Source organism: Peromyscus eremicus, chromosome 19 (assembly GCF_949786415.1).
Source record: "Peromyscus eremicus chromosome 19, PerEre_H2_v1, whole genome shotgun sequence".
Classification (NCBI taxonomy): Eukaryota; Metazoa; Chordata; class Mammalia; order Rodentia; family Cricetidae; genus Peromyscus; species Peromyscus eremicus.
This window is the reverse complement of record NC_081435.1, coordinates 64,214,034-64,358,212: the sequence shown is the minus strand read 5'-3', so window position 1 is coordinate 64,358,212 and position 144,179 is coordinate 64,214,034. Positions and strand designations below refer to the sequence as shown.

Sequence of the window (144,179 nt, the reverse complement as noted above, 5' to 3'; positions counted from 1 at the left end):
CTGGGTTGCGGCGGGGTGTCCCCTCCACCGCAGAAAGTGTGGGCACGCGGAAACCCGCGGCAGGCGAGCCCCGAGTGGAGCGCAGTCTGACAGCGCCTTTCTCTGTCTCTGAACTCGTGTCCGATGGAGGGGACGCCACCCAGCGGGCAGGGTGACGTCACCGTCTCCCTGACACTCCACATTAAAGGGCTGGCATGTTACAGGGAGGGAGGAGGAGAGCGAAAGCGAGAAGGAGCTACATTAGAGATCCTTTCCCAGCAGGCACGAAAGCCACCACCTAGCCCAGGGCAACTGACAGCTCCCCATCCTGGGAACCATACAGCAATGAGGCTGGATCCTCTGTTTAGGAATCCAAAGCTGAACTGCTTGCGTGCATGCTAGGGAGATTCTAGAACATTGCAAACTAAGTGCCTGCCTGCCTGAATTAGCCCCTCCTCGAAGTCATCCTCCTTCCTGAACGGTTCCTCCTAGCTGCCTCTGTGTCTGGGAAGATACAAAACGCAGTCAGCTGAGGAGCAGATTTCCTTCAGCACCTCCTCTGAAACACTGCAGGATGAGAGAAAGGAGAGAAGTTTCTACATTGGGTGACCAAGGCGGAAAACTGGGAAAGAGTCGAGAAGAGATGAGTGACCCCAGGTTTGCGCTTGCTTTTCAGAGCAAAGCAGCCACTGAGTCTTGTCTGGTCCACCGTGGGTACAACTGGGTGAAGACACCAGTGGGTGCCAGTGTGCATTCATCTACCAGCGATGGTTAGAACACCCCTGTAACTCATTGTATAAGATCTGTGCAGGCCATGTCAGCACAAAGAAAAAATAGGGTGGTCTATTATAGAGGTCCTCAACCTGACAGGCCTTTGGAAAAATTGAGATTCCTCAAAGAGCATGCAGACCTTCACCCAAAAGGAGCCAACTAGAATGAAAACAAAAATCTTTCCCCATAGTTCTCCAAAGTGAGGCACACCCTGGGATATTAATGAAATGTGCAATGTTATCTCCTAATTGGCTGACTCTTAAGAGCCAGAACAGCCACTGGCCAGTTTATCAGAAACTAAAGAAGCCATTTGCTTGGAGGACGTTCTAAGGAAGGTGCTTGCTGTGTGGGACAGGAGCAGCAAGTTATGTTCTTCCAGTACTATCCTTGATGAAGTCCATTTACTGCCAGACGAAACAGGCTTAGGGATGGATAGTTCTGCTGTAGAAAGGGTAGAACTGTCTCCACTAAGCCCAAAGCCCAACCAGACACCATTACAGCACAAACACACAGCCTCTAAATACAAGTATAAAAATGTGACATCGTAACATGTCTCCAAAGGTTAGCAAAGCCAAGGAGAGCCAGGAAGGGCCTTTGCTCAGGAGGCGCTCTCTCTCTCTCTCTCTCTCTCTCTCTCTCTCTCTCTCTCTCTCTCCCAATATCCTGAAAACAGTTTCAGGGGCATGAAAATGGTGACATTTGTTTGAGGCAAAAGTTTCAAATGGCAGTGAAGTAGTTTTTCATTAATCTCCTTATTTCTAAGGCCACCAAAAGCACAAATTAGACCCTGTCTTAAGGGGCTGAAATCAGCTCAGTGCTTGCTTTCTCTCTAATGCTCCTAGATACCCTGTACAAGATGGAGAACTTAGATTCGGGGGCCTTCAGGTTCATTTGCCTAAAAAGTACCATTGTCAGCTGGGCAGTGGTGGCACTCACCTTTAATCCCAGCACTCAGGAGGCAGAGGCAGGCAGATCTCTGTGAGTTCGAGGCCATCCTGGGCTACAGAGTGAGTTCCAGGAAAGGGGCAAAGCTCCACAGAGAAACCCTGCTCGAAAACCCTCCCAAAAAAAACCAAAAAAAAAAAAATTAAAAGTACCATTGTCATTTTCCAATCTCATCGCCAGGAAGACAAGCCACCCCTAAGCCTATTTCTCTCTCCCCAAGATTCCAGGGCCAAGCCTGCATCTTCCTTCTCCATTGCCTCCTTTTTGGAGTCCAGAGAGCCTACAAAGTAGGTTTGATTTGCTTACTGCCCCGGAACCCAGGATACTGGAAGGAAGAGCTTTAGCTATGCAGAAAGCTGCTAATGGGTGGGCCTTGAGACTGGAACCGGGGTAACAGGAGTTGATCATCTGTCACTGAAGTGCCCCTGGGAAATGCCCGGGTAGTGCTGTAGGGAGGAAGTGCCCCAGGGTCCATGCTTTTTCCGTGCAGCTCCCTTATTTACTAAAAAGACAGATTCCTACTATTAAAAAGGTGTCTTCAAAAGATCTGCTGGGCGGTGGTGGTGAATGTCTTTATTCCCAGCACTGGATCTTTGAGGGTTTGAGGCCAGTGTGGTTTACAAAGCAAGTCCCAGGACAGCCAGAGCTATTACACAGAGAAACCCTGTCTCGAAAAACAACAACAAAAATCTTTCCTTTAAAAAAAAAATTCATCTGTCTGTCTGTCCCTGCAGTGAAGCCCCACCCCGGTAGCCCTGGCAGTCACTTCTTCCTCACCTATCACAGTGATTTGGAGGTTTACTGAATATAAGCCTGATACTTCAGTTTTTAAAAGTTTCACTAGAAAGAGAAATGTGTAGTGGAAGGCTAAATATTTTTATTCAAATACTTATAGGAAGAGTCAGTGTGTTGTTTTCCCAGTGAGTCTGGGTGTCCTGCTGGAAAAAACCAGGGCGGTTTTGCATTCTTGGAATTTCGAAGATTCTTGGAATTTCGAAGGCACAAAATAGTTATTTTCAAAGTGCATTCTGCTCTCAGAGAATCTTGTCTGGTTGTCAGAGTGAGGAGGCGCATGGAAGCCCATTTGAGTTCTGTGAGCAACTCTGCTACCCACTGTCTCAGAGACCCTTTGTTTTAAACAAGTCCCCTGTTGCTGCTCCCCAAGGCTGGGCCAGTCCTTGCCCTGGCATCTGGGACCCTGACAGACCCTGGGAGGAGTAGGCCCAGGCAGGAGAAAGCTGTTTGGGATGAGTTAATCAATGCTTTCCTATTCGAGCGGACATGCATTTTACACGTCGGGACTCTCCTCAGCCTGCTAATTGATTCAAATAGTTTTATTGGTTAAACTGGTGTCACCCGTTTGCATGATCTATCACCGCACAAAGGAGAGCATTTCCACTCCCATCTCCATTCCGGGCCGCTGCGGTTCACCCAGGCCAAGGACAGGTAAAGGAGCCCAGACGCTCGGACCCAAAGGAAAACCACAAACCGAGCCGCCCCCCTCGGAACTGGAGAGGCGAGAGGCGAGGCCTTCAGGCAAGAGCACACGGACAGCACTCCAGCGCTGATGGAATCTTATAGCTAAGGCTATTAACAACTGGTGGAAGGGAGCTCAAACCAAGCCAGGGCGGAGTCCAGCTTCTTCCACTTTGGAAGCGGGTTGCTTCCGCAGGGGATCCGGCTGAGTAGGACGCCCTGGCCAGAGCGAGGGGAGGAGCTGTCCGCGGTGCTTACGCAACGCGTTGCTCCGAGGCTTAACGGATCCTTGACAAAACCTCCCAGCGGGTCGCCATGGGAGCATTAGATTCAGGTTTGGGCAGAGGCAGGGCTCATTACATTTAAGAGGCAGGCAAGAGGTGATGCGGGAATCACACTTCTAACTTCTCACATCTGCCCCGTTTCGAAGATAAACACCTTAATACAATAAATCCATTACAACCAGAAGTTACATAGCAAAAGATTCACCCCTTATTCGCCCCATCACTCCTGTTCCCCTTTTGTTTACACTCTCCGGTAGAAGTATCTCTGTTCCTGTCCTTGACATAGACGCTCCTGGCATGGTATTTCTGTATCAGGCGGGAGACACATGATTTCCCTGTCACTCCCAGGGGTGCGAAAGGAGATCCATAAGGAAACTTGAAGCCTGATGAACAGATGAAGTCACCAAATAAAGGGGATTTGTAGTCACGTGAAGCTGGCACAAATTTCTCTGTGACCACTTCTCAGCTGTGGAACCTTGCTAAGATACCTACGTTTCACAAACTTCACCTGCAAAATGAGGAGATTGACTGGTAGCTCACTGTGTTGAAGTGAGAATTAAATAATATACATATGGTGTGTTTGGCACATTTAATACATGGTGTTTTAAACTGCCCTTCCCTGGAGAATGAGAACAACGGCTCCATCTGTTAGAAGGAGTGCTAGAGAGCATCAACAGCTCCATAAGAAGTAACATCAATGATGCTTCATCTTAATGCAGAGGTGAAACCATGTTACCCCCAGGAATATCAGTTTTTCTCTCTAAAGCTGTAATTTGTCCTTAACTGATAGTGTTTTTTAATGTTTATTTTCTTTTTAATTGCATGTTTTTGTGTGCATCTGTGTGTAGATACGTGCACATGAGAGCGGGTGCCTGAGGATGCCAGAGGTGTTGGATTCTCCTGGAATTGGAGTTAACAGGTATGGTGACCCAACCAGTGTGAGTACTGGGAACTGAACTCTGCAAGAGTAGTATGTGTTCTTCAAATCTGTATATATGTATTCTTTAGGTCACACCAAGTCACCTTTCCAGCCCCAGTATAGCATTATTTATTTATTTCTAGATGGGGTCTTGAAATCTCAATTCTCCTGCATTAGTATACCCACTACTGTGATTACAATCATGTGCCACCACACCAAGTTTTAGTGTTTGTTTTATACACAAGTAGCCAAAAATCCCAACAAATGTTTGCTCATCCCACTTTAAAGAAATTAATAATAAGAATTTCCAAGGATAATGACTGTAATGATAATGATCGCTGACTACTCTCAATTCTCAATTACCATCCTTTCCACAACTTGGCAAGCCTAGCTCTGATTTTCAGTCCATCGACTCATTCAGAGTCATATGAAGTAAAACAAGGACCAGAAGCCAACCAAAGGGTCATTTATGATGGAAATCATAAAGAAACGATAAAGGCCCTTGGAGGCAGATACAACCTTTGAGGATTCTCCTACTAAAAGAGATCCTTCCCCCAGCTGCCTGTGAAAAGCAATGAGAACACCAACTTTCTTGGGGAAGAGAAGAAAAGAGAAAATGCACTCCCAAACTATGTACCCTTAAATTTTTCATGGGAATCAACGATCCCTTCATACGTTCCAAACACACACTTTTGTAAGAAATAGAAACAGCAGGGAAAGAACCAAGTCCTACTTTTTCTTTATTAAAGGAAGCCATTATTACAAGAAAACTTGGACTTAGGTAAATGGCAGAGAAGGCTCTTTATCCATTCGCAGGGACCAGGGACAATTAGGACATTTGCTGCTGGGATTTTCTTTTCTTTTTTTAAACAGAGAATGAGCATTTATTTTCTCAGGGTCCTCCCACACCTACAAACACAGCAAGGCATGTGTGCACATCATTTATAGGAAGTAATAAATCCAGATTGGAGCATGAAGTTAGCATATGTGGTGGTCACTTAAGAAATTTTAGCTGATCAAGATGAAATTCAAAGGCAACGAAAACACCCGAAGATTTGTGGATGCACGCTTTCCCTAAATACACTTGCAAATGAGCATCAAAGAGGAACGGTGACACTGGGAATACGCAGTGCACTAGGCACTCTTCCCTTCCCTCTCCTCTTTCTCCCTCTCCGGGAGCATGCATACACATATGACCCACCCCCTCCACTCCCCTTCTCTGCACACTGAAAAGGAGGGGGTCCTTTGAAATGGAGGTGGTCCCAGCTGGAAAACCCCAGAGCTCATTTAGATCACATCACTTCAGGCTTTTGTCTCTGCTCCTGAATAACCTAGGCTGCTACAACAAAAGGATAGGCATCTACATGGAGTTTTCATTGGCAAAGATGCATCTAAAAGATGCTGCTGTGATAATGAATAACAAGACAAGATGCTCGCTTTTTTTTTTTTTGATTGCCATTCCAAAAGAAGGGAAAGGAGAAAATGGGAGATGGGGGAGAGAGAGAGAGAGAGAGAGAGAGAGAGAGAGAGAGAGAGAGAGAGAGAGATGTAAGAAGCAGAGATTGTGAAAGAGAAAACCAAGGCAAGTATATGGTGGATTCCCACAAGAGTCTTTAATTGTATGAAGATTTCAACTACTACAAAATATATCAAATGGGGCTTGGGTTTATTTTATTCTCTAAGTGGCTCTTTATTTCAGGGAACTAGTTTAAGGAGTGACTGACACAGAGGATGTAGAACAGGACCTTTCACAGCTTGGAAAAGAGAAGGAGGGAGGTGGCTAGGGGGAGGGGTATAGATCGTCTGTTGACGTGTCGCTGGAGAGAAAATGACATAGATACACATTTAACATCTCCCCAGATGACACTGCTAGATGAAACATTAGATTTTATTTTCCGGGGAAATGAAGACATTTTTGTTTTTCTTTGCCTGTTCTTTTCCCCAGTACCACCCACCTGAAAAATCTGCTTTGCCCCAAGCTTGATGCTATTCACCACTACACTAATAAACTACCATGTGCTCTCTGGGTTTCCAGTAAGCAACGTGCCTTTAGCGTTTCTTTTGCATGCAAACGTTAACTTTGTGTTAGCAAAAGGTGACATGACGCATTAGTCAAATGAATCTTATCGTTAGCTACCCCAACTTTGAAGCTTTTAAGTACCAAGATTGAAAGAGGGTTTTTTTTGTTGTTGTTCAAAAAGAAATACCTTGAAACACACAAAAATGAGAAGTTCTTTCAATACTCTGAATATTTGCTGGGTGTCATATTTTCAGGAATATCTCCAGACCAAAGGCAATAAGCATCCCAAACTTTTTCAAAACATATTATGATATCACCAACAAACTCTTAATGTAGGCAAATAATTAAATTTTCCATCTTTTAGAACTGTGTAACCTTGGGTGTCTTAGAAACAAATTGCACAAACAAACCGTGGAGATGAGTACTGAGGGTTCCAAAGGAGACATAATGAACCAACTTTAATTACTAACTTGAAATTAAAAATGTAATATACAGATTTAAATTTATTTTCACCTAAATTGTGTATAAAATTATATGGCTTTTGCAGGCTAAGAAATGCTTTGTAACCAGCCATGCTGCTAAAAAGTCTGAAGTAGTTTCCAAAAGCGAGTTCCCAGACTCACACAGTAATAATGACACATTTATCATTACTGATGACCACCTACTGGGTAATTATTGCTTTGTTACTACTATTACAATCAAGAGATTTCTTTATTTACTGTTAACATTCACTTAAAACTGAATGTTAATGACTGTTCTGAATTCACCAAAGAGAGTTTTCTGTTATATTTCAGAAGTACTTACGTTCTGGTTCAGAAATGGAAAACCACATCATAACAGAATAGAGGACTAGGCAAGCACTTCATCCTCACCTTCTCTTGAGAACATAAATGGCATTCTGAGGATTTCTGGAGCAAAATTCTCTGGCTCAGAATTGCCAAAAGGTCAACATAATGCAACCACTTGACTTGTGCTAATTATGTGAGTATTTTATTACAGGAGAGCCATTCATTATTGATACTTGTTTGCAGTAACTTCCTACCTGGGAGAGTTGTGTTTTATATGAGAAGTAAACAAACCACTGCTGCTCCAGGGCTAACCTCTCCATCTGATTTTTCCTTACCTCTTTGTTTAGTTTCACATTCCTTCTAGGTTTTGTCCCTGTTGGTGAACATACAATCCCAGAAGACTCTCCCCTCTATTCCCCTTGCCCCTTCAGAACTCCTAGTTCTTCAAAGCTCTGGGTTTTTAGATTTGGAGGGGAGTTGATATGGGTGGGAAAACATAACCAACAGACTGCAGACGCTCAAGTCTAAACTCCTTAAGGCTTGGGCAACAATTTTCCTCTTCATAAGCTGCTTGTAATTCCCATTTGAGAAATATCATAAGTCAAGCTGGGCTTTGGAATACTCAGAGATCAGGAGATGAACATTATAAAGAGGGCATGATGGAAACTCGTAAGCAGTAGACAAACTCAGAGGGAGGCTCCTGGAGTCCCTGGCAGGTTTGAGTCTCACAGCCAGTGGTGGTAGTGCAGTCTACAATAACTTTTTTTTAAATGCTTTTGCCAAATTCTACTAGTAAGACACATACCTTTGCTTGTGGGATGGCCTCAAGGAGTCCCAGTGGAATACTACATTGGCTGCTTGGTCCAGAGACTCTAGAGAGTTTTATTCTATAAACTTGTATGGCTAGCTATGCAGTGCTTCCTAGAGAAGCCAAAGGCCTCCAGCCTAAACATAGGAGTTTCTTGGGTTTTCATATATGTTCTGAGACTCCTGCCAGTTTGGATGTAAGATGTCAGAAATCAGCAAGTTGGAGACTGAAGGGAGTTTGAAGTGGAGGTGCTTGTGAGGCAGGAGAGTATTTTTATGAAGGAAGCAGGAAATGGCCTGCTCCCTCCAACTGTGGAGGATGCAGGTGGGAAAGAACCATCTGGAATCTGTCATCCCAAGGTATGCTTGGATCTCTTGAGAAGGATGAAATGGTGCGGTCTGGAATGAGGTAGAGGGAACCTTGGGGGAGGCACTTACAAGTTAGCTGAGATTGAGCAGTTCTGATCACAGCCCTGAGCAGAACGGACAGAGCTCAAATCTCAGGTTTACTCCTGAGTCTTTACTACGTAGCTTAGAACTTCATACAGAAACGAGAGTATCTGAGGGAAGACTCAGATCCCAAGGGCTCTGTGATGAATCCTGGTGAGGGAAAGGGAGGGATGGGGAGACTACTGACATTAGGTCCAAAGTAGGTGTTCTATGTTTGGTCAGCTCACCGCCCACCCTCCTCAGCCAGGCTCCTTGCCTCCTGCTTTTACCCCATGCCAGGGTGAAGCAGCTTTGTGTGATCTATGGAGGAATGCCGTTCCCAGCAAGGCTTCTTTAATGGTCCTTTAACAAACTCTTCGATCTCTCTTTGGCCGCTCTGGCTCTCACTCACCTCCTCCCTCTTCCCTTCTCTACTGTCTTCATCAATTATTTATGGCCAGCATTAATTATTCAGGAAAAGAGAAAACTCCAGCTTTGGGAACTTTACTAAGGGGAGCTGGGGGTTCCTTTCCTGTACCCACAGTAGTTTTGGGACTGCATTTGGCTTGATCCTGCTTTGAAGCAGAAGAGAAAGGGAACCCAGTAGTTGGACAGAAAATGGTGTGTGTGTGTGTGTGTTGGGGGTGGGGGAAGCGGGTATGTGGATACACTCCTCATCTTGGTCCGCTCTGGCCGCTGACTGCTTTGTGTAACCTCGGGGGACCAGAAGTTACTAAGCTCATCTGCAGGAGTCGCTGTCCGGACCTGGTGGTGCTGAAACAGCCGACTGGAGCCCTAAGGCTGAGGGTTTGGGGGCGGGGGTGGGGGTGGACGACTGGAGGGTAGGTGGTAGTGGTGTGGGGAGGAAGGTCTGGATTTGACCCAGGTAGGGGGACTGCTATCCAAAAAAGTCTTATCTTCTTTCTCTTCAACCTCCGCTCCACCCCCCCCCCCCCCAGCCCTGTGACACCAGGAACGCTGTAACCAAAGATTAATTGCCTTAATCAAATCGATCCACCCTCTGCAATTAATCTTTTACCAACAAATTAGAAACAAGTTACCTCAACCTCCTGGGCCAGGAGGAGAGAAGAGGTAGGATGGTGTGGGGGAATGGACAGGATGGGAGACTTTGACAAAACCTACCAAAGGTGCGAGGCGGGCACTTGGGAACCGCTAGGCGTCTAACGCTAGAGGAGGGGGAGGAGATCGGGGTCAGCGGTGGGGTCTGTCGGGTCTGGAAATTCCTGGAGTGCGTTTCAGCTCGGGATTCTCCAAAAGAGTAGAGGCGGAGGGCAGAGGATGAGGCCACTTACCTGTCCGCGCCGCCCGTGCGGTCTCCGGCCCTCCGCGCTCGGTTCTCCCTCCTGCCTGGCGCTCCGCAGCTGCTGCGCGGCTCTGGCTCCCGCGGCGCCCGCCGCCTCCCCCGCGCGGGATCCGCCGCCGCCGCCGCCCGCAGCCCGCGTTCCTGTGCGTTCCTGCTTGCGGGCGGGTCCTCCTCAGCGTCCCGGTCCGGTCCCGCCCCTCCCCTGCTCTCGGTTTCCCGCAGCCCCTTAGCTCTTCCCACTCCCCTTCTCCTCAAGTTTGTAAGTTTGGGGTGAGGGTCGATCTCCTCGCACCCAGCTTCTCGGTTTAGCTTGCTCAGATCTGCACCCCCACTTCCCAGCTCAGACCTGGGCCTCTGACGCCGCCTGTTGGTCAGGCAAGGCCACAGCGCAGAGACAGTCCTTCACCCCTCACCCTCTCAGTGCCCAGTAGTCCAAACACCACCAAAAGAAGGCGAGGTTGAAGACCTGATAACTGCAGTGAGACCCAGGGCAAAAGGTTAATCGTGCCCATTGGGTGTGCATAGCCTGGCCTGGCAGATTGAGATCCTCATTAGAAAGGTTGTCCCGTGGCCTGCATGTCTCCTGTGCCACCCACAGACAGTTCATTAAGAGCTGTACCCCTGCCCCAATTCTGCTGGGCCAAGAGGCTGTGGTGCCTTTTGGAAGAGTTAGTTGGTCGTGGACACCAATTGAGTATCTATGGAACTGAGGGAAGAAAGCTGGGGAGGTTAAAGTCCCCAGAGTGAGTCCTTCTCATCGAGCGGGTGGAGAAGCTTTAGGGCAAACTGGAGGTAGGGATGGGATGCAAATCATTCCCATTAGGGGGTGTCAAATCTGGGGCGGGGGAGGTTGGCAAGTGTGGGCCAAGGGTTTCTAGGTAGAGCTCAGGGCTCTGGGAGAGGGGTTCTAGGGATGAGGACAGAATTCAGGAGGACTAGGTGGCCTTACATGGGCAGGCTTTCTGCACCGGTCTAGTCTCTAGGCATGTGCTGGTCTCACCCATGGAGCAACCCACCCTTTGCACTTCTTGGGAAGTCTTGGTCTGGCCGCTGCTCCACCAAGGCATCACCGAGTGGAAGCACAATACCCTCCCCATCCTAACCCTGTCTTTTTCATTCAAAGAATTGATGTACTGTTTCTCACTACCCCCTCCTTCTCTAATAAACGATTCCCATAGATTATTCGATGTAGAGAAGGAAGGCGGCTGCTTAAAAAACAAAAAGCCATAGCCCTAATGAGTTCAATTACAATGTGGTAAACACATTGCCTCTACGCTTTAATTAAGCCTGCTGCCCAATTTTAACTCATTAGTAATTCATTAAGAGAACAGCCCCGTGCTGGCGGGTGGAAGGCACCATAGACCGATTGTGCTGGGCGGAGTCCGCACACTGCTGGCCGACCGGGGCCCTTGTGTTGGGCCTCAGAGAATCAGGTTTGCGACCCAGTGCTTCAGTATCTATTAAGACCCGAATACCCTCTCCAGATGCACTAGACTTGGCAACTCTGAGCGACCCAGATGACCTGCCCTATGCCCAGTCCCTGGGGTTTGCAAAAGTTTGCAAACCTGTTGGGTAGGTAAAGGTGGTATGGGGCGGAGTCTCGGCAGTGGGAAAGTCTTCAGGTTAAACCAAGAGGCCAGGTTAGGTACTTTCATGCTCCTTTCATTTCGTATTAGATGTAAAGGGCGGGGGGAAGCTAGGTTTGGCTTTAGCTTCAGCGTTATTACAGTCTGTATGCTTGCAGAGAAATCAGACCATGCTTTTTGAGCCAGGGCTGAGGATTGTAGTAGGGAGAAGAGCGTTGGCTGCAGAAGGGGAGATCTGGAGGCAGGAGCTCAGATTTTCCTTTATCCTTTTTGCTCTCTTCTGAGCTCTGCATCTGTAACTATGCGGGTTGAGACCAGCACTTGAGGCCATCCCTTTGTGGACAGGAAGGGTAAGTGTGGCAGAGTGAATCATGCCCTGGGAGTGTGTCAGCGAACTGTTATGACCTTTCCCTAATGGAGAGAGTTTAAGACGCCCCCTCCCCCTCCCTGGCCTTGATAGGTTCTAGAAAGAAAGTGTCAGCGTGTTCTGGGCATCACAGTTTGGACAGGACTGAACTCAAGTTTCCAAAGCAAAGGACATACACAGAGAGGGTTACAGAGCGAAGCTCTGGAAAAGGAAAAGGACGTGGAGCTGCTTCCTGCCCCACTTTGGGGCTTTCTTGGATTGGGAGAATTCCTGGTCGCCCCCGCGGCTCACCGCGCCCCCTAGGTGCGGCGGGAACTTGTCCGGGCGACGTGGGCCGGCTCCGCCTCCTGAGGGCGGGTGGAGACTCCCCGCGGTCAGTGCGCGCCCCAGGGCTAGAGCTGTTTGTGCTCCCTCCACACTGGAGCTCTTCCCAGTCGCCAATTGCGTCTGCTAGCGTCTAGCTGCTCCCTTCCCTTGTCCGAGCTGCAGCTGCACCTAGAAGCGAGTGCACGGACGGGATTTCCTCTTGGCTGAGGGTGAAGGTCCCGCGGCCAAGTGGCCCAAGAGGAGCGTGGGGCGCTCGGCTGACTCTTCCGTGCTTGGCTAGGATGCGCCAGAGGGATGTTTGAATTTTGGCCTACCAGCTCCCGGAGGCAGGGAATGCTGCGGGTTCAGACTGGGTACTTCAAGGACTAGGGTCTTGCCTGGCTTTGCACTACTTGGATTCTCTGGAGAGGGTTCGGGAGAAATCTGGGCCCCTGCCGGAACTGAGTCTCGGCCCAGGAGTGGTGGATCCATCCCAGGAGGGTGGGCAGCAGGAGAGGCTCTTCTGTCAGGTGGGGCGCAGAGTACACAGACCCGGGTCCCTGATGAGGGGCTGCCCTGGGTCTGGGGAGTGTCGCCTGCGGTTGCTTTCCCGGAGCGGCGCGCTGCCCTGGTTGATCTTCTGCAGAGAAGATTGGCCTCCCTGCTCTGATCTTGCTGGGAGAAAGATCCCTCTCTAGCGCTGGGTGCGATCAAAGTACAAAAATGTGACCCGCACCGCAGTCGATCCGGGCGCCTAAAATGCGGAGGGGCAGCGATGGGATCAGCAATGCGAACAAGTGGACAGCCTCTCAGGAAACCCGCCTCTTTCTAAGAGTTTCCGGGTTTGGAATCCAGTTTGATGTCTGTGGGGGGACTCAGAGGCACGAGGGCATTTATCCTCTCTGGGGAAAAAGTTACCGGGAACAACATTTCAGAGAAATCCCTCGCGTCTGATGTTAATTACAACTGAAATAGATTGTCTTCCTTATTTTTTTTCCTTCTCTAATTCAAGGACTGGGAGGTAGGATATAATCTGTTCTGTTGACAGTAGAATAATTAAGTACTTTTTGTGAATTTTGGGGAACGAACACTTCTCTACAGTCAGGTGAAACCTTTAGAACTACCCCCACCCTCTGCAAAAGGAGGTGGCCTCCTTTTGCCAGGTGCTTAATTCTAAACCACACTCCATCCCCAGCCTGCTTTTTTCTTGTTTGGGATGCTGCCACAGGACCGGAAGCCAGTGTAGAGCTTGGAGATATCAAGGTTTCCCCCAAGGTGGGCCTAAGCCACTCTGTGGGTTTCATGCAATTTACTTCCCTTTTCTTTCTGCTGTGACCCCCACCCCCCCAAGCACCGGCAGCTGTGGAGACAGACCCTTAGAAATCAACTGTTAAGATACTAAAAATGTTGTTTGCTGTTTTGAAGGGTGTCTCTGGGGACAAGGATGCTTATCCAATAGTTTAATACTGTAAAATAAGAGAGATGTGGAGTGGGAGGACTCAGAAGAGAATCATCTTCGGTAAGGCACAGAAAGTAAAGATCCCAATTTATGAGTCCCAAATAGACAGGCTAGTAACCATTTACAAGCGTGTTTTAACAGAGCTGGCAGAGCATGGACAAGAGCTTCTGACAGTCAGGCAGGAGATACGTGGGAGGTTTGGGAGATGGTGTCTTGACTCACTGTAGTCATAAAGCAGTAAGAACATGTTGACTCATTCTTGAAGTATTTTTTGGAAAGAAGGAAAAACATGCTCATGATTAAAATACTTATATGTTATCTATATGAAGAACCTTTCATTTAATTATCACGCGACTCCCCTGAGTTAGGAGTCATTGTCCACATTTTACAGACTTTGAAAACCGAAGCTCAGAGAGGGTACCTTTTTCTCAAGACCACACAGCTTGGTAAGTAGCAAAATCTGGTTTCAAGTTAGCATGTTTAGATTTCAAAATAGGCTCTCAATTAATACAGTATACTGTGGACCACTTTACATTGACCGTGCCATTTTATCCTTGTGACATTATTAAGTAGATGTGGCCCACCTTAACTCCAGTTGGACTATGATTCTCAGTTCATAAGGCAGATTCATGACAGTTCATTTTGAAGCTGGTATTTGGGGGATTATATTTGGAGATATATTACTGTTCTGGTTTGGCTGTGTCACTCAAAGCTTCATGTGTTGGATGTTTGGTTCTCAATGTAACAGTATTAAGAGGTAGTGGAGTTTTTAAGAGGTGGGATCTAATGGGAGGTAGTTAGGTCAATGGGTGTCTGACCTCAGAAATGATGACTGGGATTTTCTGGAGACTCTAATTAGTTTTCTTGAGAACATGTGGCTATGAAAGAATAAACTTCAAGGCTGGAGTTGCAGTTCAGTGGTAAGGCCCTGGCAACACACACACACACACACACACACACACACACACACACACACACACCAGAAGAAAGAAAGGGAGAAAGCCAAGATGCTAGGGCTGACTCCTAGATCTTCCTCTGACTTCCTCTCTTACTGTGATACCCTCTAGTATTAGGCCCTCACTAAAAGCCATGCAGATGGAGTTGCTGTGTCATGAACACTGCCTAAAGAAACCATTGTTCTTTTTTAAAAGATCTATCTATCTATCTATCTATCTATCTATCTATCTATCTTGTGGTGATATATTGTGTCCCCCAATATATTGTGCACCCTAATAAAGCTTATCTGAGGATCAGAGGAAAAAGCCAGCCACTATAGTAAACATAGAAGTCAGGCAATGGTAGCACATGCCTTTAATCCTAGCGTTCAGGAGGCAGAGATTCATCCGGATCTCTGAGTTCAAGGCCACACTGGGAACAGAGCCAGGTGTGGTGGCACATGCCTTAAATTCCAACATTAGTTAACCATAAAGGTCTGGAGATCTGTACAGACAGACAGGAAGTGACAGAGCTGGGCAGGAAGAGGAAGTGATGTAGCTGGGTGGAGAGAGGAAATGAGATGCAGAACAGAAAGGCATATAGGCGTGGGTATACAGGAAGTAGGTCTCTTTGGAAGCTGAGGGCTGGTAAGGTGAGGTTGGTTGTGGTTTGTCCTATTCCTCTCGGTTTTAACCTCAAAAACTGGTTCCAGTTTTTTTTATTAATAAAAGACTGTTTAGCAATTTGTCTTACACTATCTATCTATCAACTATCTATCTATCTATCTATCTATCTATCTATCTATCTATCTATCTATCTATCTATCTATCTTCTATTATCTATCTATCTATTTATCTATCATCTATCTACCTATTTATCATCTGTTTGTCCATCTATCATCTATCTATCATCTGTCTGTCTATCTATCATCTATTCATCTACTTGAGACAAGGTCTCACTAGATATTTTTGGCTGGCCTCAGAGGTGGAGATCCACCTGCCTCTGTATCCTGAGTGCTAGGATTAGAGACATGAGCTACCACATTCAGCTACTTTTTGTTTTAGAACAGGAGTTTATGTAGCCACTAGGTAGGTGAGACTGATCTTGAAATCTTGATCTTTATATTCTAAGTACTGGGTTATAGGAGTACACTACTATCTGGTGAAGAAACCTTTTTTAAATTTATGTATTGCCTAATTTCAGGGAAGTTTAATCATGCCAAAGGAAAATGGACTAATATAACTTCAACAAAAGATAACAATGTTTTCAAGGCCTTTGGATTAGGCACTAGACTCCTGTCTTTTCCAATGTCAAAGTCTTGGTGGAAGTTGACGACTTCTTTATTTCAATTCATGCAGTTGGAAACCAGAAACTTAGGGAGGGGTGGGGTGCTCTGACTTCTGTAGTGGATTGTGCCTCTCTCAGAGCCATTAACTTGGTGGCATTCAGTATCCTGAAGTTTCTTAAAGTCATGTATATCTGGTCCTCCTAGAAAAGCAAACTCAGGCACTTCAAAGAACAAAGGCCAAACAGTTTCTGGGACTCAGCCATATACTCCAAAGGAAATACATGGAAATACTCCAAAGGACAGCCATGGACCACACACATGGTCTTGAATTCTCTATAAAGGCATGGTTTGAAAATAGCGGGATGCATGGTCAAAATAGACAAACATCTACAGCCAATGGGCATACACAAGTCAAGAGAGGCTCTCAATGTGGGTCTGACCCAGCTCATTCTGATAGATATCTAATTGACAAGAGCTTTTCTTTGGGATGCACATGAGGCCTCAACTGTGCCCAGAATTGTGTGCAAGTAAACAGACAGACCCTGGCCCCAGTTCAATGTCAATAAATCTAATGGTTAATGGCTTTTTTTCCCCATTAAACTCTGAATGTTACACAAAAATGTTCTCCCAGGGCAGTTCATCTATATGTATTTTTTCTATTTGTAAGCCAATGCACAAGATCCAGTCAACTCATTCTCCTGATCCTGAAACACGAGGCTTGTGAAAGCAGAGAGACTCTTACCTACAGAGTCATCCTGGGAAGCAATGGCAGAATCACAAACATTTTAGACTCATATCTGGCTTGATCCTTGGCATTTTCAGCCATCTTCACGGTGATAGATCATATTAGAAGTAGTTTTAATAGCAATTATTAACTGAACGATACACTTATCTGTTCTGCTTTTTGGATGACATATGTTCTGTATTTATCTGGCTGGTTAGCGGCAGAAATATATTTAATATCACAAAAAGGCCAGGTTAGTCAATACCCTATCATTATGATACTTATGGAATAAGCTTATTTCAATGTTCAGCTGTTCCGTGGAGCGAGGCCCTTGAAGGAGAGTCTGTCTTAGTCTCCCCATCTTTTCGGTTATCTGGTAAGGCAAAAAAATATTCCACAGAGTTTTTTCTTTTAAAGCTTGGTACAAGCAGGAAGTGAAAAGTGTGTGTGGGGGGGATCTATTGAGAAGGGCTGGAGAGATGGCTCAGCAGTTAAGAGCTCACACTGTGCTTGCAGAGGACCCAGGTTTGATTCCCAGCACACAGGCTGAATGGACACAACAGCCCGTAACTCCAGCTCCAAGGGTCCAACACCCCCTTCCTGCTTCTGAGGGCATTGCTTTCATGTGCACAAACACACTGACTCACAGACAGACAACAGACAGACAGGCGTGGCTTGCACACACACAGACACACACACACTCAAAAAAAATCACACACACACACACACACACACACACACACGCTTAAAAATAATGAAATAAAACATTTGAAAAAAAGAGAAACCTATTTTAAAAAATCGGTAGGATTTTGTACAGGCCAGGATCCAGCAGGCAGTCTAGAACCCCAGGAATTTTGCTATGGCCTCTGGATATCTCTTTAAGCTCCACTTATGAGACTGTGAATGAGTTTGGCGAACTTCTCCCTGAGAGGGTATTTCAGTTGGCTTGAAAATATGAAAAATGTGAAAATGCCAGTCACCTAGATTAGAATGAAATGGGTTTATCTGTCAGAGGGGAGATAGCACAAGAAAAGGATCCTAGAAGAGGAACCTCATATTTTACAATTTCACCAAGGGCTAGGTGAGGTACAATGGTGATACACGGTGGTGATGCAGACTGGATGCCAGCAAGGCCTCCCTGCAGGGCTTCTGTTTGTTAACACAAAGATTGCTATCAGCATAAAACACAAAAATGAGACAGCATGCCATTGTGACTAACTCGAGGAGTCCATGATCCAACAGTACAGGGCCACAGAGAGCACGAGCCTCTTTTCACATGGTGGTGGTCTTTGTGTAACTGCTTTCTTTTGCTATTTTTCTTTTCAGGCAACAACAACAACAACAACCTATGAAGAAATCACTTGGGGGCAGAAGGGAGGCAGAGACTGGAGGATCTGGAGTGAGAGGCCAGTGTGGGCTGTACAGTCAGAGCCTGTCAAAGACTACTACTGCTATTGATATCATCAGGAGGAGGAGGAGGAGGAGGAAGAGGAGCAGAGGAAGAGGCAAACAAATAAACAAATAAAAAGAATTAAGAAGAGTGGCATGTAAGCAAAGTGAAACTATCACAACCCTTGCACTCATCAGCAGGAACTGCTGACATCACAGCTCACCAGCCCCTTCTTACGGCTCACCCCATGCCATCCTTCAGGGGAGACTTTCTGTGAATCTGATTGCACTCAGTGATATACTATCCGGTTGATGCTTAGCCTCCTGGCGTTCATCCTTTCACTGGTCTGAAGGAACAGGAATGCTAACTAAAGGTCTTTAGTTAAGAAAGTGGATTGGAATGGTTGGAGGAAGAAGGTGTAGGGTGGGGATCGCTTATCAGCTGTCCTTAGGCGTCATGGTAAGCTTTGATGTTTGTGTATGGGCTTGTTCCTGTGCAGAGCTTTGTTTCCTGGCTGGAGGCCTGACCTCCTGATCAGGTTGGACACCTGATCTAGCTTCTTATTAGATTGGGAATTGGGGCACACCCTGAGGAAGTGACAAAGTGTTACGTAGTGGGGTTTTTCCTTCTGCGCCCTGCAGTCATAGTCTTTGGGAACCTTGACAGAAGGCATCACATGTTCTCAGATTTTGCAAGAGTTTTCTATCTTTCCTCCTCATATTATCTTGTGTTTTCTTCTCTCTCTCTCTCTCTCTCTCTCTCTCTCTCTCTCTCTCTCTCCCTCCCTCCCTCCCTCCCTCCCTCCCTCCCTCCCTCCCTCCCTCTGTCTCTGTCTCTGTCTCTGTCTCTGTCTCTCTCTCTCTCTCTCTCTCTCTCTGACAAGGTCTCACTATGTAGCCCTGCTGGTCTGGAACTTGCTATGTAGACCGGACTGACCTCCAAGTCGGAGCTCTACCCACCTCCACCAGGGCTGGGATTAAGGTGTGCCCTACCCTGCCTATCTATCTTGTTTCATTTGAGGTTCGACTCTAGTTCTTCCTCTTTGAAGGTATCTTGTATGCATATACGTATGCATAGATGTGGTGTTTTTATGTGTGAATGTGTATTCCGGTGCACGTAGTTCAGTCTTTGAAGACTGCTAGGGCAATTGGTGACACAAAGGTTGTGGGAGTAACCAGTCAATGTCTGATCAAACTTGAGGCCCACTTCACAAGATGGAACCCATACCCAACACTGCTTGGGTGACCAAGAACTGGAGACTGAATAGCTCAGAAACCTAGGGTAAAATCAAATACTACTGGTCTTAAAAAAAGTGATATCTCGTACTTTTTATAGTTTATTATTTGAACACCTATATTTAATTTGTGGTTGTCTTGGTCCTTTAAAATTGCCCAATTTAACAAATCCTAAATATGCCACCATTCTCCTAAATTCACAACAGATAATGATGTTTTCACTCTGATCACCTCTTGCCCAACTTTGTTGGTTATATTGCTTTGTGTTTGCTTGTACGTTAGCCTTTCGTTTTAGTTACATAAGTTTGATATCACTATTTATTTAATTAAAGAATTTAAGACAGGGTCTCAATTCTTTGCTGGAGCTGGCCTTGGTCTCATGATCTCCTGTTCAGCTTCCTGAGTGTTGGAATTATAGACATGTACCACCATGTTTTACATGGTAAGTGCTTGTTTATGTCAGCCCGTACATTTACCAGTGTATTTACAGTTATATGAATCAGTGTCGTTTCCCCCTGTTTTTCAATTGTTCATCTTTAAGTGCTTTAATTATTCCTATTTGTCTTTAGGAATGGTTTTTCTTTCTGTTTCAAGAACATTCTCTAGGGTTTCCCCTAGGGAGGATCTGTTGGGCGTGTCTTCTCCTTTTTCCGTTTACTCTTTTAATGTGCCCAGGATTATTTTATTTCATTTAGTTTTTAGCAGGAAGATTTTCTGGTTATGGAATTCTAAGTTGGGTATTTGAAACATTTTCAGCATTCTGAAAAAGTAGTCCCTTGTTCTGGCTTCAGTGTTATGCTAAGTTATTAGCCATCATTTGGCTGTTCCTTCCTGGGAATGCTCTTCTGTTATGGCTATCTTCTGTTATGGTTATCTGCTGTTATGGCTATCTTCTGTTATGGCTATCTTCTGTTATGGCTATCTTGTTATCTTCTGTTATGGCTATCTTCTGTTATGGTTTTCTTCTGTTACAGCTATCTTCTGTTACGGCTATCTTCTGTTATGGTGCTCTTCTGTTATGGCTACCTTCCGTTATGGCTACCTTCTGTTACGGTTATCTTGATGTTTTTCATTTATACCACAATGAAGTGCTTATTATGGACTTTCTGATTTTGAGGATTGATATTTTTCAACAGTTCTAGAAACTGTCAGTGATCATCCCTCTGTACATCACTTCTTCCATATTCTCTATGTCTCTGGACTTTGGTCAAAGCCTGCGTCATTCTACCAAACATGCCTTTTCCTGCCATGACCCTTGGCTAACTTGTTTAGATTTGTCTTCCAGTTTATTAAGTCTTTCTTCAACTATATTACAATTACTACTTTAGCAATTCATTAAACTTTCAAATATATATATGTATATATATATATATATATATATTCAAAATACATACATACACACACACATAATCTGGAATGTCTCTTGTATTCTTCCAAATATGTCCTGTTGTATTTAGTGCCTTATGGGGTGTGCACATATTTCTAAGAATCTCATTTGTGTTATACTTGTGGTGAACATAGTTAGGATACAGTTACTGTTCGTTGCTTGTCAACTAATGACATTATCTGAGATCTTTCCTGGAGGGTGATTTGATGTCTATGAGTCTGACCTTTCTTTTCTGGTGTATTGCGTGATTTTTTTTACTGAAAATTGGATATTGTATTTGAAATTTTATCCATGGGAATTCTTTACAAAATCATAGTCCTCTAGGAGGACTTACATTACTTTTTTGTTAGCATCTCTGAACTGTATAAAGTAATAGGCTTTGTTATGGTGTTTCCATTCATGTGTATAATGTACTTGATATTTGTCCCACTTTATCACATTTAGCATCATCTATGATCCTTTCTCTTCTCCCTTTTAGGATGTGCATTCTTGTTGCTAGTCACCTGTACATACTATTAACCAAGACCATTAAAAAACAGCTTTATTGAAGTATCATGCACATATCATAATTCCACCCATTAAAATGTGTAATCCAATTCTCAGCATTGTGCTACTACCATCATGATCCATTTCAAACTTTTCTGTAATATCCAAAGGTTCCCTTGCCCATTTGTAGTTATCAAATATTTTCACACCTCAGCTCCAGGAATTCACCAGTCTACTCACTTTTTATATAGATTTAATGTTTTGGATATTTCATACAAATAAAATCATATATGTAGTTTAAAATTTAAACTTAAAAACCCTTTTTGCATTTGGTCTCTTTTACTTATCCTAATGAGTTTGAGGTTTATCCACATTCCCAGGATCATTTTAAGTTCAAACTTGAAATTTATTAAGTTGCGTAAGTAGCACAAATTAAGAACAAAATCCTGTGTAAGGCCTCAATTTTATATACATGTCCCCCTATCCAATAATAAGTATGAAACAGACAAATAAATAAACCTGACAACAAATAAATAAACCAGAAACGTTAGGCATGGCTTTCTGTGATCTTATCTCCATGTGAAGGTCCCCTGTAGACTCTTGCCTTATGGACAATGCAGTCAGCACAGATGGAAATCAAGGTCTTCAGGTATGGAAGGAGCCCTCAGGACAAGCCAGTACTAGCCATCAGCCCCTTGGAGTCTTTTGTTGTTTTTGATCTTGGCCATCTGAGTTCTTCAAAAGATAATCCCATTTTGCAATGAAGTAGTGAGTAATTGGGACTATAATAAGTCCACTTTTTAAAAATCCAACATTAAAAGCTTTAGATTCTTATTGATTGGAAAAATAGCAACTTGAGTCAAGGGGTGGGAAAGGACGCCTGGTACGGTGGCATAGGCTATAATCTGTGGAGGCAGAGGCAGGGGCATCATAAGTCTCACTGTAAAGTGAGCTGCAGGCCATCCTGGCAATGACAAAACCCACTAAGACAGGAACATTACGAAATGGAAAACCAAAGCCATTGAGGAAGGTAAGCAGTTATACATAGACCTGGCACATCTATCTATCTATCTATCTATCTATCTATCTATCTATCTATCTATCATCTATTTATTTATCCATCTGTCTGTCTGTCCATGTATCTGTCCATCCATCCATCTACTTACCTACCTTCCTACCTACTATCTACCTGTCTATCTATCTAATCTATCTATCTATCTATCTATCTATCTATCTATCTATCTATCTATCTATCTATCTATCATCTATCTAATTTTTGTGGAAGGCTTAAATCTGAATACAGAAGTCTTTTTTAAATTTACCTTTATAAAGCATTTGAAAGTTTCCTGCTGATGGACGTCATGGCCACACTCCGCACACTCGTCGGGGCTTAAGTTGGTGTGTATGTGTTGGTGGATGCTGACCGAAACACTTCTTGATGTGTTCATGTTTGTATGACTTCTCCTTTGTGTGGATCCTCTTGTGACTGAGCAGGGTGGGTTTAAGGGTGAATGCCTTGCGGCAGACTCTGTACTTATATAGTTTCTCACTGTGGATGCATTGGTGAACTTGGAAGTGTGAGGGATGCATTGACATTTTATTGCAGGAACTGCACTGAAAAGATCCCCCTGCTGCATGTGTCCTCTGGTGGGTGAGAAACTGAAATTGATGAAGAAAGCCCTTCTTGCATATAATATATCCATATAGTGCCTGTTTTCCGGCTTCTTGGCCAGTGGGATGACCAAATAGTGGCTTAGCTAATTCTAACCTATTTTGTCCTGAGAATTCTAGGCTGTCTGAATACATAGTTCCTCCTTAGGAAGTAAGGGAGTTTTCTAGTCTCTTTGTTTTGAACTATCTAAAACTTTGAAGATATCTTCTATTCCCACAAAAATCTCCCTCCAGAACACCCATATTTATGTTTTCCTGAGGCATCTTCCCATTCCTTGTCCTCACAGAACCAGAACTGTCTGAAAGGTGAGGTTACTGAGGCTTAAGAAATGCTGTTTCTTCTCAGTCTTCTGCCAAGTTCTGCTTCGAGGTGTCTGTATATCTCAGATACTCTAGGGCGTCCGTAGACCTCAGATACTCCAGGGTGTTTATAGACCTCAGACACTCCATGGTGTCTGCAGACCTCAGACACTCCAGGGTGTTTGCAGACCTCAGACACTCCAGGGTGTTTGCAGACCTCAGACACTCCAGGGTGTTTGTAGACCTCAGATACTCCAGGGTGTCTGTAGACCTCAGACACTCCAGGGTGTTTGTAGACCTCAGATACTCCAGGGCATCTGTAGACCTCAGATGCTCCAGGGTGTTTATAGACCTCAGACACTCCAGGGCATCCGTAGACCTCAGATGCTCCAGGGCATCCATAGACTTCAGATGCTCCAGGGCATCCGTAGACCTCAGATGCTCCAGGGCATCCGTAGACCTTAGATGCTCTAGCTCTTGTTCCCATCTCTGCCAGAACCTCTTGTTCCTGGCTAGTGGATGCCTCATCAGTCCCTGGAAGGGTCAGCAGCTGTGGGCTGACTGGCCTGTGCTGAGATGCTCTGTGCTCTTGGACGAGTGGTGCTTGTGGGACAATTCTGTCACATCACTGCACTCACTGGCCTTGGCTTTGGCTGTTTGAACATCTGAATTCCTCATGAGGAATGAATGCCTGTCCTTGTGAGGTGATTGTCGGCCATTTCTGAGCTGCCTGTTATTTCTCTGTATCTCCTCCAGGTCTTTGCGGCTCTTCAACCTGTTCTCTTTGAATAAGACCTGGAGGCCCAAGGCTATGGAGATGATGAACTCTCTGTCACCAGCTGGTCTCAGGTCTTTTTCTTAGTGTGCAGGTCAGGCCCAGCCACTAACTGGAGGTGCAACTCAGAGACTTCTCGGATCCTGAGTGGGGTCTGACCTCGCTTAGGAGGTGAATACTCCAAATAATAGTCATGCTGTCTTGGGTGCTGGGATATTAAAGATGGTGACTGTTTTGACCTAAGGCTGTCCTGGAACTTTCCTTGATCAAGTGTGAATGTCATGTTTATAGCTATATGCAGGGGAGAATGTTCCCTCAGTTGATGACAAGTTCTAGAATGTGATGTTTAAGTGATGCCTGTCTAGACAGGTGTACTCTGTTTCCTCACAAGTCTCCCTCTTGTCTTCTTGCCTGCAATCTTGGGTATGGAATCCTCTCTCAAAAGCAAAAAACAAAACAAACAAAAAACCCCTAAGATTCTTGATTTCAGCATATCTTTTGCCTTTGTTTATTCTTATGATTATGCCAGTTCAGCAATACAATGCATATATATGTGCTGGGAATGGTGGGATATCTGTAATCCCAGTCAATATTCAAGAGGTTGAAGCAGGAAGATTGCCAGTTCAAGGCCAGCCTTGGCTGTACAGTGAGATCCTGTTCTTTGAAAAAGAGGCTCCTTGTTTTCAAGGATCTTCAGGGCATTCTGTTCCCCACACACACTGCCAGGAAGGGAAGGCTGGCACATGCCTCTTACGAGGGTCTCTGGCTGCCTTGTTTGGATCTCAGGTAGGTGGAAGATGAGGGGACTCTTCCTGTTGCTGCAGGAAGCCATTCCAGTCTCGGTGGCTACCTCTTTCCCATCTGCACATTCCAAGCCGGATGCTGTTTGTAGACCACTTCATTCAGTGGCAGCTTGCAGGTGTGCCTGCCCTCACTCTTGTACACTTTTACCAACTCCTTTCCATACCTGGTGAGTCAGTGAAGCCAGCCTCTCCTCAGACTGCACTGGGAACTGCCAAGGTATCTGTTCAGCTTAAGTCATGGCAGTATTTAGACACGGAATGGGAAGGACAGGGGCTAAACACAGTAAGAAACAAGTCCAGAGAGACCAAGGGACTGCTGACTGTCACAGAGAGCAATAACTGAACTTGGGCACCAGAGACCCTGGGGTGGTATGCTCCCTCAAGCTATGATGTGCTCTTCAAGCCATGATGTGCTCCCCCAAGCCAAGGTGTGCTTCCCCAAGTCAAGGTGTGCTTCCCCAAGCAATGGTGTGCTCCCCAAGCCATGGTGTACTCCTCCAAGCCATGGTGTGCTCCTCCAAGCCAAGGTGTGCTCCCCCAAGCCATGGTGTGCTCCCCCAAGCCAAGCCATAGTGTGCTTCCCCAAGCCATTCTGCACCCTGTTGGAGACAAGGAAACCAGCATGGAAGAGGATTGCTCTGGCGTCTCCTTGAGAGGTTCTGGAAAGTCTGTGGATTTCCTGTCTTTGGTTTCTCTGTCCCTCCTGCCTGTTGTTATGTGAGAGTCCCAGCTGAGGAAACCAAACCAACCAAACCAACAAACTCTCAAATCACCAGTCAATGTTTCTGCTTTTAATGTGCAGGGAAGTGTCCACTCTTCAGCCTGTTAGAAATGGCCTGCTGGTTTGACTGGCTAGCTGGAAGAAAGGGAGTGTGGAGCCCATATTCAATCCTCCTGCCTTAGCTGCTTGTCAGTGAGGGTCTCATCTCATTTGGGGGGAAAGATAAAGTCACTAATGTTCTGTCTAGGAGATGGAAAAAAATCGTACAAGCACTGTTTAGTGTGAAATCCTTGGTGGTCTAAAATACCATTAGATGCATGTCTTGGTGTTTGCTTTGATAGGTTCTGAGTTCTGAGAAGATGTATTTGAGCCCTGCATTGTAGGGAGATGGCAGAGTCCTAAGTAGTGTTCATGGAAGCTTGTGGGTCATAGGTTCCTCTTTTGTTAAGGAGAGAGTAGGGTGAGACAGAGGGGTGTCACTTTGTCACCTGCATTGAAAACTGAGGGCGTCCCAGACAGTAATTATAGCAGCTTCCCCTCAGGCACGGTGGGGAACTGGGTGGAGCCGCATCTGAATGGCGCCCACATGACTTCCTGCTGAGGACAGAAAATAAGGCAGGACGGTCTCATGAACCCCAGAGAGAAGGGGTGGGGGGTCACTACAACCGAAAGGCCAGCTGTGGGATTGAACACATTGGCACTGACTGTGTTGGAACGCACCCCCTGACCTCAGTGCTCCAGAGGCAGAGACAGGCCGAACAGTATGAGGCCAATGCTGTCTAGACAGAGAATTCTGCACTATATAGACGTTGTCTTGGAAAAAAAGGAAGGAAAGTTCTGTGCCTGTTTCTGATTTTGTTTTCTAGAAATACTTTCAGGGAAAAACAGATTTCTGTTGTTGTTATAAAAAAAAATGCTGGCATGGGTTAAAAAAATACCCAAAGCAATACCTTTCCCTTCTTTTATCCTAAGGAACAAGCTCCCCAGGGTATGGCTTGCATGCAGGTGGGTTCCTTTTTTTTTTTTTTTTAATTTTTTTCATTTAAATTTTTTGTGTGCATTGGATCCCCTGGAACTGGGGTTACAGACCGTTGTGAGCTGCCATGTAGATGCTGGGAATTGAACCCAGGTCCTTTGGAAGAGCAGCCAGTGCTCTTAACTGCTGATCTATCTCTCCAGCTCACAGGTGGTTTCCTAACAGAAGTTGTGCATATCTAATTGGATGACTCAGAGTCTTTCTCTGAAGCTGTGGGAAAGAGCAGGGCCCAGAAACATGATAGAGTGTTCTTTAGGCCACAGATACTTGAAACTGCTGCTCTGGGTATCCACAGGAGATTTCTGCAGCAGCCTTCAAGGCTGCCCTACCTAAGTGGTGCTGAATTGACACTTTTTTTTTTTATCTTATATAAGTGAGAACCGCACAAATGAACAGGGCGCAGCAGTAAAGATCACAGTGAATGATTGGAGCTGCTGTCCAGTCTCAGGACCCGATTTCGTTTGCACTTGGTTACCTACAAAATGGTAGGACTTTAAAAGCAGGTGGGAGGAACGTCCCCTGAAGGTCCCAGGTTGCTGGCCGTGCCGTGGGCACCCTGCTCAAACTGCACCCACACTAAGTGCTCAGGACACACCCCCGGCCTACCCACGGCAGGCACCTAAGCATCTCCTTGCAGGTGGGGGGTGCCGAGGACTTCAGGCCCTGGGGAGCAGGCCTGGCCAATGGCTGATAGAGATAGATGTGGAGAGGTCTGGCTCCCTGTTCCTTGGATGGCCTGCTCTGGTGTTCCGCCTCTCTCCCAGCATGGCTGAGTTCAGCTGTCTGCAGAGCTTGCCTGGTCGACCACTTGCTATTTTAGCTTTCCTTCCCTGCCTGAGTCCCTACGTCCCTTCATATCTTCCTGGTACTGTCTCCCAAATAACTGTCTGCTCTCAAGCTCTTGTTGAGGCCCTTGTTTCAGGGAGACTCCAAACAAAACACACAGGGTTGTATTCCCTTAATTGAGCATCCTTTAAAACAACATCTATTTTTAATTTTATGTGTATAGGTATTTTGCTTGTATATATGTCTCTGCCCTTGGAAGCCAGAAGAGGGCAATGAATCCCTTGAGACTGGAGCTACAGGCATTTGTGAGCTGCTATGTGAATCGTGGGGCTTGAACCTGTGTCCTCTGGAAGAGCAGCCAGTGCTCTTAACCACCAAGCCATCTCTCTGGACCCTTAATTGAGCATTCTTTGTGACATCTGATTCCTGTTGATTTGGCCACAATTCAAAGCTTATTGAAGCTGAGAGTACAGAAACCACGACCCAATGATACATTTCCCAGAAGGCAATTGGGGGGGCATCCCTCAGGCCACACAGCCAAGTGGTTAGAGATAGGCTTCAGTCAAGCTGGTGTTCCTCAGCTGCCATGGTTCACTCTCCTGGGCATCCTTCCATTTCCATGTTCAGCAAAGTATCCAAGTTTCAGAGTTGTAGCCTGAAAATCCACTGGTTTCATCTTTCCTCTGCCAGACAAGGCTTCCTAAACCAATATCCCCCTTTTTAGGGCTGGAGAGTCAAACCCAGAATCTCACACAGGCTAGGCCAGCTCTCCCCCACTGTGCTATGCATTCCTGACCCCCTCTTCCCATATTCTTTAGTTATATTTCCTTGGCTGAAAGATTGATATATGCCACATCTTCATATATATATATGTACACATATACACATACATATACATATATATACACATACATATACATATACATATACACATACACATACATATACATATACACATACACATACACATACACATACACATACATATACACATACATATACATATACATATATACATACATACATATACATATACACATACACATACACATACATATACATATACACATACACATACACGTACATATACATATACACATACATATACATATATACACATACACATACACATACATATACATATATATACATACACATACATATACATATACATATACACATACATATACACATACATATACATATATACATACATACATATACATATACACATACACATACACATACATATACATATACACATACACATACACGTACATATACATATACACATACATATACATATACATATACATATACACATACATATACATATACAGTCACCTGACAACTAGGTAGTCAGCACTACTGAGCAGCCAGTTGGGCTCCAGAGAATGTGGTCTAGAAGCCATCTCATGCTATCATGTCCCTGTCCTAAAAGGAGAGGGCGTGGCCTCCCTGGGAGGAGCTGAAAGAGAAACAGTCTGATACAGCTTAGAGTCAGGTGATCAGAGGGGACCTCTGGGGAAGGCACAGCCCGTAGCATCAGGGACTTGGAACATAAGGAGACCAGATACTGTTTGGAGAACCATGAAGAGCTGGTTGATATTTTAAGCAGGGGGGGGGGCACACTTGCCCCTTCATATCTGTCTCTCTTTCCTTCCTGGGTATGGTGAAGTGAGGTGTCTTCCTGCCTTGCCATAGGTCTGAGAACAATGGAGCCAGCTGACGTGGACTGAGAGCTCTGAGACTATGAGCCAAAACAGACTTTTCCTCCTTTAGGTTGATTGATTCAGGTATGTTGTCATAGGAACGAAAAGCCTGGAACACAGCAGGTCCTCTCCTGGCATCTGGAAGCAGGGCTTAGCATCTCCTGTCTCCAATGTGGCCTCATTCACCCATTTTACATATGTTTAGTGACATTTACTCAAAGTCAGTGGTAAACAAACAATAGACCATGCCTTCCATGGAGTGTGCTTTCTAACTGGGGCAGAAAGACATGCACACGTAGTCAGTACATGGTTGTTTCCATGGTGATACATGCCGTGGACGCAAAGGAGGAAAGGGATAAGGAGATGGTGATGGATGACGGATGGTTTTGCATTTGGGGTGTGATTGACAGGGAAGGTCTTCCTCAGCGAATGGACTCTGAGCCACGAGGAGACTCAGGGTAGGAAGTTGGAGGCCAAGGAAAGCTGAGCTTTAGAGGTTTCAGTGGGAGCAGGCTCAGTGTCTTCAAGAAGATGGTGTTGCTAGAAACTTGGCTTTGACACTGGGTGAAAAGGGAGCCCCTGCAGGGTGTGAGTCAGGAGCACATGCTCTCCCACCCAAAGAATGACAGGCAAAATTGACCAAATTCTTCAGGGCAAAGTGAAGAGCCAAGTTCAGCACACTCCCATTTTCAGACTTAAAAAATTATTTCCTTTATGTTTAACTTCCCACATGTACAGCAGTGATAATATCACGTAACGGATCCCTGTGTACTTATTCAACTCCAGGACTTGACAACCAGGGTTCTCACTCCATCCACACCAGTCATCTACTATAGAACTTCATCTATAACTGTTTTAGGAAGGGTCTTGAAAATGTATGGAAAATAAATCCATTACAGGTTTATTATGCCCCATACACTGAATTAATTTTTAATAAGATCAAATGTCCAGCTCATTAGTGTTCACATTTTTCATATAGGTGAATAATAAAACAAAAATCCATACGCTGCATTTGTCTCCAAAATTTTAAATAAAAATCATTCCTTTTTTCAGATGGGTATGGTAGCACATACCTTTAATCCCAGCACTTGGGAGGCAAAGGCAGGTGGATCTCTGTGAGTTCAAGGTTTGTCTGGTTTACATAGTGAGTTCTAGGATGGCCAGAATTACACAGTGAGACCCTGTCTCAAAAAAACAGATAAAAATTATTTTTTTAAAGAACAATTTTGAATTCATAGCAAAATTGAGAGGAAAGTACAGAGTTTTCTGCCCCCTCCTCCATTATGGTCATCTCCTCACCAAGTGCTCATTCCTTACATCCAGTGAACGTCATTATGACCAAGGATTGCAGTTCACGCTAGAATGCACTCTTGGTGTTGAACACTGAGGATGTAGACAAACTGGAACACGCATCTCTGTTACATTATTACATGGAATAGTTTGCTGCCCCCAAAGTTCTCTTCCTCCACACATTTACCCCTCCCCAAAGACTGAATATTTTTACTGTCTTCATGGTTTTGCCCTTTGTAGAATACTATATAGTCAGAATCACACAATATGTGTCCTTTTATATCATCTTTTTTTCACTTTGAAATATGCACTCAAGCATCCTCTTTTCATGGCTTGATTGTCTGTTTTTCCCAAAGAGTAATATTCTGTTGTTTGGATGTGCCACAGTTTATCCATTCATCTACTGAAGGATACTTCCAAGTTTTTCTAATTATAAATAAAGCTACTATAATGTCCACATGTAGGACATAGGGTTTTCAGCACATTTGGGGAATACCAGAGAGTGTGGTCGAATGTCTTTTCACGTTTTAACCTGTGGGTTTCCTACACACACACACACACACACACACACACACACACACACACACACACACACACGATTGAACCCAGGGCTTCAGGCACACTAGGCCCACATTCTACTACTGAGGTCCATTCCCAGTTCTTTTTATATTTACATTTTATTTGTTGAAAAAACTAGATTGTTTTCCCCAAACAACTTCTTAGCCTAGATTTTTCTACCTGAGTCCATGTGATGTTAGGTTCTCCTTTCCTCTTTATTTTCTAGAAACTAGCCATTAAATCCAGAAGTGTGATCAAATTTGTTTATTTATTTATTTTGTAGGACTGTTTTCAAGGGCTGCTGTATTCTTCCATGAACTTTTTCATCAAGGAGGCCTGAAGATCAATGTTACACTTGTCCAGTGGCAGATTTCTATGAGTTTGAGGCCAGCCTGGTCTATATAGCAAGTTCCAGGCCAGCCTGAGCTCACTTACATATCAAACCAGTTAGGGACTGTGATGTTTTGCATGAGAAGGGTCCTCATAGATTTGAATACTTGGTTACAAGGGAGTGGTACTATTTGAAAGGATCAGAGGGTGTGGCCTTATTGGAGGGAGTGTGTCGCTAGGGGTGGGATTTGAGGTATCAAAAAGCCCATTACAAGCCCGAGTCTCTCCCTTCCTGCTGCCTTTGAATCCAGATGTAGAATTCTCAGCTACTTCTCTAGCATTGTGTCTGCCTCTGTGGCGCAATGCTCCCCAACCATGATGATAACGAATGAACTAAACCTTGTAATTTGTAATTGTAAGAAGTCTTAAACACTTTCCTTTATGAGTTGTAGTGGTCATGGTGTCTCCTCAAGGCCAAAGAATACTGACTAATTTTTTTTTTTTTTTTTTTACACTCTATACTCTTTGGCTCTTTCAGGGGCCCGCCATCCAGCTCTCAAATAAACCACACATGAAGACTTATTATTACTTATCAGTGCCTGGCCTTAGCTTGACTTGTTTATAGCCAGCTTTTCTTAAATTAGCCCATCTACCTTTTGCCTCTGGGCTTTTACCCTTTTCTATTTCTGTATATTTTTCTTTCTTACTCCGTTGCTGCTTGTGTAGCTGGGTGGTTGGTCCCTTGCATCCTCCTCCTCCTCCTCCTCCTCCTCCTCCTTCTCTCTCTCTCTCTTAAGATTTATTCATTTATTATGTATACAGCATGTATGACTGCAGTCCAGAAGAGGGCACCAGATCTCATTAGAGATGGTTGTGAGCCATCATGTGGTTGCTGGGAATTGAACTCAGGACCTCTGGAAGAGCAGTCAGTGCTCTTAACCTCTGAGCCATTTTTCCAGCTCTCCTCCTCCTTCTCTTGCTCCTTCTTCTTTCTCCTCCCTGATTTCTCCTCCTGTTTCTTCTCTCTGCCTGCCAGCCCTGCCTATCCTTTCTCCTGCCTTGCTGTTGGCCGTTCAGCTCTTTATTAGACCATCAGGTATTTTAGACAGGCACAGTGATACAGCTTCACAGAGTTAAACAAATGCAATATGAAAGAATACAACACATCCTTGCATCATTACAGCAAATGTTCCAGAGCATAAACAAATGTAACACACCTTAAAATAATAATCCACAACAGACTAAGATGGGGCCATCAAGACAGCTCGGTGAGTAAGGGGACTCTCCACCAAGCCTGATGATCTAATTTCAGACTCTAGAACCCTCGTGGTAGGACAGAAATAACTCTTCCAAGTTGTTCTTTGGTCTCCATATGTGAGCTAAAGCATGTGAGCCCCATCCCATAAATAATTAAATATGAAATAATATTTGAAACCAGTTAGAAGCGTGTATATGCATTCATGTGCATATGTGTGCCTGTGTGTCTCCAGGCTGAGAAAACAATATCTGACTCAGATATGCCGGATTTTTCTGGCTCCTCAAGGAAGTGGAGCTTGTTAACGAGGAAAAGAACATTCCGATTCCGGCAGCAAAGGCTGTGTGATAGTGATATCGCTATCGTGAGGAGCTGTGGTCGCACAGACCAATAGAGTCTGTTTCTGCTTCTGGCTGACTGGGTTGTGGCGAGCACTTTCCCTTTCCAGCCTCTCTTTAATTTTTCAGTTGGTGTGCAGCAATCACATTAGTTGTATTTAATACATGGCATATTTGTTCTTAGACTTTTATGACTCCTGCTAATTAACGGTACAGTCTTTTATTAGTGTTTGAAATTCTAATTACTGCATTCCCAGGAAGTTTAATATTGTTTAGACTGCTCTGCCTCTTTATGGACTCACAGGTTTGCCTCCAGAAACTCAAGTTATGAGTCTCAGCGAGTCTGCATTCATTAAGGAAGAACATCCTGACTTAACCAACTCTCTCTCTTTGTGAGTGGACAAAACAGGCTCTTGGAACCCGGCTTCCCATTAGATAGGTGCTGCCCATTCCCTGCCAATGGCTGGCATTCCAGCAGTTGGTGGCACTTCCATGACTGGCCAGGAAGTGCTCTGTGGTGTGTCCTTGAGCCTTTGTGGAATGTCCCAGAGTCCTGCTCCTGAAGGCCTGGTTTTTCTCTTATTCTGTCCATAGAGCATGCTTATTGACTTGTCTTAGCTCTGCGTGCTCCTCAAGGGAACAGCTTCCTTTCTGCCTGGTTGTGCTTATCCTTCCCTTTAGGTCTTATTCAGATACCACCTCCTCTACAAGGCCTTCCTCACCCCCAGCTCCCCACTGCACTGCCATCTAACCCCCCAGTCTTAGGGATGTCTTTGTCTTGGGCCTTCATTTATCATCTCTGGTATGTCTCTATCAGGCATAGAACCTGAAATCTAAACTGTGGGAGCATAAAGATTACCTCGTGAACGTCTTCAGAACTCTCTATCCTTCCCTGTATTACTGGGGACATTCAATCATACTTGTAGATCATTGATCTCTTATTGTGGGAGATGAGGGGTGCATTGTGAACTTTCTTAGAGAAACTTAGGACTTACATCGACAGCCTTAAATGTAGAATAACAAAAGCACTGACAATCGGACCATTTGACGTACATTAAGGTTTCTCTTGAAGTCACGTTTTCCCTTCTACCTCACCAACGTCCCGGCACTCGTTATGTTGGGCATCACATGGGTACAGGGCTGAAACACTGATGCAGACACAGGGCTACGGGGGATGAGAGGACAGACACTCTTGAAAAGGGTGGCTATATTACGGCATGGGCAGTGCTATTCTAGAGCAAGCCATAGTTGGAACCCCAGAGGAAAGGGTGCAAAAGTCCCTGCTGTGGGATGGTCTTTCTGTATGTTGTGAATATGTGCTGCTTCCACTGGTTAATAAATAAAGCTACTTTAGCCTATGGGAAGGCAGGATAAGAGCCAGGTGGGAAATCCAAGCAAGGATACAGGGAGAAGAAAGATGGAGTCAAGGGAGACGCTGAGAGCTGCCAGGGGTACAAGATGTAATGGGACACAGGTAAAGCCACGAGACGTGTAGCGACACATAGGTTAATAGAAATGGGTTAACTTAAGATGAAAGAGCTAGTTAGTAATAAGCCTGAGCCATAGACCAAACAATTTGTAATTAATATAAGCCTCAGTGTGTTTATTTGGGACCAAGCAGCTGTGGGACACAGGAAAACTTCTGGCTACAGTCCCCCGCTAAGTATCCCCACCCTGTTTTCCTACTGACTTTGGAGAGTAACTGGGAAGAACAGGATTTAGTAATATTATCGGACAATGCTTTCTTCCATGTTTAGTCCTTAGCACTGGGAAGTAACAATGCTTCAGGTACTGCTGGAGTCCAGACCCTGGAGTTAGAACTGAGTTCTAGCCACAATGCTGCAATGACCAGGGGTAGACTTGGGAAAACTGCCTAACTTGCTGTCCTGCCTGACTAGGCTTTATCATCAACTTGACACAATCTAGAGTCATCTGGAAGAGGGAACCTCAACTGAAGAGTTTCCTCAGTCGGATTGGCCTGTGGGTATGTCTGTGTGGCATCAACTTTATTACTAATTACTAGCCCACTGTGAGTGGCACCATCTCTAGGCAGGTGATCCTAGGCTGTCTAAGAAAGCTAGCTGAGCATAAGCCAGTGAGTGAGCCATAAGCCATATTCCTCCATGATTTCTGCTTCAGATTCCTGCGTTGGCTTCCTTATACGTTGGATTGTGGCCTGGAGGTATAACCTGGAATAAACTCTTTTCTTCCCTCACTTGCTTTTGGCCAGAGTGGCTTAATCCCAGCAACAGAGTGAAACTAGAACACCTGCCCATACCTAGTGGAAAGGGCCTCGATCACTGTGAAATCATAAGGAAAAGTCGAGTATTCATTAAAACAGTTGACAATTTTGGGATTGGGTGTATGGTGAATGCTTAGTTACTGATGGCTGCTATTCCCAGCAAACATTCATTCTTTATCCCCTTTATTCCTCTCCCTCTAGAACTTAAGTCCTTCGGCCTTGGTGCCAGACATGCTGTACAGCTTCAGAGAAGTCTCTCATTAGAGTCTCGTCTTGAGGCACCACGAATCCTGTAAGGTAGGGAGAAGACAGAAAGAGGAGAGACCGCATCCTGCCTCTTGGTCTGCTTTCCAGCAGGCTTGCTAGCTCTGCAGGGCTTTGCCTTTACCAAGTGCAGAGGCAAGGGGTGAGGATTTCTGTAGGTCCCATTGGGACGCAGGGGGTGAATGAGTTAACATTTACAAAGTGCTTTGGGCTCCTTGGAGAAAAAGCCCAATCTAAGTATTCTCATTAGTGTATGAATAATAGATGAGCCCGAAGCACTTTGCGAATAGGAAGTTCTTTAGCAACGCTAAATAATACTCCCCGGGACTTACCTGTGAGTGAGGGGAGGGGCCAGTTCTTGAAGCTCTGATGGTTCTAGTCTTCACTGTCATTGAGGCTGAGTGAGATCTTGGATAAAATAATTCCCTTTTCTGCCTCTGAGAATGGAGAGGATGAAATGGGTGATGTCAAAGACAACTCACTTGATTAGGTGCCTCCTCCTAGTGCTTTTTGTTAGAATGAAGCGGACAGCAAGAGTCAGAGCAGTCATCTGTGGGAGGGTGGGCTAACTTCCCCAAAGCGGGACTCCACACTGGGCAGTGGCTGCTGCCCCCTCCTCTTTGGCACCGCTGAGAATGAGCTTGACTTTTCCTTGCGTGTAGAGTATGGAAGGGGATGGTCCTCGAACCCTGAGTTGTGGAGAAAAGACCTCCTGCACCTGCATCCTAGAAAACACTTAACGGCCTTGCTGATTTGCAAGGACTGTGGGAAATACACCTGATCTAGGGTTTATCTCAACGCTTGGAAGTGTAGTTCTGTAGTGTTAACTGCATTCGCGCTGAGCAACGGATCCCTTGAACTCTTCATCTTGCTGCTGAAACCTCATCCTCATTAAGTCACACTCCCCACCTTTACCTTCCTGAGCTCTTCTTCTTCTTCCTGCCTCCCCAAGTTTGGCTCCTTCAGGTCCTTCTTTGCAACTGGAACCACGCACTATTTGTCTTTCTGGGACAGGTTTATTTCATGGAGTGTAATTGACGCTCATTCATTTTGTAGCCTGTTTAAGAACTTTGTGTGTGTGTGTGTGTGTGTGTGTGTGTGTGTGTGTGTTGTGTACATATGAGCTCAGGTGCCCTCAGAATCCAAAAGGGGTATGTGATCACCTGGATCTGGAGGTACAGGTGGCTGTGAACCACCCAACATGGGTGCTATGTTCTGAACTTGGATCTTCTGTAAGAGCAGCATGTGATCTTAATTTCTTTTCCACTTTATTTTTTTGAGACAGAGTCTCTCACTGAACCCGGAGCTCACTAATTCAGCTAGACTGGTTGGGCAGTAAGCCCCAGAGATCCCCCTGTCTCTGCCTTCCCAGTAATAGGATTGCAGGAGCTGACTGTGGGTGTTGAAAAGTGAACTCAGGTCCTCATACTTGTGTTTGGCAAACACTTTACCAACAAATCATTACTCCACCCCTTCCTCTCCTCCCTCCCTCCCTCCCTCTCTCCCTCCCACCCTTCCTTCCCTTGGTTTGACAGGGTCTTACTACACAGTCCTGGCTGCCCTAGAACTTGATATGTGGATCAAACTGGCCTCAGATTCACAGAGATCTACCAGACTCAGCCTACTGAGTGTTGGTATTAAAGGTGTGCACCATCATGGCTGGACTTCTTCTGAGAATGAATGAAATGGGTGATGTCAAAGACAACTCACTTGATTAGGTGCCTCCTCCTAGTGCTTTTTGTTAGAATGATGCAGACAGAAAGAGTCAGGGCAGTCATCCATGGGAGGGTGGGCTAACTTCCCAAAGTGGGAACTATGGTGAGTGCTATGTTTCTTCTTCTTCTTCTTCTTCTTCTTCTTCTTCTTCTTCTTCTTCTTCTTCTTCTTCTTCCTCTTCCTTCTCTTCCTCCTCCTCCTCCTCCTCCTCCTCCTCCTCCTCCTCCTCTTCTTCTTCTTCTTTTTGAGACAGGGTTTCTCTATATAGCTTTGCGCCTTTCCTGGAACTCGCTCTGTAGACCATGCTGGCCTCAAACTCACAGAGATCCACCTGGCTCTGCCTCTTGAGTGCTGGGATTAAAGGCTTCTGGGATTAAAGTCTTCTGGGATTAAAGCATGCACCACCACCGCCTGGTGACTTTTTTCTTCTTAAAGTCCAAACAGTATCCCATTGTAGGTACATGTTCCTTTTGGCTTATTCATTCATTCATTCACTGGCAGACCCCTAGGTTGCTTCCACTTCTGTTTCCAGCTCTTGTGAACGAAGCTGTTATGAACATGGCTGTACACATACATTTGAATGTATACCTCCACGTTTTTCAAAAATACTCAGAGGTATGATGTATCACACATCAATTCTGCTTCCATTTTCTAAAGAAAATGATCATATCTGACTTCTTTCCAACAAATATGATATTGAAAAAGTTTTAAAAATTGTTTATGTGTATGACTGTTTTGTCCACTTGTGTGTTTATGTATCACATCTATGCCAAGTGCCAACAGAGGACAGAAAAGGGCATCTGAACTGGAGCTACAGGTAGTTGTGAGCTGCCATATAGGTGATGGAGATTGAACCTGGGTCCTCTGAAAGAAAATCAAGTGCTCTTAACCACTGAGCCATCTCTTCAACCCTGGATGAGAATCTTTAATGACTTCAGATTTGTAGTTTGTATCGCTGGCTCCACTGAAGGCCTTACCATCACCTGTATATGCTAAATTATGACCACGAAGAGAATTTGTATAATCATTTTCATGTGGCTTTAAGTCTTCTCTCTAGTCCACATCTGTCCTCATTGGGCATTTCTCATAACTTTTGGCTCAGAAGCAGAACCAGATGTTTGGACCATTCTCAGAGTCACATTCTGATTTATTTCACCTAGACTGCTTCTCCCAAGGTCACTCACAGTACAGAGAGGTAGCACCTGCTGTAAGCCACAGGTCTCTGCTTCTGTAGGTTAAGGGGAACCACAAGGAGGGAGGAGGGCAGATTTACTCATGACACACTTGGGGAGTGGACACATGGCCAAGGACACATGGCAACTTAGATACGATATCAGCTGAGGTGTGTGTGGCTGCAAGAACAGCTAACAGTAGCTAGTGTAAAAACAAGATATGATTAAGGCACAGAGCTACATGACTAAGAGGTCTTAGGTTTGGTAGATTCCATGGAGTCATCTAGGAACCAGGCTTTCCACATAACCTGGCATGCTAGCTTTGTTCTTATGCTTATTGCTTCAAGATCAAAGGTAGTAGCCTCAACTCTAAAGAGTGAACCTTCATTCTAAGAGAGGAGGAAACAGGCCCAACTCTCTGCAGGAAAAACTATTCTCCCAAACCTCTGTCAAGCAAGCATCCAGTTACATTGCTTTCTGAACCCAGTCATAACCCCTACTAGCTGTTGGCACTGATATCACCATGCTGGGTAATTAATTACAGTGGATCCTTTGGATACAGACCTGCTGCTGTCTGAACTATGGTGGGTGCTGTGCCTCTAAGAAAGCAGGGAGGGGCTGAGCCTGGACACATGACAGTGTTTACTGCAGGTACACAACACAGAGGAAGGATTAGATTGGCCACAAGTTTTGGTTATGAGCTTGAGATTTACAGAATCATATTGAATGGACTTTAAATGCCTTTGCTGAATTTACCAAGAGAGAAGGGCAGGACCCATTCCTCTACTTCTTAACTATCCCCTTTTGTCCATCCTTACATTTCCCCACCCATGCTATACAAAGAAATAATGACATACTTGAACAACATTTCACAGTGCACAGATAATCTTCATATCATATCCATTCAGCCTTCATGATAACTATGTTTTTTTTTTTTAATGAACTTAGGTACAGAAGGCAGAGTTAGTCATACTTCTCAGTACATGAAAGACTAGCACCAATTGCTTAGAGCTGGCCTCACTCTTGCAATAATCAATTGATCCATCTTTTCTTTTTTATTATCATTTTATTACCATTCATTTTCCACTCTTTACTCTTTAACCACATAGGCAACCATTCTCGGTATGTCCAAAGTTTAGCTCATAATTTTTACGTGCATTTGTAAAATGTGTTTTGTTCTGTGTGTGTGCAGTTGTATGTACACACATGACCATGTGGGAGAATTTCATTTTGGTCTGCCTTTCTGGTCCCCACCTTTTGAGAGTGACCCATGCAGGTGTGCATATGTACTCTACTGCCTTGACAAGCTGCATCGTATTCCACCTGGTGAATTCATTATGCTTTGCTCATCTGTATCCTTGTAGTGGAAACTTTGCCTCAAACTCTTGAGAGCCAACATCTTCACACGCAGACACTGGACTGGTCATAGGCTCTGCTGGGATGCCACAGGGATATAGACTCAAGGCATAACGGAGGAGTTATAAAAGAGATACCTAATTTGGATAAGTACCACTTAAATGGCTCTCTAGAAAGGCTGCACTCATCTGCTAAATGAGCATCATTCCCAATTAACTGGAAAGCGGGTCTCGAGGATGCCAAGTAACTTGTCCAAGCTTATACTTGTCCAAGCTTGTACAGCAGTGACAGTGAATTGGGACAAGAGCCCAACTCCAGGTCTAATTCCACAGCCTTCTCTTTCTCAGAGCCTCACTCTACAAGATGCTGGCTCATAATACTAAGCACTAAGAGAGATCTCTTGCTTTTCAGGCAACACCTTGAATTTCAGAAACGGCTTCTGGTGCACACTGCAAATTCCAGGCAGAAGAACGTGTAAGTTAGTGGGAAGCTCTTGGGCTGTGGTCTGACTCAGCCTGACCTGTTGTCCTCTGGGTCTCCTCACCACAGTTGCTATTACACTATTCAGGGAAGTATTCAAAAAATTCGTGCCAGAGGCTGGAATGTCATGTCTTCCTCTTTGTCTAACCTGAAAGTTAAAGAGGAGTCATAGAGTCAGACAGCACATATCCAGGACAGGCTTCAGAGCCCGTGCATTCCAGGGAGAAGCCTGAGGCCACACAGCTGCGAGCAGGATAGGGCAGGCACCTGGCAATCGTCTGCTGCCCAACATCTGGCAGCTTTCCTCTGTCTCTGTAGGAATCCGTACTCTTGATTCTCAAAGACCTAAGGTGTGCACTTGGGGATGCGTGACAAGTACTTCTCTAGATGTAAGTGGGAGAGGGAACCCAGTGAACTCTATAGCTTTTGCCTGTTTCTATGAGGCCAACCTCCCTCCACAGCCAATTTCAGACTGTGGAAGCACTGTTACTGCCCATGGAGTTGGGAGAGCCTGGTGCCAGCATTGTGGACACCACCCAAAGCATTTTTTACCACCTTGGTATAAAAGACAAAGAGTGTCCAGAGCGCAGACAACGATTTTTGACTAAGTTTTGACTATTTAGTATAACTTAGGTGATGGTTAAGTTTTATCATCTTAGTTTCTTTTCTGTTGTAGGGATTAAAAAAACTTGAGAAAAGCAACTTAGGGGAGAAAGGGCTTGTTTTAGCTCATAGTTCAATGTCAGGGAGGTCACAGCAGCAGGAGCTGGAGGGAGCTGGTCATATCACTTCTATAATCAGGAGCAGAGAACAGGGAATGCGTGCATGCGAGTGCTCAGCTTACCCTTTCCATTTTGTACTGGATCCAGCTACCCAGAGAATGGTCTCACTCACAGTTAACGAATGTAGTCAAGACAGTCCCTTAAGGACATTCTCAGAGGCTAACCTTAATCCCAGACAATCCCTCACACCCCTTCCTGGAGGCTTGCCTCCTAGGTATCCAGGTTGACGGATGCTAACTATCACATTTATCAAATGCAAAGCCTAATAACGGTTGTGTTTATCACCAGCTCATGAAATCCCTCAGCATCAGACACTTGGGGAGTCTGAGGGAGGGTGAGGCAGTGCCAGCCCATCCCGGGCTGCGCTGGTATGAAACAAGTTTGTTTGCTGGCTGCCTAGCTTTCCAGTTTATGTATGTGTCTTGATTAGATTGAATACACTTTGGAGGAAATGTGGAATAGGAACATAGTGTAGGAAAATGCAGTGGATGAATGGGCTGTTATAGAGGTAAATTTTATGTATAGCAGCAGCATTAGCTCTTTAGACCTGCAAACTATTAAAGCTCTAACTCTTCTAGATACACTTTACAAAGAATTATATTGTGCTCCTTCCTGTTTCTTACACACGAGGCATGATAACTTATTACTCTTTTCTTTCTTTCTTTCTTTCTTTCTTTCTTTCTTTCTTTCTTTCTTTCTTTCTTTCTTTCTTTCTTTCTTTTTTTTATTGACAGCTCAGAGACTCTTCTGGAAAGCTGTGGACTTCTGGAATGAATGACCCCAGACTGTTGCACTGTAGGGGCCCTCGGACATTACTCTCATTTCTCTGGAGTGTGGCGTATTAGAAATTCTCAAGACTAAGGAGGAGGCTGCACACTGCTTCCCTCCATTGCCATCATTAGCTGTTTGAGACTCATCGGGTGGACCGCGGCACAGAAGAGGGTCCAGGGCTGGGGCAACTGCCAGGACATATGTCCTTTCTGGCTTGGGTGGTGTTAACATCATTTGGGCAACTTCTATCAAGTTACTGGAGCTGGGGTCACCCCTCAAAAGATAGCAGGGAGCCCAGGAGTGAGGGCTTGCTCCCCCCACCCCCACCCCACTAATTAACAAGTTGGGTCCTTTCCAGGTCCTTTGGTGGCTCTCCCGGGGCTGGGTTCCACTGGGGACTGGCAGACAGTCTTACTTTAAGCCCTGTATCGATCCTCACGTGGTTGGAGGGCCCCTCTTGGGGGAGCGCTCTCTGTTTTAAGTGCATGCAGTAACTCTCTTGACTGGCTTGTAAACAGGTTTTAATGGGGCTATTAGTGTAAAAGGACAGGAAACTTTCAAAAACAACCTCTTAAATATTCATGAGGATGTTAAATCTGGCGCTTAATCACCAGTGTTTGCACACAGCTACCAGAGAGGGAGGACAGCTAACAGGCCACCTTCACTCGGGGGCAATTGACAGGACATTAATAAACGCTCTTACAGGCATGATGAATGGCCAAGAGACTAGGAGGATTGTTATTTTTTTCCGTTTTTTGAAAAAAAAAAAAGCCTGTTTCCTTTGGGGAATCTCCGTTCTGGGGGTGGGGTGTCAATGTGGAGGTGAAGGTGGGTTCAGGGAAGATGGAGTGTGTGTGTGTGTGTGTGTGTGTGTGTGTGTGTGTGTGTGTGTGTGCATGCAGTGTGGATGAATGAATTTCTTGCCTTCAGAAATAGTTAACTGGACTATCTGCTTCCAGGCTGTGGTTCCTCTGGGGAAACTTCAAAAACTAGAGAAGGGAATCTCTGAAGAATCCCCCCACCCCACTGGAGGATTCTTACTTAATTCAGCCTTTGGGAAGCCCAAGAGGGATGTGCACAGGTGCCTTCAGGGTGGAGCTCCTTGGTGGGCCATGACCAGATGCCTCACCAGACACTAGACCCTTAGACTGGACTTAAATGCATACAAAGGCAGCCAACTGTGGCCCGCAGCCCTGCCTCTCCTGGGCCCACCTTTCTAACTGTGCATTTGTAATTTATGGAGATGCTTCTTTCTAGAACGTCTCTCCGTCATGTTGGGTACAGACTCTTTACCAAAAAGTGAATAGGAAGCTTGCTTTTTTTAACTTATAAGTGATCTGCACTGTTCCCTTTCTAGAATGGACCTTAGGGACTGACTAGGCTCAGCCTTTCTAATTCCATGTTAGAAAAGTGAGCGGCTTGGTGGGGAAAGTAAGTTGCCCATGGCTAAAGACTGAGGAAGTGACAGACAGCAGTCACCTAGAGTTCCGACTCCTTAGCTCTTTTCACAGGGCCACCCATATCAGCCAGGTGAGATGAGTCCAGGAGGAGTCAGAGAGCATGGCACTCATTTTTTCCAGAAGAGCCAGACTCAAATGCTTGCCCAGTTCCAGGTTCCTGTGATGGAAGCTCCCAAGCCTGGGAACACCTCACAGTTGCAGTGTTGTGAGACACCCCAACCTCGTTATTGAACAAAACTCAGGACCTCAAGTCTCCTTTTTCTCCCCTCCCCAAATATTCATTAGGATTAAAAAAATTGTTTTATGCATAGGGAGGGTGTTTTGCCTGCATGTATGTCTGGATACTACATGCATGCAGTGTCTAAGGAGGCCAGAAGAGGGCGTCAGATCCCCTGGAACTGGAGTTACAGTGTTCTAGGGGCCATGTGGGTGCTGGGAATTGAATCCTGGTCTTCTGGGAGAGCAACAGGTGTGCTTAACCATTGAGCCACCTCTCTGCCCTGGTATTAGGATTTTTTGAATAACATGCTCTGTTTAGAAGTGAAGGCCACTGCTAGCATGTAGTTATAAATTCATAAAAACTGTTTTTGTGGAGCGGGAAAACCCCTCCTATGTTTTAGAATGTCTCATCCTGAATCCTCCATAAAAACATTTGCAGGTTTCAGCCTTTCCTGTTGTATCCCACATATTCTATCACATTCTTCAGCGACCCAAGCTACTGATGCAAGGCTTCGGGAGAGGAAGCTGTCGTGAAGGTAGACAACAAGGTCCCTTTCCCAATGCACTCTTCCTTCTGCTAGTGATTTTACTCCAGGGCAATAGTGGGGTGAGTGTTTTTGTTTTTAAATCTCACCTCCATCATTCCTACCATTACTCAACCATGTATAGTGGCCTTATGTCATCTGTATCCAGTCCAAACTGTTCCTTCCTTGCACAGCCAAATTTAGTCCCGTCCCCACCCTGAAAGTCAAATACAGTCTTCCCTTGGGAGCAAAGGATCAGAGACCACCACAGAGGGCATAGATATGGCTCTCTGTCACTGCCTGTTCCTAGGCTCAGTGGAACGAGGTTTTATTTATTTTGTCTTTAATATTTTTATGGAATGTCTACCAGAAATGAAACACTCAGCTTCTTGCTAAACAGTTTGCATTAATGACTTCCAAAAGAGCCAATCTATTGATTTTTTTAAAAAAAATAAAACTCCATTTGTCTCTTTCATCTGGATGTATAGCTCATATAGGTGTAGATGGTAAAACAAGCAATTGAGAAACAGTTTTGTTTTCACAGTTAGAATGGCTGTATTTGACAGTCTTTGCTGATAATTGTTGTAGAATTTAGGACACATCCAAAATACAGAGGAGACATCAAGTCCACTGGAGCTGTACTGATTTCTCAATGGGAGCTGGCAGCCGGCTGCATAAGGTCTGGGGATGATTCTGTGTGTCCTTTCAGGTTATCAAACTACACCCAGTGCTGGAGTTCACAGAACATGGCTTTTGATTGATTTGGCTTTTCTTACTATGCAACAGTGTTTTTGCCCAGTGCATTTCAACAGAGACTCACTGTGCTTTGCTGAAAACATGGACTTGGGTGTTAAAATTTAGGGTCTATTTAGAGCTGCTCCAATAAAGTATCATGGATGTCAGACAGTTCTCATTTTGCTTGCCTGTAAATTGGGCATAGTAAACCTGCGCTGTTGTTCTGATGTTGCAAGTGAAATCACACAGGCATTACCTTTGTGCTTTTCCACTGGTGCCTTCCAGGTACCAGAAAGTGAAACCTTCTCACGTTGAAGCTGGGATTTCCTCTCTAAGTCTGTTCTCTGGTAATTTCAGATCAGCCGGTGACATCACAAACTACGCAGGTGTTGGCACCTGGCAGGAGTGTCCCCCCCAATAGAGGATCAGTTCTGCTCTGTCTTCTTAGTCTCAGATCTGTTCACTCCACTGAGCAGTCTAGCCCAGTTCATTCTCATTGCTTGGGTGAAGACGGAACCTCCCTGATTTTCCTGCCACGCTTAACCATTCACGCCTTCAGTTTGTGAGCAGGGAGACTTTTCCTGTTAAAAGGTAAGGACACTGGAACGCTCTTCTACTTAAGGCCCTTCAATAGCTGTTTGATGCCATGAACACAGCCCACCGAACCACACACGACAGTCTTGTCCCTATCTGCCTCATTCTCATTTCTATCTCACTCTATCCTGGCCATAACACCTCTGTTCTTTTGTTTCATCATATTTATTAATTTATTATTTATTTATTTATTTATTTATTTTGGGAGGTATCTCATTGTGTGGTCCAGGATGTAGACTCATGATGTTCTTGCCTCAGGCTCCCCATAACTGGGATTGCAGGTATTGCTAATATTCTCAGTTCTGTACTTCTCAGGGCTTTCTGCAGACAGTTCCCTGTACAAAACACTTGCTCATCCACTATTTCCTGGACAACACCCACTCATCCACTAGAACTCAGGATAAATGCTAAATGCTAGGAGGTGACTTCCTTATCATCACTTACATTTCCCCACAGGAACCCATAGGAGGGGTTCCTCTTGTACTGTATTTTCTTATATATTTATTCACTTGCATAATTATTTAGAATGTAAACTCTAAGAAGTTCAAGACTATGCTGTGCCCCCAGTGCCCTGACAAAGTACTTGTCACAATGCAAGTAGATAGAAAGATTGCATGTAGACGTTAAGTGAACATAAATCAAATCTGTGTCCAGGTGTCTCAGGGTTTCTATTGCTGTGATGAAACACCATGACCAAAACCAACTTGGGGAAGAAAGGGTTTATTTTGCTTATACTTCCAGGTAGAAAGTTCATCACAGAGGGAACTCAATCTAGCCAGCACAGTTGGCCCCTTGTCAACTTGACACACAAACACATCACTATTAAGCCATAACCTTTCCTTTCTCATTCATCCCCATGATCACTCATTAATATCAACATCACAAATTAAATATTCCAACTTTTAAAAATCCCTCAGTCTTTAAAAGCTCAAACACTTAAAAGTCCAAAGTTTCATAAAATATTCAAAATCTCTGAACCATGTGCAAAAATCAAACACAAATTAAATGCTTCTGTATTCCAAGAGGAAAGAACCATGGCACAGACACAGTCAAATCAAAGGAAAGGCAAACTCCAGCAGTGTGAATAACTCATGTCCAATGTTTGGGATTCACTCGCGGTCGTCAGAGATCCTCTAAAGGACTTGTGTCACTTCCTGGCTCTGCCCTCTGCAGCACATGAAGCTCTTTTCCTAGGCTTAGGTTGGTGCCACTGCATGGCTCCAACTGTTCTTCATGGTCATCCCATGGCACTGGCATCTTCAAAATCCTGGGGTCTCTGCAACTTGGCTACACTTTCACCAATAGCCTGTCATAGGCTCTCTTCACGGTGCCAAGCCTCAACTTCTCTTCATGACCCCTTCAATCCTGGGCCTTCAACTGCTACTGAGGCTGCACCTTCACCAATGGCCTCTTCTGGTCTCTTCCAGTGTCACAGTGTCAAGTTCTCCAAGGCCACTTCATGCCTTCAAAGTCAGTGACAGCTAGATGATTCTTATACATCCACGCTCAGTTAACAGCACACGGTACAACCTTGACCACCTCCCAAACACAGCTTCTGGGTGCTAACTCTGAGAAAACACTTCCTAGAAGACTTCATTTCAATGATACCGATTTCTTCTTAATCACAGCTGATTCTTCAGCCCCAGGTGATCAGTATTAATTGTCCCAGTGAAGCAGAGGTTTCACTTTAATGGTTATTAATTCAAAATATCACATGAACATACCTGTTAGTCTTTAGTCCTCTCTGAAACTTCATAAGCCAGACCTTATCATCTACATTGTTCTCAACATTCTTAACTTCCAGTCTCCTACAGAACCTCCAGTAGAGCTCTCAGCACTCATTGGATTTTCTAGGCCAAGGGTGCAAAGCCCTTCCACAATCCTCCCCTAAACCACATGGTCAGGCCTGTCAGAGCAATACCCAACTCCTGATACCAATCTCTGTATTAGTTAGAGTTTCTATAGCTGTGACACCATGACCAAAGCAGCTTGGGGGAAGAGAGGGTTTATTTTGCTCACACTTCCAGATGAACAGTCCATCACAGAAGGAACTCAGGGCAGGAACCTGGAGGCAGGAAGCCGATACAGAGGCCATAGAGGAGTGTTGCTTACTGGCTTGCTCAGCTTGCTATCTTATAGAACCCAAGGCTGCCACTCAGGTATAGCCTCAAACACAATGCACTGTACCCTCCCGCATTAATCACTAATTCATAAAATGCCCTACATGTTTGCCAACAGTCTGATCATCTATAGGCATTTTCTCAATAGAGGCTCCCTCACCTTAGATGACTCTAGCTTAAGACAAGGTGATATAAAACTAACCAGCACACCAGGGACACTAAATTAATTGGAGAGACAAATATACATAACAAATTAGGAATCTGAGGGCAGTAAGCTGATGAAGTCACCCTGAGCTAGTTTCATCATCATCATCATCATCATCATCACCATCACCACCATCATCATCATGATGTTCTTTTCGGGAACAGGGTTTCCTTCCTGGCTGTCCTGGCACTCACTATTTTCATTATTCCAGAGGAGGCTTATAAGCCCCCAAACCTGACCATGGAAGGGATGTGATGTGGTAGGTGCTGATCCTGGGTACTCAGAGGATGAATTTTCTTCCAAGTTTGTCCCTCTCATTCCTTTGCCTTCATTCTGATGCAGGCAGATTTCTCTACAGGGTAGAGAAAATGACACAGCGAGCCCCATACCCTCTTCTTTGTCTCTCCTGCCAGGAAAACCTCTGGGGAGGCTTCAGGTTGACATTTCCTTGGAGCACAGTTTCATTCTTGGTCACTGTGACTAAGGAGGCATCAGGCACCCACACCAAAGCTCCTGAGATTCACAGTCAACCAGCAGAAGATTGGGGCTGGTGCCTGAAGTCATGGAGCAGTCCTGGCAGTTAGCGAGCATGACTGCCAGAGGGCAAGTCTGTAGGACTGAAAGAGAAGGTGACTTGAATTCCAACATTCATGAGTTGAGGCTCAATTTTTTCTGGCTCCAGAAAACCTAGAGCAGAGGCAGTTCTACCTGTGGCCGGTGGGAAGCCACTCTCTTTAAGGTCAATGAATGAAGTCATTCTTTGTGCTAGGGTAAGGAATGCCAGCGGTTAATTATAATTCAAGGACTCATATAGAGTTACTTTATACTTTATACTGCCAATAGCCATTGACACTTGTCCAAATATGTTTCTAGGGAGTTAAATGTGGAACTATGGGAATGAAACACTGTGAGAATCCTGTTGGCAGTTGAATTAATGTGTGAATAAACAGGATATATTTCTACCGATCCTGCTGTAGTATAGCCTGATCAAATTCTACGTCCTTTCTGAAGCTGTTCTCCATTCCCCTTTGAGAACTAATAGCTAACGATCTCTTTATTAATTGTTATAAGAATCCTAGGAGCTGATACAGATAAGCAGTTAGAATGAAGGCACAATGTCAGCACTCAGTAAAATTTTAAATTTTTAAACATTTATTTATTTACTTCTTCGTTTTATGTGTATGGGTGTGCTCATATCAGTGTATGTTGAGATCAGAACCACTTGTAGGAGTCGGTTGTTTTCTCCTACGATGTAGGAGTCAGGGAACCTTACTTAGTGGGCTTTAACTCCATAAACAGTGGCCATGAAGAAGAGAAACCACAGCCTGTCTATACTCTGGATCTATACCCCTCTATCCCGTGGTATTGGGCATTGAACTGAGGGCTTTGTCCATGCTAGGCCCGTGCTCTGCTACAGTGCGTGTCTCTATCCCATTTCTTAAGTTTTATTATTTATGCATAGTGTTTTTCTGTCTGGGTTACTACAAAAGCTTTGAGAAACTTTGATTGTGGCTCTAGCGCGTGTGTTTCGGGCCCACCAGCACAGCCCATTAAGGTGGGGTTTCCAGGCTGCAGAGCTGGTGCAGAAGGGGAAGTGCTCGTCATGCAAACATGAAAACCTGAGTTCGGATTCCCTAATGCCACATAGTTAGCCCACACAGAAGCTTGCCCTTGTCCCAGCACTGGATTCTTGGAACTCCTGGGCCAATTAGCTTTGCTAAACTAGTGAGATCCAGGTTCAGTGAGAGATCCTTTCTCAGAAAATGAGAGGGGCAGTAATAGGGGGTGACATCTGACATCAACCTGTCGCCATACATGCATGCACATATAGTATGCACCCTCAAATGCAGGAACATGTCAGTACACATGCCACATGCATACACTATACACATCACACACACACACACACACACACACACACACACACACACACACACACACTGGCATTTCTAGGGGACGAGAATGCAAACATTTTAACCAGATCTTCAGTGATTCTCCTTTCCTTCACGGGGTTCCATGGACCATAGTTTGAGAAATATTGGCCCAGATGCAGTAAGCAAGAATGAGGGAGATGAGGGAAATGACCAGCACTTATTCTATAGTTAGGTTCACTGACACAAAGTGCCATGGCATGTCATGACTTGCCAAATAAGTGCCCCCCCCACAAGGCAGAGATCTCTGTCATGTTTTCTCGTGGGGAAGCCGTTTACCTTTCCCACCCTTTCCTTTCAGGTGAAGCCACACAGGTGTAGAGTATCTATGATGCCCATAGGTCTACTCAGCCTTTGGCCAGTCAAGCCAGAGACAAGGCTGTAGCTCTGCTAAGCACCACACCTGTCATGTGATCACTGCTGTGCTTCCAATTGAAAGAGGAGATGGTAGTGGATAGAGACCCAGAGAGCCAGAATCCTTGTGTATGTCTTATGCGCATTATCGTGGCCATATCTCTTGAACTACTGTTCTCTTTTGTAGAGAGATTTCCAGGAAGGTTCATGAATAGAATTTTAATGGTGAAACGCATTCCCAAAGACCCTGCCCTTTGCATGGGAGGTCATGCCCATGAAGGCAGCCTGTGAGAGGAGCATGCATTACCAACTCTTATGCTTTTGTATTGAGCATTAGGTCTCATCTTTACAGTCAGATTAACGGAGATTAGTGGTTCCACTAAAGAGTTTAAACATCATGCTGACCCAAATTGTGGGAGCCATAATAATGTGGTGCTATATGTCCAAGGACTGGGCCAGCTGGCTGTCTGGTGGGGGAGGAGGAAGAGGTCTACATGTTCCCAGAGTGATTTCATTAATTGCTTGCATAAGAAAGCTGGAGGTGCCTGTCTATACAGAATGTCTATGGAGCACTCCCCCTACTTCCCACATACATATCCACCTATCAGGCCAGTCTGGGGCTGCTCCTGTGCTAGGAGGACATTAATAATCAATGGTCCCTCATACTTGCCTCCTCTTGGCTTCTGCAGGTGGGGCCCAGTCCCTGAAGTCTCAAATGGTTCCATTAATGTCTTTTTATCCATGCGAAGGGTAAAATAAACCCCTCAAAGCTTAGAAACCTGCCACCCTGGACACAGGAGGAAAAGGAGGATGGCTGTTAATTAACAACCTTAAATCATCCCCACAGTGTCAGGTCCCAAAGAAACCCAGTCCCTGTGGCTCCTCCCAGCACTTCCCACCCCGCACCCTACCCCTAACCTCCCCAGCCCAGGGGCTGGGCTTCCCTTCCCTTCCCCCAGCTTCTGATTCCTGTATAAACCTGCCATTTCAGCCATGAGCTCTCCTGGTCCTCATTCCTCTCTTACCCTCTTTCCTTTTCTCTCTCTCCTCTTCCTCCCCCCTCCCATGGCCTGGTGCAGTCTGGACCTTTCCAGATGCCTCTGGCTGTTCTCTCCCTCATATCTACAATCAAACCTTCTCCTCAACCACACCTTGGAGTGGTCATGTGCTCATTCTCATTCACACTGGAGCACACAGCTGTAATGCAGAAAGTGCAAGCAGCTGTTCATCATTTCAGAGTTTTTCTCTCTTCATCAGATAGATTGAATAATTTTATGCCTATTACATGGTTAGAGAAGAAAGTACATTTGAAAGATCTCTTTGTCTTTTTTTGTGTACACATGCGAGGGTGCTGTAGGCACATGTTTATGTGCAGGTACACACAGCTGTGCATACAGAGATCAGAGGATGACATCAGGAGTCCTGATGGATCACTCTCCACTTTATTCCCTTGAGACAAGGTTGTCCACTGAATCTGGAGCAAGGCTGGTGGCCAGCAAGCCCCAGCAAGGACCCGGTTTTCTTACCAAGCATACAAAGGCTTGGGTAGAATCTAATTGTTACAGTTTAGATTTGAAACGTCCTCGAAGGATCATACATTGATGGCTGAGGTGCCATCTGATGGGCTCTTGGGAAAGTGATTGGACCCCAAGGGCTCTAACTTCACCAGTGCCAGCTTCACACTTTGCTGGCGTTAACAGGAGGTGGGGCCTAGTTAGAAGAACCAGGTTCCTAGGCTGTCTCCTGGAAGTCGATGTCATATCTTACCCTTGTCCCCTTCCTCTGTCTCTGCTTTCTGGCCACCATGAGGTGAGCATACTTCTTCATCACACATGCCTGCCATCACGATGTGCTGCCAAAGCAGCAGAGACAGGTGACTTAGGTTGGAGCCTATGAAATTGAGCCCCACACCAAACCTTTCTACTTTTTTTTTTTTTTTTAAATTTATTTATTTATTATGTATACAGCAGTATGACTGCAGGCCAGAAGAGGGCACCAGATCTCATTTCAGATGGTTTTGAGCCACCATGTGGTTGCTGGGAATTGAACTCAGGACCTCTGGAAGAGCAGTCAGTGCTCTTAACCTCTGAGCCATCTCTCCAGCCCACCTTTCTACTTTTTAATTGATTTTTAATTTAATTTTCTGTCACAGTGACAGAAAGTCACTCACACAACTGTAGTCTTTCACATATCTTCAAAGGGGAAGAAAGTGGTCGAAATAGTCAAGGGCTGTTTGGAACCAAACTCCAACAGCAGATGTGACCACACCCGGACTGGGGCATGTGTTTGGCTAAAGACAACACAACATGACCAGTTTTGTTGTGTGTCTGGCACTGCTCGGCCCAATGGCAGCCTTGACAGATGTGAACTAGGATATGACAGGGGGTAGGGGTTGGGATCTGATGGGGTGGGTATAACTAATTTAACAAAGCTCTGACCGCCACTTACCCACATACAGTGATGAATCACTGAGCTGTCCAAGGGATCTGTGACAGATGAAATTCACTGAATGTGCAGATTACGTGTTTCCATTACTCTTTTCTTGTAATTCTGTATGAAGCATATATGACATGAAAAGTTTTCTTATAAAAAATACCATCTAGAGCTGGGCGGTGGTGGCGCACGCCTTTGATCCCAGCACTCGGGAGGCAGAGCCAGGCGGATCTCTGTGAGTTCGAGGCCAGCCTGGGCTACCAAGTGAGTTCCAGGAAAGGCGCAAAGCTACACAGAGAAACCCTGTCTCGAAAAACCAAAAAAAAAAAAAAAAAAAAAAATGCCATCTAGCTGGGCAGTGGTGGCTCATGCCTTTAATCTCAGCACTCAGGAGGCAGAGGCAGGTAGATCTCCAAGTTCAAGGCCAGCTTGGTCCACAGAGCAAGTTCCAGGACATCTAAGGCTACACAGAGAAACTATGTCTCAACCCCTCCCCATGCTCTTTATAAACACCTCCATAGTCTTGTCTTCCTAAAACTTTTCAAAGCCAGGTGTGGTGGCACATGCCTTTAATCCTAGGCAGAAGCAAGCAGATCTCTGAGTTCCAAGCCAGTCAGGGTTACATGGTGAGACTTTCTCAACCAAACCAAACCAAACCAAACCAACCAAACCAAACCCCTAAAACAATCACAAACAACAGCAAAACCTGTCTCCAATGTCTTCATATAAGCGCTTATTTGACCTACAGCAGGATTAGTAATTTTCCTACAAATGCTGATGATAGTATAGCTTTGTGGGGAAGGGTAGATAATTTTTTCTGTTATAGAAAAAAAAATCCAAGGTTAAGAGAGAAGAAACTGCTTGACAAAGGCCATACAACCAGTAAATGACAGAGTCAAGATTTTTAACTTGGCCCTGTGTGGCTTAACATTCAGACCACTGACGATAAGATCCCTGTCTCCTGTGCCATTGCCAGTGAGCAGAAGAGGGATGTGGGACTCTCTGCAAGCCCGTCTCTCAAGCAGATAGGTCCCTGCCTTGACAGATTCTTCTGAGGGGATGGAATTCAGATATCATCCCTTGGAGGGCTGAAACCCATTAACAGAGTCACACGAGTTGGGTCAGAGTAGAAAGACTCATCTGTGGCCGAAGGCCCATGCTTCTTATTCTCCGTCAGGTGACTGAGGAAGCAAGGCAATGCCACTTCTCTGCTTCTTTGGGGCATGGTCATTTGTGACATCCTTACTGTGAAATAGCAAAGCAGCAGCTGTTGTTCCCTGTCAAGCATGCCTTGTTCTCTTCACCTCCATCCATGTGCTTCTGACTTAGATGCTTGATCAGGAACCCCGCCTTAATGCTACATCTGCTCTCCAAAGTTTCTGGGACCTAATTGACCTTTGAAAAATCATTCCAGAGTCTCCTTTACCACTTTCTTTAGGTAAGCTATCTTTGCCCTCAGGGACTTCAGAGGTTCTGTCATTGAAGATCTTGTACTATTTTGCTACTAAAGATATGGTCAGTGGATCAACTATTATCACCCCAACCCAACATCATCACCACCACCATCATCATTGTCATCATCATCTTCCTCCTCCTGATCATTGCCATTACTACTTCTTCCACACTATCCTCTGGGAGCTGTGAAAAAGGCAAAGCCCCAGGCTCTATCCACACCTTCTAGGCCAGAGTCTACCTTTTAAGCAAGAATCTTAGGAAACTTTTCAAGTTGACATACCAACACATCACTATTAAGTTACAATCCTTCCTTTCTTATTCACCCCAAGATCTCATATTAAGATCATAAATAATTTTAAAAGTCCCACAGTCTTTACAAATTCAAACACATTAAAATTTCAGTCTCTTTAAAATATCCAGTCTCTTAGAAATTCAAGTCTTTCATCTGTGGGCTCCTTTAAAAAATTAAAATTAAATTAAATACCTTCTTCAATAGGGGAGAGCCAGGACACTGTCACAATCTGAACCAAGCAAAACCAAACTCCAACAGTGTTAATAACTCAATGTCAGATTGTCTGGATCCACTCACGGTCTTCTGTGCTCCTCCAAAGGGCTCAGGTCACTTCTCCAGCTCCACCCTCTGCAGCACACACAGCTTGTCTTCTAGGCCCCAGCTGGCTCCATTCTACAGATGCTGCTGTTCTTGGTGGTCATTCCATGGTACTGGCATCCCAAAATGCTGGGCTCCCTTGCTGCAACTGGGCTGCACTTTCACCAATAGTCTCTCATAGGCTCTCTTCATGGTGCCAAGCCTCAACTTCTTTGCATGACCCCTTCAGTCCTGGGCCTTCAACTGCCACTGAGGCTGCACCTTCACCAATGGCCTTTCCTGGACTCTCACAGTGCCAAGCCTCAGCTGCTCTCCATGACCCTTCATGCTTTCAGTATCACTTGGGTGACCCTTACACATTACCAAGTCCTGCTGCCAATATGAGGTACAGACATGGCCCAGTCTGGAACACAGCTTCTCTGTGCTCTCAGGAAACACTTCCCAGAAGATTTCACCCCACTGATGCTGGTCTCTTCTTAATCACCACTAATTTCTCAGCGCCAGCTGACCAGCATCAATTGTTCCAGTAACACAAAGGTTTCACTTTAGTAGTTCTGGTATCTTGTTAATCACAGCTGATTGTTCAGGCCCAGCTAACCAGAACCACAGAATCTTAATTCAAAATAACAAATGACCCCAATAGAGTCTTTAAACTTCCCTCTGAAACTTCACAAGCCAGGCCTCCATCCTCTGCACTACTCTCAACATTTTTTTCTTTTGGTTTTTTTTGAGACAGGGTTTCTCTGTGTAGCTTTGGAGCCTGTCCTGGAAGTCACTCTGTAGACCAGGCTGGTCTTGAACTCACAGAGATCCACCTTGCCTCTGCCTCCCGAGTGCTGGGATTAAAAACCACCACCACCTGGCTTGCTCTCAACATTCTTACCTTCCAAGTTCCCACAGAACATCCCACAGAGCTCTTAACACACAATGGCTCTTCTAGACCAAAGTTCCAAAGGCCTTCCACAATGCTCCCCCAAACATGGTCTTGTCTGTCACAGCAATACCCCACTGTGCTGGTACCAATTTGTCTTAGTTAGGGTTTCTATTCCTTTGATAAATAATCACGACCCAAAAGCAACTTGGGGAAGAAAGGGTTTATTTGGCTTATACTTCCAGATCATAGTCCATCACTGGAGGAAGTCAGAACAAGAATTCAAGTAGGGTTGGAACCTGGAGGCAGGAGCTAAGGCAGAGTCCATGGAGGGGTGCTGCTTACTGGCTTGCTCAGCTTGCTTTCTTATAGAACCCCATTACACCAGCCCAGAGGTGGCATCACCCACCATGGTCTGGGCCCTTCTCCATTGATCACTAATTGAGAAGATGCCTTACAGCTGTATCTCATGGAGGCATTTCCTCAACTGAGGCTCCTTCCTCTCTGATGACTCTAGCTTGTGTCAAGTTGACACAAAACCAGCCAGTACAGGTACCCTGCAGGATCAGCACTCTCAAAGATGGGCTTTACAAAGTTGTGAGAACTGAAGGACAGTGTTTGTGGTATGTTTCATCAACTCTTCCTAGAGTGAATGTCTAAGTCCTAATCCCTGAGTCCTGAGAATTAAAACTCTTTTGGAAACAGACTTTGTAGATAGGAGGTTAAGGTGATAGCATACTGGATTAAGTTGGGTCCTTTTTAAATGACTGATGTCCCTAAAAGAAGAGGGGCATTTGGGCACAGACACTGATACATATGGGGAGAACACTCTCATCACTGGGTGAGACTGGAGTGACCCATCTACAAGCCAAGGAGCATCAATGGTTGCTGGTAACCTCGTGAAGCTAGGAGACGAGAACTGAACAGGTTGTTTCAGAATTTCTAGAAGAAACTAAACACGCTTCACGGTCTTTGGAACTGTGAGTGTAAACTTATTATATTTTTATTCATTTTTAAAAGATTTTTAAGTTTTTTTTAAGTGTGTATGTATGTGTGTGTGTTTGTGTGTGTATATGTGTATATGTGTGTGTATGTGTATGTGTGTATGTGTGTGTATGTGTGTATGTGTGTGTATATGTGTATGTGTGTGTGTGTGTGTGTGTGTGTGTGTGTGTGTGTGTGTGTGTACTGTGAGTGTAGTGCAGTGCCTTAGAGGTCATCAGATCCCCTGGAGCTGGAGTTACAGGCAGTTGAGAACAGCCAGATGTGGGTCCCCTGAGAGAACAGTCCACGCTCTTAACCACTGAGGCATTAGCTCTCCAGTCCCAATTTCTGACCGTTTTAAGCTCTTCAGGTTGGGTTATGTTGTTCCTCTTCAGTGCTGGGTATGGACCCCAGCGACTTGTATTTTTGGGACCTCTACCACTGAACTACGTCTTCAACTCCATCCTATGTTTTTAAGAGAGTCCCATCAACTGGTTACACCATCTTCTGTGCTCTGCAAAAGGCATGCATAAGCCAAGTTCTTTCCCACTTTGGTACACACTGATGGATGATTCTCCACTTTCCAACAGCATTCCCAGTTTCTGTGTAAGATCATCAGAATGGCCTTTGGCACCCAGATTTCTACCAACATTCTCTTCACAAATGGTATACTGCTCTCTGCTTCCAAGATGACTTTCTGAGGGGGCTGGAGAGATGGCTCAGTGCTTAAGAATACTAACTGCTCTTCCAGAAGACCTGGGTTTGGTTCCTAGCACCCTACTAGGTGGCTCACACATGTCTGTAATTCCAGTTCCAGGATACACTGGGTCCTCTTCTGGTCTCCTGAATACCAGGCATGCACATGGTACAGGGGCATACATGTAAGCAAGACACCCATACACGCTAAAAAAAAAAAAAAAAGATGGCTCCCTGTTGCTGCCCTTTCACAGGGTAGAATGGCAAATGCTGTGTCCTCAGATGGTAGAAGGCAGAAGGATGAAAAGCCCTAAGATGTTCCCTTCATGCCTCTTATAAGAGCACTAATTCACTCATGAGGGAGGAGGCTTCATGACATGATTACTTCCCCAAAGGCCCTATCTCTTAGTCCCCCACTCCGGGATTGAAGTTCTTAGTTCTGAGTGTTGGAGGTGTATGCACATTCAAACCACACCAATAACATTTATTTACCAGCTCATCTTGCCTATGAGCCATTGGCTCGCACAAAGGGTGAGGTCATGGCCAACTCATGCCTCCCAGTGTTAGGCTATGAGTCTAATGAGGAAAATGATAATTTCCTAACACTCATCTGGCACTGGATAGTAATTATTCTCTATGGGGTTGGCCTAAGCAGAAACCCATCCAAGAATCCTGGTTAAAACAGCAGGCATCTTGGAAAACCATGTGTGTGGGATGGATATCTAAATGGGATGTGTGCCCTACCAAATAAATGCCAGATTTAATTCCAGTTCTCTTCCATTTTCTTCTGGGTTTGGTTTTAAAGCATGATCATGTGCTCAAAGGCAGGGACTGACTCTGGGACACGCCTGCATTTCTCAGGAGTCTCCTTGGAGAGAGTAAAATAATGTGTGAGGAGTCTTGCTTTTTTGTCTGTGCTCGACTCTGGTTGACTGGGAACTGCCTCTGGAGTCCCTGGTTAGTGTCTGTGACCCACTGTCATCCACTGCTAAGGGTGGACTGGATGAACAGGTCCAACGCTAACAAGGCAGAGAGGAAATGGCTTCAGATCACTGAAGATTGACAATTCTGTGTCAGTAAACAATTCCAATTGAAACGGCACCATGGAAACGGTCTGTTAGACATCTTGGGACTACATAATGTTTTCTGATTTTTTTTTTACTTTTCTTTTAAAATTATTTGTTTAGTTTTGCATGTGTGTGTGTAAGATTTTTGTGTGAATATGTGTGTGTGTGTGTGTGTGTGTGTGTGTGTGTGTGTGTGGGTGTGTGGGTGGGTGTGTGCACAGAGGTTAGACAGCCTTGGGTGTTGATCCTCGCCTTCCAGGAATCACAACACAGGTTGTTGTCAGGCCTGTGTGAAAAACATTTGTTCACTGGGTCATCTCCCCAGTTCATTCTCTCTTTTGAGACAGACTCTCACAGATCCTGGGCTAGCTTTCAACTCCCAATCTTTCTGCCTCCCAAGTGCTTGGATCACAGGTGTGAGCTACAATGCTCAGCTCTCTACATAGTTTAAAGCAAAATAAATCTGGCATATTTGGACATAAGAGAATTTATTAGAAATTCATAAAAGTGTTAGGAAGAAAACAGAAATTAAGAGAGACTAGGAAGAGGGAAAAGTTCAGTCAGTCCTTCCACAGAACGAGCTTGGAGGAGAGCAGGGAAGCTTATCTGGAACAACCTGAGGCCTTACTGTCCTGGACTCTGAGGGCACCTGCCTCTGTTCAACTGGTGCCCAGCGGCCTCAGCCCTTAGCAGAGGAATGCAGTTTACATCTCCCCAATGCTAATTACTTGTGACATCAGTGTGCTCTCTGGAGAATTGTCTTCTCAATTCCTTTGCTCATTTTGAAATGAGGTCTATTTTTTTTTTTTTTGCTGTTGAGTTATAAGAGTTCTCATTTTTGTTTTATAATTTCTCCTCCTTTTATTGTAGATGTTATTTCTTTCTCTACCTCTGTCTAATCAGTCAGTAATTCTACCTCCCACACACCTCTTGAAAGTGTCCCAAATGCTATCCTTGTTACCAGGCAACACTCATCTCTCCTTTACTCCACTCGTCTCCTAGCTCTTATTGCCTGATATCTGCTCCTTGAATTCATTCTTCATATCCAAGTGGAGTGTCAAAAGTCCATCTTGTAACTCTGCTGTCACTGTCCCGTTCAAAACCATTTGGTTGATCTTGTCCCTAAATGCATTTTAAATTCCTTTCCATAGTGTCAAAAGCCCTCTATAATTCACTTCCTCTCTGTTTACCCTCTCTCTTCAACTTCATTTCTTACTATTCTCCCTCTGGAAATATAGAACAAACGTGTGCCCATTGTCTATGCATTTCTCTTTATGGCTTTGTACAGAACATCATTGCATTGCTTTGTAAGAAAATTGCTAATGTGTCTCTCTTGTCCATCCAGGGCTTTGCATGGCAGAGGTCCCTCAACCTGGGACATTCTTCTACTCACCTTAGTCATCATCATCACCATCTAAATGAATCCTGTGTTGGTGGCAGGGTCCTCGAATGCTCTGAGTACAGTTCTCACCATAGATTGCCATTGCCCCCCTGCAGCCCCAGTCACCTTCCCCACCAAGGATGAGTGTTATTTGATTTTTCTTCTCATAGATTCTTTTGTCTTTTGTAGAACTTCATTATTTTATGGAAGTGTACTCTTAATATAATGCGGAGGTCATGGAACCCGTTGCATGTATTGTGAATAAAGCTGCCATGTGTATTGGTGAAACTGTTGTGCATATTATGAATAAAGCTGCCATGGGTATTGGTGAAACTGTTGTGCATATTATGAATAAAGCTGCCATGAATATTTGTGAGTCTTTTTTTTTTTTATGAACATGTTTTCATTGCCCCTGGGAAGCTATCTAGGAGTAGAATTTCTGGGGTTTATGTTTCATTTTTTAAAATTTATTTCTTACTTACAATAAATTCTGATTATAGTTTCCCCTCCCTCTACTCCTCCCAGTTCCTCCTCACCTCCTCTCCCCTCTTGATCCACTCCATTTTTGTCTCTCATAGAAAAGAAAAGGCTACTAAGAGATGACAACCAAACATGACAAAATAAAATATAATAAGATGAAGCAAAAACTATTACATTGAAGTTGGACACAGCAGCCCAACAGGGGGAAGAGTCCCAAGGGCAGGCACAGGAGTCAGAGACCCACTTGTTCCCACAGTCAGGAGTCCCATCAAAATACTAAGCTAAAAGCTGTAATATATATTCAGAGGACCTGGTGCAGACCCATGTAGGCCCTGTGTTTGGTGCTCTAGTCTCTGTGAGCTCATATGTGCTTTGCTTAGTTGGTCAGAGGGCCTTGTTCTCCTGGTGTCCTCCATCCCCTCTGGCTCTTAACAATCTTTCTGCCTCCTCTTCCATGGGATCCCTGAGCTCTGAGGGAAGGGATTTGATGGAGACCTCCCAATTAGACTTTCTCTCTTCATAATGTCTGGCTGAGGGTCTCTGCACCCATTCTCATCTGCTGTGGGAGGAAGCCTCTCTGATGATGACTGGATAAGGCACTGATCTATGAGTATAGCAGGATATCATTAGGAGTCCTTTTATTGATACTTATTTTTTAGATGAGTAGTGTTTGATTTTCCCTAGGTCCCTGGGGTATCTAGTCTCTGGTTCTTGATTACCTAAGCAGTGTTGGATATAGGTTCCTTTTTGTGGAGTGATCCTTAAGTCAAATCAGACATTGGTTGGCTACTCCCACAAGTTCTATGCCACCATTGCCCCAGCGTATTTTACAGGCAGGACAGATCATAGGTCAAGGGTTTTGTGACTGGGTTGGTGTCCACATTTATTTTCTGATAGTGTGCAGAGTAGTACCTTTCTGTACCAAAGAGACTAGAGCATAAGGATGAAGGCTCCATGTAGACACCAGCTCGACTTCTCCATACTCAATGAGTTGCATGGGTGTTGGCCTCGGTAATGGGACCTTGCTGCCAGTTTGTGGAGAGTAAACTTTTGTCTTAGCACCAGACTGGGTTGTTTGGGGATTTCCATGGGACCCCCTTAGCCAACAACTCAATTGAATGCAACACAGTACCGCCACTGGAAGCCACACCTAACGACAAGAGATGGCCAGTGGAGATTCCATATCCCCCATTGCTAGGAGTCCTCATTAGGGTCACCTTCATACATTCTAGGAAGTTTCCACTGTACTGGGTTTCCACACCACTCCCCAAATGCCCCCCCCCATTCCAGCTGTCTCTACTTGCACTTTCTCTCTCTACCCCATCTCTCCCCAACCTGATCCATCCCCGCCCCACCAACATCCCCACCTCCCCCTAGTCCACTCATAAAATCTATTTCTCCCTTCCAGGGAGATCTATGCGTCTCTACTAGGCCCCTCCTCTTTACCTGATTTCTCTAGGTCTATGGATTACAGCTTGGTTATCATTTACTTAACAGGTAATAATCACTTATGAGTGAGTACATACCACATTTTTCTTTCTGGGTCTGGGTTATGTCTCTCAGGATGATTTTTTTTTTCTAGTTCCATCCATTTTCTTGCAAATTCCATGATGTTATTTTTTTTCTTAAACAGCTAATACTCCATTGTGTAAATGTACCACATTTTCTCTATCCATTCTTTTGTTGAGGGACATCTATTTTGTTTGTTTGTTTGTTTTTTCCAATTTCTGGCTCTAATAAGGTTTGACTTGTCAAGTATTTTTTTCTAAATAATTATTGCTTTTTGTGCCCTGTGTAAGAAGCTGCCACCTGATCACAAATTATAAAGACATCCTAATGTGCTTTTTTTTTTTAGGTTTTAATGTTATTTTATGATCTATGTAAAATTATTTCTGTGTTACAGTGTGAGATTAAGCTTCATATTTTTCTCACTAGTCCTCAGTCAAAGTCAATCTTTCTGTTCCGATGCCCTGTGGTGCTATGCGGCAGGCTTTTATTGCCACCCTTCATTTTTTCCCCCCTGTGTTACCCCATTGCTTCTTCCGTTGGAATGTAAGATTTGTAAGATTTGTAAGATTTGTAAGATTCTTCCGTTGGAATGTAAGATTTGTGAGCAAAGACCTTCCATTCTGTATAAAGAAGCAGAATGCTTAGAGCTAATGAAGGAGACTGAATCCAGGATCCATCCTCCCTAACCACCTATGTGAGCCTAGGTAAATCTTAATGTTTCTTCTTCTGTCTGGGAGGCACTCACTGCGTGCCTGACATGGGGCTGGGTGGTGACGTCATAAAGATGAATGTGACTCACCCAGAGGTTGAGAGATTCCATTCATGTATACGTGGGGATTACAAAAAGTTCAGCAACTGAATGTTGCTCTAAATGCTGTGACCGATTTCTGAATAGCTGGTGCTGGGGTCAGAGACAGGAGACCTTGGCTCCTGGATAGAAGTAAAGAAAGTATGCCTTGACTTTCCATGGAGGAGCAAGGGTAACTGGGACAGGGAGGAGAGCTGGGATTTGTCCTCTGAAGGATCATTAGGACAAATGTATTCTAAAACTCCTTGCTTATCTGACAAGAAACTAGACTGGAAATCATGTGTTTGTATTTGCTGACTCTGGCAGTCCAAATGTTGCGGCACTCAGCACACTACTCAGGGCTATGTAAGGGTAGGCAGAATCAACTTTAAGCAGTTTACTGCTGGAATGAGGGAAGAGAAAGAGAACCTTCAGAGAAGAGGGTTGATAACGCAGTGCAGAAAGATTTCGGCTTTTGGTGTCCCCAGGAAGTACCCTCTAGGACAGGCGGCATCTCCTGCTGGGTACCAGCTTTGTCTTTAGCAAAGCCTTCCTTTGGAGTGAGAAATGTTTCTAGAGGGATGCTGTTGGATGCTCAGAGGTAGGGGTGCTTCTCTCAAACAGTGGGCACAATTTTAATGAGAGCAAGTAGGCCCAGCTTTGCTCCAGGGCATGTCGTTTAAATGACCCTTCTTCCTTGTCTTCTGAGGAGTTCTGAAAATCCAGGGGGCCTCATGTAGGAAAATATCTGAGTACTTATGTGCCCCAAGGCCCTTGTGGCTTGGTTCCCCTCCACTGCCCCCCACTCAGGCCCTCAAGAGAGTCAGTATCATCTGCCTTGTCCTCAGGTCACCCCAAGAAGCCCCCCCCAAGACCAGACTCCTGACCTGCTGTTGGGGGGGACTCCAGCACTTCCAGCCTTAGGTGACATGGCTGTGTCTAGATGTGCTTAACAAATTGCCTGCTCACTCAATTACGTTTTATTTAATCATCTGTAATCATATAAATTATGCCTGATGGTAGTAAATGTTGGTGTCAGTTCCTAATTACAGACTGATTAATTGGTCGGGGCGATCTGTATCACTACTTATATAAGAGTATAGGAGGATGATGATAAATTAGGTTGGGTAACCTGAGCCCAGGAACATGGCCCATGTCCAATTCCATCCCACTTTTCAGGGGTGGAGAAGCCCTTTCCCTGTCCTCTTGTTAGGTGCCTCTAGGATGGTTTGTGGTGCTCTGACTGATTGATTCTGGCAACACCTGAGTCAAGAAATCTTTATTATTATTTAGTCAGTGCGTGTGCGTGTGTGAAATTTTTGCTGTGTAGTGCTTTTCCTTTTGGCTGTGGCGGGGATGAATAATGACGAGCTCATTAAGTTCAGTTGGGCTCATTACAGCCTGCTGGGTCCAGAAAGTTTCAGGGTTGGATCTGGCCAGCAGAGCAGGAATCCTGAGAATGGAGAAGTAGGAAGACTTGACGGGTGTCTATAAAATAATTTCTTACTGGGTCTTTTTTGTTGTTTCCTTTGAAACATTTTTAGTAGTTCTTTGATAATTTTATACAGTATATGCTGATCATGTTTAACCTTCCCAACTCCCCCCAGGTCTATATGTACCCTTTTTCTAACTACACAACTTTGTGTCCTCTTTTTTAAAAAACCCATTGAGTCTAATTTGTAATACGCCGTATGCTCTTGGGTATGGGCCGCACACTGGAACGCGGTCCATCTACCTGGGCTCACACCCTCAAAGGAAACCGACTGTCCTTTCCCCAGCAGCTTTCAGTTGCCAATAGCTCTTCAGCCAGGGGTGAGACATTGTGATTCCTTTCCTGCTCCATGCTTGTTTTCTGTCAGCCTTTAGCTTGACCAGGTCTTATGCATACCGTCACAACTGCTGTGAGTTCACATACTAGTTAGCTTTTGTTAACTTCATGCAAACATAGACACATCTGGGAAGACAGCACCTTAGTTGAGGGCCTGTGTTTAGAAGAGTTTATATGTGCAACTGCCATGCTGTCTCCAGAAAACACTGCTTCGTCATAGTCATCCACTGACTCCAGCTCTTACACTCTTTCTTCCCCCTCTTCTGCAATGGTTATCTGGGCCTTGGGAGGAGGCGGGTGTCATAGAGATGTTCCATTTAGGGATGAGCATTCTGCACTCTTATTTTCTGCACCTTGGCCAGTTGTAGGTTTCTGCATTAATCTTCATCTGCTACAGACAGAAGCTTCTCTGGTGAGGGTTGAGAGATGTGTTAATCTATGGATATAGCAATAAGCCATCAGGAGTTGGTTTAATACTAAGTTCATTTAGCATAAGAATAGTTGGTATTTCCCTAGGTTCTATGACCTGTCTAGCCACAGGTTCTTGTACTCACTAATGGTGCCAGGTAGGAGCAGGGCTTACATCCCATCAGAAAGCAGTTGGTTACTCCCATGACATTTGTGCCACTATTGGACAGTACAACTTGCCAGGCTGGTCATTATTGTAATTCACAGGATTCATAACCGGGTAAGGCTGATGGTTACATTTTCCTGCATAGCACCTTCCAGTACTGTGAAAGTAAGCCAAAAAGGATGAAGCTCCCAGGACCATCTTCATGGTGTGTGACTTAAATATGTAGTGTCTTCAGAAATACGGTCTTATCATCAAATTCTGGAGGGTAACCAAGAGTATTGGTAATAGCCTATACTGTTTGGGGTGTCTATGGAACCCCAGTGGTTAACAACAACTCTAAAAGAGATAACCCATTCCTGGTCCTAGGCTTTTAATTTGTTATCCTGTAGTTTCTAGTAAGGGAATTGTTGCTCTGTTATAGAGTAACTCCATTTAAAATACTTTCATATGTGTATAAGTAAATGTTTTAGAAAGCTTCTACAGCAGTAGACTTTTCGAAAGATCTTTGGTGTTGTTTATTCCTCCCACCCCACACAACTGAACATTTCTTTCTCCATATTCCCTTCTCCCTTTATGTCACTGCATTCTATTTTCCCTCTTTTCAAGGCCACCACACCCCTGGGGCCCTCTTAATATTTTCCTGACCTCTATGAGTATTCCAAATGAAACATGCATATTTAAAGATTCAAATGTAACATACCAAATGAGAGAAGACTTGTCTTCCTGAGTCTGGGTTACTTGACTCAGGATGATTGTTTCCACTTCCACCCATTTATCTGCAAATTTCATAATTTCATTTTTCTTAATGGCTTAATGATATTCCATTTATTCCTTATCAGTAAATAAGGAATCTGTTGATGGACATCTGTGTTATTTTCATTTCCTGGCTGTTGTGAATACAGCAGCAATAAACATGGATGAGCAGGTATCTCTTTGTGGGAGCCCACCAAGATTCCAACTTGAGGTTTGACTCAATGTCAGAAAGTTTATGTTGCTCTCCAAGGCTGCATAATAGAGTGCAAAGGCATGGTTACCAGGTGTCTTATACTTCAAGGCCTTATCACAAGATGCTTTACCATGGGGCATGGTCACCAGGTTTTTTGAAGGTACACATGGTTGTATGTTGTGCTTTGATCTTGAAAGGGGGAGGTCTTTTACCTCTTCCCTTTCTAGTATATAAAAAGCCCATTAGAAATAAACTTGAGGCTGCTGGGTACTGACCCAGGGCCCTCCCGAAGGTACCTGAGTCTCTATCTTTTTACTTCTATATTTCCCATCTAGCATTTCTCAATTTCTCACTCCCCTCCTTAAGGGACCCTTCGATAGGTCAGGGCTGGGCCCCAACATCTCTGTAGTGGGATATAGAGTCCTTTGGGTATATGCCCAAGAGTGATAAAGCTTGATCATGTGGTAGATCTATTTCTAGGTTTCCAAGGAACCTCCATATTGATTTCCATGATGGTCATGCCAGTTTATACTCCCACCAGCAGTGAATAAATGTTCCTCTTTCCCCACATTCATGCCAGCAGTTTGTCATCCAATTTTTTTTAAATCTTAGACATTCTGACTGGTATAAGATGAAATCTCAAAGTGTTTTTAATCTGCATTTTTCTGATGGCCAAGGATGTTGAACACTTAAAAAATATTTTTCAGCCATTTGTATTTCTTCTTTTGAGAATTCTCTATTTAGTTCCAAGCCACATTTAAAATTATTTATTGTATTTTATGTGTTTGAATGTTTTGCCTATATGTATGTGCACCATGTGCATACCTGGAATCCAATAAGGTCAGAAGAGAGTGTCAGATCCCATGAAACTGGAGTTACAGGCAGTTGTGAGCCTTCATGTGGGTGCTGGGAATTGAACTGCGATCATCTGTAATAACAACAAGTGTGTTTAATCACAGAAACATCTCTCCAGTCCGATTCTCTGTTTTTTTTTTAATTGAGTTGTTTGTTTTCTTGGTGTTTAGTTTTTTAGTTCTTTGTATAGTCTAGATAGCAGCCCTCTGTCAGTTGTATAGTGGTAAAGATTTTTTCCCATTCTGTAGGCTGCCTCTTTACTCAAATGGGATGATGTCTTTTCAGTTTCACAAGGCCCCATTTATCTACTGTTTATTTTAATGACTGGACTGCCAGTCCTGGTCAGAGTCCTTTCAAGGATATTACCAACCTTATCCTCTATCAGATTCAGGGTTTCAGGTCTTACGTTGATGTCCTTGATCCATGTGGAGTTTTGTGCAGAGTAAGAGATAAGAATCTATTTTTGTTCTACATGTAGCTATCCAGTTTGACCAGCACAATTTGTTGAAGATGCTGTCTTTTCTCCAATGTGTATTGTTGGCTTCCTTATCAAAAGTCAGGTGATTGTACAAGTGTAGACTCAATATGTGGGTCCTCAATCCTATTCCATTGGTTGAAGCATCCGTTTTTATGCTAGTACCGTGTTAGTTTTGTTGCTGTAGCACTGTGGTAAAACTTGAAATATATGATGGTGATACCTCCAGTGGGGTATTTTTTTTTGTTTAGAATTCTGGATCTTCTATGTTTCCATATGAAAATTAAGATTTTTTTCAATTTATGTAAAGCATTGCATTATATAGAGATTGCATTCGGACAGCCATTTTTTTTTCGTTTTTTTTTTTTTTTTTTTTGGTTTTGCGAGACAGGGTTTCTCTGTGTAGCTTTGCGCCTCTCCTGGAACTTACTTGGTAGCCCAGGCTGGCCTCAAACTCACAGAGATCCGCCTGCCTCTGCCTCCCGAGTGCTGGGATTAAAGGCGTGCGCCACTACCGCCCGGCTAGGACAGCCATTTTTACAACATTAATCCTACAAGTCCCTGAGCATGGAAGGTCTTTCCATCTTCTGTATAAGATTCTAATATCCTCTTGGTGGATTTTTCCTTTAATGGGTATGAAGTGTCCCTCCTTATCTCTTCTGAGTAGTTTGGTTTGAACCCCATTTCATCAGATTAATGTAACTAACCCTGCTTATTTCCTAGTTCCAGTTGCTTGGGATACCTTTTTCATCCTTTTACCCTATGGTGCTGTCTATTGTTGATTGTGAGGTGTGTTTCTTGGAGGCAGCAGAAACATAGATCTTGTTGTCTAGTCCAAACTATTACCATGTGTCTCTGTATTGGATTATTGAGACCATTAATGTCAACTCATTATTGAACAATGTGTATTAATCCCTGTCATTTTGTGTTAGTGGTGTTTTCTTAGACTTCTTTTGATTAAATGCTCAGGAATTGTTTATATCCTATGCCACCTTTGGGTGTGTTGAACCTCTTCAGATTTAAGTTTCCTCTCCCCAAATCCTTGTATAGCTGGTTTACTGATCATAAATTCCTTACATCTGTTTTTATTATGGAAGTTTGTTTTTCTCCTTCAATTCCAATTGTTAGTTTTGATGGACACTGTAGTCTAGGCTGGCATCTGTGGCCTCATAATTTGTAGAACAATGGTCCAGTTCCTTCTGGCTTTCAAAATCTCCATTGGAAGGCCAGCTGTTATTCTGATGGGGCTGCCATTCTCTGTGATGGTTTTTCTCTCATACAGCTTTCAATGTCCTTTTGTGTTTTGACTATTATATGACACAGGGAATTCTCTTTTTCTGGTCTTTCCTATTGGACAGTCTGTATGTCTCTTGTTCTTTGATTTCTTTAGATTAGGGAAGTTCTCTTCTGTTTAAATATTTTCAGGGTCTTTGACCTGGGTTTCTTGTCCTTTTATATCTATAATTAATAGGTTTGGTCTTTTTTATGGTGTATTAGAGTTCTTGAATGTTATGTTTATGAGGTTTTATAGATTTAACATTTTCTTTGACTAAGTTATCTAAAGAAAGATATTCTTTCTTCCACTTGATCCAATCTATTGGTGAGGCTATCATCTGAGCATTTTATTTGACTTGCTGAATTTTTCATTTTGAGTTTTATTTCAGCTTGGCTTTTCTTCAAACATTCCATTTCTTTATTAAATTCTATTTTCATAACTTGGATTGTTGTCATAATTTCATCCAACTGTTTTTGTCTTCACTGTCTTCACTTCAGAATTTATTCATACTTTCTTTCAACTTCTCAGATATATTATTACTATTTAAAAATTATTGTCTTATATGTTATATTAGTCAGAGTTCTCTAAAGGAATATAACTGAGAGAATGAATGTATATATATTAAAATGATTTATTAGGGACTTATTAGAATGACATACAGGCTGTGATCTGAGTAGTCCAACAATGGCTGTCTGCCAATGAAAAAATCAAGAATCTGACAGCTGTTTAGTCTGAGAGACTGGATGTCTCAGCAGTCCCAACCTGGTACTGGAGTCCAGAGCTGCTGGTCTTCAGTCTATGTTGGACTCCCATGGAAGTGGGCTCTAGCCACCAGCAAAGGAATGACTCAGCAACAGGATGGATGAACTTGCTGGTGAGAGTGAGTGAAAGTAGACAAAACTCTAAAGCTTCCTTTTCCCATGTTCTTTTAATTGGACTGTCACAGAAGGTGTGGTCCAGAGTTAGGGTGGGTCTTCTGAACTCAAATGACTCAATCAAGAGAATCTTTGCCCAGCTGCTCAGGTTTTAATTGATTCCAGATGTAGTCAAGTTGACAACCAACAGTAGCCATCACACATGGCATTTAAGTTGCTTTCCTAAGGAACATTTCTGTGTGAGTACTATTTTGAATAAATGCTGGTTATTCATGTTTGTGTTTTTGTGATGGGACCTAGACATCTAGAGTTAAGTTGCTGTTGGTGTTTCTTGATTCTGGTCTTTTGTTGGCTAGGTGATTGGATCTGTGTGTGCTGTTACCTCAACTTATCAGATTGTAGAAGCTGAATGGGGCTTTGAGTTCAGTCTTGGGACAACTTGACATTGGTGTTCAAATGGGATATGGGATCTTGACTCAGCTGGGGCTAAGTGTAGCTTCTGAGCCCAGGAGCAGACCTATAGTGTTAGAAGAGTCTCACAGCCAACCTTCAGAAGTCCTGGGAGGGATGTGCAGGACAAGTCCTCAGGTAGCAAGGGTAGGTAGAGTTGGCCACAGGAGTCTGGGGTCCGTACTTAGAGAGGAGGGGCGAGTATATATGTGCATGTGTGTGAGTGCATGTGTGCATGTGTGTGAATGTGTATGAGCTTCTGAGAACATAATCTACAGAATGCACCCGCTTCCATCATTCCTGGTCCCCACTCTGCTCCTATATTGGGCTAACAGTGAATACGAGGCCATGTGTATGAATGAATATGGGGCATGTGAGGGTTCAGGGGGGAGATTTAGAGAGGCCAAGAGTTGATTCTGATATCAGGGAAGGCTCCCGGGACTTCATGCCAGGTTATTGGTCTCCTGAGAAGTGATGAGCAGAGGAAGAAAGACAGATGGGTCTGTGGGTACCCCACTTGCTCTGGAGCGCAGGATCCGAGGGGCTCATTACTAGAGAGGACTATCAGCTGGCCTTTCTCATTAACATACAAGTCACATAGAAGCAGTGACTCACTGTCATTGCAGTTGTGGGTGAGCCTCCTTTCTTGGGGGGCTTTTTGATAGGGGTGCTGCATTATATAGTTTCATGACATAGAACAAAGCCTCCAGTCTGCATGCCTGAGTTCATCCAGCTTCTCTTAATTGGTGGTCACCCAAGACAAATGGCTTGGCTTTATAGGGCTTCACTTTTCTCCCTTGTGAAGTGGGAAAGTGATATGCTGACATTCTACGGCATTGTTGGATTTCATGAGTTAGTGAATATATAAATGCTGAGAAAGTGTTGGGTGGTTATAAAGTCACATCTAGAAATGTCAGTCATTTTCTTTTCTTTTTTTAAAGATTCATTTATTTATTATATATACAGTGCTCTGCCTGTATGTACACCTGCATGCCAGAAGAGTACACCAGATCTCATTACAGATGGTTGTGAGCCACCATATCGGTGCTGGGAATTGAACTCAGGACCTCAGGAAGAACAGCCAGCGCTCTTAACCTCTGAGCCATCTCTCCAGCCCTGTCAGCCATTTTCATTGTCCATTCATTTGATCTCAAAACAGCCTGAAGAGATGCTCAGATGAATGACTTAACTCCTCTATTGACTGAGGCAACAGAGTCCCCAGACAGTGAGCACTTGGCTTCAGGACAACATTTTACTTAACAGAAGGGCGCAGAAACCTGTGCCCCGTGGGTCTCAGTGCCAGGCAAGCAAGATCCCTGCACATGGGACAGAGAGGACTTTCAGTGTCTACTCACCCTGCCCTTGGCAATACCTGTCCAGTTCTTCCTCAGTCGTCCCCTACTTCAGGTTTTGAGACAAGGTCTTCTACTGATCATGGAACTCACTGATTTGGCTAGGCTGCCTAGTGCTGGGGATCTCCTGCTGTTCAGTGCTAGGGTTACAGACACCACCGTGCCAGACTTTTTGCGCAGCTCCTGGATATCTGAACTCAGGTGTTCATGCTTGTTTGATGAGCCCTTTACCAGCTGATCCATCTTTCCAGCTCCCAGAGGTCACTGTCTGTTCCCCTTGATTTCTAATCTATGCTTTCTCTACGTTGCTAGGTTGATCCATTCACTTCCTCTCATAACACCCCGTGAACATAATTCAGGAGCCAAAGTGACTCCCCTGATTTCCTTTATAAGTTAGCTCTTTGAGTGTTCCAGGGTTTCTTTTGGGGTCCTCACTGAGGCCACTCATTCCTGGTGTGACTGAAAGTACCACGCCATTTAGGACCAGGGAACCTGATGCCTGATGCTGAGTTTTTATTAGTAGGAAGCTTGTAGATTCAAGTAGATTCAAGGTAATGTGTTAAAGCTAACATTCAAAGGGTTTATTAGCTCATGGGATGAGGTTTTCAGAGTTGGGGCAGTTCTGTGGTAGATAGTTCAGCAGCTCCATGACATCCCCGTCTCTGCAGTTTGTGGAACTGCTCCATCCCACTAGGTCCCCCAGGGCCACATGTTACATCTGTTCTTCTGAACATTACGCACAGACTGAGTGACTGCCAGTGAATGGGTACTTCTTGCCACTTAGTTTCAAATTAGCCTACGTTTCCCACTCGATGTTCTTTCAAGTCTTGCTAAGGAAGCTTGAGTCACATATCCACCAAAGGACCGAGAAAGCTATGACCATCCTAGACCTACAACAACAGGCGTGAAGAATCAAGTATGTCAGGCAGACCAGAGGAAAGATGTGCCTGCCTTGTGAGGAAGGTGTGGTGATGCAGACTCTCCATGGCCTGGTTAGTGACAGTGGAGGGAGCCAAGTCCCGGCGTCTCTGTGGCATGTCAGTACTCGTATTTTTTTCTACATGAGGTTCCTTGTACATTCAGAACCCCTCAGAAGAAAGACCAACAGGGGTCACACAAGGGAAAGAGGTTTCTCTTTCCTTCCTGCTGGGCGGAAATAAAGAAGCACAGGGCCCTCTTGCCACTGGCAGGCAGGCATCTTGTAAACACAAGGGAGAAGTGTTAAATTGAATCTGACGAGAGGAAGACAGAGCTGAGCAAAGGGAAGACACCAGTGACATCACCCACCCAGACCTGCAACTGCCACCTCTGACCCGCGGAGTCACATGCGAACTTCCCTGACTCCAGCCCTCGGAGTGAGCCTTACTGAAACAGGCATTCAGCCAGCATTATGTTCTTTTACAAAGGAAGAAAGAACAAGGGTGAGTGAGCTGTCTTGGGTCCTCCACCCAGCTGAGTGATGGATGAAAAGAATACCAGTGTCCTGAGCCTGGCTCCACTTCCCATCCCCCACACCTGCCATGTCCATCTAATTCCTGCCTACTATCAGAGACTTACCCCCTGTGATCCAAAGGTACTCAGAGTAGATCTAGGGAGTCTGGGGAGAAGGTGAAAGGTTTGCTAGTTAGTAGGGTCTGGTGGGGGAAACCTAATTCCTTGACTTGGGGCTGGTTGCCATCTGGACATGGATATTATTACCCTGTCTTTTCTTTGTTTGGGCTCTGTAATGGGAACAATGGATTCCAGTGAATTGTGCAGTAACTGATGTTTTCTACTTCCTGGGGGGGGGGAACTTTAAAAACAAAGGACAAGGGCCCCACTGAGAGGGAGGAAGCAGGATGGAGAAGAGGCGAACCCAGAGAGCCAGGGCCACAGGCACCTCTGAGGTTGATGGTAGAGGAAGGAAGCTTGGCACATCACAGCCATTGTGGTGTCCCAGCCACACCACTCCATCTCTGCAGCCTTTTATTTGATAGTCCTGCTGGATTTTGCTAGAAGAAGCCCTGTTGCAGGAGAGCCCTTCAGTGATGCTCACCCCAGCTTAGCTGAGCCCACAGGGATTGTTATGGCTGAAATAGTAGATTGGAAATGCCTGGCATTGTCTGGCTTTTATACGGTTGCCTTTACCTTCACTGATGGTAGCCCCGGGAGGGCCTGGTGGCTCCACAGCTGAGGCTGTCCTGATGAGCTCTATTCCCGAGGGACGACTGCCTTCCTGGTAGCCAGGCCACAAATCCTTGAGTAGGGGTCTGGGTGGTCCATCTCTTTGTCCGCACTTCCCCCTGCCACACCTATCTTCACTGGCCACCCCTGATAGTTTCTCATCTTTAGATTCATCTCCTTTTGTTCATGGGAAACCTTCTCTACAGGGCTGACAGTCTTGATTGCAAACATTTTCCTAGTTCCAAGGATGTCACCTTTACCTCCTTTTTTAATTTTTTATTTTATTTTATTTTATTTTATTTTATTTTATTTTATTTTATTTTATTTTATTTTATTTTTTGGTTTTTCGAGACAGGGTTTCTCTGTGTAGCTTTGCGCCTTTCCTGGAACTCACTTGGTAGTCCAGGCTGGCCTCGAACTCACAGAGATCCGCCTGGCTCTGCCTCCCGAGTGCTGGGATTAAAGGCGTGCGCCACCACCGCCCGGCCCTCCTTTTTTTAAATCCATGGTGATGCCATTCGTAGGCTGTTTGAACAGGAGACTGTCACCCTCCCTCAACTGATGCTTTCTGTCTGCAGTGGACTCAGGCAGCGTAGGAGACTCAACACCTTCAGCTAACTTAAAGCCTTAGGTCTCTATCCCAGCTGCAGGCCTAGGTTTTCCAGGCTGGCCTTTGGAGATGATGCCTAAAGTGGTATTGACTTAGAGCAGATGTGGGACCTGATGTGGTCTGTGATGCAGGTCAGATGCAAGAGAAGATTTATTTTGACCCATGTATGGGAGACTTTCAGTCCATCCTAGAAGGGAAGGCATGGCTGGGCAGCTCAGTTCACGTGGCCAGAGCTCATGGTGGAAGCTGATCACGTCAGGGTACCAGGAAGTAGGCCAAAGCTGTCCCAGGGTCTAAGCTACCATCACAGTCCCATCTAGTATATTATTTCCAACAACTGGACCTCACCTCCTGGGGGTTCCAAAGCCTGGGAAAAAAACATTCAAAATATAAGCCTGTGGAGGGACATTTCAGACTCAAACCATAACGATCCTTGTCTGTAACACACACACACACACACACACACACACACACACACACACACACACATACATGCACAGGCATGCACAACACACATCTGTGCACACATACACTCACATACATGGACATAGTGACACACATCTCCTTTTCTGCTTCTTGTGTAAGACTATTGCAAAGCCAACACAGAAACAGCTATGTAGACATAAAGCAACAGGCCAAAGTCTGTAGAGTTGTGAACAGCGCCACCATCAGCTCTGTTGATGGAAGCCATGCTTGATATACCATGGCTCTATCCCTGCAAGACAAGGGCAAAATGACAAGCATCTGACTTGTATAACATGACTGCATCAATTTCCCTGCAGGTGGACCAGGTGCCTTTGTCCTTAGAAAAGTCATCTTGAGACCCTCCTCTGCTTGCTCTGGTGGGGTGCTTCTCTGACCTGTGTGCCTTGGTCCTCTCCTTCTCCCACCCAGAGTGTCCTGGGAATCATGGCAGTGTGTAACCCTGGGTGTGATCAGTCTGGGATGGCAGTTCTCTTCTGTCCCAACCCTGGCTTAGGGTTGCCTGGGTGGGGCTTTGAGCAGTATAATTGTTCTCAGATTGGCTCACAGCTGGATGGAGCTGGTGTGAGTGATAGTGAGTGCCTAGAGAGATCCTTGTCACACTTCTGTCTTCACTGGGATCAAACCAAGATTCAGCAAGTGTCTTTGGAGTATCTTAATGTGCCAGCCCTATTCTAGAATCATGGAGATACAATACATAATACAGACTGAAATATCTGTTCTCATGGGAGTCACACACTGGTTCAAGGTTTGAAGCATAAAATAAATAAACCAGGTGATATATATTGTTGCTAGATAGCAACAGCCATGCAGAGAAAAACCAAGCAGGTAAGGGGACCAGAGAGGACAAGAGATGGAGAGAAGAAAGGATGTGGTGCTCTAAATAGGAAAGGGTCTTGTGTGATGGGAGTCTGGTAAAGGGAGAGTCTTGTAGCATCTTGGGAGGTGGAGTGGGGGGGAATCATTCATCCTTAAGGGAGCCCAGCAAATTCTCTAAGGTAGACCCTGGACTGACAGGGTTGAGGTAAGGCAAGGAGGCCTGAGCTAGAGCAGGGAGGTGGGGATGAGGGGAATGGTAGGTAGGAGAGCAGAGGGGCAACAGGGGCCATGAGTGGAACACTAAACAAGGCCTGGTGGGGCTCTGAGCTAAGTGGCATGACCTGACTTGAGTTTAAAAGGACCCTTCAGACTTGTGGGGCTCTAGAAAGCCAGTGATAGAGCGAGGAGAGGAGGGAGCATCTCTGTGGCTTCCTCAGCTTGGGGCCAGGCTACAGCAGTAGAAAGGCGGATCCATTGGCTTGGAGCATCTTGAAGGGATATTGGCATGGTTTATAACAAATGAGGAGATTGGACCAGAGTGCGGTTTGGACTGAAAAATAATGATCTGTTTGACAATGCACAGGTAGTCGCAGACAGGACTGGGAGAGACTGGAAGAAACTGGCTTCTGGGCCTAGCCTTGGCCCTTTCTCTGTGGGACGTGCCTCTGTGTTAGTCAGACGGTTTCTGCTGTGACAGAACACCTTACAGAACCAGTGTAAAGGGAGGAAGAGTTTATTTAGCTCCAGCCTCAGACGTTTTGTTCCAGCATGGTGGGGCTAGTGAAGTGGAGTCTAGCAGCTCACACAATGGTGACCAGCAAGCAGGGAGAGGCCAAATGCATTCACTAGCTGGCTTTCCCTGTTTTCCCCTTTTATTCCATTGGTTCCCCTGTGCCTCCTACAGGGCAGGTCTTCCTGATCAGTTACTCTTAGTCTCTGGAAACACTCAGGCAGACACTCCCAAACATGCGTCTTTCCATTACTGCCTTTTCTAATATGTACCTCTTAATTCAATCAAGTCAACAATTAAGATGAACCACCACAGCCCACCGGCTCAAGGCTGTGTGCTCCTTTTGTGTGTGTGTGCTCCTGTGTTTGGGAGTGTGTCTGTGTGAGTGTGCTCTTCTATCTCTGGGTGCACTTGGGCAGGGTGAGTCCACCCGAGCTATTGGAAGGGATCTGCTTTCCATGCTCATAGCCTTCGGAGGCAGAACTAGTACTTATTGGTGCCTCTCTTCGAGCCTGCAATGCCTCCCCACCCTTCCTCACCCCTCTCCCCCTCCCTCACTGGTCCAGGCCCAGCTAATCTGGTTTTCATGAAGCAGCCCTTCCCCCATCTGCTCTTGCTATAGAAAGGAAAGATTGAGCCCTCGGGGCTTCATTCTGCCTCTTCTCTTTTTACGGATAATTCTCTCAGCCCGAATCCCAGCTGACCAGCTCTGTGACTGGGCATCCCTCTGTAGCTTGGAGATGGGATGGAGACAGGCTGAGATGGCAGCCGGGGTGGGCAGGAGAGGAGACGTAACCAAGACAGAGGTAGAAAGAGTAACGCGATGACATGTTTTTGTGTGTTTCCAGGATGAGGTGGAAGCCGCTCGACAGAAGGGATGTCCATAAAAATACTGAAACCACTCTGCCCATCCTGAGTGCTCCCAGGGCTTCTCCTGTCCTGGCCCTCACCAGCTCTGCTGCCAGCCTTACAGGTACTTCCTTAGGTGAGAGATCTCAGATGTGCTACCCAGAAATTTATGCAGGCCTTTGGAAACCTCCTTCATGTGTTAGCATAAATGTTGTCTTGGGATCCTGGCTGCACAGAGGGGAAAGCCCATGTTATGAACACCCCCCTGCCACTCATGTGTTTACCCCAAATCAGTGCTTCCTAACTCATTAGAATTGTCTAGAGAGCTTTAAAACTTAATTTTAGGGAAGTGGACTGATACCTCAGTTGGCAAAGCTCTTGCCACACAAACTTGAGGATCTTGAGTTCAGCTCTTCAGCACCCATGTTAATGAGACGAACCAGCAAAATCCTCATGAAGTGGTGTGTGCCTGTAACTCCTAGTGAGTGACAGAAATAGGCAGATCCATGGGGCTCACTGGCCAGACAGCCATTGGGTGGTTTCTAGGCTCAGTGAGACCCTCTAAGGTGGAGAGAGACAGAAGTCATCAACCTTGACCGCTGGCCTCCCCCGTCCCCAAGGACACACACGGGCACACATGCACTCACATGTACTCTCACCCACAAGTTAAAAAATTAATATGAAAATATTAAATACTAAAAATAAAATATCCCCACTTGAACGTTAGTACATATCCATTGCTACTTTCACTAGTGGTGACAAAAGGGTCCCAGGGGATTTGAGACCATGCTGACAGATCTGAATTAGACTTCTGTCATGACTGAAGCAAGTCACTACTGTGTTGGTGGCTTAAAAACTTTGTTTCTCACAGATCTGGGAGCGGAAGTCTGCAATCAACCTCATTGGGCTGAAATCTGGGTTCACAGGGCTGATTTTTTTTTTTTTCTGGAGGATGGAGGAAAGAAACCATTCTTTACTGCTCATTTTTTTCCTTGGCACATGGACACACCATTCCAATTTCTGTCCCTGATTTCACATCTTCCTGCTTTCTGTCTCCTGTCTGTGACAGTTACCCTGGGCCTTCTCTATAGGACACACAGGTTGCACTTCAAGGCCACCCAGCACCCCAGGTCTCTCTCTTTATCTCAAGATAATTTAGTCACATCTGCAAAGACTCCTTTTGCCCAAAGTATCATTGATGAGCTCTAGGGCTTGGGCCTTGATATCATTTCCACACTTTGGGAGGGGAAACGACTCAGGGAGAAGGCTTTTTGGGGGAGGAGCCAGAAGGTACAAGGCCCTGCCTGGGAAGTCTTTTCTTCCCATGACCCTCCAACACTGCAAAGACAGCAGCATGGCTCTCCTTGCCATGTTGGGCCTGCCCAGTGTCTTGGTTCCTTCTTTAGAGGATATGCCCACCCCAGGTGGTGGACTCCCCCAGTCAGGCTGACAGTCTCTGGCCCCTGGCATTTCACAGGGTGCTCTTGTACCTGCCAAGCATGTTCTGGGGTATAGCTGATCCCTGGGAACATGGTGATGTGAGAAAGGCAGGTCTTGGGTGATGCTGTCTCTACCTTCTCCACTCATTCTTCAGCAGCTACCAGCTCTATCTGTGTGGCAGTCCTTTTCCTGGTACTTGGGATAGAGTGTTGGATGGGCAAGAGCTGGTCTGTGTTCCCCAGAGCTTGTGATCAGAAGGGGAATGGAGAGGATAAAAGAGAGAACAGACAAATGAACAAGACCATTTCAGGCAGTGGGAGTGCCAGGATCACAAAACAGGCATGGACGGGCAATTAGCCTGGTGAGTTTACACAGGCAGGGATCTCCCTCCCAACAAGGTGGCACTTAAGTGAGTCAGAATGACAAGGAGCCAAACATCTGCAATTGAAGGATAGCACATTCAGGAAATGGAAGTAGCAGAAAACAAGGCCCCAGGAGTGAAGAACCCATGAGTCACTGGGACACATACGAGAGGGTTGTGGCATAGAATGACACTGGAGACAGAATGAGGCCAACTCCTGTAGAACACTGAGAGTCTGGTCAGGATATGGGCTTTAATCTGAAGGAGCCAGAAAGGGGTCTCAGCCAGGGCTCACCCCAGTGAGGCTGACCACAGGTGCCCATATCAGGAGCCAATGGAAGCATGAGTCTGGCCCTTAGGGTCCTGACAACAACCACTGGAAGTCACAGACACAACTGAAGTCAGTAAAGATGGGATGAACAAGCTGACTGAAGGAGTGTGGCTGAAGATGAATCAAGAGAGCTGAGGTGGCTCTCACAGACCAGCTAAGAGCAGGTGCCAACAGATGCAGAGGAGAGGCCATGTGTGGGGAGGCAAGCGAAAGGCACAGGGAGCTCAACGTCAGGCTGTCCCTTTTCCCTGCAAGGAGGGCTAATTCCTTACAGATGAGAAAGAAGCAAGTCTCCATGTGTCTTAATCAGAGTTCTATTGCTGTGAAGAGACACCATGACCATGGCAGCTCTTATAAAGGAAACATTTAATTGGGACTTGCTTACAGTTTCAGAGGTTTAGTCCACTATCATCATGGTGGAAAACATGGCGGCATGCAGGCAGACATGGTGCTGGAGAGGTAGCTGAGAGTTCTGCATCTTAACCCACAGGCAACAGGAAATGAACTGTCACACACCATGCATAGCTTGAGCATATATGAGACCTCAAAGCCACCCCCACAGTGACACACTTCCTCCAACAAGACTACACCTACTTCAACAAGGCCACATCTCTTAATAGTGCCACTCCCAATGGGCCAATCATTCAAACACATGAGTCTATGGGGGCCATTCCTATTCAAACCACCACAGCAGGAACGAGAGTTTTGAGCTCCAGGAGATGAAGGCCATGAAGGCTTTTCCTTGCTGTGTCATTGGGTCTTTGTGGTGTGAATTTATAACCCTTCTGAGGCTAGCCTGTTGGAGAGAGAGAGACAGAAATCTGTGTATGATTGGTGGGTTAGTCAGGGTTCTCTAGAGGAATTGAACTAATAGAATGAAAAAAAAAACTTAAAAGGGCATTTATTAGATTGGCTTACAGAATATTGCCTGGGTAGTCCAACCATGGCTGTGTCACACTGGAGAGGCAGAGAATCTGGTAGTTGCTCAGTCCGTGAGGCCGGATGTCTCAGCAGTCCCAATCTGATGCTGAAAGCCTGGGGATTTCCAGAGAGCTGCTGGTCTTCAGTCTGTGTAGAAATCCTGAGGAAGCTGGTTGTAACATCTGTGGAGTGCTGCAGCAGCAGGCTGGATGAACTTGCCAGTGAGGCAAGCAGGCAAAAAGCAAAGCTTTCCTCCTGTATGTCCTTTTATCTGCATTGTTACTAGAAGGTGCTACTCACATTCAGGGTGAGTCTTCCCAACCTCAAATAATCTGATCACTGTAGCAGGCTTTCTTGGACTGCCAGTTCCCAAATCATGACACAGAGACTTATTATTAATTATGAATGCTCGGCCTTAGCTCAGGCTTGTTTCTAGCTAGCTTTTTTACACTTAAATTAACCCATTTCTATTCATCTACATGCTGCCCCAAGGCTCATTTGCCTCATCTACGTACTGTGCATCCTGTTTTCCTGCTTCTTCCATGTCTTTCTGTCTGGCCCCTGACTGGCTTTCCCTTGGCTGGCTGGCTATCCTTTTCTCTCTTCCCACCAGCCCCACCTATCCCTCCTCTGACTAGTTATTGGCTATTCAGATTTTTTTAGACCAATCAGGTACCTTAGTCAGGCAAGGTGAAACAGCAACACATCTTTACATAGTTAAACAAATATCTTATTCCATAACACATCACAGGAGCACCCAGTGGCTTGTGTTTCAGTAGATTCCAGATGCAGCCAAGTTGGCAACTGAGATTAGCCACCACAGTTGGCAAGCAACAGATCATCATGCCTTGCTTATAATTTTTTTTTAAAGACAGGGTTTATTTTCTCTATTAGCTTTGGAACCTGTCCTGGAAGTCACTCTGTAGACCAGACTGGCCTTGAATTCATAGAGAGCTGCCTGCCTCTGCCTCCTAAGTGCTGGGATTAAAGGCATGCACCACCGCCTAGCTAGCCTTGTTTATAATTTCGGACATAGCCTCAGCCAGTGATACGCTGTTAAGAGCAGGCCTTGTGCTCAGCACAGGGTTCCTCTTATTTTGTAGTGCCCATAATGCTTGCTTTGTTTCAAGCTCCTGGCAAGGCCAGGACCTAACAACTCAAACACCTGTTTCCCAACTAAACCTCCCACATTGCCGATAGGACACTTGAAAACTCAATGTCAAAGTAAAAATTAATATTTCCACAGTAAAGATTGAGTCATTTTAATCCCTTAGTTAGTGGTGTGCCTAACTTGGAGGATACTGGACTAGAGACTCATAAAGCCTTTCAGTCTGAGAAGGCTGTGGTCTATGGCATACTCTTGGTTAAAATGATTGAAGGTGATGAGATGGACCTACATAAGTGTAGTACAGGGGTTCCTATTCAGCAGGGTCAGCCATTGGTGAATCAACAAGGTATTGTCAACATGACTGTTGGCCAACACATGGACAGGCCTCTCTTGGGTGAGCTGACCATCTCTACCTTCTTTCCTGAAACAAATATGAAGTCCTTTGGGGTGTCACTTCGGACTCAGCTCAGCCTGGCTCCAGCCTGCTTTGCTGTGAGCTATTGCCACTCCCTTCTCCCACAACCTTCCACCATCTCCTCCCCCAGCATTCCTGTCCTTTATCATTTGGATCTGAAAATAACCTCCAAAGGTTATGAGGCTTGCCTTTCAATCTATGATGATACTATTCGGGAGGAGGTGGTACCTTTAGGAGGTGTGGGACCCTTGACTCTTCCTCTCTGCCCTTCAAGTGCCATGAGGTGAGCAGACCACACCTACTCCAATAAGGCCACACCTCCTAATCCCTCTTAAACAGTGCTATTCCCTGATGACCAAGTGAGTGGGGGCCGTTCTTATTCAAACCACCACACTAACTATTCCCCATGCTGCTTGCCTGTCATCTAGTCCCTAGCATGCCTTCCCTGACCACCTCCTTGGTGACCATCTGCCTCCACATACAACACTCCTCACTGGCAGGAAAATACACGGACTCCCATGCTATGACCCCTCCTCTCACCGCTACGGCTTCCACTCTTCAGTTCCAAGTGGCCTGTTTTACACAACGCTACTGTTACCATCTCCTCCCTGGGTTCTGAAATTTCTGTGCCCCCACCACTGGGACCCAGGTCTACACAGACCTCTCCCTCCTTGCTCTTCTCTCTTGGGCTTCACCTTCCAAGAAAGTGGTCCTTATAACATCCAACCCTTCTTTCCACTCACTCTCTGTACCTTCCAGTTGCCTGTACCGGTGCTGTACAGCAACGGTTTTGTGTTCCATTGACTGCTTCCTGCGTGACGCCTGTCACAGGCAGAATTTTGTCCTCCTGACATTTATGTACTGAAGCCCTGACCTCAACGTGACTATATATAGTCCACTCTCCACATGCACAGATGTAGATTCTATCTATATTCATGGATTCACCACTGGGGGACTGAAAATACTGGAGGAAGGTTTGATTTCTTTTCCTTCATGTAAGTAAGCTTGCAATGGTCATGTTTATACTGGACATGGACAGATTCATTGTTTGTTTTGAGATGAGGTGTTGCCATGTAGCCCTGGCTGGCTGGAACTCACTAAGAAGGTCAGGTATACCTTGAACTCCCAGTGAACCTCCTGCCTCTGCTTCCTGAGCACTGGGGTATTTAAAGCATGTGACCATATAATCAGCTTTAGACTTTTTTGGGGTCATCGTTCTCTAGACAATATATTATAATGACCATTCATGCAGAATTTGCAGTGTATTTGATATTATCAGCATTCTAGAGATGAGTTAAAGCACACAGGATGGTGAGCACAGGTTCTATGCAAACATTACACCATCTTATAGAAGGAACTTGAGCATCCTCGGAGTTCGGTATCTGAGGCGGATGCTGGAACTTATCCATCATGGGCACTGAAGAAAGACTAAGAGTCAGACATTTTAGAAGGTGATTAAAGGTTAAATGAGGTCCTGAGGTTGGAGTTTAAGCACAATAGGATCATGAATATTCTAACAAGAGGAAGACAGACAACTCTAGCATGAATGTAAAGACACAACAAGAAGTAGCCGGCTACAAGGCAAGAAGAGGCCTCACCAGCACCTCCCCGTGTCTGCATCTCTACTTTCAACTTTCAGGTCTGTGAGAAAACAACATCTGCTATTCAAACCATACAATGGGAGGCATTTGGTCACAGCCGCACAGGTTGATCAAGACCTCATCTTTTAGTGCTGAGACTGACCTGCTTGGTAACCGTGCTACCAGGGCCATGCTGTTGTTGTGTTTTACAATTCAGACTGACTTGGAACAGACACACAGAAAGATAATCAAGGCAGAAGAATGAAGTTGTGCATGGTCATTAACTGGGCACACTATGTGACAAGAAGCAGACTATTACTGGCACAAAGTCCCCCCAGCATGTCCCCCTGCATCCTCAAAGGCTCCAGAAGGAAACGTCACTCTACATCCCAAGCATGTACGGGGACTCTCTTTTTGTGCTGTACGTAAGTAGAATCATACAGCTTGCACTTTTCCGTGTGTGGTTTTTCTTGCTCCGCATTTTGTTAAGTGCATCTCTATTGCTGTGAGTTGTAAAGGCTATCCATCCTCACTTTTGTATGGTAGTTTACTGTGGGAATACACCACATGTATTTATTTACTCACTGTGTGGTTGATGGGCTTTTGAATAGTCTCTGGTTTCAGCCATTCCAAACAGTGTTGCTATAGCATGTTTTAACTACTGCCTTTTACTAAACACATGTATGTTTTCTGTCTGGCCTTTGCCTGGGTCACAGGACACGTGTTTGTCAGCTTTGCTGGGTTTTCATACCCTTATATACCTTTATACTTTTTATACCCTTTCATGACTTTATACCCTTACCAGCCATGTGTAGGGCTTGCATTTTATTCTCTTTTATACTCCAGGCAAAGGGAGGAGTAGACACAGTGTGTTAAAGACATGCCCACTGAATGACCAGAGAGAGAAAGGCTGTCTTGTTACATATATAATAGGAGTAGGTAACTGTTCTTGAGGTCAGAAGGTTCAGGTTTTCCCACAGCTATAGAACAAAAGTTCTTTTTGTCTGAGTCTGGTTGGGGAGGTGTGCCCCATTTCTAACCCTCTGGGTTTCCTGATTACTCCTAATGTTTTTAATACAACACAATGGAAATTCACTTGGAAAAGGAGCCTGGCACGACAATGACATGCAACTCAGGTTCCTTCCTTGCACCAGGTATTTCCAAGCAATAAGCCAGAAAGTTGGGGGGTGGGGGGAGTCCAAGGCCAGGAGAATAGATCATGCAGCTTTGAGAGCCATATTCAGAGGATGGCCATGCAGTACAGCAGCAGCAGCAGCAGCAGCAGCAGCAGCAGCAGCAGCAGCAGCAGCAGCAGCAGACGCCTCCTCCAGCAGGGGTCCACTTCTGCAGAAGGGGAGGTGTGGCAGGGGCAAGGCCTCTAACCCCTGCTGCTCTGTCCACTGCACAGTCTACCTACAGTCCACCTCAGTGAAGTCCCCGGAAGCCAGAGAGGAGCCATGAGGCCAGTGGGAGCCAAAGGAATCAACTCAAAAGAATATTGAAATTCCTTTAAGGAACCCCAGGAATTTCTAATTCCAGTATTGCTTAGGGAAGGAAGCCCCCGGTGTCTTCTCCATCCAAATGTGTGCTGAATTCAAGGCTCCTTTTAAACCAACAAGGCCAGAAAGAAAGCAGAGGCGTGGATGTGGCCTCTCCAATGCACAGACCACACAGTGGGAGCTTCACCTTTTCCAATACAGAAGTTAAATTTGTATTAATACCACATAAGGATTTTAATTAGCTTTTTGGGGACAATTATATTGCTTTATTAATTCATACTGAGTTTGCAATGAACTGAAAAACCTGTCCACCTCTGAATCTTTTTAATTTAAGCCACTGTTCTCGGGCAACTGTCCTCCTTGGGTGTTATTTTTTCCAAAGCTCAATTGTAATACTTTCTATTTTTTTTGTTGGCTTTTGTCATGGAGATTTTAGCCTGGGGCCTCAGTCTAACTTTCCTAGTAAGTCAGCAAGTTCTCTTCCCCCACCTTCACCCCATAACTTCTTAAATCCTTTTACTTCAACAGCAATGCTCTCTTTGCCTATGACTTCTTTACCTAGAAGGTTCTCTCTTTCTCACCAAACTCCACCCTCAACCTTATCCAAGATAGTCCCTACCCTAGCTCTAGCAAAGGGACTGACCTTCCTAAGCCTCCATGGCCAAGGCCAGACATCCCTGGGAAAGCCGGTGGACAGAGATTCAGAGCTGCCCATTACAGGCTCCAGCTTCCCAGCTGCTCTCCCAGCCCTGGTATCCCAGTGGAGGAAGGATATATCCCTAAAGGCTGCACCTATGCTGCCTCTGGCTAGCCAGTGCCCTGGAGAATAAGACATTTCCTAGCAGACTGAAGGAAAAGGAACACTCCAACTGCTTATGCCCAGCAGGAGAGAGAATCCAATTGGGATTTTTCTTGAAAAGGAGTGGGAAAACATGATTCGATGATTTGGTTCTCCCTGTCTCCCGTCTTCCCTACTCCCTTCCTCCCCGCTCTTCTTCCCTCTGTCTCTCTCTCCCACCCTCCTTCTTGTCTTCCCTTTCTCCATTCTTCCTTCTCTTTTTCCTCTTCCACTGCCCTCTCTTCCCTTCCGTGGGTACTGAGGATATACTAAGAACTGTGCATTCTGCTAAATCCTGGGGGCAAGGTCCCAGTGAGTGAGGCAGTCATAACACAGGCCCTTGAGAGGCTGCAGTGAGATTCAGAAACGGAAAAGATTGCTCAAGGAATTGAGTGAAGCCAGTTGTGATGAGGAACCAGAGGAGAAGTAGAGGGTGCCCATTTGCATTTTCTGCCTTCTCCCTGGAAAATGGAGACTCTATAGCGAGAGCCTGATGCTCTAACCTGAGCCTTTTAGGATGCAAAGCATGAGGAAGGGGTAAAGAGAGATGGACTGAGCAACAGACTTTAAGAATGTGATGATTGTAGACTAAAGTAGAGTGCTATTGGGGACGTAATTCTAAGGAAAAAGAGACTTCACAGATGCAGGCCAGGGATGGTGGTCTTGGAGTTGAGGGCAGGTGAGAGAATGGGATAAGAAGTGGTTCTTTCTAGAATTGTTAGAGAGACCAGTTGGTTCTCAGTCTTGGGAGATTAGGAGCAACTCTGCCTGAGGCAGAGGGTTAGACTAGATGACCTCTTAAGATCCTTTCTCTCCAGATGTTGCCAGAAAGGCATTTCTCATCATCTTGACAATTCTAAAATGTCTTTTCTTAATAGGGAATTTATTTGCTGGATTCAATTTAACTGTTGCATTTGTATTTTGTACATGCACCTGCCCTGGGGCAATGGTTACATTTTAAATAAATCAAATAAATCAATAAATATGATATGCCTCACTTTAATCATTACATAATGCAAAAAATTATGATAATGCCACATTAAGTTGCAAATTAAGACATGCAAAAATAAGGAAATGTGGGGATGGATGCTCTCCCAGCAACATTAGTTCCCTCGCCTTGTGATGTGGTGTAATAAAGCCTGTATTTATATCTGCCTACCTAGCACTCTCCCATTCAACATGGGCCAATGTGGGGAGATTATTGCCATTATGAACCTTAACTTCTGTGTCTGATAGCTTGCTGTAAATGTGCCATCTTAAATGAAGTATTAGACTAGTTCCTTTTCAGAAGACAAGAGGATGCAAATGGCGCCATCACAGACTTTGAGCGAGATGCCATGCCGGGGCTTAGCATCCAGTTCAGTCTCTGGGTGGCCCTGTGCTCTGCCCAGCTCACTCAGCTCCTTAAGTGTCCGCTTCTCAATTGTAACATGGGGACTGAAGAACTTGTCTGTAGCATCGGGGCCTTTGCCTGCTCCACTTCAGCATCAATCAGTAAATCTCAGCTTTAGTTACTGTATTGTGGTTCATTTGTCTCATGTTGAAGAAAGGGCTCTGCTGATTAAAAATGTATGTATTTTGAGACAGAGTATGTAGGCCAGAATGGTCTTGAACTCGAGGCAATCATCCTTTCTCAGTTTTCCAAGTGTTGAGATTATGGGGATGAGTCACCATGACTTTTTTTTTTTTAAGGAAGAGTATAGGGGTGGTTGTCTGTACCCTAAAGCACTGGCCCTAGTAGGTAGCAGGTAACTGCTAGGTGCCTACTCCCCACCTCCACCCCCAGGCCATGGCCTAGACGGCGACCTTTAAGACTTGGGATGAGTATGTGCTACCTTTCTCTTGGCTCCTCATCGGGAATCGAACCCAGGTCTTTCAGATTCCAGCTCTACCACATGCTGTGCTGTGACCTTGGTCCCTTTTGACTCTGTCTGTCCTAGTCAAAACCATTCTCCCTACAGGGCCCAAGTTAAGCAGCCTAGCTTCCACCTTGAATCTCCTCAGATTTCCTCAGAATATTGTTTCTTTCAGCTCCTGCCTACAGGATCCTTATGTTCCTCCTGTGGCTTTTGCTTGACTTTTCTGTCCTGGGGAGTTTGTCCCTATGCCACCAAGCCTATTAGCTGATGAAGGGCAGGAACTAGATCTTACTCATGTTTATCACCCTTGCAGTAATGATGAGCACAGGGCTTTTCATGCTAGATAAACACAGAATGGAATGAAAATTAAGTATTATTAGCTCACTCCTCATTCCTATATCACAGGGGAGAGGCTGAGGCTGAGGAATGTGCTGGGCACCTGAGAGGTGGTTAGAGAACTCAGGTGGGTTTATAAAGGCTAAAATGAATCCTGAAGCCCAGGCTTTGAGGTTTCAGTTCTGCCAAGGGTGGGATCTGCAAAGCAGAAATAAGAACCTCACCAAAATCAGCAGGGCCCGGGAGGGAAGGATGCTGTGGGTTGTTTACAGAGTCATTACTTCTCTGCAATCTTCTGGAAGCTTGTCAGAATAATTATCCCAGCTTCTCACCAGGGCCTAGAGTCTTCAAATCTCGGGGCTGGCATTATTTGGGCTCAAACTGGGGGAAAAGCAATTTGTTTTTCCTGTTGTCTTACTCAAAAACTACTGAATAGGGTTCATAATCACACTTGGGCTGCGCCCCAAGGAGCCTTGTGCTTTACAATTTCCACTTCCCCAGAAGAAGGGGGAGGCGAAGGATTGGGAAGGTAACTTCCTGTTTCCTGTAAGGGTTGTGGAAGGGGTATAAAGTTCACAGCAATGCCTAGACCTGAGATGTCTGTGGGCAGAGTCCTGGGCTAGGTACTGGAAGTGACCACAGACCCAGTCAGGTCTTGGTTAATCAGATCCACAACAGTTGAGCTATGACCCTTCCATCCTTCTCCCCTCTGTCCTTCCCACCCTCCCTCCCTCTGCCCTTCCCTCCCTCGCTCTATTTTTCTGTCTTTCTTCCCCGCCCCTGCACCTCTCTGTCTCTCTCCTCAGTGATGGAGATTAAACTCAGGACCTGTGTGAATTAGGCAAGCACATCCCCTAGCCCCACTGCAGAGATTTATTGAGTACTGGTTGCATGCCTATAACTGAACTGGAAGAAATTGATTTTAACAAAATTACACAGCTGGTCTTCTGTCTCTAGCATTACTAGCCTTTCCTTGTGGGCTAGTAATCTTATCTCCAGGAGCTTAGAAAACCCTCAGGTAATCCAGGCCACAGACTAGTCATTTGTGTTACACTGTTTGATGCTTCAAGCAGATGACCCTTGGGAGTGACCACAGCTATTGATGACTATTCAAGATCATTTATTACGTGAGCTTTTTGTCCTCAAATTGGGAAACATTTCAAAAGTGAAGAAACGTACGCAATGTAAACTCTGTATCTACCCTGAATTAACACATGCTGGTGTTGGGTCACGTGGCTTCAGGCCCTCCTAGTTCTCCTAAGAAGGAAACTAGAACTCTTAGGTGACAATATCATGATACTGCAATGTGTGTTTCAAAGTTACCAACAGTAATGTTTGTACATTGCAACAAAATGTTCATATCACAAAATAGTTTAGGTATGTGTGATGAAAGATTAACTAGCTCAGTTTAACCATCCCATAATGTACAAGTATCAAACTGTCACTTCATAAATCTGAAATTATTTGTCAGTTTGAAAACAGCATACAGATTCCTGGGTACAGTTTACTACATTGGAATATGAGGGAAAACAGCCTAGAAATGTGCTGTTCACTGACTCCATCCCTGCTCAGATTCAGAAGCGAGGGGGCTCTGTACTGTTTGAGACTGGGGTTGATGGTTCAGGGGCAGAGAAGCGTTGTGGAGGCAGTGGGTGGAATGAGCCCTGGTCTCAGCCCTGGCTGTTTCGTGCAGAGCTGCAGACAGATCATCAGCTATGGCATGCCTGGCGGCAACCTTGCAGCACAGGTTGCCTGTCTTTCGAGGTTCCAAGCTCCCTGTCTGTTTTATCTCATGTTCTTTCTCATTCTCCATTGGCTTGCTTCTTTCTTCCACCTCTTTCTGTCTTGGTTTATAATATCCATTCATTCATCCACCCACCCATCCATCCATCCATCCATCCACCCATCCACCCATCCACCCATTCACCCATCCATCCACCCATCCTCCATCCATCCATCCATCCATCCATCCATCCATCCATCCATCCATCCATCCCTCCAAAGCTATCTTGGTTAGACTGTCCTTTCTCACCTTCTTCTATTTATTTATATTTTCCTGATTCCCTTCTATAATTTTTGGTTGATTATGGTACCTCTCCCCCTAAGTCTTTCATGCTTTTAATTGAAACCCAACAATAGCATCATGTTTATTTAGCATCCAGTGACTCTTTATTGAGCATCTCCATTGCCAGGGAATGTTCTAGGCACTGTAAACCCCAAACAGACAACAGACAGACACTTCATAGACCTCAGCAGCTTCTATTCCAGTCTTGATTTGGCAAATTTTTAATGAAAGTGTCAAAACTTTGAAAAGTTAACCGAGAAACCAGATTCTGCTCTGTAAAGTGCTTAGAAGTTATTCTGTTGTGTAGACATGTAAAAGCCTAAGCTAACTGGGAGGTGATCTATTGTAAACAGTCCTCAGTAGATAGTTTATAGAGTGAAGAATGGGTGTCCAACCTTCCCCACCTCTGACAGTCCCTACAGGCAGCTGGTAATAGCTCTTGGGTGTTTCTTACAGACTAGCTCTAGACCTCTGCCATTTTCTCTGATAGTTTCAAGAGAGAGTCCTCTTCTCCCATTTGGGTCACAAGTCCCTGGGTTCCAGGCCACACAGGAGGTGATCTACCCTAAAACACTGCACACACTTCACAGACAGAAGAATTATGTACAGATGGATTCCTGTTTTCTGTGTGAGGCTTTTTGTTCATCCTGGGAGGAAGACCCTGGAGGGAAGAGCTGCCTGCCCTGTCTTAGAGTCTTCCCTCCAGGCTTGCTGCTCTTCGGGGCGACCTTCTATGGCAGATCCTTCAGACATTGCCTGGCTGAAGCAGGAGCATCAAGGCCATCCCATCCTGGCTGTTTGCACGATTCCACTGTATTATGAAAGGAGTGTCAGGGGCGTGATTCAGCTGTGAAATATTCAGGGGGCCAGTTGATGAGGTGTTCAGTAGCAGCCTAGGAGGGAAGGCTGAGCTGTTGGAGTGAGGGAGATGAGGAGGGAGCAAGGGGGAGCAGAGGTATCAGAGTGAGTGATGTGCAATGTGCAGGGGTCAGGACTTTACAAAATGATTCTCCTTAATTATTTAGAGCTGCCATCTATTGCATGGCAGGTGTGGACGACCAGGAGGGGGTGTCTGCCTTAGTGTGAAACACTGGGGGAGGGGAGGTTGGGATCATTTAGCATTAGTCTTTGGATGGTGAGTCTGGGGTTTGCTCTGATGTGGCGGGGTCGGGGGTGGTCTCTGTAGGAAGTGGGAGTAACTGAACAGAAAGCCGGACCTTTGAGAGTTGTGCCATTTGGTGTCAGGCGACACTGATTCTGGGGCTCTGGGTAGGGAGACAGCTAGGAGAAAACCCACCGCTAATAGCAGTGTGAAGAGAGCTAATATGCAGGAGGCCATAGCTGTCTGCCCGGCTGTCTTCTCCAGGGGAAGAGCGGGCCTTGCTCTGCCCACTCTGCGTTATCTCCTTCTTACAAACCAAGTCTGACTGCTCTTTGGTGTCTTGCCTGTTCAATGTGGCTTCTGTCCTCTCCTTGCTCACAATGCCATGTCACCTGCTGAATCCAAGGAAGAGCCTCTCTGACACGGGGCCAGGTAGACTAGAATCAGAATAACCTTCCTCACAACTCTTTGGCTCCAACTAAACTGCTGCTGTGAAGACTAGAGAAGAAGATATTGGGGAGAAAACAGAATGAAAAGAGCTCAGAAGAATAAAAATGTGTGATCAAGGAGCTGGGGCAGTTGAGCTCAATGGTCAGCTATGTGGGTCTGAGGTCAAATGCTCTGGGCCTGCCCGATGGAGCAGCTGTGACTCTGACAGACTCACCAATGATTGTGCTGACCTCAGTAATCTACTCTGTGAAGTGAGACCCAAACTAGCAAACTAACAGAAGTCAGAGATGCTTGCAAGTGATTGGTACAGAGGCAGCATGCAGATGGCGGACTACTCATGTACATCCTGTTTGGGCGACCTCTTGTCTACAGAAAGTCCCCTACAGGAAGCAGTGGCCAGTGTCTCACTCTGGGGACGTTCCTGTCTCCTAGTAAAGGAATTGGAGATGCAGAGCATTGGCAGACACAGCGATGGGAGAAGCTTCCCGAGTTCTGAAGTGAGCATCTGAGTAGTGCTTGGCCCTCTGGCTGAGCCCACGGCCTCCCTCCTTTAGGCCACTCCGATTCCAGTCTCAACTGGGGCTGGCCATCTGGAAGAGCAAATGTACAAGGCACCTGCTCAATGCAGGTGCTTGCTGAGCAAACAGAGTTTTGGCTGTGGAAGTCTGGAGACCTACTTGGTTGGCCTTGGAGTTACCAGCTGGGTGACCCCCAGCACTCTGTATGTCTCGTCTTGATCTTTCAAAACAGGGGTGGAAAGGTTGATGCATCCTGTGTCACACCAACTTTTGATATTCACCTAATCAGTCATCGATATGAAAATGCCACAGAGCTGAGAAGAAACAACCACAGTGTTCCCTGGACCCTGAGAAGCTGCTGGCAAGTGTCTGCTGACAACAGGGTCCTCACATACCCTGTGTGGTTCCATTTGACATGATCCCTCCCTCTTGGGTCCCATGTAAACTGATGGGAAGAGAAAAGAAGACACTCCACTCCTTGTCTGCCATGCTCTGGATTGTTCTGTCATGTGGAATGAATGTTTAAAGATTCTTGGTTATGCTCATGGTCAATGTTAATTCAAATGCCAGCATAGTTCCCAGGTAATCCATTCTACTCATACCCTGGGCTTGTGTGGGGACAGATGCCCTTTGTGGTTATTGCATGAGGTTGAGCTTATTGGGTTTTGGCAACATGTCACTGAGTTTCAGAGTCTAAGGAATGCCAAGAACAGGTGCATCTCTTTCCAATCTGAGTTCACAGATGTGCAAGAGTGGAAAATTGAGATAATGGTCAAGTCCTAAGAAAACTAGCTATAGCATTTGTTGCCCAATCTCTGTGTAATGGGAAAGTGCAAGGCTTATCTGAAGTCTTGTCTAGAAGAGTCTGTGAGGCTGGACCATCTCAGATAGCAGCCTTGAAGTTGTTCTGAATGCAGAACTCTGAGGAAACTGAAACAGAGGCACTCTGAGAGGCTGGATCACCTGGTTTATGGTCCCCTTGCTCTGAAAACACACAAACTTTCAAAGGTAACATACATATCTACATTAACACAGTATGGATTATGTATTGTACACAAGCCAGCCAAAGATGATTTTTTGGTTTTTTTTGTTTGAGCAGATAAAAGACACTGTTAACTTTCTAAGTATTTTTTGACTGTATAACCAAACCTCTATCCATGCCATATGAAAGGATAGCATGTAATAATAAGTCATAAGGACTCTGCAACCAACAAGATTTCTCTTGTCTCATCCAGTTTCAGAGCTCTTCCCATGTCAAGGATAAGTATCTGTCTTGTAGCTTTTCTAGGTTTATTTCTTTATGTCTGTAGCCAAGATTTTCAGGGTGTCTCTCCCAATCAAATCCAGTCTTTATTAATTTTGAAGGAATCCACAGCCTTTCATTTCCTGTGGAAATAAAAGCATAACTTCTCTCCCAACTCAATACATTTTCTGAATTCCATTTTAAAGTTACGACATCCCTAAAGTATCTAGGCTGGTTTAATTCAGCAATTCATTTTACAATCCCTTGTCTCTCAGTAGCTATTATTCACTCATCATCACTCAAAAAGTTCAAAGTCAACAAAGCACCATACAGGATCCAGACCCCCTGTGTATTTCCCATCTTTGTGTGGCTTATTCTTTTTATATTACTTTGCTCTTTCTTTAAAGATGTTATTATTTTTAAGCTATTAATTTTTTCTATGACTGTCTATACTCATTTTCTTTCTTAAGCACCTATGCACACTGTGACCCGTTTAAAGGTTTTTCAGTCTGGACTTGCTTTACTGTGCACTTGTAGTGTTCTCCAACCACGTGAGTCAAGCCAAACCTTAAACTGCTAAGAGCAGCTAGGTCATCCACTGTGCAGCCCTGGTATTGGCTCTACCCCTCGTTGGGTCTGTGAAAGCTGAGCCTTAAACTCACAGGCCTGTCTGAGAGCTGCATTTAACTGGGAGCTGCATTTAACCGGGAGCTGCATTTAACCAGGAGCTGCATTTAACTGGGATCTGCATTTAACCAGGAGCTGCATTTAACTGCCCCAGCTCTAGCAAGTTGGTGCCTGCACAGTGGCAGGCATTTTTATTTAAATTGCCGTTTCTACTTAGCTTGCCAGATGCACAAGTGCTTTTTTGCACAACAGCAGCTCCGCTTAAAGGAACTGTATCCATGTGTTTTTTTTTTTTCTCTAGCTTTCTCAGATCCTATGTGGAAATTTGGGCCCCACATTGGGTGCCATTTGTGCTTGGAATTTTCTTTGAGTCACCAACCAATTCCCAAATAAATACATGGAGACTTATTGTTATTTATGGATGTTCAGGCTTAGCTTTGGCTTGTCCCACTAGCTTTTATATTTTAATAGAACCTGTTTCTATTCATCTACATTCTGCCATGGGACTTTTTGCTGGGTGGTCCCTGGCATCTCCCTGGTATTTCTTTTCTTTCTTCCTCTGAGCCTAAATTCTTCTTCTTACTTACTCTTCCTGCCTGGAAGCCCCACCTATACCTCCTCCCTTGCTATTGGACATTCAGCTTTTTTACTAGACCAATCAAGGTACCTTAGGCAGGCAAGGAAAAACAGCAACACATCTTTGCATAGTGAGACCTTCAGTGATGGCAAAATGCTAATTGTTGCTCCCTCCTCCTCCTCCTCTTCCTCATCCCTCCCTCCTCCTTCCTCTCTGCTCCTCTGGTGAGTTCCCAGTGCCTCTTCCACGAACATCTCCAAACTTCCTGGAGGTTTGGTGTGTCTTGTACCAAAATTTCCATGTCTTGTGCCCAATGCACATGTTCTTGTCGAGCTGGACAGAGCCATCCTGTCTTTGCCTGTAGTCCTGTGTTAGGCTTCAGTGCTGCTCCACAGGATGCCCAAAGTGTGGTTCTGGCACTTAATAGCTTCTTGACTTACTTGGACCAGAGAATGAGTGGGTGGCACATGAGTATAAAGACAAGTAACTGTAGATCCACTAATATGGGTCCTGTCAGGTGTGAGAAAGAATTGAAAGAGGAGGAATAAAGTGCATTAGCAGTGGGAGTCAGGCATCTAGGATCCAGTCCCAGAGACTCCTTATTCTGGACCCTTGGGTCATTTACTTCCCTCTCCAGAATTCAGCTATTGATCAATAGCATAGATTAATGTGAACCCTAAGGCCATCTTTCCCGGGGACAAAGAGGGCTTAAGATTTGTCCCCAAACATGAAAGTCTTTGATGAGCAACAGAGAGCTGGAAGATGCTTTTTTGAAGTCCCCATGCAGAGCTCCTGGTCTACCCTATCCCCATCTCTTCTTCATGATATTACTCTGTCTCCATTCCATGCCGGGTCCCCAGGTTGTCCTCATTCACCCTCTCCCTCTCTGCCTCTTCCATGCCTAGGTAGTTCCAGTATTTGTTATTGGTTTTCCACTTCTCTCGATGCCTAGCTCAGTCCCTTCCCCCTCAAGACATCTCTGCATCTCATTGGACCCTCCCTCCATCACTAAGGTCCCTTTCCTAGAACCCTGGCTCCAGCTCTTTTGTCTTCCCTGAGCATGACGCTGGGCTCGGCTATCCCCTTCCAGTATGTTTGGGGACAGGTGCTGTCAGGATGCGCACATGGAGATACTGTTATGGCCCTCCCTGGGCACGGGGAGGGTAATGATCTTGAGTGCTTCCCTCCTAGGGTACGATGAGAATCAGCGAGTTAATGCCGTAAAGTATTCTAATTGCTCCATGGAGTCATCTGATAAAGCGGCGAGGAACTGGGCATCTGGCTCTCATTTACTTAGAGCTGGAGAATCCAGGCGGCAGCCGCCGCCTTGATTTATTTATTTTTCTTTCTGTATCAAACACACACTCAACACAGCACTAAATATCTATAGAGAGGCTGACACCACCTGGAGAGGTATGAACACACAGGTCGTTTATCTCTGAGACCTCCATCTGGAAGGGTCACCACAGAGGAACCTCTTATACCCAACCCTCCCCCCACCTTCTTGAGCAGACCGGGTTCAGACCCTTTCAATGTTACGTCTCAGCTGTCCAGGTAGCAGTGGGTGTAGGAGAATAGCTTCGCATTATTTCAACCATGCACTTTCTTCCTTCCTTCCCCTCCCCTCCCTCTTTCTGCCTGTGTATATTTGTTGGAGTGCCTCCTACTTGTGCAACGCCACCATACCCGGAGTGGCACTGGCTCTCTTTTTTTGGCTGTCCAGCAGCAGAGGGGAATTTCTCCTGGATGCGGTGCTGCCTGCCTGTTCACAGAAGCTTTGGGAAGGCAGAGGCTGGAGGGCTGCTGCAAGGTCAAGGCCAGCCTGGGCTACATCATGAACTCCAGGCCAGCCAGGACTATGTAAGAGATCGTCTCTCAAAAACAAACAAGAAGGGAAAATTTCCAACCTAGAGCTGGTGGCTATATTCACAGCGCCACAGAGGCGGGCACGCGGCAGGCTTCGACTTTCCCAACATCCCCCTCTCTGTCCTCGTCCCCCTCAGCATCTGACTTTGCCTCATGCAACTTTTCTTTCTATGGCTTTGCTGATTCTGTTCCTTCCTCCTCAGATCTCTTTCTCATGCCCATCTGAGGAGACTAAGACTTCTCAACGTGCACCCAGCATCTCTCCATTCTACCAAGCAATACAGGAGCCTTCATCCTGCTGATGGCTAGCCCCCCTGTTGAGCTGCTCCCTCATCCACTTCCCACCTCTTTCAGCTCACTGATACCCACACTGCAGGTGCACACACACTTTCACACAGTGGACTTGATGGGAAGATGCCCTTCACCTTACTGGCTTAGTTCTCAGAGGCTGGCAGCAAACCCCTCTCCTCTGCCTTTGTCTCTGGCTTAGCTGAGTCTGTTCTCACCTCTGCTGTTTTTTTTTTTTCTGACATTACGGGAGCCCTGGACTGTTACACCCACCATAACAGAATCAAATCAACCTTGACCTGGTTCGGTGTCTGCCTCGCTTGGAATCTCCTTCAGAAATGAACTAGACTGTGGTACTTACAGACTCTTCCCACTCCCATCGTTCTTGCTCCTCAGGCCTCTTCTCAGCTGCTTATGTTGCTCCTTTGAAGATCTGTAAAGCTTACTTCTACCTTGAAAGCGGAGATGGTGGTTATAATATCATCTCAATGAACGGTTGATGGTTAACTGACTAGCTGACATCACTGGCCACGAATCTAATTTCTGGACTCTGGTGTGGAGCCTACTCTCTGTCGTCAGGTGACTGAAGTCCAGACTCAGGGATGATGGGTTCTGGTGCTGGGAGAGGAAGAATGACTTGGCAGCAGCCCAGACCGTAGCCAGTGTTGAGTCGTTCCCTTGTAGAAACATGTTAATTCCACTCCTGCTATACTGTTTGGAGGAATGGTCATTTGTTAAGGGAAGTGAGCCTGGTGCTTCCTGGGACCGTCACGCTGCTGAAATATCAAGCACACTCGTAAGCTTAAGCACCTTCTCTGGCTGGCAGGCGGTAATGACTGTGAGAGGCAACAACTGGTTCAATGTGTAAATGTTTCTCATTGATCAAAGATATACAAATGTAACCCATCCTGATGGGCTCCGGAAGCATCCTCATCTCTTGGCCAAATTTACTCAGATCTGTTCTCACCTCCATCCGCTTCTCTCCTGCCCATGTCTGCATCTTCTATCTGACTGTGGAAAACACATCCATTGGGTTCTCAATGGCCTCCAATGTTACTAGGAATGAGCAGAATTAGCCAGAGACATCACCTTTACACACAGATCCAACAACAGGGGAAGTTAGGTGGGTTCCTGTAGAAGAGATTGGGTCCAGGTGAGCTTAAATGGAAAGGACCCTTCTATAAGATTCCCTGATCTCTCTATGGCCAGGCTTACCGCTGGACAAACTCCCAGCTGGAGTGGAGGTACACTTGCCATCACAGACTGCTAGTGCCTCTGACTACCTGGACACTGGCTGCCCTTCCTCCAGAGTTCCCTTGAGCAGTGAAAGCTAGTGCCCACTCTCCTGACCACCTACCTCAGCCTGGGAAAAGAGAGGCAGTGGTCTAGTTCTGGGGGCCTGGAGCCACATCTAGCTTCCTGTCTCCTTTTCTTTTGTTAAAGCCAAATGAAACAATGTAATTAGCTTGTTACAATTAAAGTGACTCGACTGGATAAATTGTAATCACCCAGAATCAAGTCAGGCATCCCTGCAGGTCCCGGACATCGCAGCTGAGCTGCCTCATTTGCATAATTAAAATATACAAATGATAATGGATTTTGTACTCAATTTCCAGCGGCTGTGAATTTTGAGAAACTCTGAAATTAGAATAACAGAGATGAAGCCCGCCTAGAGGTAATGGGGATGACAAGTTTTGACAGTAGGGGTGTTTATAACGCTAGTTTCTCGCTACAAAATAAATAAGTACAAAAAAGATTAGAGAGTGATATTAGTTAATAGTTCCACGGGCAGTGGGAAGTGGAGATAGACTATGATTACCTCTGTGAATTTACACTGGCTTTTTTTTTCTTTTCTGACAAGCTCTCGCCTAACCTTAGGGGATACCTTCCCCCTGATTATGAGAAATTGAGAATGAATTAAATGCATAAAAAGGGTTGTCACAGATCGACTCACCAAAGGAAAAAGAGATGAAATTAGTCTTGCTGCTCTTCCTTCGAGCTAGGGGTGGGTTGAAGGCCAAGGGTGCAGGAGGGGCAGGGGATGGCAGGAGCGTAGCTCAGGGCTGTGGTAGTCAGAGGAGGGAGGGGCTGGCAGAGCAGGCGAGGGGAAGCGGAGACAGATGCAGGCAGAACTGAACACGGGGATTACTTACAGAGATTAAGTCCTGGAATGACCCTTCTGCTCAAGTCTCCTTTGCAGAGGGGACCAGGGATTCTGGGGCTGTACTTTCATAAAAAACATGTTCACTCCTGAACACTGATTGGCAAATTGCAAGCAAGCATGTTTCCTTTCTTCCTATAAACTCCACGAGGGCAGGGGGCAGATCTGTCACGCTTGTCTGACATTTCCAATACCCAGCACACAGTAGGTCCTTAAAATGTATTGTTGTTAAATAAATAAGTGGACAGGAGAGGTTGAGAACCATATAAGAACATTGAGACTGCATGGGGAAAACCCGTGGAGGCTCAAATTCCTCCATTTTTTCTTAGAGCCAGGGAGCCTTGGCTTTGGAGTCTTTATGTAGAATGGTGCAAAATGTCAGCATGTCTTTTGAGGGTGGCTTGCCCTAGTCTGTGGTCAGTACACTGTAGTGCAAGCTGGATGGATCCCTTTGCCAGGAACAGATGGACACAGGAGCATGGTGTGAGCCAGGTGCCTTGCTGCCTGGGAAAAAAATCCAGAGGCAACACTTTGGGCCTCTCCTGGGCTCAGCAGCAAAGCTGAGCACTATGGAAAAGATGGGAACTATCAGCTGGGGAGAGATGGTGGCTCGGGATGATGCATTTCTCACCTCTGCAGGGTGGGGTGATCAGAAAGTCCACCAACCAGCCGATCCATTGTGTGGCTGCAGCTTTGGACCAAAAATGTAGCAGGGGAGGTGGTGGATGGTAGCTAGAGTCTAAGGCTGAGCAGAGGAAGAGAGGTGTTCAGGGAGCCAGCCCCTCTGACACAGGTCTTGGGGACCCTTGGTCCCAGGAACCTATGAACTAAGTGCCCGTCTTTAGCAAGGGTGTGAGGATGGGACAAAGGGAACGAAGGGTTTTTCTCACACCGGCTTCTGAGCCAGAGAATAAGTGAGAAGCCACATCTCATATGTATGTACATACTGCTGTATGTTTGTGGTATATATGTGTGTCTCAGTGTGTATGTGTCTGTGTCTATGTGTGTGTCTGTGTGTATGGATCTGTGTCTGTGTGTCTGTGTTTATGTGTCTGTGTGTATGTCTCCCTGTGTGTGTGTCTATGTATATGTGTGTGTGTGTCTGTGTGTATGTCTCTGTGTATGTGTGTCTGTGTGTCCGTGTCTGTGTGTATCTCTCTCTCTCTCTCTCTCTCTCTCTCTCTCTCTCTCTCTCTCTCTCTCTCTCTGTGAAAGTGTCTCTGTGTGTCTCTGTGTGTGTGTCTGTGTGCATGCTCATGGCACATGTGCCAAGGACAGACGACATTGGTGTCCTTCTCTGTCATTACTTATTCCTTTGAGACAAGGTTTCTCATTGAGCCTGGAGCTTTCAATATTTCAGCCAGGCTGACAGTCAGCAAGCCACAGGGATCCTCGAGTGTCCCCCACTTCCTCTGGTGCTGAGGTTACAGGTGTGTGCTACCATGCCTGGCTTTTATGAGGATGCGGAGTTTTGAACTCAAGTCCTTGTGCTCGCACAGTGAATATTCTTAACCACAGAGCTATTTCCCCAGCCCTACTATCTCCTTTTGAGGAACCTGCCTAATACCAGGTTCTGAAACAACGGAATGAGCAATGCTATGTTAGTGGTGAGGTTCGTTGGAGGAAACTCCCCCAACACACACATGCCCGGAGATGCAGACCCCACAGAATTGGTGATCATAAACCTTAGGTTGGTGATGAAGAAACACCACCATGATCTCATGGTAGAGACTCTCCGGTGTACCATGGGCCTACCTTGGATGCCATTGTCTTGTGTGCATCAGGACTACCACTGTGGCCTGTCAGCTCACTCAGTCTTGACATCTGCCCCTGAAAGAGGGCATTTGATTGCCATCCATTCAAGGCTTCAAAAACTCTCTTCTTCCTTCTCTTAGGTTAAGAGGTGTGGATGGTGGGATTTCACCATCTGTGATGTGATTAATGTCATCACTCTGATCCATGGTCTCAGGCCCCGTCTCTCCAGTCTCTACCATTGGGAAGTCACCTTTGTCCTCTTCCCTGTCCCTGGACCACTTTATTGTCACCCAGTAGTGTCCAGTGTATTTCGCAGAATCCATGGAAGTTGGCCTTTGATCAACTGCGCAGCAAAGCCCTGGAGGTCTTCTAGGAGGGGGAGGCTCCTCACTCAGCCTTCAGAAGGGCTGCCATCCTGTGCAGGGCAGGTCAAATGCAGACCAGATTCTGTAGAGAGGAGAGCTTCAACATTACGGTACAGCCACTGTGCCATTTCTCCCCAGTGAGGGAGACCCGCTTTTTCTCTCAGGAGAAGGTCTGCTAACCACGTGTGGAATGGACACCGGAAGAAGTGGGATGGATGGCGGTTGTCCCCTGCTCCAGTTAGCTCATGCAGTGTCCACGGGACAGGACGACATTTCAGTTTCCTGGGACCCTGCATGGTTACAATGTTCATTTCTTCAGCATCTAGCACAGTGCCTGGTATACAGTAGGTGCTTAGTAAGTGTCTGTCTATAGGACACGTTAATAAATGAACAAGTGCCGGTTTGTTTTTTTTAAAGACAGATATATTATGGAACATGACAAAAAATACACTATGTTCAGATCTGTTAGTTCATCCCTAAGTCTGGTTGCTATAAGTCATGTTTCATCTGGCTCAGGGCTTGTCTTCTGGCTCTTTCCCTTCATTGCATTGTTTGTTTGTTTGTTTTTCCATCACCTTCAAGCTCACTGTCTTGGGTCAGGTCACCACTGTAACGTATCCAGAATATCATCCCAGGAGGTCCCCTGGATGACATCTGCAGGCCCCCTGTGCTTTTCACACGGAACCCACAGTCACCTGGGCCACTTCCTCTCTTAGCGAAAGCTCCTTTCCACTTCCCGAGCTTATGGTGGTCTAGCTCTGCCCCGTGTCCAGCCCCAGCTCTCACCACTCCCGCCTCACAGTTCCTGTCTGGGCTGGAAGGTTCTCAGCCCTCTCCCGGACTAGGCCTTGTCCTCACAGCTTTCTCTTCTTAGTTCCTCCACACCAGGCCGTGAGGGCTCTCCCCAGACTTCACAGCCCTCTCTGAGTCTCCTTGTCTTTTGATCTGGCCTTCTCTTCATTATGAACGTCCCCAGCCCCCACATCCCTGGGATGACACATTTCAATCTGCTCTTCCTCCGCTATGGAACTGGAGACAGACAGAAGCCGGGAACGCGTTGAGTGTCTCTGACCACAGCGATTGGTGCACAGCCCTGCTGGACACAGGCTGGACTTGCTGAGCAAATGCATTTATAAGAGCTGGTAGCCAGAACGATGAGACTGCTTAGAAAGAAAGAAAGCCGAGGAAAGAGGACTCAGAGGATGTGTGCACCTAGAGGCTGGGAAGAGAAGGAAGTGCAAGAGGAAATAGTGTCCAGTGGGTCAGGCAGTGCCAGCCACATGGCAGGGCAGGGGCACATGGCAGGGCTGGGCCTTCCATGTGAGGAGTATCAGCCACCACCACCACCACTCCACCTGGGCTCAACTGGAGGCAGAGAACTGCTCAAGGTCCTGCTTTCCTTCCCCTTAGGGAGATTTCTCTGCTGAGCCCCTTTCCATGTGGTAACTAACCCTAGTGCCTGTGGACAGCAGCAAACACTTTCAGGGCGCGGCATCCACGGCCTTTCCCTCTCTGTCAGGACAGACTTCACGCAGCCTTTCCCTGGGGCAGGTGACTGTTAACAGGACTGGCCCTACAGTCTTCTGGACTCTGGGTTTGGGGATGATTTTTTTTTTCTGTATAACCCTGGCCTCTTGGTCTTACCTCCTAGAGGCAATGGGCATTTGCCCCATGTCCGGAACCTTGGAGCAGCCAATTTGAGGCCTCATCTATTAGAGAATTAATTTTTAATGGGTTTTATAGCATGGTGGATAAATCAGTTAGGGAGAGACAAGGAGCTGGCAATGTCTAATGAGTATCGATTGGGCCATTTAAAAGGGAACAAGTGGCCCAGCTGAGTTCAAATCAGCCATACCCATGACCAAGAGGCACGGGGGTACCCCATCTCTACCAATAACTTCTTTTAAACTAGCTGCCACAAATGCCAGGCCATTTTAGGGTAAGGACCATGCCCTTTGCTGATATGCACACCCCTCTGAGGTGGGACAAGGAGCTCATTCTTCACATGGAATCCCTTTGCATTAAACACTGTCGCAGCTGATTCCAGAGAATGTGAGAGGGGATGGAGGGGCCGAGATACAGAGTATTGTGTATTCTGCTGGGGTTGACTACAACTAGAAGTCCAAAGACAGCACCTTGTTATGCCAGAGCACAGACATTGTTAGTGCATCCATGTGGAGCTGGGGGAGGCAGGAATGAGAACACACCTTTTGCAACTGTCTGTACTCAAAGATTTGGTGAAAAACTCCTTCTGTCTAAATGTATTTTCATGGATGAAGACTCTCAGGCACACTCCTGCTTTAAGGAGTCCTCACTCAGGGATGGCCAGGGGACTCACCTCAGGAGCAAAGACTCTGAGTCCGAGCTTTGGTTCTCGGCCTAACAAATGGGAAAACAACTCATTTGTGATCCTATTAAAGAGTATATAATTAACTGCTAAATTTCACTATGTATTTATCATAATAAAAAGCCATTGAATAACCTCTGAGGACCCTTCTAACTAATGTGCAGTAATCATTGAGAGGATTCAATGTGTTTAACATAACATTGTGTGATGAGAGAGTTTTTCCATTTAAAGAATACAATTTCCAAATAAAGATGTCCCTACTGTTTAAAAAGTCCCACATCCTCAATGGTGTTATTGTAACGAAAGCCACATCAGAGAGACTTGGAGGACTACCCTCTGGGTCAGTCTGTGAACATCATCCCCTGGAACACATTTCCTCTTCTATTCACAGGTTGTATTGAGAGGTGCACAGATGTCAGATGTCCAGGTGACCAGCCAGGCTGGGGCAGTCTTGGGTAGTTACAGCTGTGGAGCTATAGGAATTTTATTCTAAACCCTCCTCTCACCTGGTCTCTTTATCTCATGGAATTTCCCTCCCTTTGTTCAGGATTTTCTTGCTACTTCCTGATGAATGGTATTCCTCACCATCCAAGAAGTAGACATTCAGTTCCCTCCCCACCAGATCCAGGAAAATTTCCTCACCCAGTACTTCATGCTCAGGCCCAGACTTAGAGAGGCCAAGGCAAGACCAAGCGGGGCAGCACTTCTGACCAGGTGGAGCACTTCTGACCAGGTGGAGCACTTCTGACCAGGTGGAGCACTTCAGAATCCCATGGGAGGAGAAGGTGTTTGTTGTCACCTCTCTGTGGCATTCCATCTTCAAGTTAGAGTTTTGTGTCTCAAACCCCAGAGGACAGACTCTGATAGGGATGTCAGAAGCACTCAAGTTAATTAATTTGTGTGTGTGTGTGTGTGTGTGTGTGTGTGTGTGTGTGTGTATGTCTAGAGCCTCTGGTTGACCAGACAACTGGATGACCATGATTTGGGGTGAAATAGTGACGGTATTTCTGGCTGGGACCGATGTTTGAGTTTATGGCCTGGATGAAGCTGATGACACTGGATGCCGGGCCTCGCCCAACTCATCAAGGGTACCACCAGAGTGCAAAGGCTGAAGAAAGAAATCTGTTCCCTACCACTCGAGCCGAGACACTGCTCCCGCTCTTCAGTCAACCTCACCCCTTTCACTCTGATCCTCAGGCTCTTGGGCTTTAAACCACATCACTAGCTTTTCCAGCTCTCCGGTTTAAAGATGGCTCACCCCAGGATTCATCAGACTCCATGATGACCCATTCCCCCTCTCTCCCTCCCTCTTCCCCTTCTCCATCCCCCACTGCTTCTGTCCTCCCTCCTGGGAATCCCAATACAGCATTCCAGAGGTGAGTTACCTGGGAAACAGGCAAGGCCAGTTCCTATGTTTCAAGTCACTCAGGCCAGCTGACGAGGAAGCTCTGTAAACAGACCCACTCCTTTCATGGGTGATAACCTGAGTTTAGAAGTGGTTTTGAATAATCATCTAAGTCAACTTTGTCTTCTTATGGATGAAGAACCAAGTCCAGGGGCATTAAGTATTGTGACAACTTCAAATCTAGCTGGTGATAGAAATACAAACCTTTATACCCTACCCTCTTGCGAAATATTACTTTTACTATGTAAATTGGGTTACATTTGTTTATGTTGCGGAATATTACTTTAACTATGTGAAAGTGTGTTTTATTTGTTTAGGCTGCATTTGTTTAACTATGTAAAGATGTGATGCTGTCTCACCTTGCCTGCGTAAGACACCTGATGGGTCTAATAAAAAGCTAAATGGCCAATAGCTAGGCAAGAGAGAGATAGGCAGGACCGCCAGGCAGAGAGAATTAGAAGGAGGAAGAATCTAGAAGAAAATGAGGGAGAAAGAGAGGGAGACACCTGTTGCCAGCCAGCCACAGAGGAAGCAGGAAAGTCGGACATGCAGAATGAAAGAAAGGTAAAATAGCCCTGAGGCAAAACAAAAATGAAGAGAAACAGGTTAAATTCAGTTAAAAGAGCTAATAGGCCAAGCATAAGATAAGGCCAAGCATTCATAATTAATAATAAGTCTCCATGTCATGATTTGGGGGCTGGTAGTCCAAGAAAGCCTGCCACACTACCCTGAGTATAAGCTCCTTGAGAACAGGCTCCGTTTACTCTCCAGAGCCCCGCAACACACAACACAGTTGTAGCACAAAACCCCCACAGGGGAATGGGAAGGGCTGATGTCTATGTTCTTGAACTTGAGCTGGGGGCAGAACCCCCAGTCCCTGGTTGGGCTCAGGTCTGATTTGAACCCTGAGAATCTGGATTTCTAATAAGAGCCCAGGTGATGCTGAGCTTGGTGATCCATTCATCACACTTGCAAAAAGCACGGAGGTATGTGTTCTGAGGACCTATCCATTTCTAATATAACTTGAAACACTCATTCCCAAGAAGCCTACTTTATTAGACACTAAGTGGCTACGTGAGAAATCCCAGACTTAAAAGATACTAGTTGAAAAGTATTTAATGTGAATAATTACCTTCAGGGTGGTCTAGGTAGAAAGATTAAATAAATTAAGTTGAGTCAATAGGAGTTTAAGCATCATTTGTTAAAGCAGTACCATTAGTTTTTCTTTTCCTGGTGGAAATTCTCTCCTTGTCACATAATCCTAATTAATTATTGTATAAAGACCTGAAAACTTAAATGCACAAGGGAGTAATAATCTAATGTTTCATTAACCAGCAGCTTTGAAAGCCAGAACCAAGTGAGAAAAAAGAGCAGAAACAAGAGCACAGAGCGAGTCCCCTCCAAGTGGCCTGAGGTCCACCCGAGTACCTCCATTTGTCACGGAGTGTGTTAACATGAGCACCCATTCACACTGGCAAATACATCGTCTCTTTCAACATGGTGTTTCTGAAGCTAGCCAATCAATGTGAATTTCAGGAGTATTTCATTGATTTTGCAATATGCTTTGTAATTACTGAATCAATATAAAATTCTCAACTCATTAGGAAATCAGCTTTCTTAAATCATTTATATTAATGTGTTTAACCAAAGGCATTGGAGTTCCTTTAAAAAAAATCACTTATTTAATCACCTGCATTATCAATGAACAAATGCTCTGGGCTGAAGTTTGTTGTACTTGCTTTAAAGGAGCACTTGCTCTGGTTCTTGCTTGGGTAGGACCTCAGCAAACTGGGTTCCATGGCACAGACCTGAACGGGAATGCGGATCTGAACAGCCCAGGGAGAAATGGAGGGGAGTGAGGAAAACTTGGGCCTTGAAAGTATTGCCTCAGGTTTACAGCTTTGACTCCAGCGGTCTGGAATTTTACAGTGTGCTGGTTGGCTATTTGTGTTGACTTCTGAGCAGAACATAGTCTGTAGCACTCGGGCGATTCAGAGTGAGTGTGTGTTTGGGCACCAGAGACATACTAAGTGGATAAAAGAATAAATTGTTTTTCTACACACAACACTTCAGATACCAAATGTTTAGGGTCTTCTTGCCAGGAACCTCTCCAGTACTCTGCAGACACCATCTGATTGTTCAACACTAATTCAGTTCAGACACTAACCGCTGGGAGTTTGGGCAGACTCCTAAAGGCTAAGGTCTCAGTATCATAAAAGACCAGTTGCTCAGGGTACCATTGGGAAGTCAGAATCCCTTAGGTTAATCTGCTACGTTGGCAGAACCAGGGCGCTTTACTTACATGCACCTGCTGATTGGAAAGTATATGATAAAGGATGCAAATGAGCAGCCAGAGAGAGGCCACATAGAATGAAGTCTACAAGGGTCTCATGCACAGGAGCTTCTGTCCCCATAGAGTCAGACTGTGCCACCAGCACAGGGATGCCTCTGTTACTTTGGAAGCTCTCAGAACCCTGCAGTTCAGGGGTTCTGGTGGAGGCTTTAATAGGCATTATGGATTAGTAATTCAGTCTCTGGTTTCTGCTTCCTCTGTCCTCTTCCAGAGGATGGGGATGAGCTGAAAACTTCAAGCTTCTAATCTTGGCCTGTGTGTGTGTGTGTGTGTGTGTGTGTGTGTGTGTGTGTGTGTGTGTGTGTGGTGTGGTGTGTGTATGTGTGTGTGTGACCAGCTTCTGTTCTGAGGTTTCTGGTAGCCTGCCAAAAGCTACTTCAGTAGAACAAAAAGGGCTTGGTTTAATGTTTTTATCGCCTCAACCACTTAGAAAATGACATGGTTTTTAGAAATCTGTGTCAAAAACTAGGGACAAAGACTGACTGACTGTACATTTCTTATGTCACACTGGATTAAATACTTGAACGGATTTAACACTTTATAATAACTCATGAGTGGGTTGGGCAGGTATTGTCTTATAAATGAAACAGACACCTGGGGATGACATGGCATGATTCGATTCAATTGACATGTCTGTGGTAGGGGCTGAGGGTGAACACGGGCTCCTTGTGGAAACTCACAGCGGGTGGTGCGGCCCTCACTCACAGGCACACTACTGCTGAAAACCATAAACTTTAGACATTCATGGTGACCCCAGAGGCAAACATAGCCCCTTTGTCCCCCACTCAAGGGCCACACAGACTCAGGTTACTCCATTTGAAGCTTAGTTCAATGGTGTTTATCCTGCCTACCAGGGTGACATTGCTTCTTTCCCTGTCTCCAGAGCGCACTATAACAACAGTGACTCCTTCCACACACACTGAACCTAAGGGTCGTACAGCCCTCCCATGCACCATCTTATGTGATAAAACATCCCTGTGAGGGAGGCCAGTGCTCACAATCCACAGGCTAGAGAAGTTTACAGAATTAAATGGATTGCTAGAAGAGAGGTTAATTGAAAATCTGTCCCCCACCCCTTATTACCCAGTGCTGTCTTCCCGGAGAGAGGAGCTAAACAGAGCTAATCTGGGTCCACAATCCCCCCGTGGATAACTCACCCTCAGTGGACCTCAGTGCTCATCTCATAGAGGTAGAGAGGCAACTCCTACTCTTCCTGTCCGTGAAGGAAGTCTAGATGGAAGGATGAATGATGGATGGTGGCTTCCTCAATCTGGCCTCTCATCCACTGGTTGCCTACCAGGACAGTTAGCTACCAGAGATCCTGGGGCTTTGGCTAGCTGGTGCATGAGCGCTGCCAGTGAACATGTGGAGGAGGTGACAAGTCAGTGGCTAATGCGACAACACCAGGGCTCTTTGTGACAGCACACTGCTGTCCTCGGTTCTCGGGGCCCTCCTCCCATTCCAGAGTGCTTTCTTGTTACTCTAGAGTACGTCTACTATGCCATCCCAAGGCTTTAAAAGGCCACCCAAATATCCTGGTGCTGGGCTTCATCCCTACACCTGCCTCAGCCTGCTGAGTACCGAAAGGCCCCCACCCAGGGGTAAACACGTCTTGCCCTTGTCCGGTATTAACCTGTTATCCTTCCAGCAGGAGAAGATCTGCATGTCTTCCAGACACAACTTCACTACACAAAGAAAGAGGCCATGGAGTTCTAATTGTGGAATTTCAGTTGTCTGCGTGGGAGCTGGGCCCTGATGGAAGGCGCACATCAGCTGACTGCTGGGCCCTGCTGCTCCTCTGGAAAGAGGGGCACATTGGCTGCCATCCCAGGATTTCTGTTAATAAATCAGACTTCTCTGCCACCAGCTGCTTGGCATATTGTTTTTGTACCAGTAACACAGTTGCCAAATTGTCATTGTGCTGGGTTGGAGATAGCACCGGGCTGGTGTAATTAACCCCCTCAATGCACCCCACCCTGGAGTTCATCTTGGCTTCAAGATGGCCCCCATGGAAGGGGGTAGGGCACCACTGGCCTGGCCACCCTTGCCTGGGAGGAGGGATTAATCACAGAAGGGTGGTTGACAGTCTGGGGAGGGAGCAGCTGTTTCTGAGGATGGAAGTGAGATGCTGAGAAATGGCTTGGTCTTTGTACAGACACCCCCCCACACACACTCTAAATGGGCACCACTGGTGTTTAAGTAGTACTGCATGTCTTTGGGAACTTGAAGTCTTTCTTCCATGCTCTTCAGCCCATTTTACTTTCCAATAACCTTTTGGATTATTACTGAAAAAACTGTAACCAGGCACAAAAATATGAATCAATTTTGATGCTACCATCACATACAAAAAATTTGTATTTTGCATGCTGCCAAGAGCAGAAACCCGCACGCGTACTTGTTCATGCTTCCTAGTTGGTAGGTAAGATCTTCTCATGACTTTGTATTCCCTCTCTGATTGCAGGTTTTCAAAGATGGGGAAGCTGGTGTGGGGGGTCTGGAGCTGCTGACCCCTCAGCATAGACTGGTCCAGGAATATGCATCCTGGTCAGGCCCTGCACTGTTGCTCTTTCTGAGAACATGTGGAGGCAGGGCCAGTGCTTCTGGGGTTAGGCACAGAGGCATCACAGGGAGGCCTCTAGGAGACTTCTGGGTCACCACAACTTACATGGAATCAGAAATGGCAGCAGTGGTCAGCTGGCTGGTGTCTCTCTTGGACAGTCAAGGCTTGGGTGTGTTGGGTGACAAACCACTGTTTCACTTGGTAGGCTGAAGATGTCAAGTAGGATCTCTAGAGGAACTATAGCCCAATATTAACACTGTACAGGTGAGGGAACAGACTCAGGGGGCAGGATGTAACCATGCTTCCTTTTTCTAAGGGGGATGTTGTTCTGTGGGTAGCAGATACGACAGAGGCTATTTCAAGAGCACAGAGAAAAGTCCAAGCACCTCTGACTTATAGCAGTGTTTACTTTGTGCCGTTTAACCCGTTAGCTGGGGAGGCCAGATATCTGAAGGGTCTCACAGAAGAGAAATAACAAAAGAAGAATCTGAAAGGCTTGTCAAGGCATTTATCACTTAGTTCTCCAGAGGGCGATGGCAGAGCTTTGTTCACATTTGTTCTATAATACAGTAATGGTATCATTACCTGGCACACAGCAGCTGCTCAGTGCCACAGCCACATGAACAGTCACACAGTTCATTGCTGGTTACTGCTAAGTCAGGATTCCATTTGGCTCTCTGTGGCAGAACCTGATCCTAGTGGCTTAAACAATTAGGAACTTTTGTTTTCTCCCATAAAAAATAGAGCCAGTAACCTGATGTCCAGAAATAAAGTAGCCTTTTATATAATTCATCAGGCAACATTGTTTCTTCTCACTGTCATCCTTAAACATTTGTACTTGTCCCCATAATCTTAAGAAGGTTGCTCTACTCCAAGAGATCTGGTCTAAATTACAAGTAAAAGGCACTGTGTGTTGGGAGAATCTCATCTTTTTATCAATAGATTCCTGGATGCCCTACTCACTAGGCTTCTGTTTGCAATCCATTTGGAAGAAGTAAGTCACAGAGCTACCTATAGCTGCAAAGGAGTCTGGAACTATATCTGTTGGTTAGAAGGGTGCCATGCATACAAGTAGATAATATGTATCTTTTATTTCAGTTGTTTTAAAGTGAAAATGATTTAGATTAAAAACAAACAAACAAGAAAACAAGTAGAGGTTCTGATGTGGAAATCTCTTAATGTAGGTCATGAGATCATATGTTTATTTTACCATCCTGCAAATAGTTATGAAACGCCCACACTATAAAAGGTACTAGTTATAAGCTAAAGACACAAACAGAAACAAATCAGATGACATCCGTTCTCAAGGGGTGCCAGCACACACATGAAGACAGGGAGTCCCACTGAACGGTGAGGGAAGAAAGATCTAGGTAAGCAAAGTATGCAAAAGGGACCAGAGTCTGATGAAGTCCAAGGAAGACCTGTGGAGCAGGTATACAAGACTGAAGGAGATCCAGGAAGGAAAGCAACTGGTTCTGTATGTAGATCTAGGTTGCTAAAAACAGACTCAGGGCATATACACCAGGCATCAATGGGGTGTGGAGGTACAGCATGGCAACTGAATATATGTGAAGCCATTACCTTTTAGTGGACATGGAAGGCCGTAAATGTGATTTCCTTGGATAGTCAGAGTCACCGAATACCCCTTTTTATATCTAATCACAATTACAAGAGATATGTGTGGTCTGGTCTAGAGAACTCATTTTATATGGGAGGACATCAAGATCCAGAGAGTGCAAGTGACCTGTTGGTGATCAGTTAACAGTAACATCTGGGCCAGACCTGTATTATCTTGAGTTCTGATCCTTTCCTTCTGAGAAACATTCTGTGTTAACAGGCACTTAATTGTCCACCATCTGATATGGTCTTAATAGCAGTTCAGTGAAATAGAACCAGTAGGATCAATTCTAATTGTACACACTGGAGGTGTAGGTTAAGAAAGGTGAAGGCCACACCCACCCTGACTCCAGTATACCATTTAACTGCTACACCTCTTCAGTTGGTCAGATGAGAATTCTAGTAGATGATGCATGGAATAAGGGGGGTACATCTGCAAACATATGTTGTCTTCACCAAGGTGAGACGTAGCCCTAATGCTGCCACCTTGAACACTTTCTCTCATGAATAGGAGAAGGAAAGTTTTCTCCAGCCTGATCATGTCACCCGAGTCTCAAGCCACAGCAAGACATGACGGGGTTGGCCAGTGTCTCGACTATATTTGACATCCTTGATCATTTGTGATCTTGCTATGCTTGGTCACCTCAAGCAGGGAGCAATTCTAAGAATGGAAAGACACCACTAGAGAACTGACTGGGTGGGGAGCTGTAGGGGGTGAGGGAAAGGTCACTGGATAACCTCAGCATAGACGTCTATCCTCTTGATTGGCCTTTTAGAGAGAGAAATGAGGCTTGGCTGAGATGAGAACAGTCTACATTAAGGTAGATTCTGCTTAGGGTTCACCAACCCGCTCCATTTTAGAACCAAGGAGGACATTCTGAGAGGATCATTGTTCAAAGATGGTTGTGTAGTAGCCTGTCCCATGACCTGGCAAGACTGGCCTGCCAGAGGCTGTTGACAGAGACAAATTAAGTCTGCCTTTTCTGCTGTCATCCCATGATCACCATCCAACATTGTCATACTATTTCCTCATCTTAGACATTTGGGACTCCAGGCTCTGACCATTCAAGCCAGCATGGCAGTGTCAAAAATCATCCCTCTGTTTTCCTCACCCCCAATAGTCCTGCTATTAGCTCTGTAAGGGGATGCAAAGCTTGTGGCTGGCCAGTCACTGGTATGATAGCAGCTTTCCTGGGGTCCCCTGTGTCCCAGGGCTCTTGAGTAGGGACAGCAGTCTTAGTCTGTTGTTACATAAAATTGCCATGAGAATCTTAAATTTTTCACTTCTTTTGTTCGATGAAAACCTGTGAACATTAACACAGCACATTTCTAATCTATGGGGAAATTCTTCCACACCAAGAAGGGCCTCACAACTTCAGGACCCTGTTTAGTTTTGAGCTGACAGTGCAGCTAGCTAACTAGTGTTGTTTTCACAGAGAAACAAATGGAGGTTACTCAAGGGCATGAATTGCAGATGATGTTTGAGACACTTGGATTTAGGATAGCAGGAAATATTTGGGGTCTTGTATGTTCCCCCACATGATACTGTAAGGCCAATGTGCATGTATGTGGATGTCAGTATCTGCCAAGCAGCCTTGGAATAGCCCATTCTACAATAATTTCTCATTTCTACTTTCAAGAGAATGACAGCCAGAATAGATCCATGTCCTGCAAGAAAGGCTGAAGCAGAGACATTGAGAGGGAGGGTTGTTTCCAAGGAGGAGATATAGTGGCATCCCAGCCTCCCAATGTGGAGGTGAAGCATGAAGATATGCCTTGCTCTTGATGTCACTGAGGTGTTTTTTTTTAACCTTCATTTGAAATCACAAATGAGGTGACACAACAGAAAACTTGCTCAAGTCACCTCGGTTTGTCCATGCTACTTATGGCAGCTAATCTTGGTCATCAACTTGACTACATCTGGAATCTAATGAAACCCAAGCAGCTGGGTACACCTCACCTGTGAGGGATTTTCTTGATTAGATCATTTAAGGTGGGAAGGACCATCTTAAATCTGGGCCACTCTTTCTGGTGGCAGCCCACTTAAAAGGATGTGGAAGAAGGAAGCTTTTGCCTTTTGCTTGCTTGCCCTCACTCTCCCTGTCAAGTTCACCTATTCTGCTGCTAAGGTACTGATTCTATTTATAGGGGTTCCACCATACAACCTACTTCTCTCTCAAAGCACCCATTTTTCAATATCATCGCCACAAGGACTAGGCTTCAACATATGTATTGTGGAGACACACAGAATTTCAGACCACTCATCAACCACCGTTTAAGGAACAACATGGTGTTCCTTTGTTCTTTGTGCATGCAGTTCAAGATGTGAGCGCTCAGCTTCCAGCTCTTGTCGTCATGCCTTTGCATCACCATCATGGACTCTAACTTTCTGTAACTGTATGCCCAAATAAACTCTTCTTCTGTAAGTTGCCTTGGTCCTCATTATTAGCACTGATGGCTTATCCCTTAATTGGATGCTTTAGACAGTAGACTGAATACTTTCAGAGAACTCTGTTTCTCAATTTTCACTGCTCTACTAGATAGGTACATTTATTACTTCTATTTTTGTAGTAGAGAAAACTGAAATATGAAGAAACAAGACAATTGTCCTTAGCCGGGCGGTGGTGGCACATGCCTTTAATCCCAGCACTCGGGAGGCAGAGCCAGGCGGATCTCTGTGAGTTTGAGGCCAGCCTGGTCTCCAAAGCGAGTTCCAGGAAAGGCACAAAGCTACACAGAGAAACCCTGTCTCGAAAAACCAAAACCAAAAAAAAAAAAAGACAATTGTCCCTAAATTACAGAGCAGTGAAGAGTGGCAGAGACTCCAGGTGCTCTCTTCTGAATGTACATTGGACACTGCACAGAGGAGAGAGCTGGGAACTGGAGCTACAGCCTGGGGTCCTTATCTGTTTTATGGATAAAGGCTGTGGTGGATTCTGTGAGATGTACCTCATTGTCTTTGGCATTTGAATACTTGCCCCCTGTCCTCAGTGGAGGTAGCTGTTTGAGAGGTTTGGGAGGTATGGTACTGTTGGGGGAAGTAGTTACTGGAGGCAAGCTTGAAGAGTTTAAATACTCATGCCATTTCAAGTTTGCTTTCTCTGCTTCACCTTGCAGCTCAAGATGTGAGCTCTCAGCATCCTGCTCCTGCCCCATGCCTTTGTTCTGCCATCATAGATTCCAGCCCTCCGGAACCAGAAGCCCAAATAAGTCCTTTTAGAAGATTCCTTGGTCATAGTGTTTTATCACATCAATGGAAAGGTCTATTTGTTCTTCAAATCCCTAGATTCTTCAGTGGTACAACTACACAGTCAAGAGTACACTCTATCAGTGGGCCAGTTTTATTAATATTTAGGGGACAAAACTAGGACTTGATACCCTTCTTTTTGCAGATGTCTTGATCTGCAAAACAAACAAACAAACAAACAAACAAAAAACCCCCAAACCAAGCAAAAACAAATTCGAACAACATAAAACAAAAAAACTGGTCACCTGGTCATTGCAAACCCCAGTTCTTTTCACTTGCCCTATGGATTACTGCTCCAGGAGGAACAGGGGAACCTTGAAAGGCTGACTCCTTGGTTTAGCTTTGTAAATATGTATTTAGGGAGCTTTAATAACATATATTATTGACCACATAGACTCATAGAGCTATTTGTGTGTAAATCCATATTTAGTACACTATTGATCCATACCAGGCAGCCAAAACCGTATTAATTTGAATGTGAAGATTAAAAACATTTGCAGAAGTTGTTACTGAGTATAAAAGAGTCAAAGTTCAATTTCCAGCAGCCTAATGGGCATCCCTGTCTTTTGGATAGGTCCTTTTAGCTGACTTGCCCAGTTCCTTTGGCCTCCCTGTCTTCTAGAGTGGTTATGTGTGGTGGACACTCTGTGGAGGCTCCATCTGTTTCCATTAGTCCGAAGCACTCACTTCTCCAGACAGTCCTCATTGCCCACTGCTGGCTCTCAGCTGAGTTTCTCTTTGGGCTTTACCCACAATAGGGATGGTCTTGTCTACCTTGTTCTCCATTGCACCAACTCCTGGAATAGCTGATGCTGGATCTGTGTGTGGGTCAAGGATTTCCTGGGGTCAGAGCTCTCTGTGAAGTGCTTTTCTGAAGAGGAAGTCATTCAGTTCTGTGCTCTGTACAGTTGGGCTGCCTTGCTTATATCCTCAGGTGGGAATACTTCCTACATATCTCTGCCCCTGAGTTTATTTGGGAAGACCCTGATGTAAAACATGTATCAAATCTAGAAATGAGCATTGACTGTCTTCTTTCTCTTCTGCTATTAAAAAAACAACCTTGGACTAGGGAGATATCACAGTTTGTAAAGTGCTCATTGAGCAAATGTAAGGATCTGAGTTCAGATCCCCAATATCCATGTACAAGGCATTTTACGGTAACTCTTGTCTATAACTCCAAGTCCTAGGGAGGCAGAGGCAGGTAGATTCCATAGGCTTGCTGGTCAGCTAGTCTAGTGGGTGAACTCCAGGTTTAGTGAGAGACCCTTCTCAAAAACAAGGTGGGGACTGGAGAGATGTCTCAGTGGTTAAGAACACTGCTTGCTCTTCCAGAGGTCCTGAGTTCAATTCCCAGCAACCACATGGTGGCCATCAACCATCCATAATGAGATCTATTGCCCTCTTCTGGCCTTCAGGCATACATGCAAACAGAACACTGTATACATAATAAATAATAAATATTATTTAAAAAACAAGGTAGAAAATAAAAAAGAAAGATACCTTTGTTGACCTCTGGTCTTCACACATAGGCAAGTGCTCTTGCACACACATGCATACAGTATGTAAGTGTGTGTGTGCATGTGTGTGTGTGTGTGTGTGTGTGTGTGTGCATTTGTGCATATGCCTCCAAAGTTATCTGAATTATAAAGAAAATAGAAGACTTGAGCAAACCAATAACACTAAGGTCATTAACAAGTAATCTTTCAACAAAGAAAAGCCTAGGAACTAATGATTTCTCTAGTGGATGCTATCAATCATTTAAAGAACTAATACTCATCATTCTCAAACTTTTCTCAAAAAATGAAGCAGAGGAAACACTTCTAAACACATTTTATGAGGTTACCGTTTCTCTGACATCAAATCCAGACAAGGGCACTATAAGCAAAGAAAAATACAAACTAATATCCATGGGGAACTTGGGTGCAAAATTCTCAAAAAATATTAGCAAATGGAATTTAATAGCACCCTGATCATGGGGAAGGGCATATGGTGGTGGGTGTAGGGGACTTGTTCCCAGGATGCAAGGATGGTTTAGCATATATGAATCAATACATGATACACCATGCCAACAGAATGAAGGAAGAAGTTCATCTAATTAAGGTATATAATCAAGACAGAGAAAGTATTAGATAGAATTCAACATTGCTTCATGATAAAAAGCTCTGAGTAATTGGGTATAGAAGGAATGTACATCAGTGTAACAAGGACCGTGGACCACATCCACATTGACAGTTTTATTCACAGTAAGAAGTTAAAGGCTTATCATCTAAGGTCAGGAATAAGATGTGATATCCAACCTCATTACTTCTATTCTATATAGTACTAGAGGTCCTAGCTAAAGCAATTATGTATGAAAAAGTGATAAAATGCATCAACATGGAAAAGTACAAATTTAAATTGCCTTCATTTTCAGATTGTGCAATTATATATAGGAAATTCTAAAGACTGAACCTAAACTTTTAGAGCTAATAAATGAATTCAATAAAATGACAAGATACATGATTAATGTACAAAAATCCATAGCAGTTATAACACCAAAAAAGAGCTATCTAAAAAAAGTCAAAGAAACAATGCCATCTACAATAGCATCAATAAATTACTTAGCAAAAATTTGATCAATGAACTAAAAGATGTCTACATGGAAAGCTATTAAACATTGATCAAAGGAACTGGAAAAGACATAAATAGGGAGATAATCCCATGTTCATGGATTAGAAGATACATTGCTAAAATGTTTATGCTGCCAAAATGATCTGTAGATACAATTCAGTCTTAGAAATATAATGCCACTTTCCACAACACAGAAAAATTTCTAAAATTCATGTGGAAGTACAAGTAGACAAATCAATGCTGACCAAAAACATCAAAACTGAAAGCATCATGTTATCTGACTTCAAAATCAATTACAAAGTTATAGCCATAAAAACAGCATGGCCCTGGCATAGAAAGAGATACCTAGATCAGGGATCAGAAGAGACAATCCCAAAGTAAAACTATGCACTCAGTTGCTTTTGATGTAGTTACTTCATCTCAACAGAGTTTCCAAAAATGCATAATGGAGATGATAATCTTCAGGAAACGGTAGTGGGAAGGCTGGAAAGCTATTGTGGAAGAATAAAATTGGACCTTTATCTCTCACTATATTCAAAATCAGCTTTGCTGTGGGATGTCTTTCTGTGTGCTGTGAATATATGTTTCTCTGATTGGTTGGTAAATAAAGTTGCATTGGCCTATGGCAAGGCACCTTAGAGGCAGGTGGGAAATCCAGGTAGATATAAAAGGAAAGAGAAAGTCAGAGGTGGAAGAGATGCCAGCTGCTGCCAGAAAAAGCAAGATATGAAAGTACTGGTAAGCCATGGCCATGTGGCAACTTATAGATCAATAGAAATGGGCTGAGTTTAGTTATAAGAGCTAGCTAGCAAGAAGCTTGAGCCATAGGCCATGGCCATGCAGTTCATAATTAATATAAGTCTCTGTATGTTTATTTGGATCTGAGTGGCTGCAGGACCTTGGGGCTGGGCAAGACCAGAGAAACCATCATCAGGCTATACAACTCAAAACTGTTCTTAAATTTAGGACCCTGAATTGTAAAACTAGTGGAAAGAAATGGAGAAACTTCTGTGTTTTGGATATGGCTCTATATAAACATAGGCTACAATAAGAAAAATAGGCAAGCAGGGTTCCATAAGACAGAAAAGCTCTGTCCAACAACAAAAACAATCAGTAAGTGAAGAGCAGTCTGCTCTTCAGGAGAAAACACTTGTGAAAGACATACCCTACAAAGGGTATCTAATATCTAAACTGTAAAGAATACAAACAACTCAGTAGTGAAAACAAACAAACAAACAAGAACAACAACAAAACCAACTTGACTTTAAAAGGTAGACACAGGACCAGAACAACTATTTCTGAAAAGCCATACAAACAGCCTAGAGGTATATGAGAAAAATGTTCAATGCCATAAATCATCAGAGAAGTGCAAATTCAAACCACATGAACACATCACTTTACACTATTAGAATGACTGTCATCAGAGAGACAAAAGTTACCAAGTATCTGCAGGGACATGGAGAGAAGCAAACCCTTGTACACTGTTGGTGGGTGTGTAAATTAGTACAGTTGTTATAAAAAACATCATGAGGTCCCTCAGGTAACTAGAAACAGACCTACAGTATGACCCAGCAGTTCCACCATTGCTGTATATCCAAAGAAATAAAAGCAGTGTGTCAAAGAGAGATCTACGTATCTGTGTTTATTGTAGCACTTTCTACAATATTAAAGAAAAATGAAATCAACCTAAATGCAATCTAAATCAACATACACACACACACACACATACACACACACACACACACACACACACACACACACACCCCTTTACATATTGTCTTTATACACATACACATATGCACAATGTTAATACCATCATGGATGATCTAGGTGTAGAAAGGAAAACTGATGATCTCAGCTTTTACAGTGTCTACAAAACTCAAACTCATATGCAGAGAGCAGGATGGTGGTGACCAGGGGCTGGGACAGTGGGCTGAAGGAACTGGAGCTATCTGTCAAAGGCTAAAATGTTTCAGTTAGTAACCTAGAGAGCTGTTATTCCTTGTAGAGACTAAGGTGAGTCAGTAAACATTCTGAGAATCACTAAGGGAATAGATACTACATAGTCTCAGGAAATCTCTTACCTCCTTCTGAACCTACTGGCAAGAATGACTTGCCCAACATCTGGGACAGATAGCCTGCTGCCACTGAGACCCTGCAATGACAGGGATGGGGCTTGACATAGACCTCTTTGATTGGTGAACTTATATTTTGTGGAAACATTGCTCTATTTTATCTTTTACACTGGTCCTCTTGTATTTACTTTTAATTTATTATATTATAAAATAATATATGTGATGTTGTTAAATGAGACATCTAAGAGCCCATTGTGCTGGACTGTGCTTCTGTACTAGGCCTAACCAAGCCAGACAAAACCAGAGTGCTAAATACTAGGTGTCTTAGGGTTTCTATTGCTGTAAAGAGACACCATGATCACAGCAACTCTTATAAAGGAAAACATTTAATTGAGGCTGGCTTACAGTTCAGAGGTTTAGTCCATTATCATCATGGCAGGACACAGAGGCAGACATGGTGCTGGAGCAGGAGCTGAGAGTTCTACATCTGGATCTGCAGGCAACAGGAAGTGAACTATGACACTTGGTATAGCTTGAGCATAGGAGACCTCAAAGCCCACCCTGACAATGACACTTCCTCCAACAAAGCCACACATACTCCAAGAAAGCCACTCCTCCAAATAGTGCCATTCCCTTCTTGGGTCATTTTCTTTCAAACCACCACATGTGGCCAACTGAACTTTCTCCTTTAAAACAAACCAGCAGGTAATCAAGCAAATGAACATCAAGCTATCACACATGAACACACCCCTGCAAGATTAACAGCAATCGATTAGAGATACCCAGGGTACCAGGGCCAGCATGTTGAGGAAATATATCCTCTAATTTCTTTACTTTCTTAACTGAAAGTAACTTATTGTAATTTCCTCTATTATTAAAATTTGTTCTTAGATAATTTCCCACATGTACATAATACATACTGACCACTTTCTCTCCCCCACCTCCTCTCATTTCCCTACTACCTCTGTTCACCCTACTCTCCCTACAAATATCTTTCTCATGTCCATGTCCATTTTTATTTATTTATTTATTTATTTATTTATTTATTTATTTATTTGGTGACCAACTAAATTTAACCAGGGCCATTTGTATGACCATAGGTTTGGAGCTCTCCATTGGAAGTTGGTGGGCTCAGCAGTAAGTCCACAGATGAGGACAAAGATCCCTCCTCTCCCATTACCTATCACTAGCCAATCATAAAGGGTTGGGTCCCATGGGCCCCTCCTGGATCCATGACTGACTGTTCACAAGGCCAGTTTTGTGTGGGTGCAGTACAGATGACCATTGTTGCTGTTATTCAGTGGCTAAACTAAGTCTAGAGGATGGCATCTTTCACTTTATCTTCTGAATCTAATGAACTTCCTTCCCCCTTTCCTGAAATGCTTTCTGAGCCTTAGAACTAGGTGGCCTAATTATCTTATTTAGTGCTGAGCCTACAACCATCGCTTATTTTCAGCACCTTGGACAGCCACAAGTCTGCACTTCCCGCCCTCCTAATAGGAGGGGCTTCTCCTAGTAGGGCTGAGGGCAGCTTGTTTGGTTCAGGGCCAGGGTGGGACCAGCTCTGGAGGCAATAGCAAGGGAGTGGGAGAGTTCCTGCCTTTTGAGGACCAGTACAATCTGTTCAGGTCATTGATCAGGAAGAGGCTGGCAATGAGGAGGTATAGCCAGAAGTTTTCCTGTGTCTTAATTGGTCCCACAGCTACTCAGACCCAAGTAAACGTACAGAGGCTTATATTAATTACGAGCTGGATGGCCTATGGCTCAAGCTTCTTGCTAGCTAGCTCTTTTATCTTAAATTAACCCATTTCTATTTATCTATGTATCGTTATGTGTTCCGTGGCTTTACCTGAGTCCCATTACATGTTCCTCCTTGAATGGGGGTTTGGCGTCTCCCCTTACTCTCCTTTCTCCTTTCACTATCTCTCCTATATTTTCCTGCTTGGCTCCATCGTGCCCTGCCATAGGCCAATGCAGCTTTATTTATCGACCAATCAGAGCAACACATATTTACAGCGTAAAGAAAGACATCCCACAGCAAGGAGGACAAGAATCCGGGGCAGGATGGGCTCTGGTAGAATGGACTGATGGCACCCCAAAGCTAGCATGTGCACAAGGTGCAAGTGTATTCTGAGTAATAGGAGGATTATCTTGGTCTCAGAGAGGTTTCTGGGTGGGAACATAGCAACATGAAATTGTACAGTTAGTAACTTTGCTTGGTCTGTTTCTTACATAACCCAAGACCACCAGCCCAAGGGTGACAATGCCCTCAGTGAGCTGGGCCCTCCCACATCAACCATTAATTGAGAAAATGCCCCACAGACATGATTACATGCCAATCTGATGGAGGCATTTTCTCAATCCAGGTTCTTTCTTCCCAGATGCCCCTAGCTTGTAGCATGGTAACAAAAACTAGCCAGCAGCCTCACTCACTCATCCATTTTAGAACTGATCAATTATTTCACCCTCGTATTTGCAAAATCTTTTGGACTTCAGGGGTATAATACATCCCAGGCAGGATACAGCAACATACTTCTTTTATTTATCTATTCAATGTACATTTAATGTAATTTTTGTTCCAAAGTCTCTGTTCAGTTCTATTCTTGTAGCTGGTTAACCAGGAGAATAATTACAGTGTCAGTGTGGGCTTGGTGTGCTGAGGGATAGGAAGGCTAGTTACTTTTTAGGGTGTAGTTTGAGCATCAAGAAAGATCTTTTAGAATTGGTGTCACGCTATATAACCTTTGTCTGGCTCCCTTTGGTTTTCAGGGACCTTCAATTTTTGTTTGGCAGCTTCAGTCTGAATCCTGGTGCTGACAATATACATGCTAGTGACTATCTGGGACCTGAGATGAGGCCAGCTTTGAACTAAAGGACTTTGGGGAACAACCACTGCCCCCACATGGCATCAAGCTGTAGGGTAGAAAGGAAAAGAAAAAGAACGAGGGGAAAGGAGCTCCACCCAGCCCTCAGGGTAATTCAGGCTCCTGCTTGGTGAGCATTACATAAGGCCCAAAGGCTATAAAGCACCCTAACAGGCATAATGGCTTCTGTGCCTCCACCTGAAGGGGCTCATTGCAATCAGGTAACAGCTCTTGCAGATGCCTCTAGCTGTAACTACTGGAGCTCTCGCTTTATGGCACCACCTGAACAATCTACATCCTGCTCTCATCAATGGCAATTTCAGCAGCCATGTGGCTTATGTCTTTTGTGCATGTGTGTCTACAGATCACCCTGAAACCTTTGGTGTTGAGGGCATTGTGAAGGGAAGGTGTGGAGTAGCAGGGCTGGAGATACAGAGCAGAGGATGGGTAGATTTGGGTCATGAGCTATGTGTTTCTATGACATAACCCTCATGAGTTCACATTCATTAGAGACAAGACTAACCTGGTTCTCTGTTCATTTACTCATTCATTCATCTACTAATTTTCTTACTTATCTGCAACCGCCACCCCGTCTTCTCAGATATAATCCTGTGTGTTAGCAAGACCAAGAGGAAGGGGATAAAATCTTTCCTTTCAGACCTCACAGGTGAGAGGGAGATAGACACAGAGGTGGCTGACTAGTGACCTCAGCAAAGTTTGCATAGCGAATGCCACAATCAAGGCCTTCTTTCTCATCCCAGTCTTTGGAGAGACAGTCTACTGTCACACAACCGTGAGAATAACTTGAAGTACCTCATGAGTCAACACCTGGGTTCAAAGGTTACCTCTTGGAACTTAGCTCTGCAACCATGTTATATGGCCATGGAAGAATTACTAAGCCTTCTGAATTTTGATTTTCTCATCCTTAGGCCAGACACATTAATATCTGCTTCATACAGTTGTAATGGCCTGAGAGGATGAAAAGACTAGTCTTGGGAGACTGAAGACACTTAGAGGTGAAACATGAAGCCAGAGCAGGGATAGTTCTCAACCTGTGGGTTGTGACCCCATTGGGGGTTGAATGTCCCTTTCACAGGGGTCGCATATCAGACATTTACATTATGATTCATAACAGTAGCAAAATTACAGTTATGAAGTAGCAACAAAACGCTTTTATGGTTGGGGGTCACCACAACATGAGGAACTGTATTACAGTTTGCAGCATTGGGAAGGTTGAGAACCACTGAGCCAGAGGGATGGCTGAGGTTGAATTTGGACCTAAGAGATCAGGTGGCAAGGAATAGCTGTCAGCCTCAGGTAATGAGATGAGGGGGAGTTCTTATTACATTTAGGCAGAAGGTGCAGAGTGCCATATCCCCATAGGCCCTGTCTTAGTTAGGGTTTCTATTGCTGTGACCAAGCACCATGACCAAAAAGCAACTTGGGGAGGAAAGGGTTTGTTTGGCTTATGCTTCCATACTGCTGTTCATATTGAAGGAAGCCAGGAAGACAGGAGCCCAAACAGGGCAGGATCCTGGAGGCAGGAGCTGATGCAGAGACCATGGAGGGGTGCTGCTTACTGACTTGCTTCTCATGGATTGCTCAGCCTGCTTTCTTTCCTTTTTTTCTTTTTGGTTTTTTGAGACAGGGTTTCTCTGTGTAGCTTTAGAGCCTTCCCTGGAACTCACTCTGTAGCCCAGGCTGGCCTTGAACTCACAGAGATCCGCCTGCCTCTGCCTCCTGAGTGCTGGGATTAAAGGTGTGCACCACCACTGCCTGGCTTCAGCGTGCTTTCTTATAGAACCCAGGACCACTAGCCCAGGGATGATACCACCCACAATGGGCTGGGCCCTCCCCTGTTGATCACTATTTGAGAAAAATGCCTTACAGCCCTATCTTATGGAGGCATTTCCTCAACTGAGGCTCCTTCCTCTGATGACTCTACTTGTGTCAAGTTGACACACAAAACCAGCCAGTACAGGCCTTAAGGGACATGCTCACTCTGAACCCAGAGTTCTGACAAGTCTTTGATCTGGAGCTGGAGTTATAGGCAGATGTAATCTGCCAAATGTGGGTGCCTTCCCTGCGATTGCTCTCTGGTCCTCAAAGACTGCAAGCTTCCAATACCATGAACATGGATTCTGTAACCACTGGGAACTGTGAGGCTCTCTCCTCAGTACAAGGTGCGATCTGCTTATGGGAAATTCTTCCTGATTGCATGTGAAGCAGGTTTGTAGAGGTCTGTTGTTGAGAGAGTACACTTAGATAGGCAGTGCCTTTATTAGGCTCTGGCAAAATCTATGCAAACTGGAATGGGGAGCTAACAATTAAGGAGTTTCTTAAGCCAGGAACCCAGGCTTCAGCCTCCACTGTTCCTCAACCCTTTCCAGGAGATACCTTGGCAATTAGTGTGGGATTGCCTATTCTAGTATTATTTTATTTTATTTTTTAAGATTTATTTATTTTATGTGTATCAGTATTTCACCTGCATGTATGTGTATGCACCATGTGTGTGCCTGGTGCCCGTGGAAGACAGAAGAGGGCATTAGATCCCCTGCAACTGGAATTACAGATAGTTGTGGATGCTGGGAACTGAATCCACATCCTCTGTAAAAGCAGTGAGTGCTTTGAACTTCCGAGCTGTTTCTCCACCTCTGTTCTTGAGGTTTGTACTTGCCCCATACACTCCACCCCAACTCCAGTTCCTGAGCTCTTCTTTGGATTACAAAGACAGTCTCATGTATGCTTGTCCACCAGTCTGTCTTGTGGTTTCCCGCTTCCGTTCTCTTCCCTGAACCATATCCAAATGAACTGTTTTTAATTAAAATTTTTTTTATTCATTTTCATACCAACCACATATCCCCTTCTCATCCCTCCTCTCAGTCACCCCCAATGAACTTTTGAGGGAAACTCTACTCTCCTCCTCCACAGTTTCTTGTTGACCTTAGGACAAAGTTCAAAAGCTTTTGCACTGCAATCATGCGTCTGTATATTTATCCAGCTGCACTGTTCACTAATCTACTTTCTAAGTGCACACTCAGATACACATACACACAGACACTGACACACAGGCACAGACAGACATACACACACAGGCACACATGCACAGGCGCACACACACACACACCTGTTTTCTGCTGTAACCCCTACCCCTATCCTGTCCACTTGATTATTGAGTTTCTATTTGGTTTTCATTTCCTTGGACAGCGCTTCCTCCAACCCACCCGTCCTGACCATCTTGATTTCTGTGTTGCAGTTATAGGTTTAGCTTCTGTGATTGGGGGCTCTCCAAAGGCACAGATTCTGTCCATTTCTTTGTTCTCACAGGGTCTCCCATGATGCCCCGCTCATAGGAGTTACTTGGTAAGTGTTTGGTGAAAGAGAAATTTAGTGACCAGAAGGAAAAACCATCTGAGCAGGGGCCAGGTCCTGTATGGTACCACTGAGGAGTCCCAGAAGGGGGAAACAGAGACAGCACGTATGTGCTCTGCAGGTCTCAGAGACATGTCCAGGCAGGTGTCACAGTGGTTCAGCACCCAGAGGACTCCTGTAGAAACAACTTCCATGCCAGTTAGCAACTTGGTGACATTTAAAAAGAAGCCAAGGTCCTACTGAGAGCTGCTTGCTTCCGAGAGGCTAGAAAGGGCATCTGGATGCTCACCCAGAACCCCTCATAGCTTGCCCTAAGTGGACACAAAGCCCAACTCCAGGGGCTTTCTCTTGAGCCAAAGTGTTTGGTCTTGTTTTAAGTTTTCCACCTCTGGCCAGGTCTACAATGTATTTATCCGGCTTCATTTAGCCTTTCAGATTTCCCTCCTGCTGGTCCCTAATTACAATTAGATTAGGGGAAGTCAGGTGTCCACAGTCCTGGACTTTACCTAGCAGGTCAGGATTTATGGAGGCTTTTGTTTGTTTGTTTGTTTGCTAGTCTTGGTGGAGGCTGTAAACAGGACTGGGAATATGTCCAAGGCAGACTTTGCTCACATCTCAGGCTCTCAGAGTCTCTTGTGGGCTGCTCCACTTCTCATTCCTTACGTCACACTACTGCTCAGAATCAAGCTGGTTCTCATCCTGAGTCTCTCTACATGTATCTGTGAAGACTGCTTCCAAGAGGAAACTGAATCCCCAGGAGTTCAAAGCAAGGAGTTGTTTATTTGTGTGTTTGTTTTGGTCTCAGGCAGGTCATCTGGAGGTCTGGCAGTTGGCCTTTTGGGTGGAAATCCCAGCGCAGGCTCCCTGTACCCCCTCTTTCCCATCCTAGTGCATGGTCTAGTTTCCATGCTCGCTGCCTGGTGGCCACAGGAGGGCCACTGTGCTCCGAGCTCCACAGCTTCTCAGCAGCACCCAGGAAGGCAGCCTGGGTAGAAAGGGGCTCTCCTCAGCAGGGAGGAAGAATATTCCCGAGTTAGTTCCCTTACAGACTTCCTCTTCCACCTCCTTGGTAGCTACTGGGTCACATGGTCATCCACACTAGCAGGAAGGTAGAGAAGACACGTAAACCAGCTAGGAGAATTGAGACACTTTGGTCAGGCCAGAGTGAGTGTGGTCAGGTCCTCTGCTACCTGGGCAAGACTTCCATTCTATTGGAAAGAAGTTATCAAAAGAGTCATGTTCAGCCCTAGTCATCCGACCTCTTCTTCCCATCCCATCTGAGCTCTTGGACTGCCAGCTAGAGACTCATCAGCGGCTGACAAGTGTGGTTCATCCTCATGAAGACCTCAGGAGTACTAACTCCTCCCCTCACCCTGAGATGAGCTAGGAAAGCCAGCTGAAGTCCTCTGAGCTTGAGGTCAGGAAAATGGCAGAAGTGAGGTGAAGATGCCTCTGTAGAGTTAGGGGGCTTGGCAGAGAGGAAAGTTTCTGTCCTTCATTGAAGGCTTGCTCTGGATTCAGTTTGCCCCACACAGAAAGGCATTCTCCCACATACAGCAAAGCAATGAGAAGTTCCTGTCAGTAACTCTGCTCTCTCTCTCTCCAGAGACTCTCCTGAGGCAGGGCAGTTCTCTCCACAGGACATCTGAAGACACTGTGGAACAAGGCAGTTCAGCAGCCCTCTTCAGTCTGCTGAGCTCTCCTGAATCCCAGCACCCTGCGCTTCCTCCAACACATCTCTCATCATTCAGACAGCAACGCCAACCACTAATCCTCCAGACAGCTGTCCCCGAGTGAGACAGTCCTGCCCACGCAGGGCCCAGACTCCCTCCAGGGAGCCTTCCCTGCCGCCTCCTCTACCCTGCATGGTGCATGCCCCAGCTCAGGCTCCAGCCCGTCACTTCCCTCTGTGGATACAGGACTTACCTCACTTATGGTATACTTATCTCTTTTGCATCTGTTTTTCTGTTAATCTTTGAGGATAAAGCAGTAATAATTGAAACAGTTGTGTAATTGTTCTGTTTCTACTCCACTGCATTGACATTTATGGGGGGGGGGGGAAGAACAAAAAAAACCCTCAGTGAATAAGAAAATGTGGCTTCCAGATGAGGTTGATACTCCAAATAAGGTTAATACCTCCAAAAGACACACGCTTTTAAGTTACGAGTTGGCTCTGAGACACCTGGCTGGCTGTGTGGAGAAAAATGTGACGTGTCCAAGGTTCACAAGTGTCTGTCAAAGGAAACTGAGGCAGGCACAGTGGGGCGCACAGGCATCATGGCACTGAGGCTGGAGAGGAACTTCACAGATGCTCTTGAGGAGGAGGCCAGGCAAGGAAGTGGACAGTAATCTCAGCTGTGTCGTCGGAGGGAAGCAGTGGGGACCGATCCTGAGGTGGCCTTGAGTGGACACTGTTCCCAGAGGGTGTGTCCACAACGACACCAGAACAGTGGCTCCAGCCCCCAGCCCCTGATGGTTAGCTCAGTGTAAATGTTTTAAAATACTGATACAAGATTCTTAAAACGCCTTTTCTGAGGTGCAGGGACAATTGATAGCACATGCAAATTTGGGGGGGGGTATGCTATGCACCGTTTTTTGGCATGAAGGCCCACAGCTTTCCTCTCAAAGCACAGGCCTCTAAATCAGAGTAGCTCCACCAGCTGCTTGAGCACTAATCATTTGCTCTGTCTGTCTGGCCGGGAATCTGAGAGTTACTTGATGAAGCCATGGGATCATCTGTCTGCTGCTGAAGGACCAGTCGGCCAGCTGAACTGGGCTGGAGTTTATAGTTCCTGAGAGAGAGAGGGACTGCTCAGAGAGCATGTGTGTTTGGGCTGAAGATGAGAGCCAGATCTAAGTGATAGCGGAAGGAAAAAAGAGAAAGGACAACACATCATTATGGCCTCCTAAGCATGATGAAGCAGACCTGAGTTAGATCCTAGAGCCCATGTAAGAAAGTTGGACACACACAGGGATCAGCCTGTCTAGAGACAGGCTGGGACATGCTGGCCAGCCTACCACATTTGGTGGTTCCCACACATGCACACACAGGTGCATTTCCCCTACATGTGTACACACACACACACACACACACACACACACACACACACACACACAAACACACACACACACACACACACACACACACACACACACACACACACACACACAGGCTTCTAAGCAGTCATCTAAAATAGTCATCAAGGAGTGCTGTGGACTCAGTTAATGGCCAGTAGAGAGCTGGAGTCAGCAGGGAGGGAAGGGAAATGGAGCTTTGCAGGACAGAGTGCCCCTGGTCCATGTTGCTTCTTCTGGTGGATAGTCAGAGTCAGTAACTCAACTGAAGTCAAAGACAGCTGACACTTCAAAGAACCCTTATGTCCTCTCTCTCCTTTTTCATTTTTCTTTTTCTTGTTTTTTTTCCCCAGATGCTATTTACAGAGGGGATCAGAGGCAGATGCAGTCATCCACTGGTCCCTGGACATGCACAGGACATTGTATTATTATGTGTGTCACAGCTTTAACAGTTGGGAAGGGTCGGCATTTGTTGTGGTGAGGGGGTTCCCTTGTTTCAGTAATCACTGATTACAGGAACTTGGGAAGTTGGTCATTTCCAATACAGCAACACTCAGGGGGGCTGTCTCTAATGCAAACCACAAATTTTCAATCAATCAATCAGCATGGAGGTATTGATCGCCTACTATGTGCAAGAAAGATTCACGAGGAGTGGTGGATATGAAGGATGGTTTAGCCTCTCAGAAGCTTTCTTGTGGTTAAGGGGTGACAGGTGTGGCTTCCCTAAAGGTGGCACATTCTCAGATAGTCCAGAGGCCTTAGCAAATGCAGGTCTAGCTTCAAGGAGGCTGAGGCGCCTGTGAGTCTGTTGTCCACAAGCAGGGGAAGGGCCGTGCTGCTTGCCAGGGGAAGACTCAGCCTGCCCCGAGGCACTCAACTAAGCTTGGGCCCTCACAGCTATGTGACCTTCACCGGTTGCATCACCTGGGGGAAGTGGTGTTGGATAGGCTATGTGCTTCACGGCTCTGCTAAGGGTACTGCCATCACAGACGACAGGTGCCTGGCACGCTCTATAGTTGTGTAGTTGTGTAGGACACAACCTACCAGAACACACATGGAGTTCCAGGAACAGGTTGGATGAGACCATAGACCTCAGCCTTGGTGGAGCCTGCTCTTGGGCAATTCTAACATGAGCATCCTAGAATGGGACCCGGGCATTTACACCGACTATTAACGTTCCCCAGAGATGAAATGATTAAAATCCATCCTGAGTTACTCTTTCATGACTCTGACCTTCTGTCTGCCCACAGACCCTCTAGGTTGTTAAAGTCGGGGAGTCTGGAGACAGGGAAGATAAATGCAGAGGGAAGGGTTTCCTTCAGGAAGTTAAGTTTTAACAGAGCCCCCAGAGGGAGGACCCATTCCAGGTAGTCAGGTAGGGCTAGTTAGAGTGAGATACAGAGGAAGAAAGTGTTCCTGAGGCTTTCGCTCATGTAATGTGTTCCTGTCTGGGCAGGTGCTGGAGGAGGAGCTGTGAAGGGATGAATGGACTGCCGTCTGTAGGAATACCTGTGTGTAAAGGCAGGAAGTGAAGACAAGGGAGGGCTCTGCTGCAGACTGGGGAGTTGACGAAGAGTCAACAACGTTGAGAAAAGCAGAGTGAGAAGGAGGCTCCCATCCTGGATGCTTTATAGCAGAAGGTTTATGGAGTTGTGTGAACTAGCTCAGATGGGTCCCAGGAATGGCGGTGAAGGTCAGGGAGGGAAGAGCATGCCAGGATGGTGCCTGCTCTGTGTCTTTCCTAGGGATGAACTACCTCCAGGATGCTACGGTCCCATCTGTCTAGAAGTGACTGCTTGAGCTTGGAGCTTGCTGGTTTGGGATCGGATGGTCCAGATGATGCGGCACATGGTGCAAACTGAAGCGCACAGGTGGTTCTTGAAGTTTAAAAGGTGTTTCCTAGTTCATCTTTCCTGTCAACTTGGCTTTCCACTCAAAGACTTCCATTCTCATTGTCCACATGACTTTAGATCTTGGCCTGTAGAATGTGGCTGTGAGTCCTAGAGAGGTCACTGGAGGCTGGGGACGGCATCCATCCTTCCGCCACTCTCTCTATAGGCCTTATAATTAAACTGGATCCTGCTGGCTTCTGGCGAAGGTGGCCTTCCAAATCCATCCAAGGCATGTGATTGATGGCACCGCTGAGTCCTCAGGAGAAGCAGCCCTCCCTGGCTTTTGTATTAAGCTAGGTTATCTCCCACAGTATTGATTTCTTGTTTGGAGGTTGACATTTCTCTTCTCCATTTCTGAGCCATTTCTATAAAAATGAAAGAGGAGGTGAGGGATGATGGCGCCCGCGCTGACAAGCCTTGCTGACTCGCAGTATTAGTTGCTGTTTTCCATTACGTCTTTCTGGGTTTGTCAGCTCTCTCTCTTCTAGATGGAGATACATTTAAACTGTGGTGTGAAAAGGTCCCACGCGTCAACTGTCAGAGCACGCCACTGGGTGTAGTCCCTGGGCTTAATCTTCTCGTTGTTAGTACCTGGGTCCCTTTTGAAGGGCAAGAGGACTTGATAGACTCCAGATACCTCTCAAATGTGCCTCATTCGGGCTCCATAGACAGCTCAGCCACCACACTGCTGAGGGTTGAGAGCAGGCTTGGGTCTGTGCCCAAGTAGATAAGTCCCGTTCCTTCCTCTCATTTCCATACCTCTTCTTGCACTCAGGGCCTCCACTAATATTGACGATCCCCCTCCCCCCCAAAAAAAGTGGAATCTGTCTTTAGGGGCATTCTAAAGAGTGGATGTCACCGGGCAGTGGTGGCGCATGCCTTTAATCCCAGCACTTGGGAGGCAGAGCTAGGTGGATCTCTGTGAGTTCAAGGCCAGTCTGGTCTACAGAGTGAGATCCAGGAAAGGCACCAAAGCTACACAGAGAAACCCTGTCTTGAAGGAAAAAAAAAGAGTGGTTGTCACAGACTCCTCAGTAGAGAAAGCAAGAATGCAGCGTTACTACCCTCTCACTGTGCTTTCAGCCAATGCCTGCCCTGCTCACAGGGCTTATGGACCAATGCAGGTGGCCGTACCACATCTAATAAGCTGGGATCACCCATCAGTTGTCACTCATAACTCATTTAGATGTGTGTAAAATAGATCAACAGACTAGGAAGCAGTGGCCGCTGACAGCTCACCCTGCTAGTCATTCTCATCTTGTTTGGCCACCATAGAGCTTTCATATGAGTTCAAGGCCACCAAGAAGTGGAACTCCATTTCCCAGCAGTCTATGTCAGCCATACTATACCATTGTCAAAGGGATATGAGTGGAGGTTCCTTAGTAGCTTCCCAGAACATTTTTTCATCATCCTTCTCTGAGTGCAGCTGATTAAAATAAAATGACACCATCTTGGACCGTGGGGATGTGGCAAGGAGACCTAGTGGTGGTCTGCATACAGCTAACTGTGAGCCCAGCACAGAGAACCAGCTCTCATTTGATTCATGTGTTTGGGTTTATTTGCTGGTGCTCACAGTATGGCCTTGTTTCTTCCACATTGTACTCCAGGAGTCTTTGCAGTGGGTTGCAGATTCTGCTCATTGAGATGGCCAACATGAAAACAGGCTACACCTCAGAGCCATGCCTATCTGTGCACACACACTCATTCACAACCCATACTCTCTCTTGGGCTAGTGCCGCTCTGCCCAGGACCTCACCACGGTGGAGTAAAGCACTTGGGAAACTTCAGGCATCAGCAGGTGAAGTGGGTCTGATGGCTGTTCCTTCCTGGACTTTCGGAGGATCCATCCTAACTGCTCGATAGTGGTAGTTTTCACAGGGCGTTACCACCAACCTTGTTCTGCATCAGGAAATCAGAAGCAGAGTTTCCTTAGCTCTCCTGTCATCCTCTGGCTTGAGAGTGGCCATCCACCTTCAGTCCTCAGCCTGAATGCCTCACGGTGACTGCAGGTGCCGAAGAGCTTGGCAAGCTGCAGCATGCCATGTGTGTGGACGGTAGTGCTGCCATCAGTGACTCTTGTCTGGAGAGAGGTGGTGGCAGTTGGTGCCTCACCCCATGAGGTGAGACTTGGTTTGGGTCCCAGGCATGCTGCATGGGGTGTGAGAACAAGTGTGTGTGAGCGAGAGCAAATGTGCACAAGGGTGTGTGTGTGTGTGTGTGTGTGTGTGTGTGTGTGTATGTGTGTGTGTGTTTACCTGTAGATGCCCTGCCACAGCTGCTTCCACAGCTGTCATTTCCATTGAAGAGAAGCCAGCACGTTGACTCGACCATCCTTTCTGCAGCCCAGTGCCTGCGCAGGCACTGGCAGAGCACATACCGTCCGGTGCTGGAGGATAACTTGTAGGCTCTCTGGCAGGGCCCAGGCTCACGACTTGAGTCAGGGTAGGTGAGGTAGCCCACACCAGGCTCCCCGGTGATGTAGGAGTGGCCCCAGGAGATGGGCTCTGCCTCCCACTCCCAGCTTGGGCTCTGCATTCTGCCTGTCCCTTCAGTGTGAGGGAGATGAGTAGATCCATGGAGTTAGATAGTGAAATCCCACGACCTGGGGTCAGCCTCCTGTTGTCAGTTTTCAGACTCTTTCTCTGCCACAGCCTCTCTCTTTCCCTGGAGGTGCAGAGTGAAAGGAAGAGATGGGGGGGGGAGACACCTTCAAGAATCTTCTGGGACAGAGGGACTGGTGAATGGAAATGAGGCACAATTGGCTATGTTCAGTGCTCTGATGTGAAATACTGGGAGGTGTGAGAAAACTCCCTTCTTGGTGCCTCAGTTTCTTTACCTGAAAAAGTGGAATATTAGTACTCCCACCCCCGTCCGGCATTTCAAGGACTCCATGACTAAACAGGCTTCATTGTGGCTGAGTCAGCAAGGGGCAGTTGCTACTAATAGTCCAGTTGAAGTTCTGCTCTTAACGCAACATGGGACACTGGGAAAGGAAGTCTCCTCTCTTTAGATCTCAGGCTAGAATCGGGCTGTAGAAGCAACCATCTCTCTGGGCCATCATGGTATAGTGGACAGTCATTTCTGGTGAGCCCAGGCACAGAGAGGAGTCATCAGGAGCAGGGAGGAGACATGGGGCTGGTGTCATGTCATGGTCTGGAAAGCAAGGGTTTTGGAACACCTGCTCTTTCCCCCATCCCCATTTCCCTCACCTCTGCTTCCTGGCCCCAGGACCTCACAGCAGTGGTGCTTGTTTGAGCAGTCATCACAGAATCGCTGTGTCCATTCCCATCTCTGCCGGAAGCTCACAAAAGTCCTCATGGTAATGTGTCTTTTGACAAAATTAACTAGGGAGCAGATAGATGTGAACTATCTATCTGCTATGAACTGCTAGCTTGTCATGTTTAGTTGTGATTTCTCTGATTATTAGTGAGTTTGGACATCTTTTCATGGGAGTCAGCCATTCTCTACTTTGGCCAACATCTGCCCTTTTCTAGTAGATCTGTGAGAGTTCTGGATCCCTCTGACATCCTATCAGGAGACCTGTGGAGCTGTTTCCAGGTCCTGGCTCCACATGAGTGTGTTTGAGGGTAGTATAGCTTGTCACAGGTTGCCTCTGCAGGCCACTTAGCTTGGCATACTTTCTTTAAGGAATCATTCCTAGATGATGCCATACTGGTATACCGCAAAAGCTCCCCAAGTTTCTTGGAGTTTTGCCACTTTACATTCAGATCTTTAACACATGGGGAATTCCCTTTTCTATGTGATTGAGGCAGAAGTTTCATCTTGTTATCTTGTGTGCAAATAGTCACCTGTCTCAGTAGCTCTCTGGTATTGTCTATGATAAAATGGAAATCCAAACTGGGGGGGGGGTTGCCCCAGGTGTCACACGACTCAGTGGTAGTATACAGTTTTTAAACTCTCAGTCCACTGTCCTTGCACAGCCACACTCAGTGTACCATGAAATCCTGCATGAACTGCTTCCTACTAGTCTCAGGAAGAAATGTGCAGATCTGCCTTTAATCATGTTGAACATTGGATTCTGCCCTTTTCTCCCATCACAGCCAAGCGTTTGCTTAAAGCAAGGTCAGGAACTAGGAAGAACTGGCCAAAAGGATCGAAACAGCCTAATATGTCGACTCCTGAATAACCAGTTCTTTCTCACATAGCTCTTTGTCTCAGGTCAACAAGTAGGATAGGTTGTTGGTGTTAGGATCCACCGTCCATTCCACAAACATTCCCTGATGATCTGTGATGGGTGAGCTGCCGGAGACCACCAGGAAACGAAGGTGCTTCCTGGTGTCTAGGAACTGGAATTCGAGGGGAGAAACCAAGTCATTGGTACCTACACGACTGTTATTAACCACTGTACTGGGAACAGAGAGAGATGAGATCTAGATGAAACCCTGGAAGGCTTCTTAGAAGAGACAACACCTGAAAGATACCTTTAAGGATGAGGAAGTATGGTGATATTTTATTTGTACTGAAATGTGATTTTATTTTTATGTTAATAAATAAAGTTGCCCGGGGGTCAGAGCTATTAGCAAGCCATAGCGAAAAGCTGGGCGGTGGTGGTGCACGCCTTTAATCCCAGCACTTGGTAGGCAGAGCCAGGCGGATCTCTGTGTGTTCAAGGATACATCCAGCATTGGAGACACATGCCTTTAATCTCAATACCAACCATAGAAAACCTGGAGGTCTGTACAGACAGGCAGTGACAAGGCAGTCATGTGGTTGGGTTTACAACCAATGAGAAGGCAGAACAGAAAGTCTTTATAAAGACAGACACACAGGAAGTAGGTCTCTTTTGGAGAGGTAGGACCACCGCAAGAGGAAGGGTAAGGTTTTTAGCTCTTAGCTCTGACCTCTTGGCCTTCTTCTTTGCATTGATTCTGTGTTTCTTATTTAATAAGACGGTTGGTTACTTCTACAAGGAAGAGTGACCTGTGTGCCAAGGGTAATGAGGTTCTGTCATAAGGGCTGTAACGAAAGACAGACATCTGAAGCACATGGCCACAGATCACTGTGACCTTAGCAGAAGGTGACAAGGCAGCCGAGTTGACATTTGTTCTTCTTATTTTTCTTTTCTTTTTTGTTTTTTTGGACCATGTCTGATTTCACTCAGGCTAACTGGCCTCTGGCTCACTATGTTGCTGAGAATGACCTTGGACTTCTCACCCTCTGGGGTCCACCTCTAAGTGCTGGGATTGCTGTCATGTACCACCATGCTGGACTTACTCAAGGAGTTCAAGGCCCCTGCTTCCTGTACAAAGCTGGCCTGTCTTAGGGTGACCACAGCTGAGCACAGCACCCCAAATTGACCCACTCACCATGGGTTACGCCATTCTGATCAAGGGATTCTATTTTGTAATTTCCTCTTGTCTTAAGTGGGCGTCAACTTTTTATCAAGGAGTCTGGCTTTCATCTGATTTCAAGATCATAGACTGACGTTGCAATTCTTGCCATCCTTTGCTGCCAAATGCTACTGTTAGGAGCTTTTCTCATGCAGCCAGAATAACATATGAGACCCCAGCCTGGAGGGGCAGCCCACCTGGCACAAACAGAAATAGCCCGGCTCTCACTATTGTCAAAGGAATTATCCCCTGGAGGGGATTTTTAATTTGGGGGTTTGCTACAAAATGGGAAGCTGACCACCACTGCGTTGCAACTCTAATGCTTTCTTAGTAATCAATTACTAAATGAGACATGCTGGATATTTCAGCAAGTCTTTCGTGACTCTTTCCTTTAATGGTCAAGTAAGTCCAAGTTGCCTCCATTATTAGGAAAAGCCAGGGGCAACTAAGACATTGAGTTTGATGATGGGGGAAGGGAAGATGGAAAGGCTCTCACATCAGATAAAGAAAAGCATGAAAGGCGGTGGAGGGAGCCTAAATTAGAGGCAGCCACATCAGCTGGGCAGCTAGTGCAGCTAGTGGCATGCTAGAAGTTGGTTGCAAAGAATAAATAATTCAGCCCAGGAATAAGCTGCACGGTGAATGTCACGAAGCTTAATTGACATCCATTAAATACTGCCATGTAGCATCTATACTATTTTGGTACATTTGGAGCAACTTGAGGCAAAAAAGGGAAGAGAGGCAGAAGCAAAGTTGAATGTGGAGACCTTGGCATCAGGATTTCATGAAATCGCTCCTCCTCTGGCACAGCAGGGAGGTGAAGGTGTGGCCTCGGAGCACTGATGGCCCGGAAACTGAGTTCTGTGTCACCTCTATTGTAAGGCTCCTATGTGCTGTTTAAACTTGACATGTCATCATCCAACAGCAGCAAACAGATGACGCTAGCCTGCTGTCCACACTGATGTGTGAAAGAGGCTGGCAAGCAGGGCAAATAAAGCTGGAAGGCAGCACCTAGTGACCTTGGAGGCAGTGGGTAGCATTGGGACCACTGTGCAACCTAGCCAGTCTCCTCTGTTCATACAGTATTTGCATGACTTGAGCTGGGACCAGGAAATCTCTCCAGCTCCCAGAGTGGTCCTCATTACAAGGCATCAATAAATGGTTGTGCAACTTTATAGCTTCCATCTAAATCTAGTCAACCCTCTTCCTTCCTACAGAGGTCCTAGTGGGGCAGCACTAAGTTTTATTAGTGTCTTCAACCTCATCGAGACCACAACACATGGCCCTTGGTATTCTCTAACTCCTGTTTGTTAACTGGATGTCCTGGGACCTTTCTTTCTTTCTCTCTCTCTCTCTTTCTTTCTTTCTTTCTTTCTTTCTTTCCTTCCTTCCTTCTTTCTTTCTTTCTTTCTTTCTTTCTTTCTTCTCTCTTTCTTTCTTTCTCTCTTTCTTTCTTCTTTCTTTCTTTCTTTCTTTCTTTCTTTCTTTCTTTCTTTCTTTCTTTCTTTCTGTTTTTTGTTTTCCTTTTTTCAACTTGACACAAGCTAGAATCATCTGGGAAGAAAAGCCTTAGTTGAGAAAAATGCCTCCATCAGAGTGGCCTGAAGGCAAGTCTGAGGGTCATCTTCTTGATTAATGATTGATGTGGGAGGTTTCGGCCCCCTGTGTGTGGAGGGTTGCTACCCTTGGGCAGGTGGTCTTGGGTGGTATAAGTGTTAGGTCTCAAACCTGGGACAAATGGATGAGGTGCCTACTTAGTGTATCAAAGCAGACCTGGCTGCCAGGTTCTCCCTGCATCCCTCAGTCCCCACCTGCTACAAGGTATGGCTGGCATACCTAGCCCCCTACCCTAAACTTCTCCAGCCTCAGTATTGGACTGGGCTTCCCTCCCCTGCAACTACCCTTCCCTATATAATCCAACTATTTTGATTACTTGGTCCTTTTCATCTACCCTTTACCCTCCTGGCCTCCTGGTCTGTCTCTCCCCTGGCCTCTCCTTCACATAGCTTGGGGTCATGTCTACTCTGGACTCTTCCAGATGTCCCTGCCTCTGACTATGCTCTCCCTTTGTCTACAATAAACCTTCCCCTCCACCATACCTGGGAGCAGTCATGTCCTTCCTTTTCCATTTCTTTTATTTGTTCATCAAGAAAGCAGGCTGAGTGAGCCATGAGGGGCAAGCCAGTAAGCACAGATTCTCACTCTCCCCTTTGGTTCCTGCCCTGAGTTCCTGTCCTGATTTCCCTCAGTGAAGGAGTGTGATCTGAGAGTTGTAAGCTTAAATAAGCCCTTTCCTCCCCAAGTTGCTTTTGGTCATGGTGTTGATCACAGCAATGGAAACCCTAAGACACTGGCTGAATGGGCAGAGGAGGTGGGTCTAGTTCTCCACCCCCAGAATCTTCAGCTCGAGTCAGAACAGGCAGCCATTTACTGTTACATATTACTCGATAATAGGATGGCTTCCAGAGGTCTTCCTGTGTCTGTACCTCATTCAAGGCTTGCTTGACTCCTCAAACCCCACCCATGACCTAATACCCTGCACATGTCAAAGATCTTCATTTAATTTGTACTAAAAAAAATAATAATTATCAGAATTATCTGGTTCAGGAGTCCAATTGTGCTGGTAAGCTCTGGGTTTTGTAGGAGGTCTATCTAATGCTTTCTTGTTAGTGTTAGCAGCATTCTTCTAAAGAGTTATCCCAGGAGAAAAGTTCCTTGGGTTTTCTTCCTTTCCTTTCATTTCCTCCCTTCCCCTCCCCTCCTCTTCTCTCTCTCCTCCTTTCTTCTCCTTCCCCAATCAGAAGACACACCAAAGCCACCTCTCAGATAAGCATCATATTGCAAATGTCAACTCTGCCATCTTGGGAGTGTCAATTCTACATTCTTGCTCCCAACAGCACACCTTTCCCAGAATTGAATCAAAATATTCTCCAGGAAAACTTTTTATGAAAGCCAGTGGCCCTTGAAACAGCGAGAGAAAGACCTGGAAGGGCCTTGAAGACTTCCTGTGGGCTTCCTCCCATTGCTGTGCCGGTCTTTATCAAGCTATCTGCAGTAGTTTCAGTGAGAAATGTTCCCCACAGGCTCACGTGTTTGAGCACTTGGCCCCCAGTTGGTGGCGCTGTTTAGGGAGGTTATGGAACCTTTAGGAGGCGGAGCTTTGCTGCAGGAAGTGCATTATGGGGGCATGATGGACTCTATCCCTGAAACTGTAACTCAAAATAAACCCCTTCTTCCCCAAGTTCATCTTTTATCACAGTAATTAACACACATCTGCAGATCCTCTCTTTGAGAGTTCTGTCTTCCTTGGCCTCAGATTCCTTTTGGTCTGGGTGTTTATTAAATTTTTTAAAATACTTGTTTTTCTAGCTGAAAGTCCGGCCAACAGGTTGGCTGTGTGTTAAAGCAGTTTGTTCTTGTTCCAGCCTAGTGTGAGACAGGGGCTAATGGAGAAAGAGTACCTGGTCTGTCTGGGGGAGATAGGAGGTGTACAGGACTGTGCTGGGAGACTCTGGGGCTTGGTCTCCTCAGGCTCTGTCCCACCCCCTCCCAATGTTATAAAATCTCCATTGGCCCAGTGACGTCACAGCTGGCAGAGTGGGTGAGCATGTGGTCTGGCCTCTGAGCCTTGAATGAAAGGGATGAAGAAAACGGACAGCATCCCTCAGCCTGGGTTACTCTTCTCTGCCCAGCACATTGAGACTACAAGAACAGGACAGCCCTGAGGCTGACTCTAAGCCTTGCCTACAGGGCCCAGGTGATTGTTTGAACATGACACCCCTTCTGTGGTCAGTTTCCTCACCTGTGGGCGTGTTACAGACTCAAGCAGGGTCGTGTGTGGCATGTTGAAGAGTAGACCAGCTAGCCGAGAATTGGTTGTGTAGCAGTTTCCTCTGAGATAAACCTTCCATCTTGGAGGAAAGCTCCTTAAGACACAGAATGGCCTGAAGAGAAGTGAGGCATTCCATCCCGTAGGAAAGCTCATTGGCTCAGGAAATAAACATTTCAAAGGCTTCAGGAAGTCCCTGGAACTGACCATATTGACTAGGCCCTTCCATCCTCCCTCCCCCACCTCCCTCTCCCCCCTCTCTCTCTCCCTCCCTCCCCTCCCTCTCTTCTTCTCTCTCCAAGCTTAAACAAGCAGCAAAGACTGTTGGCAGACAAGCTGCCTGGAAGAAAGTGAGACCACTGAACTGCCTTCAGGAGGCTCAGACCAGCCGAGCCCTCTGGGAAGGCCGCTCTCTGCACTGTTGAGCTGCCTGTGGGTTGCACACTGTGGTTCAGATTTCCAGCTCTCACGAACTCAGGCTGGGATGGGCTTTGGTGATGCAGCTGTCTTGAGTCGTGTCTGCTCCTGTAAGTGACCCCTCACCCATAGTCCTACAAGCAACCTCAATAAAACTCATTGGTTCATAAGCTGGACCGTCACAACCTTTCTTTGGTCTGTACTTCATTTCCAACAGGGGTGACTAGACGTTTGCTCAGGTCTCCCCAGGAATAGAGTTGCATACTCTTTCTTTTGTGCCTCATTAGCCATTAGCTTGCACAACTGGGAAAAGTTGTTTATTCTCTGTATGTTACAGTTTGACACTTCTAAGATAGACAAAAGAATAAATAGTGCCTATCTCAATTATCAAGAGATGCAATGGTGGGTAAGGATGTGGTCTTTGAGGCTAGACTGTTTGGTTCTGAATCTCAGCTCTGTCCTTTCCTAGCTGTGTCACTTCAGGCAATTCATTCAACCTCTCTGTTCAGTTCCAGCACCTCTAAAACCACAATGACCAATGTGTTGGGCTGTTGGGAAGAGCAACGTCATGCAGATGAAGCACTCAGCCCACAGCCTGGCATCTTAAGAATGCCACCTGAGTTTTAGAAAATTGTCCCTGAGATGATTCACACAAAGTCATTTGAACAATATGTGGAACACACTGAAGACTTGTAGCCATTTGCTAAAAAACCTGGAGCTAAGAATGGCTTGTTAATGTATCTCTCACATAGCCTGAGTCCAAACACACCAGACCGGGTGGGGCTGGTGGAAATTCCACCAAAGCACAGGCCTCCTGGAGTCTGGGGCTCACACATGGCCTGTGCGACCACTCACCTCTACCACACCCCACTTGCTAAAATAAAACTCGGAAGGCAGGCAGAAGCACTGCTCTAAGCAATCCTATTTTGGGTCAATATACTGTAAGGAAGTGGAGGAAACAGGACTGAGGGAAAGAACATTTATAAATACTTTAATAATGATGAATAAATGATTCATTTGGATTGCAAAGTGGATCATTCCAAGATGCACAGAGGCCTATAAGACTGACCACGGACTAGTGAAGCGGTGCTATTGCAGCCCGTGAGGAGGCACTGGAGAGTGGCAGCCCCCGCAGTTAGCTAGTGTCTGTATGTCCTGGCACAATGGAAGAAAAGGGAAATTCACGCACCACCTCTCAGTACAGTACTGCTATCTTAATATGAAATGTACCGAAATTATTCAGTGATTTATTGGTCTAGCTGTATTTCACAGTTCTCTCAGTGTCCTTGTATATCTAAGTTAACTGAGAGAGCAAGGCCTTTGACTCAGGTAGTCCTTTGATTGACAGATCCTCAGGATCTCAGAGAAGTTTGCAGGGGCAGGGGAAGAGTGGGGGCAGTGGCAAGGGCAAGGGTAGGGGTAAGTCTCCAGGTCCTGGGGACTCCCTTGAGACTAGAATGTGCATGTCATGTGGTTGGCCTGAGTGCCTTTGGAGGGTGTCCAACTATGTGTGGTCAGAGGCAGAAGGAGCTTCCTGGATATTCCCCAAAGAACAACCTGAAGGCCACTGAGAGCAAAGGACTCACCAAGTTCACACAGCCAAAGTATGGCAGTCAGGAAACTCCTATGTCCTACCAAAGTCCTTTCTGTATCTCCCTCTCCACAGGGAACCCAGGGAGGGAGCTCACATCTAAGGTAGAAAAGAAGTCCTCATGTGCTTAGAAGTCTTCATGTACTTTGAGTGCAGGCAATACACTAAAGACTTGGGTGAAGTGCAGATGGATAGAACAGAGGTAGATACGGCTACAATGCTCATGAATGGGTAGTCTGAGTGTAGGTGGTTGTTTTTGGTGTATCAGAGCCAAGGTTTCCACTATGTCCAGTTATGACTGCAGCTCTAGCCGTCATCATCTGTGGTATCAGCAGGAAGAAGGGCACATGCAGAGGAAAGTCTGAGTTGAAAGACTCTGTCAGCATTGGAAGAGTCTAACAGAGAAGGAAACACCAGCGCCTAGCACCTAACACAAGGCTTTGACAGAACCCCATAGGGTATTCACCATGAGTGAAGGGAAGCAAGAGATCTGGAAGTAGGTCTCTAACGGGACAGTTAGGTGCAGAGTTTCACTAGGAGATGAGTAGGACAGACATACAGTGACAGGCCCCAAAGGAACCTAGGACAGACAAGTATCACTCAGTACCTGTGACTCCTCCCAGAACTTCTCACCCTGCCCACTAGCCTAAACTTCTCCAGCCCAGGTTCTGGTCTTCACTTCTCTTTCCCCAGCCTCTCATTCCTGGGCAACTCAGCCTTTTGGTGCCCTCTTGGTTCCCATGCGCTCTCTGGCATCTTGGATGGCTCACTCTTGGATCCTGGTTCCCTGTCTTGCCCCTCTCTGTAGAGAATATTATTTTAAGTTGTGTTACTTTTGTTCATGTTGCATTTGTTTAACTCTGTGAGCTGTGTTACTGTGCCTGTCTAAAACACCTGATGGTCTAACAAAGAACTGGCCAATTGCAAGACAGGAGAAAGGATAGGTGGGGTTGGCAGGCAGAGATAGAGGGAGGAAAGAGAGATGGAGGAGTGAGAGGAAGAGAGATCTAGCAGCCAGAGAAGGAGAAGAGGACTCCAGGGGCCAGCCACCCAGGTACACAGCCAGTCACAGAGTAAGAGACAAAGGTATGTAGGAATAGAAAGGGAAAAGCCCAGAGGCGAAAGGTAGATGGGATAATTTAAAGTTAAGAAAAGCTGGCTAACAACTAGCCAAGCTAAGGCTGGGCATTCATAATTAAGAATACGCCTCCGTCTGTGTATTTATTTGGGAGCTGGGTGGTAGCCGCCCCCCAAACAACACATCTCTCTTCTCTTCTTCTCTCACTGCCCCTTTTCCCCTATGACCAGATCTATTCTGATGGGCGTGTTCAGTCTGGAAGCTTCCAGATGTCTTTGGCTGAATTCTCCCTTGTCTCTACAATAAAACCTTCTCCTCAACCGTACCTAGGAGCCATCACGTCCTCAGTTTTATTCACAGAATGCTGGCACTAGCCTGGAACAGATGGAAGCTGGCGATGTTGGCTTCCAATGTCCTCAGTGCCTGTGCCTGGGTCCACTTGCCTCACAGGGGATTCCCACCCTCCTTTCAGCTGCCTGTTGCCCTGAGCACCTCCCTTACTTTATAAAAGGCCTGCCTCAAGAAAGCACCTCTACATTGACTTTATGGACCTTGGGTGTGAAGTTCGGTCTACAGTCCCATTTTACAGAGAAAGAGAACAGGCCCAGAGAGAAGATCTCCACATACAGCCCTCCATATTGTTGTGCCCTGGGCATGAGGCCCCCCTCCCCCAAGAGACCACCAGAGACACGAACTCACCAAAATGCAAAAGCAAGGTTTATTGAAGCAATTCAAACCGCGAGTGTGGCAGGAACCTCGGCCGAGCACCAGGACACAGTGGAAGCTAGAGGAGGTGCCTGCCCCTCTGCAAGCTCAGTTTTTAAAAGCAAAAACCATAAGGTTACATCATTTAGGGGTGCTAGTACAGGTACAATTCTGATTGGCTCAAGTTTTAGGGGCTTTCTAGAATTTCTGTGTTATCTTACTTTGTAGTTTTAACCAGTTGTTTGTCAAACTTTATAGATTACCTCCGGCATTGGGGCATTCTGTGGTTAATCAATTGTTACCAGATAGTCCTTCAAACATGCTGACTTTGTACTTTGACCATCTCTGGCATTGGGGCATTCTATGGTTAGTCAGTTGCTACCAGATGGCTCTTCAAACATCCTGACTTTATCCTGGGATCTATGCCAGCAGCTCTGAGAATTTTGAAACTCAGGCCTGTTTCAAGCTGGGGTGAAGGGCTTGCTTGAAATGGAGGTGCTTAGGTTCTTCAATATTTATAAGGAAAGTCCACAGTAGACAGGGAAGACATTCCCATACTACCTGGTGTGTGTGTGTGCATGGGAGAAGTATTTGTTTTTATATCTAAGGTAGCTAGCCTGCCAAGGGCCAATAATTCATAAATCTCCCTCACTTTGTAAAATTTTCAAGACATAGAATTCAGATCTTTTCATCTCCCCTACCTGGTTAACCTTGTTTATGCAAAGGCCCCAGAACTTCAAGGCCTGGCGCGGCCAAGGCCCACATTCTTTTCCTTTGTTTTCTTTGCCCAACAGGGAAAAGCCATAAAACCAAATGGCTTTCTGTTCCCATGGGTCTGTTAGCTCATTTTGGCTCCTGGCATACCCTTCTTTCAAAAAGAAATTGTCTAGCCAAGTACATTGGCTTTGTTTACTTTGTGTGTTTCTTTGTGTGACACCATGGTATTCTTTGCTTCTCACACGCACATGTATACAATGTATGCACTGTGTATGTGTGTGATGCACACATGTCATTGCTATCAGCATTTAAAAATTAATGTGTATTAGTGTTAAAGGGATTAGAGGCCCTTGAGAATATATTCCTCCCTCATGGTTGGCTTTGGACCCACCTCCTATTTCCCTGATGTGGTAGTTTGAATGTAATTGGCCCCCATGATCTCATAGGGAGTGGCACTATTAGGAGGTGTGGCATTGTTGGGGTGGGTATGGCCTTGTTGGAGGAAATGTGTCACTGTGGGGGCGGGCTTTGAGGTTTTTTTCTATGCTCAGGATACTGCCCAGTGTCTCAGGCAACTTCCTGTTGTCTGCATAGCAAGATGTAGCCAACACAACATCTGCCTGCACACCACTGTGCTCCCCATTATGATGATAATGAACTGTTGAACCTCTGAAAGTGTAATGGAGCCAGGGCAATTAAATGTTTTCTTTACAAGAGTTGCTGTGGTCATGGTGTCTCTTCACCGCAATAAAAACTATAACTAAGACACCTGGCAACACCAGAGAGGTAAACATCACAACTGTCCCTCCTGAGGATTGAAAAAACCATGTGAACAAACAGGATAAACCAGGGGTATAAGGGAAAGCCACTTCCTCCTGCTCAAGACAAATAGAATCTGAGTTCTATCTCTGGCCTTAGGTAGAAACATGACATTTGATCTGCTCCAAAGATCAGAATAGAATAGAAGTAAAGCTGATTCACTTGAAGAAATGCTAAGAAGATGGGAGGAATAATTACTCCTTAATGAGATAACATACTATACTTCCCAGAGGTCCTTCCCCAGAAGCAGTGTTTATGGAGCTTCACTTACATCAGAACTTCCAAGGCTGCTTGATTCTCTGAATTCTAACAAAAAATGCAATACCTCCTACTGTGGATATCGTTCTGTATAAATAAAATACTGATTGGCCAGTGGCCAGGCAGGAAGCATAGGCAGGACAAGGAGAGAGGAGAATTCTGGGAAGTGGAAGGCTGAGGGAGACACTGCCAGCCACCACCATAACAAGCAGTATGTGAAGATGCTGGTAAGCCACGAGCCATGTGGCAAGGTATAGATTAATAGAAATGGATTAATTTAAACTGTAAGAACAGTTAGCAAGAAGCCTGCCACGGCCATACAGTTTGT

General features: G+C 45.5%; 1 long non-coding RNA gene across 3 annotated transcripts; it reads left to right on the top strand.

The window, feature by feature from the left end:
* Positions 1 to 60,667: 60,667 nt before the first annotated feature.
* LOC131895943 (uncharacterized) lies at positions 60,668 to 107,640 on the top strand. 3 transcript variants are annotated; one of them, XR_009375330.1, is made up of 3 exons: positions 60,668 to 60,880; positions 75,964 to 76,100; positions 107,426 to 107,640. It is a non-coding gene; the product is annotated as an uncharacterized LOC131895943 (long non-coding RNA). The 3 variants fall into 3 exon arrangements; XR_009375329.1 differs by lacking the exon at positions 60,668 to 60,880 and adding an exon at positions 61,733 to 61,841; XR_009375328.1 differs by lacking the exon at positions 60,668 to 60,880 and adding an exon at positions 61,733 to 61,841 and having other exon boundaries at positions 107,423 to 107,640.
* The last annotated feature ends 36,539 nt before the right edge of the window (positions 107,641 to 144,179 follow it).